At 38.5% G+C, this 122,072-nt stretch overlaps 14 protein-coding genes across 22 annotated transcripts; 6 read left to right on the forward strand and 8 right to left on the reverse strand.

The window, feature by feature from the left end:
- Positions 1 to 254: 254 nt before the first annotated feature.
- LOC112563908 lies at positions 255 to 6,795 on the forward strand. Its single transcript, XM_025238380.1, has 7 exons — positions 255 to 436; positions 1,583 to 2,666; positions 3,628 to 3,756; positions 4,474 to 4,710; positions 5,027 to 5,272; positions 5,522 to 5,809; positions 6,533 to 6,795. The coding sequence occupies exons 2-7, from the start codon at positions 1,748 to 1,750 to the stop codon at positions 6,793 to 6,795; spliced, it is 2,082 nt and encodes a 693-aa protein (XP_025094165.1). The 5' UTR covers positions 255 to 436; positions 1,583 to 1,747.
- Positions 6,796 to 7,260: 465 nt separating this feature from the next.
- On the forward strand, positions 7,261 to 24,702 carry LOC112564358 (poly [ADP-ribose] polymerase 14-like). Its single transcript, XM_025239111.1, has 20 exons — positions 7,261 to 7,448; positions 8,148 to 9,679; positions 10,028 to 10,196; positions 10,516 to 10,953; positions 11,080 to 11,144; positions 11,452 to 11,679; positions 13,036 to 13,254; positions 13,741 to 13,825; positions 14,820 to 14,896; positions 15,861 to 15,921; positions 16,165 to 16,287; positions 16,983 to 17,048; positions 17,938 to 18,123; positions 18,595 to 18,825; positions 19,420 to 19,598; positions 20,184 to 20,378; positions 20,807 to 21,017; positions 21,646 to 21,803; positions 22,387 to 22,561; positions 22,995 to 24,702. The coding sequence occupies exons 1-20, from the start codon at positions 7,325 to 7,327 to the stop codon at positions 23,270 to 23,272; spliced, it is 4,800 nt and encodes a 1,599-aa protein (XP_025094896.1). The 5' UTR covers positions 7,261 to 7,324; the 3' UTR covers positions 23,273 to 24,702.
- A 3,120-nt stretch (positions 24,703 to 27,822) lies between these two features.
- On the forward strand, positions 27,823 to 43,298 carry LOC112563909 (poly [ADP-ribose] polymerase 14-like). The gene is made up of 22 exons (XM_025238381.1): positions 27,823 to 27,927; positions 28,702 to 28,822; positions 29,224 to 29,292; positions 29,608 to 29,835; positions 30,091 to 30,324; positions 30,779 to 32,292; positions 32,604 to 32,751; positions 33,312 to 33,746; positions 34,079 to 34,131; positions 34,457 to 34,571; positions 34,716 to 35,212; positions 35,327 to 35,429; positions 37,282 to 37,419; positions 38,014 to 38,079; positions 38,696 to 38,881; positions 39,380 to 39,613; positions 40,093 to 40,268; positions 40,507 to 40,689; positions 41,217 to 41,421; positions 41,627 to 41,784; positions 42,126 to 42,299; positions 42,821 to 43,298. Exons 2-22 carry the CDS (start codon positions 28,753 to 28,755, stop codon positions 42,872 to 42,874), a joined length of 5,040 nt encoding a protein of 1,679 aa, XP_025094166.1. The 5' UTR covers positions 27,823 to 27,927; positions 28,702 to 28,752; the 3' UTR covers positions 42,875 to 43,298.
- Positions 43,299 to 44,143: 845 nt separating this feature from the next.
- On the reverse strand, positions 44,144 to 46,282 carry LOC112564370. Its single transcript, XM_025239138.1, has 2 exons — positions 44,930 to 46,282; positions 44,144 to 44,312 (listed from the first exon to the last, which is right to left on the reverse strand). Exon 1 carries the CDS (start codon positions 45,926 to 45,928, stop codon positions 44,936 to 44,938), a length of 993 nt encoding a protein of 330 aa, XP_025094923.1. The 5' UTR covers positions 45,929 to 46,282; the 3' UTR covers positions 44,144 to 44,312; positions 44,930 to 44,935.
- Positions 46,283 to 49,868: 3,586 nt separating this feature from the next.
- LOC112564365 lies at positions 49,869 to 52,763 on the forward strand. Its single transcript, XM_025239132.1, has 2 exons — positions 49,869 to 51,086; positions 51,584 to 52,763. The coding sequence occupies exon 1, from the start codon at positions 49,956 to 49,958 to the stop codon at positions 51,078 to 51,080; it is 1,125 nt and encodes a 374-aa protein (XP_025094917.1). The 5' UTR covers positions 49,869 to 49,955; the 3' UTR covers positions 51,081 to 51,086; positions 51,584 to 52,763.
- A 12,542-nt stretch (positions 52,764 to 65,305) lies between these two features.
- Positions 65,306 to 66,294, reverse strand: LOC112564479. The gene has a single exon (XM_025239323.1). It carries the CDS (start codon positions 66,156 to 66,158, stop codon positions 65,451 to 65,453), a length of 708 nt encoding a protein of 235 aa, XP_025095108.1. The 5' UTR covers positions 66,159 to 66,294; the 3' UTR covers positions 65,306 to 65,450.
- A 1,300-nt stretch (positions 66,295 to 67,594) lies between these two features.
- LOC112565276 lies at positions 67,595 to 72,108 on the reverse strand. 2 transcript variants are annotated; one of them, XM_025240643.1, is made up of 2 exons: positions 71,037 to 72,108; positions 67,595 to 67,835 (listed from the first exon to the last, which is right to left on the reverse strand). In XM_025240643.1, exon 1 carries the CDS (start codon positions 72,074 to 72,076, stop codon positions 71,039 to 71,041), a length of 1,038 nt encoding a protein of 345 aa, XP_025096428.1. In that variant the 5' UTR covers positions 72,077 to 72,108; the 3' UTR covers positions 67,595 to 67,835; positions 71,037 to 71,038. The 2 variants fall into 2 exon arrangements, with proteins under 2 accessions (XP_025096428.1, XP_025096427.1); XM_025240642.1 differs by lacking the exon at positions 67,595 to 67,835 and adding an exon at positions 69,977 to 70,337 and having other exon boundaries at positions 71,037 to 72,107.
- On the reverse strand, positions 68,183 to 69,793 carry LOC112565277. The gene has a single exon (XM_025240644.1). It carries the CDS (start codon positions 69,157 to 69,159, stop codon positions 68,185 to 68,187), a length of 975 nt encoding a protein of 324 aa, XP_025096429.1. The 5' UTR covers positions 69,160 to 69,793; the 3' UTR covers positions 68,183 to 68,184.
- A 2,333-nt stretch (positions 72,109 to 74,441) lies between the features above and the next one.
- LOC112563912 lies at positions 74,442 to 76,455 on the reverse strand (the record flags this gene model as incomplete). Its single annotated transcript, XM_025238386.1, has 1 exon — positions 74,442 to 76,455. A coding segment is annotated over one exon (765 nt), but the record flags the coding sequence as incomplete, so codon positions are not given.
- Positions 76,456 to 77,671: 1,216 nt separating this feature from the next.
- Positions 77,672 to 83,446, reverse strand: LOC112564295. Of its 2 annotated transcripts, none has more exons than XM_025239002.1 (2): positions 81,906 to 83,446; positions 77,672 to 79,609 (listed from the first exon to the last, which is right to left on the reverse strand). In XM_025239002.1, the coding sequence occupies exon 2, from the start codon at positions 78,926 to 78,928 to the stop codon at positions 78,329 to 78,331; it is 600 nt and encodes a 199-aa protein (XP_025094787.1). In that variant the 5' UTR covers positions 78,929 to 79,609; positions 81,906 to 83,446; the 3' UTR covers positions 77,672 to 78,328. The 2 variants fall into 2 exon arrangements, with proteins under 2 accessions (XP_025094787.1, XP_025094788.1); XM_025239003.1 differs by lacking the exon at positions 81,906 to 83,446 and adding an exon at positions 81,391 to 81,570.
- A 2,514-nt stretch (positions 83,447 to 85,960) lies between these two features.
- On the reverse strand, positions 85,961 to 94,231 carry LOC112564294 (succinate--CoA ligase [ADP/GDP-forming] subunit alpha, mitochondrial-like). Its single transcript, XM_025239001.1, has 9 exons — positions 94,161 to 94,231; positions 92,888 to 92,994; positions 92,575 to 92,691; positions 92,046 to 92,258; positions 91,374 to 91,431; positions 89,688 to 89,849; positions 89,248 to 89,321; positions 88,382 to 88,570; positions 85,961 to 87,962 (listed from the first exon to the last, which is right to left on the reverse strand). Exons 1-9 carry the CDS (start codon positions 94,195 to 94,197, stop codon positions 87,936 to 87,938), a joined length of 984 nt encoding a protein of 327 aa, XP_025094786.1. The 5' UTR covers positions 94,198 to 94,231; the 3' UTR covers positions 85,961 to 87,935.
- Positions 94,232 to 94,265: 34 nt separating this feature from the next.
- LOC112565324 (golgin subfamily A member 7-like) lies at positions 94,266 to 100,723 on the forward strand. 2 transcript variants are annotated; one of them, XM_025240720.1, is made up of 5 exons: positions 94,266 to 94,403; positions 95,092 to 95,220; positions 95,523 to 95,675; positions 96,643 to 96,744; positions 97,181 to 100,723. In XM_025240720.1, exons 1-5 carry the CDS (start codon positions 94,401 to 94,403, stop codon positions 97,217 to 97,219), a joined length of 426 nt encoding a protein of 141 aa, XP_025096505.1. In that variant the 5' UTR covers positions 94,266 to 94,400; the 3' UTR covers positions 97,220 to 100,723. The 2 variants fall into 2 exon arrangements, with proteins under 2 accessions (XP_025096505.1, XP_025096506.1); XM_025240721.1 differs by having other exon boundaries at positions 94,266 to 94,389.
- A 217-nt stretch (positions 100,724 to 100,940) lies between these two features.
- Positions 100,941 to 106,677, reverse strand: LOC112565323 (pyridoxal phosphate homeostasis protein-like). Its single transcript, XM_025240718.1, has 8 exons — positions 106,482 to 106,677; positions 105,653 to 105,760; positions 105,040 to 105,075; positions 104,532 to 104,607; positions 103,161 to 103,295; positions 102,496 to 102,638; positions 102,004 to 102,102; positions 100,941 to 101,199 (listed from the first exon to the last, which is right to left on the reverse strand). The coding sequence occupies exons 1-8, from the start codon at positions 106,575 to 106,577 to the stop codon at positions 101,008 to 101,010; spliced, it is 885 nt and encodes a 294-aa protein (XP_025096503.1). The 5' UTR covers positions 106,578 to 106,677; the 3' UTR covers positions 100,941 to 101,007.
- A 174-nt stretch (positions 106,678 to 106,851) lies between these two features.
- LOC112565320 (pantothenate kinase 3-like) lies at positions 106,852 to 120,960 on the forward strand. 6 transcript variants are annotated; one of them, XM_025240711.1, is made up of 9 exons: positions 106,852 to 107,023; positions 112,231 to 112,396; positions 113,133 to 113,288; positions 113,778 to 113,974; positions 114,294 to 114,748; positions 114,937 to 115,113; positions 115,792 to 115,915; positions 116,062 to 116,187; positions 116,336 to 120,960. In XM_025240711.1, the coding sequence occupies exons 2-9, from the start codon at positions 112,318 to 112,320 to the stop codon at positions 116,393 to 116,395; spliced, it is 1,374 nt and encodes a 457-aa protein (XP_025096496.1). In that variant the 5' UTR covers positions 106,852 to 107,023; positions 112,231 to 112,317; the 3' UTR covers positions 116,396 to 120,960. The 6 variants fall into 6 exon arrangements, with proteins under 6 accessions (XP_025096496.1, XP_025096500.1, XP_025096499.1 ...); XM_025240715.1 differs by lacking the exon at positions 106,852 to 107,023 and adding an exon at positions 107,942 to 109,963; XM_025240714.1 differs by lacking the exon at positions 106,852 to 107,023 and adding an exon at positions 110,180 to 110,600.
- Positions 120,961 to 122,072: the final 1,112 nt, after the last annotated feature.

The following is a 122,072-nucleotide window of genomic DNA, read 5'->3' on the forward strand; positions in this document are numbered from 1 at the left end:
AATAAAACGACGGCACTTAGGTTTAAAATCGAAACACATTGCTTACAAACAAACATTTAAATTTTACTTTTAAAAAATATAAAGAAATATTTTATGGTGAATTCACATGTAAACGCTGTGTCTAAAAATAGAACATCAAAATACCCACATGTAAGTATGACATGGTTCTATTTTTAAATTGATACCTTCAAAGAATGAAAAGAAAAAGCTGTACACTTCTTGGAAAGAAGTAGACGAGGTGGTCCACTCGACAAGAGATGTAGTGGTGAAATGGTCTGAGGAACGCTGTGAGGACTGATATTATCACTAAGTGAACAGCCGAGAAATAATATTGCTCTTCAATATGACAACAATATCGACTGCAGATGTGTGACATGCCTCCCGGGTATAGTACAGTGGCACTGCTGGGTACTGACTGAGTGCCGCTTATTTACTGGTATGTATGATATATTCTTTCGTAGCTGCAGTAGTTGTCACAGAGCTTGTATCGGCAAGATTTGTTTGTCAGCCAGTAATTATAAAGTAATACTTACCAGCATTTATAGCTGTCATGCATACATTATTCATATCACAAACGGTGTAAAAAACTGAAAGTGATTTACGAAAGATCAGTTGATATTGGCGATTAATATCTAAAGATTGTTGATGGTCCAGAACTCCAGAAAGAAAGCTGACAAGCCTACACAAAAATAAATGATGTATGATGCCGGTCTGTTTTAGTATCTGCTTGCAAGACTAGAACAGATCTCTCTACTTCTGGGAAAGAATTACAGGTTTAAGTCATGCATCCAGCGTTTAAAAGGCTCTAGGAGTTGTTAAAATATATCCGCCTTTATGAAAATTGCTGTGAGCTTGAGCATTTGTAAGTCACATTTTAGTAACTGTATTTTACTCGAAATGTCTTTAGTTTACTCTGGTGAATGTAAAACAAGTAAAAAAGGGTTGTAGATTTTACAACCTAATGTTATGTATTGACCCAAACTAGCTGGATTTTACTCTCTTGGTGGTGTCTGCTGGTGTGGGGTGGCCTGTCGGGAGTAGGAGTCAGTCGTTGGACACGGGTGGGCATGGCGACCGGTTTTCGGTATTTGGCGCCAAAAGTTAGACGCGGGCTGGGGTGAAGCAGCTTCCGGGTACGTAATGTGGGCCCACCCCAATCCGGTGGCGGGAAAATCTGGTGAGAGGGAGAGAACGTGACAGGGAAGTTTTAGGGTTGATTATGGGGAGAGGGTTGCCAGCAAGGCTGGCTGGCTGGCTGACGTAACGGGTAGGGCTGGCGGGCCCAAGCTTTTGGAAAATCTTATTGTCAGGTTTCCTCCAGAGAAAAAGGAGCGGAAAAGGCAACCTAACATGTTTTCACTGTAATTTGCTGTTAGGTTTCACTTTGACAGACATGAAAACAATGAACAGAACATCAACTATGCATCTACACAAAGTAAATAAAATATTGGGTAATGACATGATCTGATAGTAGTAAAGCCTAGAAGATTTGTAAGTTATAGGTTCGCCCCCATGCTGAATAGTCATATTTAAAGTGTAACAATTATCTCCAGCTAATACACCCAGCTGTTACATTTTGCAGCAAAATGCACGAAATGCCTTCACCTGCTGAGTGTCAAACTAACAAGACAGAAGAACATTTGTACGCATGGCCTGGAAAAGACTAACTTTATCCCGCATGTGAACAGAAGACACAACAGTCTCAACATCATCCATTCACAGTGCTTGTTTCTAATTACCAATAGAAATGGGTGCTAGTGATAGCAAACAACCCAGCGTCACTGCGAACTGGACAAAAGTCCAGACGCAAATGCCACAGTCTGTATTTCTAAACTCTGACCCAAGAGAGATGTTGGGAATGCCAGAAATCTGTAGCGAAGATGAAGGTGTTACTTTTCTATCTCCAGAAACAGGCTTTCAAGTTCCACCTCCAGACACAAGTAATCGGCTAACATTAAACCGTCACAGTCTGACAGAACAGAACACTACACACACACCATTGCAATTTGGACTCTCAGAAGACCAATACAGTTCAGTGGGTGTTCAGCAAGATCCCACTTTACAACAAAGTGCAGGCAACCAGCTTCCCAATGCTGGTGAGATTACGAGTTGGTCCCAACAACCCGGCGTGATAGAGGAACGACCGGAAGCCCAAACGCAGATACCACCGGCTGTGTTCACAAACTCAGACCAAAGAACCATGTTGGGAATTCCAGAATCTCACAAAGGACCTCAAGGAGTCCCTTTTCGGTCTCCAGAAACATGTTTTCCAGTTCCACCACCAGACACGATTCCTCGGGTCACAATGAACCATTATAGTCTTTCAGAAAATGAAGTCCCACCCAAAACATTACAGAGTGGACAACATGGTCCACTAGGTGCTCAACACGACCCCACTTTCCTACAAAGCGCAGCTTCTGGAGCCCCCTGGACACCACAATGGCGTCTACCCCCACCGCCACCACCACCACCGCATTGGCAAACAAGACCAGCAGCACCATTTCCTTACAACTCTTTCCAACTGCATCCGAGTGTGTTCGGCTACTCCCCTGGTTTGCCTGGCATGCACCCTTTTTTTGGAGTCCAGCCACTCATGACCCATTTAGAGTATCCATATCCGAACTCTATGAATATGTTCAGCGCTTCAAGCCAGCCCCCAGTGAGAGGTGAGTTATAGTAAAGTTTGAAAAATATTTCAACGTCTGACTATATAATCAAAATTGTAACCACCGCCTGTGAGAATTTTACAGTTTTAAAACCATAAAAATTCAGAATCCGTCATTATGTCAAAAAATAGTCAATAGCATCCAGTGAATGACATTCAGCATGTTGAAATGTCATAGTCTGACCAAGATTAAGCTCAGCTATATTGATGGTTATTCTCTCATCGAGATGCTATGATTTGGGTAATGTTCCCACATATTTTCGCTTGAATTACTTTGGCGTAGTCACTGTTCTTTTACCACAGAGTTTGGACAGATTCGTTGGCTGCTTAGTTTCTTGTAAGATAACGATTACTTCCCAGCCATTCGATCAGGAGGTGAAAATCTTGAGGTCTTTTCCAACCTCAATAGGAGAACGACGTTAATCGTTATTTGTGTTTGAAAGACAACCTGGCAACTTTTCAGCATCAATATTGCACTCTGGATAATTTGTCCGCTTTCAGTAAAAGAAAATGTTTTTATAGAATTTAATAATGACCTATTCTGTGTTAAAGGCTGAAGAGCGATAAACAAATATTTGACGAAAATTTGTTTGCACTTTCAAACTTGCTGTATTCCACCATTGTTAAGAGAATCATTTAAAAACATAATAAATTTGTTAGTTTTTGACACTCTTGAATTTCTGGTTTTCTTTCTTTCGCGTTTTTGAGTCTAGCTACTAATCCTATAACAGAGCAGACAATTTTTATTATGTCAGTTTAGCAGCTTATTCACTGACTGGAGTTATATATTGCAATACCCTTTGCAGCTGTGTAATTCGGAAAGTAAGTCTGGTACCGAAAACATACAAAAATGTATGCTTAACATTTTGTTTTAGCTTGGAAAAAGTCGGTATATAAAATTTATTAAAATGCTGTCATTGAAATGCTCGACGTAGAATGGAGGAATCTCTTCTTTAATTCAGGCACAGAACCGGCCAATGGTCATCCGGAGAATCTTCAATCTCGCAGACACACACAGAAACCGCGGACTACTTATCGTGAGGGAGGAAAATGTTCTAAACGTTTTCAAAAATCATTGAAGGAGAAAAACGGTAAAGCAGAACATTTTCAGTGTCTAAATACTGTGTAGAAGTATTATTTTTTTTCTGATTTGTTACACATAGCAAGTATTTATGGTTAATTATTTAAAACTTTAATAGTATTTAGTTTGTATAACGATTCTATGGACTATTGAGATCTATAGAATATATAACTAAAAGTTTATTGAAATCACAGAAAATTCGACAGGAAATGTGAATAATTTTATTTCTTTTTAAAGTCCTGGTGTGGTGCACAATTTTTGTTTTAATGATTAGGTAAAAGCTGACTTCGCAGCTCTATTCTCCTCGAGTAGTAGCAAGGAATAAACTAAACTAAAGCTGAGTGCAAGACACTATTTCCACAAATCTTGTAATACCGTTTCTCAGTTCTCAAACCATCATCTTATACCTAAAGAGGACACAATTCTGATATCATGATATGCCTAATTAACCGATACTCCCACCTTTTCATTGGCTGAGACCTTCTAAACGTACTCGTATCCTGTAGTATCTTGAAGTCTTTGTTGTTGGCTTCTTTCTGTGCATTGAGAAATAAGAGGGAAAAGCTTGGTAGAAGGCAGAACAGTTCTTATGATTAGCTATATTTTTCAAATGCCCAGAATAATAAGCTTGTCATAGTTCGCTTGTCCTTGCAAAATAATGTTAATACTTAATCAACCAGATTTAGATCGGATTGGATAGTCTTATCTAATGTTGCTGTTTTGAAAGATGCCCGACAAACATCGGTTGATGACACAGATGAGACATCAGATAGTTCAGCAGGGAGTGAAAATGATAAAGCGCCACAAACACCAACAATAAAGATAAGAGGGATCAACACCGCAGTGATGGCAGCCAAATGTAAATACTACTTCCAGAACCCCAACAAAGGTGGAGGGGAAACGCAGGAGGTCAAGTGGGATAACATTGAGCACATCTACTACATCACTTTCTCAAAGGCCAAAGGTAACTACACAAAACATTTTGTCATCATTAAGACCTTATTGTTGCATTATAGCAAAACAGCCTTTGTGAATTGAAATGTATCATCATCTGCTTCATCAGAGTAGTATGTAGTGATAGATTACACTCGAAACTATATTTATGAATAATTGACATGTATTCACTCTTTCAACCTTATGTCTTTGTAAAGGAACATATTTTGAGAGAGAGAGAGCTTGTATGTTTATCTTTACTCTAAATCTGTAAATGCTTTCACGGGATATTCAGCATTGTTTCCTGTATGTTTAATGAAAAAAGACTTTTTTTTAATCTCTTTTAGTGGCAAAGCGCGTTTCATCACATGTCCACAAGATTAATAACCAACAACTAGAGATCAGCCTTGCTCCTAGAGGTATTCCTGAGTCTGTGGGCATGCGCACTGTTGAGATCAGTGGTGGCGATGTCAAATACCTGGAAGTTTATACACTCTATTTTGAAAACCCCAACAATGGTGGCGGACCCATTAGTAAAATCTGGCACGATAAACAAAAAGAAAAGATTTATATAACCTTCGAAGATGCTGCAGGTATTATTATTATTATTATTATTATTATTATTATTATTATTATTATTATTATTATTATTATTATTATTATTATTGTTGTTGTTGTTGTTGTTTTAACGCAGTGTTTATTACCTTGATAGTTGATATAGTTACCTTGATAGTTTTCTTCCCTTGGTAGGTTAACTTTTAAAAATTCAGAACCTTGCATATTTTACATTTTAAAGACAATCCTTGTAAAGAATTTACAGTCTTATGTGATAAATCTTGCAGTGGCAGAAACAGTGTGCAGTCGCTCTCACAAGGTGGAGGAACACATACTTGAGGCAAAGCTCGCAAACAAGGGTCAAACAAACATGGATCAAACAAACGATGCCATAGGTAACCTGGAGCAGTTCCATGAAGAGTGGACAACAGTAGAAATAATTGTGGAGCCGCCCCTGAGGAACGAACAGTTCTACCGACAGTACCTTGAAGCTCAAGGATATGAAGGATTGGTAGATGATCTTATTTTGGACACAGAGAACGGCAAAGTTCTCGTCACATTCGACGATGTCAAAGGTTATTTTCACCCTTTGATTATCATGCTTTATATTCATTTTGTCTTGAGTGTTGTGAAAAGTATGTTGATTGCGTAAGATATACAAGAGTTAGTTATAGAGATATTGAATGAGTATTTCAGTATGCGTGTGAGAAAGGGAGATTGTTTCTCTGTATGTGTTATCTTCTTTTGAAATCTTATTTTAATTTGAAACATTGAACTATATTTTTTAGTTCTATTACAATATCTTGGGTAGCTTGATGTACTTTTCTGTTTGTTTTTTTTATCCCGTTTTAAATACCAGCTCTATAAAAACTAATTCCTAGTAAATGATATTGTTTAGAAGCAAAAGTGTAGTCTGCAAAACATTAGCAAGTAAGCTTCGTAGATCGACGACATGCAACTCTTCGAATGCCTAACGTGATACACAAAAAACAGTTAAAATAGGGACATTATTTTGATACATAAATATGATTTCCTTGTCAATACGAGAGCCAAATAAAGACCTGGTCATTTGAAATTAAGACATTTCCTCTTCCTAAAATAGGTTACCATCGTTTCGGAAATTATGTTTTAAATGGAGGTATTCCTTCATTAAAAATTAAATATATAATGCTCAACTGTTAAACTCACGAAAACAATTTCCATTCAGACTGGCCTTCAAAGATGGTATACTCACGGAAACACGCATACACACGCGCGCGCCCTAACAGATGTACAAAAACCTGCTTGTGTCCTTTCAGTGGCTCAGCAGTTTGCAAGCTGCGATCTCAAAATTGACGGGAAAGATGTCCAGACGACTCTCATGAAAACCTCATCGTTCTATCATGATAAACTTTTCTTCAAGAATGTGTCTCGAAATATTCCCAAAGAGATGGTCATGCATTACATGGAAATCATCAGCGGCCAGGACGGGGTTGAGATTGTGTATAGCGATGAGCCTGGAGGTGTCCTGGTCACCTTTCACAGTAAAATTGGCAAGTACTGTAAACGACGGAATTGGTAAAAATTGCATTGAATGTGATGTTTATTATATAAAGCACTTCAGCAAATTAATATGAGTTGGTCTTTTTCTAACTTCCGTTATTTGTGGTTCGTTGATACAATATTTCACACTTGTTCTCTTTATCGCTTACATTTTATTTATATATATATATCTCACGCATGGATCCCCTTGAACAAGTAGGGTCAGAATAATGTACCTTTATAAGAAGTTTGTATGTACATGTTAAATTTATGCTGTTTACTTACACACGGGTTGTAGTTAACGTTCATATGGTTTAAATATATTATTGTCTGCCTCTTGATTATTCAAAGTAATTTAGATGACCAAACATGATTCCCCTTTTCATTACTAAATCAACAAAACTTCAGTTTTTTCTTAAAATTTCTTTTTTTTTTTATTTTATCTATTTTATTGTGGTTTGGAAAATGCAGATTTTACGAGGATATGCCAAGCAAAGTTTCTCGGTAGGTGTAGACTGGAAGTGTTTAGGGTACCTGTCTCAAACTGTATCCTGGTGGAAAACCTTAACATGAACACCACTGATGACGATGTCGCTCATTACTTCGAATCCATGCGAGCAGGTGGCAGCACCGTGCTCAGAGTAGAACACGTTGAAGATCAAAGGAAATGTGTTTTCTTTGAAGATCCTGAAGGTACGTAGCGTTTCTTAATTTAAATGTAAATAAATCACTTGTGGATTACAATGATGTTGCTTTTCTTGCAATAGTTTGCAATAATTTTAATACCGCATTTTCGTCATCTCTTCGACTTCCATTTCCATTGTGTAAGTTGTAGTAGTGGCAACTTTCTGACTACTGCCTGTTTGTAAAGACATATAAACACATTTCTCCAAATCAGTGTTTTATATACATCCTATAACATTGTATTTGGCTCAACATTTGACAGCCTCTCAGAGACGTTACATTTCACTGGATTTTAACAATAAAAGGAAAAATATCACTCAGTAAAAAAGAAAATTTGAATACTGAGCTGTAGTCGTTTAGTCCTTATTCAATGAATTGAAGGAGCTTTTTTAAAGTTTGTTAGAAAATGAGCACTCTAACCCAAAATATAAGAAAATAAGATTAAAGCTGTGATAATGTTGCTACTATAAGACAATGAAACATTAAAAAGTATCTGCGTGCTAACACTAAGAACAAAAGTGCATAACTTTATCCTCACTCCTATTTCTTTGCAGATTTAGGAAAAGCACATTGATGTGATATTTTAATACATAATTTTAATAGCAGAAAATAAACTGTTAATGAACAATTGAGAATTATAATATAGCAATGTCTAAATTTCATTTGGTTATTATACTGCTAACATGAGACGTGTCCTTTCTCTTTAAGTTGCTCGCAGGGTTGCGCTGAAGAAACATCTTCTTGGAGGAAGAGAGCTCAGGGTCAGGCTTTATTTAGATTGCCTTGGCCCGTACGGAGGGAGTGAAGATCCTTATGTCTTTGTCCTCCCCGAACCTCTGGAAGTGTCTGTGAAAGAAAACATCAAAGTTCATTTTCTCCAACACGGCACCAGGATTCTGCAGAATTTAAACGAAAGACTGTCAACATTTCATGCGTGTGCCACAGTTGTGGATAGTGTTCTCAAGATAGAGTGTACCCTGAACAAATCACTCCCCAGAGTTCATCTCTTAGTTAACGGCTGGAGAGATGAAATAAAAAAGCAGGTAGATGTCTGTTTTGATTCTGTGAGGCTCGACAGGCTAGAGGTGTTGCCAGAAATATGGCCGGACGTGATGAAAACTGTAGATGAGTGTGAAGTAAGTGGCGATGATATGATCCTACCACTCGTCGATGAGCACATGCTTGTCATTTTGGGAAGAAAGAACGTAGAGAGAAACACATTTGAGAAAATCAAGGCCATTGTTGACAAATGGGAGAAAGAGCTTGTTTTGAAAAAGGGTGAAGTGAATAAGACAAAGAACCTTAAGAAACATGAACTTGATCTCTTAATCATGTTTTCGTTTCCTTCTATCATCGAGGAGCAGTACAACAGCCTGAATGTAAAGATAGCAGAGCAAGAAGGAAAGATAACCTTTCATGGACAATTGGCTGACATTAGAGAAGCAGAGATTACTATGACAGATATTTTACAAAATGCATCATCAAAGATGGTAAAAAGTCTGACTGACAGTAAAATAAGTATTCTTTCCAGTCAAAGGTCTCGTGACATCGTAGGCCAGAAACTGAAATCGTTGGAGCTTAAAGCAACTTGGGCTTGTCACAAAGAGGGAATCGTTATAGTCTACTGCTTGAAGGAATCTGATTTAGAGAAGGCCGTTGATGTCATTCAGACTTCTCTGATGGAGGAAGCTTTTCCTTTGGACGAAGTATCTTCCAAGGTAGTATTAAATAATCCAGATTGGGAAACTCTAAAGAAAGACCTTCTTCAAACACACATGGGCCTTTTCACAATTAGTACAAAGGACAACATCATACTAGTAACAGCTGTAAGGGAAATTATGCCTAGTGTACAACCTCAGATTCTTGACTTCGTTTCAGAAAACAGTATTTACTTCACTGTTTTCTGCTTTTCACCCAGTCGGCAGGAGTTTTTAAGACTGTATTGGAAGGACAGGTTAAAACTTATTGGTGAAAAGTTGTCCAAGTACAAAGTAGACATCACTGTGACTGATCAAACAAGCACTATTCGAGTTAAGGGCACCATTGATGGAATTGAACATGTCAGAAAGGAACTCAAAGCGTTAGAAAAACAAATTACATGCACAGAAGAGAGAATCACAAACAAGGACACAGTTGCATGTTTTGTTGCACTAAAGAACAAGAACAATAACGAACTTTGTTACATTACAAAAGCACATCAGTGTGTGTTGTCATGGCATCCAGAAGGAAACGTTATTCAGGTAAGCATTCATTCAGCTGGCGCCAAATGCCAGAATTGGTAAAGGTAACATTACATGTACTTTTGAGCTGCATTACTTCATATTTAGATCTTTCATTAACATTTGCTAACAGCCTGACATACAGGAGCTGTAGGATACTATAATTATATCAATTTTCCATATTCTTGTGTAGTGTGCATATTATTTTATGCGTTTGTTTTGAGGAAACAATATTAAATGCGGCTCTTAAAACTTTAAACAATGGAAAATAGACATGACGCAAACACTGATTTAGAAATACAAGTCACAAGTAAGCCAATGCAATTTAAAGATCACCATAAAAGGTTTTAACTGCTTTTTTATATACAGGTTGTGTCTACAAATCAGCCAGATAAACGACGGAAGAAAACAGGAGATCATTCCATGGTGTCTGCCATGGTAGCAAACATCACCGAGCTGGCAGTGGATGCAATCGTCAATGCAGCCAATTCAAGAATGCAACATGGCGGTGGAGTGGCTGGAGCCATTGTTGCCAAAGGTGAATAACCGAAGAATATGAGCCACAGGCACTCTGAGCACCCATGATACACGAACTTAGCCTCAGAGATTAATGAAGACACTTTAATGTGCGTTTTAAATATCTGGTTTTCATAAAGCAGAAGGTCTACTAAGAATCCATCCAAGTGCAGTCATGTCTAGTGTTAGGATGAATAACTCTTTTGTAAATATCTTTAATGTTTCTAGTTAATATGCGATTATATATCCATCTTGTATTTGCACGAGCCCATTGACATAATCTCCTCTGTGTGTGTGTACGTGCGTGTGTGCATGTATGTGGTCACGTGTGTGTCCTACAGGCGGTAGAGAGATACAGGAAGAGTGTAACCGAACTATCAAAACCAGAGGCGAGCTGTCAGAAGGCGATGTGCTGGTGTCAGGACCAGGGAAGCTTCCCTGCAAGTCCATCATCCACGCTGTGGGACCTCGGTATAAGGGAGGCAACAAAGGGGAAGAAGAATGTCTTCGAAGCACAGTTTTCAATTGCTTGAAGGCTGCCTCCGACAGAGGCTACACCTCCATTGCCCTTCCTGCCATCAGTTCCGGAATTTTCGGCTACCCCGTTGAGGAGGCCACTCGTGTCATTGTTGAAGCTGTACGGAGTTACTTTCAGTCCACCACTGGTAGCAGTGTTAGAGATGTCAGACTTTGTGACATTGTACAAAGTACAGTTGATCTTTTCCAGACAGCGTTAGACGGAAGTTCTCTTGGAAAAGAAACAACAGTCATTACTCATGGTAGGTTTCCCTGCAATTTATTAAATGATAACTTGGCATGTAATGATTAATAATCTTAAGATTACTAATATTTGATTTGGCTAAGAATTCTTTAGAGGCATAAATACCAGTCCTTAATATTTGCAGATCCTGATGAAGGCTTTCAAGGAATCCAAGTCTTTGTTGTCGAAGGTGAAATTGCAAGACAAGATGTAAGAGACACAATTATACAAGATTCATAAATTGTACAGTTTCTAAAAAGTATAAAGAAATGTCAAACATGGAAAGTAATTTCTACTTAAATTCTACGTAAAAACGTTATTTGGCAAGGAACTCTTTCTATAAATAATTACTAGTTGAAACAGCGTGAAATTTTCCGTTTGTTTTTGTGTAAATAACATTTCTCTCCTTTGAAGAAAGTTACTAATGTTAATAATCTGTTCTTTGAAGTAATGCAAGCCCTTTGCATTTGTGGTCATTAAAAACTAGTTTAACCTATTTTTTTTAATTACCTTTCAGACTGATGTGATCGTCAACTCAACATCACAGGATCTTAACTTGACACAAGGCGCCATATCGTCCTCCATTCTGAAAGCGGCAGGACCTGGCTTACAAAGAGAATGCAAAGAAAAATATCCTAAGGGGATTACTGGTGACAAAATAGCATGTACGAACAGTTTTAACATGCGTTGTAAGGCCATATTCCACGTCGCATTATGCAACTGGGCAAATGAAGCTGCCGCAAAAGTAAGTAACCGACTTAAGCGAATCTTGTATTAGACAAAACTCCAAACTACTTCTTTTCATCATGATTTAAATAATACAAAGCTTTTCTATATAACCTAAATAGTTTACAAATTATAAATGTTTAATATTTCAATGTAACCATGTCTTTTATGAGTGCAACTGGGAATGAATAAAATTGCAAAGACCAACGATTAAGTCCTGTACACTTAGAAATCATTATCTGGCAGTATTGCTCTAATTTGTTTGTGGGACACTCAGGTACTAAAAATATTAGACACATCGATTGAAAATCGGAATTTTAAGCAAATGTCACTGCTTTAGACGGTATATTAATAATGCAGCATTCAAAAACAAAAACGTGTTTCAAAATGAGGCTAAGTGCAGAAATGATTTTGGTTAAATGTATTGTTGAGTTCTTTTCATCGTGTGCTTATTTGTTCCACAACACTTGTGACTGACATCAAAGTATGTTTTCCGATCTCTTAATGCATGCTTTTCGTAAAATGATCGGTCATAATCAGCAACAACATTACAATCTCAGGCAAAAATAAATAAATAAATAAATAAACAGGCTCACTTATGTATCGCGGCTTTCAAATTCCTTCATAGCTATCATCAGTGGCTTTAATATCTGAAAATGCCATATCCTCCCATCACTGATAATTAATCTACTTCTGCAACATCTTTTTTGCATGGCCACGAGAAAAAAAGGCCTCGTAAGAAACTGAATATCTTATGAATTTTGTACTTAAATGTTCCCAAGGTGTCCATAGTGGTATAATACGTTGTGCTGATGCTCGTAGTAAACGGTCAACTATCGGCATTTCCTGTTGTGGATAAAAGGAAGGTGGAAAATGATACATCATCACTCTCAGTCTCAAGAACATCTTGTTGACTTGGATTTTTGTAGGTGGTCTACAGTCCCAGATAACACGAAGTCTTTATTCAGTTTCAAGACAAAGTTGTGATAGCTGATCAGATCCAACAAACTGACAGTAGATGTGCATTTAATTCCTTCAGAATGCATTTTGGGATTACTAAAGTTTCTTATGTCATTTGTCATTAAGTTAACGAGAATGTAAACTATTGTTTCTGAATTTCAATCCACAAAAATAAAAGCAAAAATAAAAGAAAATAATATTTATAATCGTCGCTTTTTTAAAATACAAGTTAGGGTTTTTTAAATGACTCCACCGACGACGACGACGAAGAAGAAGAAGAAGACGACGACGACGACGACGACGACGACGACGACGACGATGATGATGATGATGATGATGATGATGATGATGATGATGATGATGATGATGATGATGATGATGATGATGGACTTTTTGTGTCGTGTCTCTGAACCAGCAACTAGAATCAGTAGTTAAGAGCTGCCTGAAAGAAGCCAGCAAGCGTCATTTTACATCCATGGCCATCCCCGCTCTGGGAACAGGCACCCTGAGATTTCCCCGGGAAGTGGCAGCCCGCACCATCATTTCCACAGTTAATCGGTTCCACCAGACGTCTCCCAACACAAGCTTGAAGGAGGTCAAAGTTGTGGTGTTCAAAGATCCAAAGACCTTTGAAGTAAGTGGAGCTTTCAGTATTTTCTAAGTTGATATAGCTCGTGTTTTATCTGGCATGATTCAGAACATTTTTTTCGTGGAGTAACAGACCTCCACAATCAAATTTAGCTTGAATTTATGTAATAGGACTGAAATTCAGAAATTTGCAACAACTCTTCTCGTTTTTTATTCTGAATCACAAAAACACATCTTAAAGACTAAGAACCATGTCGGTTTAAATGTTATAAATGGGTTCAGATAATCTGTATTTAATGTCAGTACTAAACTCAGTATTAGAAAATCGTCTGCAAAGATAGTATACCGTACAAGGCGCAATAGAAATAAATTGCAAGTGGTTGTGCCTACTGATTGATTAATAATTGCAACTAAACGTGAAATAATATGCGTTTGCATAATGTTTGATATAAATTCTTTTAATTGTTGATAAAGACTGAACGATGAAAGGTATTTGTGCTGATTCAAGTCATCACCTCCCTCATTTATGTAGGTTTTCAGTGCAGAGGGTTTCTCACAGATGAAACGGCAGGAGACAAAGATTGATACAGACACCGAAGAGTATGAAAACAATAATGGTAAGCTTTCACTTACAATATTGATATAGAGAGTATCAACAATATTACACGTAATGCTTTGACATATTGACACTATATTAACAATATTTACATAAGCCTTATCAATTTACTTAATGTGAGTTGCCATGCTGTGTGGCATGTACAGTGAAAACGTGTTGCGCCAACTGGAGGAAAGGAAGACCCACCAAACTTTGAAGATCTCACCTACCTCTACCTGCTAAATCAGCGGACTTTCTGAGACGACTAAAAGAGCTAACCCTCTACCACGAGAGGAAGCTGTATCATTATACTGCAGACCTAAAGAAATTCTACGGCCGCCCAATGTTGGGTCTAGAACCTCTATCATTTACTAGACTTCATAGTTCCTTATCCATACTCTTTCACCTTCTGTGGGAAAAAAAGGAAACACCACATTAAGACTAACGCTGATCATGTCACCTGGTTATCACAATCCCATTTGGATCCAGACACGTGGCTCGTTTCCTTTGACGTGACAAAGCTGTTTACCAGTCTGTCAGTTGAAGAGAACATCAAACTTTTAAATAAGAGACTTGAGCGTAACGCTACCCTTAGAGAAAGAACAAAGCTTCCCTAGGAGGAATTTTCGGAACACCTGAGATGTTGCTTGATCACGACTTTCTGATCACATACGAAGACAGATTCTACCAGTAGAAAAAAGGAACAACCAGGGGATCGCCCATTAGCTCGATAGTTGCCAACATTTTCATGGAGGACTTAAAGGAGAAAGTCATCAACATATCCATAATAAACTGGGTATGATCAACGCTCATCGTCATCGAACAAAGACCTGATCGCCGAATTAAGCTTTGGAGGGAGGGGCTTAGTAGCTTAGGAGCATACTTCTTAATTGTGTCATTCTACTAGTACATTTGTATCAAGTAACCGGTAGATAACTAGTACACCTACTAACATCAAAGCAACACGTATGCAGAGTTTCATTCATCAGTGACTGGTTCTACCATGTTTCATGAAGGTGCACCTATCAGCTTTCGAGAAGGTTCTCAAGAAGCCTTCGGCGGTGGGGCTGATGAGGCAGCTGAAGACCTCACGGTAAGTAAGAATGTTACGATTCATAAATAAACTCATAAACATGTATCAAATGATCTCAGAGACTCGGGTTATTTTCTCAAGGTCAACCAGATCCATAGGGTTTGACTGAGGCTAGAAAGCATGTTCAGAAGGAAACCAGGAGAGAGAAAAGATAACGGTGAAATCGGGATGACGGAAGATGTTGAGGCCACTCCCAGAACCATATACATCTCCTTAACATGACTAATCAAACTTACATATCGCAAAAACCTGCTTTTCTTTTCTGATATTCTCAGATTGAATAAAGAATGGTGTAAGGTAAGTCTTCATTATGAAAGAAACATACAATATACATAGACAATGCCAAACACTATCCGCCACCCGTGATAGAATAAATATACTGCCTCTTTTTTGTCACTATCGAAGCAAAGCAAATGTCAGTAAACTTGTGCATCGTTTTCTTTACCTTAATATTCTATCAACGAAATTAATCTTAAAGTAGATCAGTTTTCATCCACAAACTTTTATATATATATCAGTGAAGAAGATTGAGGAAACAATCACTTAGTGAATTGCCAGTGCACTTATATTTCACTAGTATGAAAAAGTCGGAGAGGACTAGATCTTATCAGTCATTTTAAATGTAACTAGAAAAAGATGAAATAAAATAACAACCAAACTTAGAACCAATCTTCACGTACGGTCAGACTACAGTTGATAGCAACAGTGTTATGCCACAATTACATATGTTTTAAGGAAATTACAACAGATGTTCAGTAGATAGCTTTGTGAAAATGTGTCCACCAGAAATAAAGCCTGTAACCCATAGCACGCTTCCCATGTTGTAAGGAGCTATTACCTATTCTTTACCCTTTATTGATCTGGAGCAATTTTATGTGAAAAGATATTTCAACTACCCATTCGATTATTCAGTAATTTTAGTTGTTTTGTGCTCAACAATGTTTGCTTTTTCTAATTTATATAGGATTTTCCCGTGCGTTTTAGTGCGACTCCAGCTACAACCATTTTCTCTGAACCAATGACTTGTAAGTCTAGACTTAACTGCATCCTTCACTGATACTTTAATTAGGGTAAAAAGTTCTACTCAAGCGTTGGTTAAGATGATAATTAAATGACAATATAACTCTAAAAATAGCACAATAATTATTTAGTTACAATGTGCAACTGTTTAACTAGCTGAGTACTTGAGAAGTCAAAATTGCAATCCATCGCGAAGTACAATTTTATCTTTTAACATTTTAAACATCAACTGTATGTTCTTGTACCAGATGAAAAAGATTCGACTTTTGATCTTGATGGCCTATGTCTTACCGTCAAAAAAGGAGACATCACAGAAGAAGCTGTGGATGTGATAGTCAACAGCAGCAATGGCCAACTGGACTTGAGTCGAGGTTAAATTTCTGTCTTTTGATGTCTTGTGCTGGCTTATTGTTTGTCTATGACACCTTCACCTCTGGGGGTGACATCTTAGTTGAATTCTTCAAAGCATTAAACATACGCTTATTTTGTTTACATATGTGCAAAAGGTTAATTACAATATGTAAAATTTCCATAGTTTTTGTTAGAAACGATAGGGATAGTGTTAGCTCGAGAAGCAAAAATGCGGGGTGGTCGCACGATGTTCCTGATTATCGAGAGCAAATAAATAATCATGTTTAGTTATAAACAAACTAATCATGTTTATGCAGTACAAACAATAACGAACAACTATTTTATATTATTCTAATGTTTTGAAAATGACTAACAAAAATATTTACTAATTAGTATGAATTATGGGAAAGAAATGAATAAGGGGATAATCCGATTGTCTTAAACAACTGTACCTATAGGTACCTGTCTATGTGCACATTTTTATCAGTGCACATATGCAGCTTTAAAAGGGAAGAGGTAAATGAAAACAAGAAGAAAATGATGATGACGACGACGACGATGATGATGATGATGATGATGATGATGATGATAATTGATTGATTGATTGATTGATTGATTGATTGATTGATTGATTGATTGATGATGATGATGTTGATGATGACACATATGAATAAGCTACAAAATCGAAAAAATTCGTATTATTGTTTTCGCACAGGAGCTGTTTCGAAAGCTCTGAAGGCCAAATGCGGAAAAGATCTTAAACGTGAATGCGAAACCAAGCGTGAGTAAACACTGTAAAAGATTACTTTTTTCCATTATTATCGTCAATATAAACTTTAAGCGAACAATGTATAGACACTCGAGGGTAGCCCACCTTTATTACATTAACATGTGATTGTTTCGTGAGTTTCTTTCATTATCCCATGCTAAATTAAAATAGTCTAAAAAATTAAGATCCCACCAGTCCCTCTATCTAGTCCACCAGGACTGAGAATGATACACAGCAGACGTCAAACTCGTCTTGTGAATAATATAAAAAAATATACTGAGCAGGGCCGGACCCCTTTTACATCCTTGGTTCCGGGTATACCAAAATAAGACACCGACTGACCAGAAATTAAAGTGCATATATGCCTAGTTTGCGGTCAAAGGGTAAACTTACAGTTAACACGAGAAAAAGAAAAAGATCTTGAAAAGCAAGCACGAAGTTGTGTAAAATCGAATTAATTTATTCCGACCAAATGATGTTCTTCAAACAAATAGTAAACGACAAAAACAATTCATTTTCATTCGGAAACAAAATGCAAATTGTCGCTTGTAATATTGGGCTTCATTTTCTATGGCGTCTGATACTCTCAGATTATGAATTTAATAAAAACTGTAACAAGCAGCTGTAATGATATCTGTACAGCTTATCAGAAGGAGTTTCTTCCGATAAATTACCCAGCTGATAAAACGATTTCGGTAGGTCTGCTGTAAGTCCATGCGGTTTTAACCACTGTCCGCAGGTACCCGATGTATCCAAGTCTAAAAATGTGTTCTCATAATCAAGCATATGACTAAGGCTCTTTTGGCTTTGTAGTGAAATAAATAGTAATACTTTTTCGGTTTAAATTTTAATTTAGAATATTTCAGAACGTCTGTTAACATATCAGCTATACCAATATCAGTTGCAGATATGGCTCGACATAACATAGTTATGACCGCAGCATACAAGCTGAAGTGCAAGCACATTTTGCACATAGATGCACTTGCACACCAGAAGTCTGGTGGATGGGAAAAAGCTTATACTGTGGTTCTACAAGAAGCAGAAAAAAGGGGACTACATTCCCTGGCTGTGCCAGCTCTTGGAACAGGTAATGTGGAAAAATGGTTATTTTTTCCTACTTTGTGTGATGAATCAGGGTTATCTTTAAAGGAATAGCGAAAAGGAGTTTATTTTTCTACTAATTGGAAAAAGCTCATTGAATTACATTGTTTCCTGTAGTATGAGTCAATACCTCTATTCTGCTCTAGAAATACACGCATAAACACTTCACTAGGGACAGAAAGAGGAAAAGTTGAGAGGTCTCGTTTGTACATAGATACGCATAATCAACATATGGTCTAGGTTTTCTCATTGGCTGATGCCTCAAAAAAGTAAACGTATTTATATAAAAATCTGCCTGCCTTGTTTTGTTGACCTCTTTCTGTGCATGGTGACAAGTTTGTCTCTCCAGCATTGACAATAATATGTATATATCATGCGAATACTTCTCTGTATATCTCTCAAGAAAATCATCCATTTGTTATTCATTTTCAACACAGAATATTTCGTTGCATTGCAGGAAACATTAACTTGTCGCCATTTGCTTCTGCCCAGGCGCTTGCTACGGCGCTGACCGTTCACAAACAAAGTGTGAACACTCTGCGGAAAGTTACAGTAGTTCTGTACGACAATGCCATGGTTCAGACATTCTGCGATGTTCTTAGAGTGTTAGGGAAACAAGGTAATGCTAGATTACCAGGAAAACCCGAGACGGACATTCACAAAAAGTCACTCTTTCAGCGGGCCATAGGTGAGATCACTGATAAAAAATGTTTATATATATTAAGCGAAATTATCCTGTAAGACTATTTCTTGATTACATAGTTAAATGCCAATGATACCTTTCATCAAAATTTTTAATCATGGCCTCTACCATACACTACATAAGAATAATATTCATCATTATGACAATCATTATAATCGTCGTCGTCGTTCTCTTCCTCCTCCTCTTTCTCATCACCATCACAATCGTCAACTTTAAAGTTTGTTACTTCGTTTCACCGCTTGAAAACACTTTTCATCCTGTCTTAAAATGGCTGGTTTCTGTGTTAAGATGCTTCTCTTAGTGTCGCCTCATTAAAATTTTTATTGAAATTTACCGACGGGCAAGAAACCTACAATAAACCTGCTCACGACCAAACCCTGTTGTATCCCTCATTTTGTGAGGTCCTTTTCTGCAAGTAAAGCTATACAGAGATGTCAACAATTGCCCCTTCGAAATGCTCCTTACTTTTTTTTTAATCTGAAAGTGTTCTGAAAACCGTCCATGCAATATTGTTTTTTACTTAAGAATGTTCAAACTGATTTGGATTCTTCTTTAGTTAAAATATCCTGCTTCTTTCAGATAAGTTTGCAATCCCCTTCAAGGCCAGAAGAGATCCTGTTCCAGATGAATTTAAATTCTACATCTTCTCAGCAAATGAAGAAAAAAGACAAGAATTCCTGAGAGCTCTTTATCAGCATTTGGACTGCAAGTTCGAGAACAAGGAGATAAAGGAACTCGAAAATTGGTCTGTCGAAGAGGTGATCATTATATTTTATTCATGGCTTAAAACGGTATAAAAAGTAAGCAATTTAATACAGGTGTGAGTTCACTGGTAACTGTTTTACAGAGCGAAATTTTGTAAATTATATAGCGGTTTGATAAATTATGTTGTGTTTAATAGCTTTCTCAGAGTCTTGTAGATGAGAGGACTTTGCAGAAATAGAAGACATTGTATTCACAATAAAATTTCTCGGTCAAAAGACTTGTTGCCCGATCTGTTGCTGCCCAGATGGTAACAAGCCACGATGCCGCTCAGATGAAAATCGTTGCCTGTTTGCTCATTCACTTTTACTTACGACCATGGGTCATATTTTCACATTTAAAATAGACATAAAGGGCCTATTATAATGTGCAATATTGCAGTCTTGCTCACTTAGTGACTAGAAATAAAAGCATATAATGACTAAAGCATTGCTAAACGGTAATGATCGGGAATATTGTTTTCTGTATTGGAACGTACTATGTCAGATGGCTGATTTGGTATGGAAACGGAAAAACTCTCACTGTAATATCTATTAAAAGTTTTTCTTTAACATGCATGACTTTTTCTGTCCTTTCCAAAGCTGAAAGAAGTAAAGAAAGTGTGCAAATCTTTGAACGTGGAGGTACAGAAAAAACCAACCGGTGCTGTCGTGCTCAGAGGCATGCGTGAGGACGTTGAAAGGAGTAGAGAAATAATAGCAACTTTTATCAAGGAGACAGAACAGCAACGCCAGGAGACAGTCATGGCAAACTTGGTCCAGTGGTACTATTTTGAGGTAGATATTGCTGCAAGTGCTGCGGTCATTGCTGATTTTTTTTACCAATAATCCACAAGGACGACTACGACGACGACGATGACGATGATGATGACGATGATGATGATTATTGTAAAACATTTAAAAAACTGTACTAATTGTAGTAATAATACCCAGATTATTAGTATAGAGCATTTTCCCTTAGCAATGAGCTCAATAAACGTGGATAGAACAGCAACACAAAGCCCAAATACAGTAGCATAGCTACAAATAGCCACAACAAAGCGTTAGGGGTTATTCCCGTGAGGTCGAAGAAATAACGGGATGACTGAAGAACAATTTTCTTCAGCACCATTTTGTAATGTGAAACTTATTGGGAAGAAATATATATCTTGTCTCCATTGAATATTTCAAACATTATTCTATTGTTATTTATTTTGTTCTTCCAGTCAACAACCACTGGAACTGAGCGCAAAGCGTTTGGGAAAAAGGAAAACCGTTGCATTGAAGAAGCCTTCCAGACAGACCAGACGAATGAGTCGGTGGAACTTTCTGACGACAACGACTACGCCTACGTCGTTAATTTTACACAGATGAAGAAATACTCCAAAGATAACCCATCTAATGGCGTCAGAGTGATGAGAAAAGAAATAATAAAAGGTAGTTTCAGAAATTAAATAGCGAAAGGAAGGGTAAACGATTAAATAATAATAATAAACAGAAACACGAACTTGATGGTCATAATGGTCTACAAATGGGTTTTTGGTCGCGAGCATTACTGGGTTAGCAAAAACTGAAGCAATTTAAAAATGCTGTTTCAGAAAGGTAAAATCAGAAAAATGAAACTCTTTTTCAGCTTCTTCTTTTTCCATCTTTTGCTCCCAAAGTTAACGATAACTCAACAAAATGATAATAAAAATGTTCTCCTAATATTCTGTTAAAGTACAGGGTTATTATGATCTAGCCGGTAATTTACTTTTCAGACGATATTTCATGCATATTGTACTTATTTAGGATGATGGTTTAAGTGAAGCCGACATTCTGCAGCCTTATATTAAGTAGAGAAAACCGGAATAAAAGTATACAATAAAACATTAAAACGCCCAAAATGTTGTTATTCACGTTTAGGAGAATGATTGTTAGTAGCTAATAACATTACTAAGTAACATAATTGTAACCAGTTACTGGGGGAAACTTTTTCTTAGTAACATCAGGTGGTGCAGTAAGAAAGGTAATTTTTCTGGTAACATGAAAGGAGCAGTGAAAAAGGTAATTATCTTGTTTCAAGGTGGGGCCAGCAGTGCCAGTCTCCTGCCTGACACCTGGGATTTTCAGGAGGAGGAGGAAGCTGTTAAGCTCGTACATCTTCCGAGTGGAGGTGAAGAATATAAGAACGTATCCGACAATTTTGCACGAACTGCAAAAGGAAAGTTTACTATTATCTCAGTAAGTACTTTGTTTCTTTTTATTCGTGAACGGTCTTTAATGATTTCATTATCTTGCGTTTGCAGATTACCGTTAGAATTTGAATTACTGTTTAACAATTTATAAAAAGACAGCTTTACCTTAAATTTAGATACTGACTGTTATATTCTCGAAAGTTTAACATGTTTTCACTTATTCCTTCTGTGGCTTGCATCATACACACTTAAAAACAGGAGGCAACGATTTTACAAAAAGTGTAATAAAGTTTAAGAAGTTTTTTTTACATCATTGTAAGTTATTTTTTCCTTGTGTTAAATCTATTTTTTAAAATCATGTATATTGGCAATTTCACAACACTTATAGAACAATAATGTTAATACAACTTTCTCACATGTGTGTGATTGTGTAAGTCACAAGGGCTATATTTTATTCGTCCTGTAGACAGATTGCATAAGCTGTTCTGAGCTGTTGGCTTAGCGTGAAGTGAGATGATGAACTGACGAGAAAAGCATACATTCAAGAATAAATAAAATTCTATGCAGGTGAAAAGAAAAAATCATTACAACACCTTCATCCTATGAAAATTGACTGCTACTTGTTTCAGATTGAACGCATACAAAACCCTGAGCTGTACAAGCAGTACCTTGCTAAGAAAGTCCAAATGAACAAGCAGAACAAAGGAAGGCAGTCGGAGACTACATTATGGCATGGCACCTCGTCAGATGTCGTTCAGCATATTAATCGAGACGGTTTCAACCGAAGTTTTTGTGGGAAAAATGGTGAGTCTCGTGAAATATAATGAACACTGCTGCTGCTGCCTACTGTTGGATTTGATGGTTTCAAATGTAGACGAAGTTCTAAGATAAAAAAGAAATGAATTCCAAACAGTAGGGCCTGAAAATGAAAAGGAGTTTTTCCATCTGATGAGTGGAACAAAGAGGAGAGCATGGCAGCCAATGAAGCTCAGAAAGGAGGAGATTAGTACGGTGTGCTTTTTACAAGAAAATACCAGCGGCCCCCTTGGAAACTTGATGAGGAGGTGGTTAGGGCGAGCGGCGAGTAGAGAGTTATAGTAATCGTTTGGAGCAACACAAAATGTTCTAGTCTTGACTCAGTCACCTTGCTCTAATGAATATTGTTTAAAACAGATCCTAAGTATTAGCAGGATGTCAAAGAATTTTTCTCATTCCTTTATTTTTTATCTTTTTTCAGCGACATACTATGGACAGGGCGTCTACTTCGCCGTCGACTCCAGCTACTCCATGCAGGAGACCTATTCTCCAAGAACCCCTTTTGGTATGAAATACATCTACCAGTGCAAAGTCTTAGTGGGATACTCTGTCACAGGTAACCAGTCAATGAAAACCCTGCCGATACGACAAGGAAACATAAGATACGACTCTACCACAAATGATGAACAAAAGCCCGCCATGTATGTCATCTTCCACGACTCACAGGCGTACCCCGAGTATCTTATCACTTTCAAGTAACCTGTAAGTTTGCAAAACTAATCTAATGAGAGAACTATTGCACGTGTAATAAATGATTCGAAATTGTCATTACAGTGGACATCATCTTAGTCATGTTTATTTTCTCCAGTACGACAGGTGAACTGTACAAAAAAGGTGGACTTCGGTTTCTTCTGAGAAGGGTATTTTAATCTAGGTTTTTATGCATGCCAAACTTTATACCTTTTTTAAGAATATGTTAACCATTCATTAGAAAGAAATATCATAGACAAACTATAGAAACATAGTAAAAATAAATAACGCAAATTTAGCCTTTCACATGTGCACTCATTGAACTGCAAAACTAGCATCACATATATTTTAGGTTTTCCATCTGAAATAAATTGTCCTAGCCAAATAATCTTTTTTACCTTATTCTGAAATGGTGTAATTCATGTTACTTTGTAAAGAAATATTTTACTAGAATTTATTAGTACCCTGTTAAAGGCCTTCACAGAACACATTTTACTTTTTTCTAAATGTATGTCCTGCATCCTACATATATTTTAGCAGCCAGTTTCTAAGAAGAAATTTTTTTCTTTGTATATAAACTGTCCTTACCAAATAGAGGTCTTTTAACTTCTTTATATATATATATAAATTAACATATATTCTCTATCTCGTATATATTTAAACTAATACAGGTTGATTACCTTTTTATTACACACAATGCTCACATCATTCTTATCATTTTAGCGCATCATTAGCGTCGTTGCTACGACATCTCGATTCTCACCTTTAGTCTTCGTATTCTTTATTTCATTTCGGTATATTTATCTTTAATATCTCGACAATTAACCTGTTGTGTTATTAGTACTGCCATTTAGAAAACAAAACCTATAAGGTCGAATGCGGTCAAGTCCTTCTACATTATTATGAACAGACCCGATCTCATAAGTTGCTAGATCCATGTATGATCTGTTGCACGCAAAATTTCAGAAAAGTATGTATCGAAAAGGAAACAATAAAAAACAACAACAACAACAACAACAACAAACCAAAACAAAAAAAAAATACTAGAGCTTTCCAAAAGCAGTGATGGGCTTCTTTGTTTAATACATAAATTCTAAATTCTGAATTTTTAGCTCACGGCTCACACAGCAAATTCTAACCATCACCAAAGATGTGTCCTCAATTTTGTGTGTTTCCTATTGATCCTGGCTCATTTTTTAAAGGTACAGGTAGTCCTCGGGTTACGACGGTCTCGAGTTACGTCGTTTCGTGGTTACGACACTCATTCCCACTGACAGCGACAGTGATAACACAGCAACGTAGTGGGCTGATTACTGAGATGGACAGATTATTGGCGCTTTGGTTGCAAGACCAAAATCAACGCCGTATCCCTGTGAGTTTTATGGTTATTCAGGAGAAGGCTAGGCGACTGTTTGAGGCGTTGAAAAGAGAAAGGGGGAAGGAAGTGAAAGTGAAGAATTTGTGGCGAGTAGGGGTTGGTTTATGAGGTTTAAGGATCGTGCCAATTTCCATAACATTAAAGTGCAAGGTGAAGCTGCTAGTGCTGATGAGAAAGCAGCAACTGAGTTTCCTAATGCATTGGCTAAGATAGTTGAGGAGGATGGTTACTGTGCTCAACAAGTGTTCAACGTGGATGAGACTCGTTTTGGAAACGTCTGCCTAACCTAACACTGTTTATTACTGTTACAGCACTTACAGTACAGTATTTCATTATTAAACGTACTGTACTACAATATTTTACTGTACTTATGTTTATTGATAATTATGTAGGGTACTGTGTTAGGATAGGTGTTTGGATAGGCTAAGTGTTTGCAGTACTGTACTGTTATTGTGGTACAGTACTGTATCAACGTATGATCCGACTTACGTCGAAATTCGGTTTACGACGCCGCGTTAGGAACGGATCCCCGTCGTAAGTCGAGGACTACCTGTACTTTATATTCCTGTAAACTAACAAGTTTCAGATTATAATGTAATGATATCACACATAGTTTATGTGATTGTGATATACTATATAAATATATTATTGCGATTGCTTGTATTGGTCTTATAAGATTTAGAAAAGATGAAGTATGCGGAGTATTAATTGCTACTTGCTTCTAAAAACGTTAACAAAAAAAGATTGTGTAAAGATCTGTACAAGATTAGCAAAGGATTTCATATATCCATTATTATTTTTTTTTTAAAATATTATTTTCAAGATGTGATTGAATACATAAACAGATTGTTTCCCCGGTGTGTACCTAGTCTGGAATGCCTGGTACACGATTATTAAGTGTTGTGTGGTTATTTTTATGCTGTTTATATACAATATATAAGAAACTATATATTTCACTTTGGGTTACTTTTGAGTAGAGGTGAAGTGATTCCCCACATTTTATTGATATGTCATGACTTGTGATGCAAAGGGGCGTGGCACTCTTGTATTCCACATTCCGACAATAATAAATCCCTTTTATGCATAAAGTAGTACTTTTAAAACATAATTATGCATTGAGTAACATTTACATTATCAAGTTATGTAAAACATAACAGTAGGCTACTTTTGGGTAGATGCATAGTGATCATTATCACATTTTATTGCTGTCATGACTAGGAATGTAGAGGGTGTGTAGCACTGTTAAATCCAGACAATTATAAGTCACTTTCTATTCATAAAGTAGTACTTTTGAAAGATACTTATGCATTGTGTAAAATTAACATTATCAAAGTATGTTTTATCTAACTGACAAAGCATATGAAAAATATGTTAGAAAGATACCATAGTATTTTAGGTAATAAATTAGACCTATGTGAAGTTATTAAAAAACCATATAAAAATTATTAATATAAGCGCAATTAATGGAAGCTGGAATGTTCTCTTTCATTTCTTCTCCACATCTTTCCTCTTTACTCTTTTCCTCCCTTCTATATTGAATGAATGTAGTAATCAATGTGATAAATGTCATATATGTTGTGCTATTAATAAAAAAGAAAAGGAAAATATGTTATAATAAATACTTACATAATTCAAATGATACACCAGAGGTCTTACTTTGTGAAGGGGATCATAGCCAGGCTGTCCCTTTGCCACTGCTAAAGAGTTATCATTTAAAAGAAACATAGAATATTCAAAAAATTATCTTTTTATCTTACCCTGGAAGCAAACGTTGACTGCAGTCACTGCTAGAGCTTTCTGTTGTTGTTGGTCACCCCTTCATCTTGAAGTTCAAGTAAATGAAATCTTACGAGGAGTTTTATCCTGCATCTCCATTGTTCTCTCAGGTCCAGCCACTCGGACAGACAGCTGAAATTTATCACGTCATGATTTGTTTTCTTTTTTACACGGACACTTGAGTCAAGTATTCTGCTCCCGTTATACATGATCAAATGAAAAGTTAAAAATCCTTTTGTGCAAATGGGTTAGGTCAGAGTTATTTAATATTACATGCCAAAATTTATCTAAAAACATATCTTTGCAGTAAATTTTTATTTATTTTTTTATGTAAAATATATTTAATGTTTCAGCCTTTTCAATAAAAATGGATCTTAAAATTCTTGGACTTCTTGTTCTTTCTTTCCTTCATCATCATCTTCAGAGTCATCAACATCAGTTTAGCAAATGTTTCACGGTGCGTTTAGAAGCCTTTAAGAACATATCATGAACAAAGTGAAACAACCTCAGAATATTTGTAAAGCTTGGTGCTCCAGTCGTTTAGAGTGATCTTTTTTGAGGAATAACCGGACCGGAATGGGTAAAGCACGATTCTGCTTTTCCATATTTGTAATAATTGCTTTCTGATTAGCGATGAAAAGTTAGCGATAACAGAAGACAATTAACATCCTACGACATTGAAAGTCTTGAGGTCTTCGAAATTTGTGTAATCTCTGTATATTTTATATATGTTTGACTTGTTATTTATTCATGGAAAACAAAAAAATGGTATATAAGACACCCTTGACACCTAGAAATCACCATCAGATATTTCCGTTCTAGGTGAATGTCTCAGAACTACAAATGGTGATCATCGTGACGTCAGAGTCCTTCCGGTTTGTGCCTAAAGATTTGAGCCTCGCTTTCGTTTAACAGTCTTTCAATCCTCCTGTCTTTTGCTCTTTTCTTACTCTTATATTGTTCTTTTGTTTTGTCGCGTTAGTCTTCGTCTAATTTTCTAGACTCGGTAAAGGAAACGTTGAAACTCTGGCTGTGACCGCGATAATTCATAAGGACAACGATAGATAAGGAGATGCCAACATCGACGACAGTGAAAGTGTTTGTGCGTTAATTTGATTGTTTTTTGTTATTGTTGTTGTTTATTTAGAGATACACACACAGCACACATTCCAACCGACCAAATAACTTCACAGAGCAAATATTTCAACATTCTGTCGGATTTCACTCATGACTGATTCTGCAAATGGAAAGTGGTCAGTCTTACGTAACCGGTGATTGATTTTTTTTAACCTGAATAGAATAGAAAGAAGGATATATCGCGTCCCAGATTTTTGTGTTTTTCTCGAAATAAGTCATTCAGCAGCTGCGAGCGACAGCTTGGGCCTTGCACAGGTCAAAGGACACGACGGCTGCTGTGATCGTTATTGTAGTCGTCACCATTAGTTTTGCCCTGTTTCTTCATAGGTGTGCCGAGCTACAACTCGCACACTCACGATCTACATAGACCAAGGTATTGTAAGCTATTAAATTATTTTATAATATGAGGAATACTTTTTTATTTCATTAAATTTTCTTTTGTGATATTTTCCGTTCATGGCTTTCAGTCTGGTTTTTTGTGAACAAGTCTTTGCTCACATAATCAATAATATTATTGATCGGATATTCTTCAGCTAACGCGATATTCTTTATATAGTTCGACATGTTTATTTATATGTGCATGTTTACGAGATAGATAATAAACCCTAGCACTGCTTTAAACACCTTTTAGTAACTCAAGTCAAACATCTTCTCTCTCTGTGTCTCTCTAATGCAGATGCATGGTCACAGACACACGCACATGCACACGTGGAGTACACGTACTGCAAGACAAATTTGTTTCATTTCTCTCACTCTGTCCCTCTTCTCCACTCTTTACCTCATCATTCTATTTCTCCCATTCTCTCACACACACATACCAACAACGTTCACCTACAACAACAACAGGTAAATACTACTTTCAGTTTCGGTTTGCCAGTAGGTAGAAATAGTCAATATCGTCACCTCAATGCTACTTTCGGTTTCGGATTTCTGCTGAGGTCTGTGACCATTAATTTCCACGCACACTCAGCAACTTTTAAGAATGATAGGGCAGGGGAGGGATATGAAATATTAGCTTTTCTTACAAAGCAAATAAGAACAACTAAACACAGAAAGCATGGTGATAGTAGAGGAACAAAGGGATCACATAATCGATGTTTTGACCATAAATATGGGAATTGCTTGAGAATTGGATATTTCTTCTCAGATTTACATTCTTCAAGAGGCAGAACGTGAGAGCCCTGTTCACGATTCTATCATGAACGCCTTTCAAAGCCTATTTAGATATTTTCGTGGATACTGGTCACAAGGTACACCACAGGATGAAAGTAGGTATAGCCTTGTCTTTATTGTTTGTGTCAGTGGACTTGCCTCCAATAGGCGCAAAGCTGCTGTCATCCTCATAGCTAGCTAGATAGAAAAATAATATATTTCTGTAGCGGTGAAACGATGTTTACACACTTTTATTTCATTTAATTATGTTTGTTTGTCAGGCTCAGATTTTTTAACTTTTTTTCACCCATCGTCCTAGAGGTCCGAAATTTTCACCAGTTAATCATGTCCGGTAATAATACAGTATTAAATCATTTCCACAAGATGTAAATTAATTTTATTTAAAATTGTTCTTCTTCTTTATAAAAGTAAAATTTAAAGAAACGTAATTCTGGAGACTTCGTTCTGCTTTATTATGCAATAGATTCCTCCCTTACTTTTTCGCTTCACATTGCAGAAGAACCACTGGAGGATGAAATTTCCCGTGATGTACCCGATGACGATCTCGAAAATGAATCTGACGAAGGTGAGAATTGATTTGTCTGATTTAGTACATACGGCGTGTGTTTAACTCCCTTTAAAAGGGAGCCCCGGCATTGAAGTCTTTTGAATACAAAACGGTATGTTTAAGATGACATATATAATGAAAACATTTCTCGTCTAGTTACATAGAAATAGAAATCATGTTGTTTATGTAGGCTTTGTTTTCCTTCATGAAGATTTCAAAACAAACATGTTTATAAACTTCATTTTGAGTTATGTTAAACTGGTAAAGAAAACAAAGAACCTGACTATGCCATAGAATAAAAAGTTGCAATTTCTTCACATCATGTTAAAACAGAGACACAACTGCCAAAGAGAAAAAAAGTAAAATATCACCAGGAATGGTTAAGCCGCCTGGAGACAGGACCCTTTTACCCTCACAAATTGTTCTTCAGAAATGTTAGTCCAGGTATTTCCAAAGAGATGCTCATGAACTTCCTAGAAATAGTCACGGGACAGGATGACATAGAAACTCTGTATAGTGACAGACCTGGTGATGTTCTGGTCACCTTCAAAACAGAAGTTGGTGAGTAGCAAACAATAGTCTCTTAAAATAGTAGTTATTTATGGTTTCAATGTGCTTAGTTTGGTTTCAATTATGACTGGATTAATGGTACAGTAGGTTAAAGGATGAAGAAGTTTCCAATGCAAAATATTTGAATATCAATATTCTGATTCACAGTGAAAATATAAGGGTTGGTTGTGTGTGTGGAGGTAGAGAAAGTACATAGTTTGATAAACTGTGGAATTTCTACTATTCGATTCTTTGAATTGTTAACAGATTTTTTGACAGTGAAGAATAAATGCCAGACAAAGCTACTGAAGGAAAGACAGCTGGAGGTATGGAGGGTACCAGTCTCTAACAGCATCCTCGTGGAGAACCTCAGCCCAGACACAGATCCTGGCCATGTATCTTGCTACTTTGAAACCTACTTTGCTAAGGGAGGAACAGTGCTTGAGGTTCAGCCAGTATCAGACAAACAGAAATGTGTCGTCTGCTTTAAAGATGCTAATGGTAAGAAAGACTAGGTGATGTGAACATAGACCATTTAACAGAAATGGAGACTTTTGAGATGACAAAATAACATTTAATGCAAACAATCTGTTAAAATCCTAAGATTAGTGACCAGCGCGTATGGACACCGTACACCGCTGGCCGTTAGTCATTGGTGCTGTCATTGGAATGTTTGTACAATATAGTTTATTAGCATTTTAGGAGGTTGCTAGCATCCAGTTATTTCACTAGTGGAGGCGAAATTTGCCCTTAGTTCCAGATCTTTCTGTTTATTAAAGTCACTAAGCAAACATAGACAGAGACAGTTACATCAGTGTGAACAGCTGCTGCAGCAACTTACCATTAGTCTTACAGCTTGGTATTAATGCATTGTAAGTGGTTCACCGTCTCTGTTACATGGCACAAAGAAGAAGGGAAATTTTCATGATGTAAAGGTTCACTATTACTGTTCTAGTGGTTGACGAGGTCCTGAAGGTGCCCCACAGACTCGGAGGCCGGGAGCTGCGGGTCTCGCTGTATGTGGAATGTCTGGGACCCTCGGGAGGTAGAAGAGAGCCCTACATCTTCGTCTGTCCCCCGCCTGTTGAGTTGACAGATGAAGACAATCTGAAAATTGCCTTCCTCAGACACAACTCCGAAATGTTGCAGAAGTTCAACCTCCACCTGTCAGAGGTCCATGCCAATGCCACTGTTGTGGGTAACGTGCTCATTGTGAGTTGTACCCTCACAACATCAATGGACAGAGTAGATTTACTGGTAGAAAAATGGAGAGATAATGTAAACAAGCAACTGGAGCATTGTTTTGGCTTCATAAGACTTCAAAGATTAGAAGTGCAGCCAGAAATTTGGTGGGATGTCAGAAACACCATCAGTCAGTCTGAGCTCAACACTGACGAATTAGTTTTACCACAAGCTGATGGGTGCGCCTTTGCAGTTCTGGACAGAAGCTTTGATGAAGGAGACACATTTGCCCGCATTCAAAATATTGCTAGTGTTAAACAGAAAGAGTTCGAGTCTGAGAAGCTGAATGTGTCTGAAGCTAAAGAACTAAAGATATATCAACTTGATCTTTTGATGTTATCCACTTTTTTCACGGACAAAAAGTCGCATCACAGAGACCTAAAAGTAGGTATTAGACTCAACGAAGGAAAAGTTGTTTTTAATGGTCCACCGATGGCAATAAGAGAAGCACAATTGAAGATGTATGACATCCTTCAGTCAGCCTCATCAACAATGGTGACTGGTGTACCTGAGGTTCATGTTTCCCTTCTTGCCACTTACGAAGCTCGCGCTGCTGTGAACAATCGTCTCAGACAAGCTCGACTTGTTGCCACATGGGAATGTTGTGGTAATGGTATTATTGTCTATTATTTACACCAAACGGCTCTTCTACAGGCTGTGAACTTAATAAAAACATCATTTAAAACAGAATGCATATCTTTGGATGAAGTGTCTTCCAGTCTACAAACTACATCAGAATGGAAAGACACCGTACAGAAACTTGTCAGAAAACATCGCGGACTTGTCTCAATCAACACACATGACAGAACTATTTCTCTAACAGCTTTTTGTGACCTAATGCCGACTGTAAAAGAAAATATCAGAACTTTTTTTTCAGAAGGTAGTATTTATTCTGCTGCTTTTACACTTTCCCCAAGTCGACTGAAATTTGTGACCCTTTTCTGGGAAGAAAAAGTCTCAAGCATCGCAGTAAAGTTGAAAGGGTACAAAATAAATATCACACTACAAAGTGATAGGGTTCTGGCTAGAGGAACAAAGCAAGGAATTGAGCTTGTGAGAAAGGAGCTGAATTCCTTGTCAGAACAAATTGTTTGTACAGAAGAACTGATCACAAGAAAAGAAACCATCATGTGTCTTTCTACACTTTGGAGCAATAATGAACTGGAAGCCATTGCTTGCGCCTGTAAATGCGTCTTGTCTCTTCGTCCAGAGAATGTCAGTGTTGAGGTAAGTTACCAATAAGATGATCGTTTATCTGGATATGCGACCTACCGAGGTAATTTGCAGCAAATGTTAGATACAATCAGCTATCTTTACCTTAGTTCGACTGTTTATTCACGTTTATCAGTTTTTTGTTTGCTGTGTTTCGGAATTTTTTGTAATTTTCTTACCTGTGGAAACGCTCTACTTAAAAACAAGTGGATGAAAATCAAACAGGGGCAGTTAACTTACCAATTTTCCAAATGGTTAGCTGCTATATGGAGGGTCGACAGAAAACGTGCATGAAGCATCATTGGGTGAAACATTTGTTTTGACAGATGATCACAACAAATCTGTCGGCTGAAGGCCCTCGAGTACATGCTGTACCAGGGGATATCACTCAACTGACAGTTGACGTCATTGTGAATGCAGCCAATGAGCTCATGGACCACACTGGGGGCCTGGCCGGACATATTGTTTATAAAGGTGAGAGTGTTGCACTTAATTCTTTTCATATAAATACGTCAGAGCTACACGACACTTTAACTTCTCATGTGTACTTGAGAGATCAGTCATCCCCGAGGATTTATGATTGTGAAATGCCGATAGCTGTGTTTGTAAGCAAGTGAAGTAGAATTCAAAGAAATCCTCCTCACTTTCAATTCAGTGTGATGAGAATATCAATGTCACCTCTATTTCCCTGCACTTGTTATTGGTATTAGTCTAAACAACGATAGAATGAATTTTAATAACTTGGTTTTGTGCGGTCTCGTATGTTGTCTTCCTCTCTTTTCCATTCTATATTTATCTCTCGGGTGTGTGTGTCTGTGCATGTGTGTCAGCATGGCCTTCAATGTGGAGCGCGGAGATCATGGCAACCTGTGATTCCGCGCGATGATGATGATGATGATGATGATGATGATGATGATGATGATGATGATGATGATGATGATGATGATGATGATGATTGATGATGATGATGATTGATGATTGATGATTGATGATGATGATGATGATGATGATGATGATGATGATGATGATGATAGGGGGTGACGAGATACAGAAAGAGTGCTACCGCATTCTCAAAACCAGAGGCAAGCTGTCAGAAGGCGATGTGCTGGTGTCAGGACCAGGGAAGCTTCCCTGCAAGGCCATCATCCACGCTGTGGGACCTCGGTATAAGGGAGGCAACAAAGGGGAAGAAGAATGTCTGTGGGGTACAGTGCTGAAATGTTTAAGGACTGCCTCTGACCTCGGCTACACTTCTATTGCCATTCCTGCCATCAGTTCCGGTATATTTGGCTATCCCGTCAAAGAGGCCACCCGGGTCATAGTGCAGGCTGTGAAGCTTTTCTTCGAGACTAATCGTGACAGCAGCATCACAGACGTCCAGCTCGCTGACATTCTAACAGACACAGTTGAAGAGTTCAAGAAAGCATTTGAGGGAACGATTAGCAATTATATTCCGATTACTAAACAAGGTAATATTTAAATTTTTTATAGTTTAAGATTTTTTTTAAAGTTCCCTATTTGATAATGAAAATCTTATCACATTACTAGCATACGATGTAGTGTTACTAGAACTTGTACTGATTGCATTTATAAGAAAGTCACCATCTATCCGTCTGTTTGGTATTAGTCTGCGATGAAAATACTAAAATATCTTTCTTAATTTAGGATAAGTGCGGGGTAGTCGTTGTAGTCATAGTGATAATCGTCTAACAAATTTTTAAGTAGCTATAGCCACATCCAGACACTGTTTTGTATCACACTCGCTTTGTCTTGTCAAACTATCCTACCTTCTAATGGGCAGCACCCTTTGTACTCCAAGGTCTTTCTGGGGAAGAAAATTCAGCAACGACAACGGTAAGCCAGACATGTCCTGACTCCTAGTCATCATTTCTCCACTTTACATCCTCAATACAACACTGATGTAATGCGCAAACGGTCAAGACGAACACTGGGAGTTTTTGTTCTTATTACAAGCTAAGATGTAACAAAATGTGTTTATGTTGTAAAACTAAGTAACGGTGTTATGTTACCCTAATCTTAGAAATGTTTGGTGATTAATAATAATTTTAGATACATTATTTTCATTCACAATTGTTTTCGTAGAAAGTGATAAAGGTCTTTGTAGTTAGTATCTCTTTACTTGCATCCTACACTAACAGCAAACAATCTTAATCTGTAGAGCGTACTTGCCAAAGAACAGGACATCACTGAAGTGGCGGTGGATGTCATAGTCAATGCCGCTAATGAAAGGATGGCCCATGATGGTGGACTAGCAGAATACATTGTTAAAAAAGGTAAGTTAATAGTAGCACAAGGCTCATGGTATAAATGTTTGAAATATGCGTTTTGCAGAGAAAGGTTTATAATAACATATTTATATACTACCAATGAATTAATTTACTGAGCTTATATTCTGTTTGCATTTATTTGTTCTGCAGGAGGGGACAAGATACAAAAAGAGTGCTATCACATTCTCAAAGCCAGAGGCAAACTGTCGGAAGGCGATGTGCTGGTGTCAGGACCAGGGAACCTTCCCTGCAAGTCCATCATCCACGCTGTCGGACCTGTGTATCGAGGAGGCAACAAAGGAGAAGAAAAATGTCTGCGGGGTACAGTACTGAAATGTTTAAAGACTGCCTCTGACCTCGGCTACACTTCTATTGCCATTCCTGCCATCAGTTCCGGAATTTTTGGCTATCCTGTAGAGGAGGCCACCCGTGTTATAGTGCAGGCTGTGAGGTTTTTCTTCGATAGGAATCGTGACAGCAGCATACAAGTTGTTCTACTTTGTGATGTCTTAACGAAAACAATTGTAAACTTTGAAAAAGCGTTGAAAGCAACTGCACGAAAAGGCGAAAGGTCAGCGGTCAGTTTGCCTCCAAGCAGTCAAACAACAACGTTTCTGTTTCCAGGAAACGAACCTGCATCCTCACAGGTTGGTGTCAGTAGGTAAAGCTGTCACCTTCAGTATTTATTTTTCTTATTTTTCTGTGTTATAAGAGAACCTTTCGCATAATTAAATCTGCTATGGTGGTTGCTTTCTCTACAGGCAGCACATCCACGCCAGCCACATGGAGGGCAGCACGTTACCACATCTGTCAACATTGCTGATGAAGCCATGAACCATTCTACACAAGGCGCTGTACAAAACGGTGAGAACAGCAATATATCTACCAGTGAGCATTCAAAAATTTTTAAATGTATGAATAGAAGACGCAGTTTGACCATCAATGTCTATGTAAGTCTAGCTGGTAAACAGAACATTACAATTGTTGACTCTGAAATACAATTACTGGTGATAAAAACAGAAATGGTTGGTTTTGATAAAGTGTCTACATTAAAAAGAAATAGCCAGTAAGATATGGAACGAGCTTTCCTTAGAACCTTACACAATTCATCGCATATTTATCACAGCTTTATATTTTTTATAAATCTTATTTTACTTTGTGGTGTTAGTGTAACGATTCACGATTCAGGCGAATCTAGTTAGATTCGTATTTTTGTTAATTCTCTTTGTTGTCAAGGAAGAGCAGTCGCGCGAGCGCTGACGCGGCTCCGCGCGACTCATTCTTTTACGTCATATATGAAGTTGACGTAAGTGAGCGTGGCACAGCGTAACTAGGGCGACGGTAGTCAATGGAGGGAGAAGCCATGTCGACCCTGTAACATTGTGCTTATGATTGGTCGGCACAGTCTCCAAGAAAGACTGTTAAGAGGTCGTCCTAGTTATCTGGTCGCTAATGGGCCTGATTGGTCAGGAGTAGGAAAAGAACCAGTTAAGTTAGTGGATCTAACGTTTCTCGGGACAGACGAGAACGAGTAAGCAGTGAGACAAGAGCTCTGAAGAGGTTATCATTGCGTTAACGGCCTTCAACGTTATCTACAACGTCCATCTGTGAGAGGTCATCGCTTGTATTCTGAGGTGTATGGATTTGATAGGAGTGTATCGACTTCACCCATACAAGTGATATGGCATTGGCCACCGTGGATTACTTCTGAAGGATTATAGATTCGTTAACGATCATCGGCGTTGATTTGCAACGTTTAACCGTATAAGGTGTAGCCCAGACATCACCTCGTATTCTATGGTGTGGTGTAGGTATTGATTCTATAGGAATATATCAGCTTCACCGATACAAGTGATGCGGCATTAACCACCTTAGATTTACGAACTTTGTGATGTAACCCGTTTGGATTTAATCTGCTGGTCCAGTAAGTCATCTTGCCAGCCCGTCAGGCAACCATAGGAGAGGGTTGGGCGGTGAGGGAGTAGTGCTATTTTTCTTGTTTCATTCACATTTAGTCACTATTTAAGTTCCTAAACATTAAATGTTTTAATTGTTGGCCGGACCTTTTTGCTGAAAAAGGTGAACGAGTGCGGCAAGCTCGCATTCACATTTAACACACTCTTCCTAAAACGTTACAGTTAGAAATAATTAAGCTTCTCTTAATGCTTTAAGGTCTGCAGTTATGAATGTTTATTTTTTGATGACCATGAGTTCAAGTTTCCAAGCCAAACTTGCAGCTAGCCCCATGTCTCGCAGTCGTGGACAAGTAGTCTTCTGTAAGAGTCGTGAATGTGTCAAAAAATCCCAAATGTTGAAAATTGTGGTCCTCCTGATTTGTGTGTATACTTATGTTCATATTTGTGCATTTTGTGTTTCCTTGTATGTTCAGGTGGATGTGTGGGTGTGTGCGGGTGTGTACGCGCGCGTGTGCGTGCGTTGTTTTAAACAGGAATTTGTCAGCTAATTCATATGTACTCCGATGAACACCAATAGACTTGTCTGTGTGTAAGTCCATGCATTTTATGTATGGTTGTATGACTGGATCCATCCTAAAGAGCTTCGGGGAAAAAAGCTAACAATTTTATAGAAATATTCTTTCTCTTTGTTAAGTGTACAAGTTGCAGAATTTCGCGACACTTTATTTATTAATGCAATATTGGAAACTATATCCACATTTACAACTGAATGGCTAAAGTATTCTGTTGGCCTATTCCAGCCCCACAAATCTCAACCCCAGGAGTGAAGGACTTAGAGTTTGGAGGAATTCGTGTTACAATCAAGCAAGGAGATATCACAACAGAACAGGTGGATGCCATTGTTAACAGCTCCAGTCCAATGTTGGATCTAAATCGAGGTAATACAAATAACAGAAAATAAACAATTCTTTTCTATTGTCAGAACCACCACACTGTAGTATCTCAGTGCGGTTCCTCTGTCGACTACAACGGAGATGGAAGAATGATTCGCCTTCTTTCTTCTTTGGAGCGTGTCTGCGCATGTCCTTCCTCAGTTCTTCTTCCCTTAAAGAGTTCCTGGTCATTTTATTTGAATTAGTCCTCCATCATAATATTGGTTTGACATTCACGCAACATTCTATATCTTTCTCCCACATCAATTATTCAATATTAATTCATTTGCTTGCATCTTAAATAGTTGGAAGTTTCAAAATATAAACAGAAAATTGATAGGGAATTTACTAAGGTTTGCCTTGGCTGGGCAAGGAAACTTTTCCCCTTTTTCTTCTTTCTCAGCGTGTACAAACTTCATTCTGATACACAGGCTATTAAGGGAATGGCGCAACTGAATTTACTTCAAAACTTCTCCTCCCGTGAAGACTACCTAGTCACATGATCACACATTCAAAAAACAGTTAGGGGCGAAAACTCTGATCTTCAACAGCTTGTTTTCTTCGGAATCAATTAACAATCGTCTGCGCTTCTTTGTCTAGGTGCTGTCTCTCGCGCATTGAAAGCCAAATGTGGACAGGCCCTCGAAAATGAGTGCAAGGCAAAAAGTAAGTAACCCTTGACCTTACTGTCATACCATTACATAATTATTTTCATGTCAGATTCCAAAAAGATTTTCTCATTAAAAATAGTAATCTTTGTCAATCAGCAGGGCTAATAATTCCAAATTGCAAACTTTACAAATTAAACACAGCTGCACCACAAATCACACGGCTACTCAGCTGACCTGTTGACAAAGATGTCAAAACAAGGACTAAAGCCTTAAAACAGCCTGATTCACAGGTTACGGCCTCATTTTAAAAGTATTTTAAATGAAGAACGCCTGCAATTTGTAAATCACCTGTTATACTGTATTGAATATAAACATGAAACAGTGCTCGTCATACATCAATAAATATATCTGCTATAAATATTACATTGTCCACCATATAGTTTCCCTTTTGTGCTTTGACCTGCGAAAGTTTGTCACAGCGAATGTCAGACAAATAACAAATACCAGGGTCTAGTTGTTTCTTTATGACTCGTAATCCGTTAGTTTTATTTTATTTCAAACTAAAGTTTTATAACATGTTCTCTTTACTACAAACGTACCTAACCCAGAAAAGCAAGATACAGTTAAGATGTTATTATTTATTTAATTATCGTAGAAAGTTCTGGTGTCAGTTTCAGAGATAGCTCAACGAAAGGTGGTAACGACTGCAGCGTTCAACCTGAGGTGCAAGCATATTGTACATATAGACACTTCCCACTATGTAAAGAATGACAAGCTGACCACTGCCTACCTGGACATTTTGAAAGAGGCCGACAACCTCGGACTGAATTCCATCGCTTTGCCTGCTATTGGAACAGGTACGAGTGAAGTATGTACCTTGTATACAAAAACATACATGTTATCACTTTCTCATAAAACACAATATTAATGCGCTTTTTTCTTTCTGTTTTTGGATACATGTGTGCGTGCACGTGTAAATATCTTCCAATATATATATATAGTGTTGTATTAATGGATGTTTCTGTATTATGTTTTTGGCTTCTTGACTTTTATATGAATACATGGATGAGATAAATAAAATTTGGAGGAAGGAATGGACAGTATTGTGTTTGCGAGTAAAGTAGTGTCAACGGAATATACCAATATATATATATATTCCTGCATGTTTCTACATAAATATGTTTATGGCATGTTTTACGTTAAATTATGATATGACCATTCATTAGGGATTCAACGCTATTAACAGCGTTGTCTTGAGTTAATTCCACCTTCTCTCTCTCTCTCACACACAATACTCTTTCACAAGCAAGCTGACAGCATCATGTGTGGAGTCTCAAATAGTTTTTGTGCTTCAGGGAATCTCAAAATTTCTCCATGCAAATCAGCTCTAGCGATGGGCAAAGCTCTGGTCGCTCATTCACGAATCAGAAAAACTATCAAAGCTGTGACAGTGGTTTTGTTTGATGCCAGCATGATGGAAGAAGTTACTGTCAGTCTGACAGAACTAGCCGCGGTACAAGTTCTTATACCGTCAACAAGCTCTAGAAGTCAGGCTGCATTCAAGAGATTGTATCTTCCACAAAATGGAGGTGAGAAAGTAATTTCAAATATATTTTCTCTTGTAATTCCTGACAGCAGAGTGAAAAGGAGTACCTATTTGATATTTCTTTACTTCTTGTATAGTTTTCTAAGTGGATTTACAATCACAAAAAGTCATTTTAGCTTTGTTTTGATACTATAGTGGTGTATGCCCTGTAGTGCAGGCCTGTACTCCATTTTTTGAAAGCCCCAGATTATCAGACGTTTCAAGTACTGTGATGATTTTTGCTTCTAGTCTTTAAGTAAATGTAACTTAAAGTATTTGTAGGGTTTAAAGTTCATACAGTATAAAAGTTATCTTTGGTGTAACCCTGTCCCAATAAAAGAACTCTCAAACAACTCATACTATTCTAACAAACACAATTTCAAACATTATAGTTACAAACAGGGCACACGAAACTTCTTTCTTCTATTATGTCTCTGTTCTCTTCTGAAGTTGTAATTCGATGATGAAGATAATCTTTTTCAGAAATCCAGGAAGGGAGTATGAGGACTAAGAACAACCCACTACCTGAGGTCCTTAAGCTGTACATATTCGCAAGTCAGTATAAAAGAACTGATTTCTTCAAAGCGTTGGATGGTCTTGTGAAAAACAAGTTCGTAGAACAAGAAATCAGAGACTTTGATAAAGTTCCACTTCAGAAGGTAACAATTTATAGTAGTTCAGGTTGAAATTTTGTATGGTTTTACGTCAAAGTTACATAATATTTGGGTTGTTATTTGCCATTCGCTACACTTTACCACAATAAATTATTTAGAAAACATGTCATTAATTTTGTTTGGATTAAGCACAAAGCATATTTTGTCAGGATCTTAAGGCCAACCTGGACGTCCTTTTTTAGGGAAATTATATATCTGTTACAACTTTCATTCGTGATGGCAGCGCCAGGAACTGTGGAGAAAATACGACCTGGAGATGTGTCAGGGAAAGACCGGAGCCAGGGTGAAAGGCATGGTAGACGATATTCAAATGTTGAAAGAGGAGATAATCAACATAACGTCCAGAGCAGAAAGACAACAACAAGAGTGTATGATTGCAAAGCTCGTTCAGTGGTACTTTTTTGAGGTAATAATTACAGTAAGAGTAGTTGAGTGCAAAAATAGTTCCATGATTCGTCAATCTCTGCTACCAGGGATTCAAAGGTTTGCTTGTTCTGCACTGGAAACTTTAGTTTTAAGGAGAGGAGAGCATCTGTTTTACCTACTTGAATCTTAAAAGATGATGTAACAGGCATCATGGGAAGAACAATACGAATACGAATAAAGAGTAGGTTAGAAGTTTTACTCATGGCTAATAACTATCTCTTTCTCTCTATTTCTCTTTGGAAATATATACTGTAATTTTTGAACCACCATCGATTTTAATTAAGATATTTATTTATTGTGTCGTATTAATACGCAAAACACTGAGTATTCAAGTATTTGTTTACGCTTACCACGGTTGATTTGAGTTGTTTTGAATGTTTCACCCTGTGTATAAGCCGGTGGCCTCGTATTCACGATTCCTTTCTTTACATAGTTCTTAATGAAAAGTTCTTATCTTGATACTCTTTACACTTGTTTTCCATTTTTTCTTCATTTTCATGCCACCAGGTGACAACTACTGGAACCAAACGCACTCCTTATGAAAAAAGAGAAAATCTGTTGATAGAGAATGCCTATCAGAATAGTCAGGACACAGTGGAACTGACAGATTCAGAAGGAATTGTCTATGTCGTCAGCTTTAAGGACATGACAGACTCTGTAAAGATGTGTCCAACCGAGAGTGTACAGATCACGAGAAAAGAAATAATAGCAGGTAAACTTGATGTTAAACACTAGTGTCTGTATTTGCATGGCACTTGGACCTGGTTTAGTGACATGTTGGTTCATAAATTAAAACACCTGTTTACAGGGTTAGTTCACCACTGACTAGTTTTCCTTTTTGAGTAAACACCAAAAAATCCCAACCATAATTATTTCCTTTCTTTTTCTTACGATGTTGTTGATGTGGATGATTATAGACTTGGCCAACAGTGAAAGTCTTCTGCCTGAGACATGGGAGCCTCTGAACAGCGAGGAGTCCGTCAAGCGAGTGCCCCTTGTCCGTGGATGCCCCGAGTACAACAGTGTGCTGGCCAACGTGTCCCTCACTGCAGGCAGCTCTTTGAACATCAAGTCGGTGAGCAGTAGTTTGAAGAAAGTGCAAAATAATTTAGGAGGCAAGGTGTAAGAATGACTGTGACTTGTTTGACATAAAATACTCATGAGTACTCACCAAACTTGTGCAAATTTATCAATGGAAAAAACTGCAATAATCCTTTCTTCTCATTACATCGCATACAGAAAGAAAAACGGACAACAAACAAAATTATTGATGAATAAATAAACAAACATTTATGTAGTCATACATAAAGATGTTATGTCGGTAGGATACAGCAAATGACTGATAAAGTCTTCACTCTTCCCATCACGTGATCAGAGCCTCAATCGATCTAAATTTAGAAATACTTACCAATTCAGATCGAGCGCATTCAAAACCCTGAGCTGTACAAGCAGTATCTGGCGAAGAAGACACAAATGGACAAACAAAACAACGGGATGCAGTCTGAGAAAACCTTGTGGCATGGCACCTCGTCAGACGCCATAGACAACATCAACCTCTACGGCTTCAACCGCAGCTTCTGTGGAAAAATGGTAAAACTTAGTTACCATAGTGATACAAATATAATTGTTACCATGGGTACTGATATTACGTTAGTCCAAATTTTTTTCACCTAGCAGATCCAAAATAATCTTGAGTTTTTGTGGTTTTTGTTCCAGCTTTGTCTCATAAATTTTAAATTAAAGCATGACAGCTATTGGTCGTATGATTCTTTTATAAGTTATTTACGAAAGTTATAAATAAAGTCCAGGCCAAGTTGTTAAAAGGCCTACAAATTCTTCTGGGTTAGAGTTTATGTTCTTTGCTTGTAAATCGTAGAGCTAGTGTTCTGCTATTGTCTGAATTGTAGTCTTTCCTGTAAGGCCCAATAATTCATAAATTCATGTATATATTTTTCTATCTATTGTTAAGTAATTCTCTTCCTTATCATGTGACTTACTGTTACCGACAAATCAGGATTTTCAAATAACTAAAATAATCTCTGTTGAATGAGAACAATTCTCCTGACATGGAGGACTACAACTGATCCTGTGTTTCTCCTTGTTTCACTCAGCTACTTATTACGGACAAGGTGTGTACTTCGCCGTCAACTCCAGCTACTCCATGAGCGACACCTACTCTGTGAGAGATCAGTCAGGGAGGAAACACCTGTACCAGTGCAAGGTGTTGGTCGGGTATCCCACAGTCGGGAATAGTGATATGAAGTTCTTACCTACTCGACAAGGACAGATAAGATACGACTCTGCCACCGACAGTAACTCATCTCCAAAAATGTACATCGTCTTTAACGACACCCAGGCGTACCCTGAGTACCTCATCACTTTCGAATAACTGATCATTGGCATAACAGAACATCACAGGTGGTTCCTTGTGTCACCATGGTCGTTCTGATGTTTATGGAATTTCTGAGATATTTATTAGTCTTGTTTTATTTCATTTATATTTTTTTGTTTGCTTATTTGGGGTTATAATCATTCTTCGCTTTATACCTTGTGTGCTGTGTTACTGTTGCTATGAATCATTTTTGTTGATCTTCCTAAGTTAACATTTTCATGATTAGCAATTTTTTTGTGAGGTAGGGGGCTGCTCATGGGGTCTTACAAATGACATCAAGTGAGAGACAAAGTCCGAAAGAAGTCTCTCGAAAGATATAGCGAATTTACTATTTTTCACACACTATTTCCCTCACTTGGGCGCGTTCACACACACACATGCACCCCTCTTGTCAACGTTTAAAAGACTGTGTGTCTTGTTTACATCTCACCCACATGACATTATTGTGTGTATGGAAGGTAGACGTACAGGAGGCAACTCCTAGAAACTTCAGGAATTTTTATGGACTACTTTGCGTGGAGAGACGGAGGCAGGTCCTTCCAAATACTGGGACCGAAGAAAGAGGGCGATACAGTCTGATACGTGGACTAAAGAACAATCCCGAGTGAACGGACCTTCGAGGCGGGTAGGACAACACAAGCTCAGACTTCACGACATCAAAGCAGTGCAAACTTACAATAAGAATCACAGGCAGACGAATTCACAAGAGGAATCACAAATAGAGAAAGGTAGAAAATGTGGAGGAAACCCATGAACAGCAGCAGCAATAGTTTTACAGATCACGGCCTCTTGGCACTGAGTTCAGCTCACTTGAAATAAAGAGAAAAAGTAGAAATAATTCAATAGAAAAATGTGCAAACTACAGAACAGCTTCTTGGTGCAGGTAAAAGAACAGGTGGTGGAAGGAAGGGACTGTACTACGCTTCGTACTCCGTGCCCTATGCACAGTAAACCACTTACAATCAAATAGAACTGTATTTACTGTGCTGTCTCCGTTAAACATAAGTTCACAAAGCGCATTCAGTTTTAATACAAACATCAATTGTGAATGAATTATTCGATGTCTTTTTTATTCATTTTCCACGGACTTAGTAAGAAGTTTACAAAATACATGAACTTATGCAGTAAACCATGTCGGCCATACATGTAACAATGATTGAATATATTGGCAGCGAAGGTTTGTTGGCTGTCTCTTCTTGATTTCCTTTTGTCTGAAAACAAAAAATGAACTGAGCGTCAAAAATAGTTTTGGTGTATGGTAGAGAAGGTGGACAAACTTTAGACCCTTTGGTCTTGTATAAATTAGCATAATACATGATAAGGGATGTAGACTTTTTTAATGTGCTTTACCTGGCCAAATGACTGGATTTTGTCCCTTTTAGTTGACATAGTTTTGAAGTAAAGATTATTACATAGAAAATACACGAAATAGGCGACCCTACTCCTGCTAAAGGTCTCTATGATTTTTCTAAGATTATTTCAACAACAATTGAGCATCATCAATTTTTTTATTTTCCCATACATTGCTTATCTCAAACGGACAGAAGTAAATATTATGTAGAGCTGCTTGTATGCTGTATTCTGCTTCATAGAAGTTTTATTTCAGTATTTCTTGTTTGGAGCAAACAGCACGTCTCTTATGTCTGGGGTTCTAGTTGTTATTATGCATGTATATGGGTTTATTTTCTTAGTTATTTCATTTGTACGCTTGATAAACAGAAATAAAAGCAATATTTAGTAACAAAAATAATATTCAGTAATTTCTAATATTTGCGATATTTGAACAGAAGGTAAATTGTGCGTGTTAATGAAATTTACAGATACTTACAGCTCTTTATTTAGAGCAGACGACACACGTGACCCTCTTTCCAGTGACGTAGGGAGGACATGGCAGACTCCCACACACCGTGACCGTGTAGTACAAGAGTTTGCCGTTATTATCTGTTTCACTGGCTAACCTCTCCTCCATCTTGGAGTTCACGCAGATGAATTCCGAGGCAGCATTATGCGCGGGGTACCCTGCCATCAGCCACCCGCTGTACTCCGAGGTCCAGCCACCCGGACAGACAGTCGTCGCCGGAATCATCACGTTGTTGGCACGTGACGATCGACACACGGCACACACAACATCTTTATCTTGGTGACTGTCTTGACTCTCGAACTCCGATCCGTAAAGCCCCGCGTTGTTGGAGTTGGAACTGTCGACCAGGTTTACTCCAGAGAGAGGCAGACACAGGTAGTTGGCTGCTGCCCCGAGGGAAGTATAATGAGAACCCCCGACCTCGCCGGAGTAGACAAGAACAGCAGAGTCTGGACACGAGGAGCTTCCCCAGTTGACAAAGACAGAGGTGGAAGCTTCGGTCAGTCCAGTCTTCGTGACTTGGAGCTCGGCACTCATTTCGGAAACCTTCTGTGAGAGCTGGGTCACGATCGGTACCAGAGGGTCACTGTCGTCCGACCGAACAAACTTTTGGTTGTCGACAGCTTCTCTCGCTATTTCTGGTGTCTGACCCACAGCTTTGCTCTCATTTTCTGTTTTATCGTCTGAAGAGATGACTTTTGATGCTGAGCACACCGTCCTCAGGTGTTCAAAGCTTGTCTGCAAGGACTGCTTCTCCGCCAGCCAATCCTTTCTCTCAGAAACCATATTGTCAAGTAGTTGTGCTTGCGTTCTGACCATGTCCTCTAGACCTCTAACTCTGTTCACAAGACCCTCGATTCTGGTTATGAGTGCAGAATAAATTTCATCCTGCAACATTTGCTGATCAGCAGCTGCTCCAACACAGCCTGTGACAGCTGTGAGTAAGAAAATTGCAGAAAATTTCATGATGGCGTCCGGCGTACCAGGCAAGGCTCTTTGTCTAAAATGTTTCTGCCTGAGGAATCGTTTTGCTTTTTGTAACAACTGAGTAAAAACAATTGTTATCTAGTGGGAGATAAGAAAATAAGGGCAAAGAACAATAACATGGGTATCCAGGTTCTGCTGTCCTCGTCTACTTGGGTCTCATCGGGGGTCTTTTCTTAACTCTACCGGAGCTGCAGCCAACTACCTGTCTGTCCCTCTCTAACTTCACCTTGATAAACATTAGGGTGTACAGGATGTTCACTGGATCCCACTCAAGCTTTTATGAAGCAAGACAGATCTTGAAAGCAAAGTAACCTGCTAAACTCAGGTAGTGCCTACTCTGTGTCAACTTGTATATTGTTTGGGAATTCTAAGAATTTGGGAAGGTAAAGTAGTATATGAAATTTGATTTAGTTACGATTTAGCTACACACGTTTTATTTACAAATGGAATTCATCAAGACTTAAAATAGTGTAGACGCAGTTCCTTAAAAAAAAGCAAGAGCAAACATTCCTGTCCATCTACCAGTAAACGTGTAACGTATAAATCATGACCACAAAAAATAGCGGAGGGCAAAGGTCATGTCCTACTTTCGGCGTGTTGTGACCTGGGAACAGTGAGCCACTCAAACTTAACTGCGGTTGTATGTAGGACCGCGTCTTGTCACTTCTTGGTGTCATGGGCTGATCTTAACCTTATCAGACGAGATTCACTGACCAACTCACCAGGGAGTCCACAAGCATCGTTCAGAAAATGAAGGAGGAAACAAAGGTGCGCATGCCAACTTTGACATCCAGAAAACAGGAGAAAACACGGGGTCTCGCTTTTTCTTCTTCTGTCTTTTTTATTCCGTAATGAAGGCGCCTCTCCTGGTACGACAGGTCGAGTGGTCCCCAAATACTTTGTAAGACAGATGTCGGGGGAACCGAACCTGTTTCCAAGGCGCCCGTCATATTATGTTTACAAACTGTATGCAGTAGCAATACAAACGTCAGTTGTTGCGAAGTGGTTGAATTTCTCATTTTTCTCGGATAAAACACGATTCTCTAACGAACGACACACACATGCGCAGGGTTGTATTGATGTCGACCACACAAGTTGGCATGGTGTTGGCAAAGACTATTTTCGAATGTTATACTTTGTATTTCTTTCATCTGAGAAACAAAAACTGAAAATCACTAACAGTGAATAGATTTATCACCATACTTGTCTCTTCTTGTATTAATCACAAAACAAAAAGTTAGCGGCAACAATAAAAAGAGTATTTCAACATCTTCGTTACCTCACCTAATTCTTAGTATTCCCAAACAATACACAACACTAGTTCACACAGAGTAGGCATCACATTAGTTAACCAAGTTATTTTGCTTTCATTATCGATCATGTTTAATATAAGACAGTTAAATCTTGTCAGCTTTCTCCTTGGAGCGAATAACACATCCATTTTTTGAGAATTTAGTTATTATTTATATTGTCTGTAATTTGCGTGTACTAACATTATCTGATGTCTTGACAACGGGTACTAATATAATAATATTAAAAATATCCAGCAATTAAAGTACAAAAATATGTTAGTATTTACTTGTTAGTATTTACAAATAATTTTCATCAACGCCGAGCGTCGTTGACTTACAGGTTCCTACTTGGAGCAGACGACACACGTGACCCTCTTTCCATTAACGTAAGGAGGACATGGCAGGCTCCCACACAAGGTGCCTGTGTAGAGCAAGAGTTTCCCGTCTAAATTTTCATTGCTGGCTATTCGCTCCTCCATCAAGAAGTCTACACAGATGAATTCGGAGGCAGCATTGTGAGGGGGATAGCCTGCCATCAGCCACCCGCTGTACTCCGAGGTCCAGCCACTCGGACAGACAGTGTCGCCGGGATCATCACATTATTGGCGCGTGACGATCGACACACGGCACATACAGGATCTTTATCGTGGTGTTCGTCAGCTGTCTCGTACTCTCCTCCGTAAAGCTGAGCGTCGTTGCTTACCGAGATGTCCATCAAGGTGAGGTTAGAGAGGGGCAGACACAGGTAGTTGGCTGCCGCCCCAGAGGTGGTGTAATGAGACCCTCCGACTTCACCGGAGTACACGAGAACAGACGAGGCTGGACACGTGGAGCTTCCCCAGCGAACAAAGACGGAAGTGGAAGCCTCGGCGACCTCGTTCTTCAGCTCTCGATGACCGGCGATGACTTCGTCCTTCAGGGCCTGCAGACCGGCATTCACTTCGTTGACCTTTTCTGTGAGCTGAGTGACAACCGGCACTAGAGGATCGCTGTCATCTGATCGAAGAAAGACAGTGTGCTTGTGTGTTTCTCTTGTTGATTCTAGTGACTGACCTGCATCATTCTTGTCATTTCCTGTGCTGTCTCGCTGAACATTTACAGCAGTTGATAAACACAACGACTGGAGATGCTGGACACTGACCTCCAAGGACTGCTTCTCTGCCAGCCACAGCTGTCTCTCAGATTTCACATGGTCAACAGCTTCTACTTGATTAACAAACATATCCTCTAAACGCTGCATTCTATTTTCCAAACTTTTTATACTCTGAACGAGGGCAGCATAACTCCCATCTTTCATCTGTCTCTCAGAAACCATGTTTTCAATAAGTTTTGCTTGAGTTCTAATCACGTCCTCTAGGCCGTCTATTCTGTCTAGTAGTGCAGTGTAGCTACCATCTTGAGGTGAGTGGTCCACAGCTGCCACAAAACGGCCTGCTACAGCTGTGAGCAAGAAAATTGCAGACAATGTCATTACTGCGTCCGGCGTTTCCCGTAAGGTTTTCTGAAATGTTCCTGTCTGAAGAATCTTCGTACTCTGCCACAACTGAGAAAAAAGCAATGTGCTGTCCAAGGAGAGATTAGAAAACAAGGTCAAGGAACAACTACTATGCACGCCCTTATACTGTGTATATATATATATGTATGTGTAGGGGGGGGGGGGTTGTCTATGATCTCTTCTAGTTTTATCGTCATCAATCTGTGAAGCTACAGAAACGGAGGAACAGCAAACGATCATATTGATATTGTACTACGTTGACTCGGGTGATCTCCCTTTTTCTAACTGATCAAAGACTTTCTACATCGTACTCTTCACGCTGCTCTCCACTTGGCTTCATGTTCTTACTGCATTCTTCCCAAGAGAAATTTTGTGTTGCTGTATAATGTGCTGGTGTGTCACATCATCGCTTTATCTTCTTATTTTATTTCTTCGTTGGACTTCCTGTGCAGTGCACTTCATTGTCTTCTTAACAGAAAAGCACATTATACAAGTGTACTCTTATTACTGTCAAGCCTCATACAGGAACAATATCAACGGAAATAGAGTTACAGAATACCTTTTATAATACTTTATTGTCTATTTTCAGCTATCTTTGCCGAACTATCGTGTTAGCCTTTAAAGTTACATTGGTAACCATTGTTCGTCCTTTGTTATTTCTCTCTAATTCTCTCTACTGTTCCCATTACGATCATCTTTTCAAGTGCATATGCATATTGATTTATGTCCATACAAGTTCAGTCTAGAAAAAAAGGTCGTCCCCCTAACCCTTCCAGGTCGTTGGAGAGTGATGTGTTAGAGACCTCACTTTTTTCTTGGCCAGGTATGTGAGGGCGGTGCCTGTCCCCTCTCCCTCAAACTTTAGTATACTTTTTACCCTGACCAGTTTTTCTCGGCGCTAAAACATTTGTCTAGTTCCTTTTCGTATTTCATAGTAATGTCTTCAATATCATCATACTAGAAAGTTATTTGTGAATTATAATGCTTAGACTAATTCTCACATAAGGTTTCAAGAAACTTTCCCTTCACTGTAAGTTTAGGTCACACACGCACACACACACGCACGACACACAACTTTCCTTTAAGGTTAGACAACAGATTGTTTCTTTCTTTCCTTATCTCATCCTTGATAGCAAAGAGTCGATGCTCAGAACCCAGCTACAGACCTGAAAAACCCCATTTAAAGAGAAGAAGAGTGAGAGATACACCATACGTTACAATGAGTCTGGCTGTCCTTTTCTTACTGACCGCCGCAATAGTCTGTGTTCTGGCAGGTGTCGAACAGCAGAGACTCCATGATGAGGGCTATGCTAATTTGGAGGAGAAAATAGACGATATTGTGGATCAAATGAAGGAACTAAAAGATATCGTCAAAACGCATAAACTGGTCATCAGTAAAATGAAGGTTCTAGAAGAGACGGTCAAAAGGCAAGCAGAGCTCATTGAAAGTATTCTTTCTGAGAAACAGCAGCGGGTGGCAGAGAAACAGTCCCTGAAGACAAGTGTCAAAAGCCATCAAACGTTGTTCCCGCCAGCGGATGACATATTTTCAACAGACGGTCTTGTATATGAGAAAGATGCTGTGCATCAGTCACCACAACTGGGAGAAGAAATTCTTGGCAGTGAGAAACAAAAGCCTGGTGTCTTTGTTAGGTCTGATGACAGCGACCCTCTGTTACCAGTGGTGACTCAGTTGACACAAAAGGTTAGCGAAGTCAGTGCCGGTCTGCAGGCTCTGAAGGACGAGGTAGATACCAATTTACAGGCTCTGAGAAACGAAGTCCGTGCAGGTCAGCGAGAATTGAAAACCGAGGTTTCCGAAGCTTCCACTTCAGTCTTTGTACGGTGGGGAAGCTCCTCGTGTCCAGAATCTGCTGTCCTCGTCTACTCTGGTGAAGTGGGAGGGTCTAGTATTATGGCCACAGGAGCAGCAGTCAACTACCTGTGTCTGCCCCTCTCTAACCTCACCTTGACGGATACCCGTGTGCAATTCGCTGCGCAGCTTTACGGAGCTGAGTACCAGACTGAAGATGGTCACCATAATAAAGACGCCTTGTGTGCGGTGTGTCGATCGTCACGTGCCACTAACGTGATGATTCCGGCGACGACTGTCTGTCCGGCTGGCTGGACCTCAGACTACAGCGGGTGGCTGATGGCAGGATGGATCGGACACAACGCTGCCTCTGAATTCATCTGCGTGGACTCCAATATGGAGGAGAGGATAGCCAGTGAGCAAGATAATGATGGTAAACTCTTATACTACACAACAACTCTTTGTGGGAGCTTGCCATGTCCTCCTTACGTTACCGGAAAGAGAGTGTCCTGTGTTGTCTGCTCCAAATAGTAAGCTGTGAGTATTCGGCACTCAGTTTCATTATTTTTACTATTAAAATGTTTCTTCTTTTAAAATATTGTAAATATCAAACAATTCTACTGAAAGTAAATGGCTGAAAGCCTTTAGAGGACTCGCAAATGATTTTTATTGTAGTTTCTAAAACAAAAACCAAGACATAGCATCAAAACAAAGTGACAGTTAACTTTCCCAAAGATTACTCTGTTCATCTTTGTTTGTGTATTGCTTGGATGTAAAATTACTGTTGGAAAATTCATTGTTAACAATACATCCAGATCACCTCTCACATCTAAAAAATCATTGGTCTCGCTGTAATTAGTTCGGAAAACACTAACCAATCACTTCCGAGCTTACTTTTTGGCGCCGATGTTGACTGGCATTTTTGCTCTAGAGTCTTTCCATGATAATATTTTTTTTGACAGGACCAGCCTCTGGGATCAGTCCACTGCATAAATCAAACACTAACACTGTTGATGTTCATATTTTGTTTCCAGATAAATGCAAGAACAGACGGTTGACAAAAGCTCGCTACCAACTGCGTTGAATCAATTTTAAATGTATGGCCGACATTGTTAATTACAATACTGAACACATTCAAGCAGTCTGTGAAAATAAGTTTATCAGTGAAAAATCAAAAGAACGAACAATGTAACAATAAAAGTTCGCTTATATATATATTGGTATTGTTGCTGTATGAGGTTGGTGAATATAAAAAGGAAATAAAACAAGGTTCCATTGCTAAATAGACGTATGAGCAGAGTACTTTAAGTGATTAAGTGTCTAGAATGAACACACCTTTCTCTAGCCACAGCAGCCTCAGAGCGCGTTACAAATAAGAGTTCACTGGTATAGCGTCAAAAGGACAAGCACAGGAATATCAAATAAGAGTCCACTTCAAAACATGAAGATGAAGCGATGATGTGAGAACAGCACACAGTGGCGATAGGCCAGTTTCTCTTGGGAAGAATGCAGTAAGAAGATGAAGCCAGGAGGAGATCAGCGTGAAGAGTAGCACATAGAAAAATGTCATCTTCAGCCAGTTAGCAAAAGAGAGGTCACCCCCAGTCAACTTCAGACTGGATATCAATTAAATATCAATATAATCGTTTGTTGTTCCATCATTTCATCAAGGAATCCAAGTAGACGACGTCATCTTCAGTTACATATATATTATTATATATTATAATATATTATTATATATTATTATTATGTATATTGTCTTCGCGTTGGATTAAGAAAAATGCTTCATGTTTATATGTCACAAAACAATACCAGAATCGTTTTATAATACTTTATTGTCTATTTTCAGCGATCTTTGCCGAGCCCTCGTGTTAGTCTTTAAAGTTAACTCCTCTGTGGTTGTTTCAATATGAGACCTTGTCTTTTTGCTATTTACCTCCACAAACCTGACAATGTTGTTATACGAGCGGCTATTGTTCGGAATTTTTGAATTTTGAACTGATGAAATAATCAGGTTTCATACAACACAAACTTGAGTAGTTATTGTCTGTGAATGGAGCGGGTAATGAGGGTCGACTGTCACTTCTGATATTTCTTTGATCTGAAACAAAAACTAAACATCAGCAAGAAATGTTGTCTGGTGAATGCAGTGGAGCGATTTCAGATGATGGTCTTGTAAAAATCACAAATTAGATATTAATGTACAGCAAAAAAGTCAAGCTTTAGTGTAAAATATTTTATACTTCTACCAAGAAGGGAATTAATGATACTTTGGTGGATGTAGGGCTTATGTAGATCCCCATAGTATAGGAGAGAGAGATGGGAAATGTAACTGTGTTTTATCTCTGTGGAGAAACAGCACTGCCAAACTTTTTTGCCATTGTTGACATATCAACAGATGTGTCCGGACCTGTTTGTGTCGTGAGTAGAACTCAGGATAATCTCAGAAGTATGTGGCCCATTCTTGCAGTTTCTGAGTCACAACCTCAAGCGGTAAACATTTGATTTCAATAGGCAGCTTTAGAAATAAACATTTAAATGTATCTGCAATACTTCAACAAAATATGGTCCTTATATTTCAACAATAAACTGAATAAATTCTTACGGTTTCTATTTGGAGCAGACGACACATTAACCTTCTTCCCGTTGACATAGGGAGGACAAGGCAGGCTCCCACACGGTGACAGTGTAGTACAACAGCTTCCCGTTGTCGTTTCGCTCACTGCCGATCCTCTCCTCCATCTTGGAGTCCACACAGATGAATTCAGAGGCAGCGTTGTGTCCGGTCCATCCTGCCATCAGCCACCCGCTGTACTCCGAGGTCCAGCCAGCCGGACAGACCGTCTTCGCCGGGATCATCACATTGGTGGCGTGCGACGATCGACACACAGCGCACACAGGATCCTTTTCTTGGTGTGCATCTTGGCTTTCATACTCCCCTCCATACAGCTGTGCGTAGTAGGTGGTAGAAATGTCAGCCAGGGTGAGGTCAGTGAGGGGCAGACACAGGTAGTTGACTGCCGCTCCTGTCGTGTCATAAAAAGATCCTCCGATTTCGCCGGAGTAGACGAGAACAGCAGAGCTTGTACACGTGGAACTTCCCCAGTGGACGTAGACAGACGTGGAAGCCTCGACAACTTCATTCTTCACACAGTCTGCAGGCCGCACTGACTTCGTTAACCCTTTCGTCAACTGAGTCACGACCGCACCAGAGGGTCGCTGTCGTCTGACCGAACAAAGACAGCACGCGCGTGGGTTGACGCTGTCTCTCGCCAGACTCACAGCCTCGTTTCCATCTGTTGTGCTTTTTTCTAGAAAGACATCATTAAATGAGCACAGTGTCTCCAGGCGTTCAACTCTTATCTGCAAGGACTCCTTCTCTGCAAGCCACTGTTGTTTTTCAGAAAGAAATATCTGACCCTGACTTCTGACCAAGTCCTCCAGACTTTGTATTCTCTCCAAGAGACTTTCTACTGTAGCCACGAGTGCTGTGTGACTTCCATCCTGGAGTCCTTGCTGATCCTGTGCTGCCAGGACACACCCTGCTACAGTCGTGAGTAAGAAAATAGCAGAGAGCATCGCTGTGGTCTGTCCTCTACTGTTTCTTTATGAGAAATAGTTGGACTTGCAGCTCTGACAGTCACGGAGATAAGGCTGTCTAGAGAAAGATAAGACGATAAGTGTAGGGACATGAGAGAACTGCTGTAAAAATCATTTCACCTCGCTTTGAATAATGCAGTGTGTTTGATGCACTTACAACTGTCTCTCTGTTCTCTCCTATGCCAAGGCCACATTACCAGTAAAGAAGTACTAAGAAGGGCAAGAAGATAAATTAGTTACACACAGAATGACATACACTTTCTTATCTTACGACAGATACTTTCGTTTGAATTATTAAACGGCACAAAGTCTCGGTTCCTTTTGTCTAAACCTATCTAAAGAGAAAGAGACAGTCACAGCTGTTATGCTTTCATGATGTGGCCAGTAGTTTTACGGACAGCTGTAACAGGAACTGTCATGGCAGCTGTGGAACAGCAAAAGCTTACATATGGAAGCTGCTGTGGTCTCGCTGATAAAATGGAGAGTCTGGAAGACATGGTCAGAAAGTAAGCACGAGTCACGGAAATTGTGGTTTCTATTCTTCATCTGCAGGAAGATGTTGAACATCTGGATACACTGTCACCTTCTGTGAAAGCTTCCTTCACAACTGACGGAGCAGCAACCGAAGATGCTGGCCAGCCGTCAACAGCGAGCAAACAAAAAAAAATGTTTGTCCGATCGGATGACACCAACCCTTTGATCCCGATGTGTGTGCGTGCGTGAGTGCGTGCACGCGTGTAATTATATGCATAATGAATGTTTTCCTATTCTGTAACAGGCGATGTATGAGAGAGGTGAATGCTTTGAGTTCCTAGGTGCCAGCAGGGGTCAGGTTGCCTGGAAACGTCACTTCAGACAATATTATCAGATAAATTTAAAGTCTTTGTGTTCGTTTGGTTTTCTTTATCTACTATTAGGCATGTGTGTGTGTGAGAGAGAGAGAGACAGTACTTTTTAGCGGAATGATCAAGAAGCTGTAGCCACTGGCAGCATCACTTCCAGAACACATTCACTGTAAAACAAGTTAGTAGGCAGTTTGTTCAGTCTACCTGCGCCTGACTTGCCCAACAAGTGCATGCATGTGCGTGTGTATGTGTGCTTGTGTGAGACGAGGCTATTTATGACAGGTATTAATAGTGTAGATCACTGTAGAAGCGTAGAACCATTGTTCCTTCATCTACTATAGCTATATTAAGACCTTCTCATCTACTTAATATACGCAACACGAGTAGGATCACAAAACTATCAGCGATAAGATATTGCTGGAGTTCTTTTTTTATTGTCCGCTGATGAGATAGATTATCACAAACTGCAAGTTGTTGATGGCTGTAGTAGCAAGCTTCTGGCCATTAGGTAACTGCGTTTTTCGATTGAAATAAAAATAGAGCACCATGCTTACATATTACTAATAAAATAATGCATCGGAGTCTGTGTGTGATTGGTGATTGTCGAGAAAGCGGCAGTCGTTGTTAGATCTGCTTGCTCGTGCAATGTCGTTGACAAAATAAATGTTTCTTGTTCTTGTCAAATCTTACGAAATAAGTAGTAAACTGTTTAAAAATATGTGTCAATATTACGCTTGTTATTGAGCAGACGACACAATTACATTCTTGTCGTGAGTGTAAGGACTTACATGGCAAGCTTCCGCACACTGTGACTGTGTGAACAGCAGCTTTCATCATCATCTTACCACTGCATCCTCGCCCCATCGTTCCGTCCACGCAGACGAACTCAGATGCCCCAGCATCGTATGAATATCCACCCATCAGCCACCCCTGTACTCCATGGTTCAGCCAAGCGGACAGTCACTTCTCGCCGGGATCATCACAGTAGTGGCGTGTGTGGATTTGACAACCGTACATATCGCATCTTATCGTGATGCTGGTCTTGGGTTTCGTACTCTCCCCCAAACAGATAAGCGTTTTTATTTCTCCTTCTGCTGCCAAAGCCAAGTAGACAGGGCAAGCACAGGTAGTTGGCTGCTCCTCCAGTTTCGTCATATCTGGATCCCCGATTGATGCCAGAGTAGACGACAACAGCAGTAGCTGGACATTTGGAGCTTCCTCCCACCGCACATAGAGAGAAGATGAAGAGCTGGCAACCTTGTTTCTCAGATCCTGAAGGTCCGCATGAAATTCGCTCTTTAAAGACTGAATATTGGTGTTGCCTTCGCCTGTCAGACTCTCCAATTTCGTTCTAACTTCATTTTTCATAGCCTGAAGATCGGCGCTGAATTCGTTCACCCTTTGTGTCAGTTGAGTCAGAACAGGCTCCAGAGGATCGGTGTCGTCCGACCGAACGAGGACAACGTGCTTTTGTGTTTGACTGGAAGCATCTTCTGGTGACGGACCTCCCGCCTCGTTTTCAATGGCATTCTCGCCACCGGGGAAAATGACATCCGAGGGCGAGCACAGGGCCTCCAGACTCTTGACTCTTATATGTAAGGACTGCTTCTCAGAAACAATAGTTTCAATAAGCTGCACCTGTTTTGTAGTGATCTCCTCTAGAGCCTGTATCCTGCTTACGAGTACAGTGTAACTGTCGTCCTGCATCACTTGCTGGCCAGCAGCTGCCCCAACACAGCCTGCTACAACAATGAGTAAGAAAGTGGAAGACAATGTCATGATGGCCTCCGGTGTTTGTCGCAATAGCTGGGCTGTGAGACACATCCAAGTAAATAGAGTTTTGTTATCTAGTTTATGCAGGCCTGACGAGAGGGGGGGACAGGGGGGTCTGTGTACCCGGGCCCGCGGCTGTCAAGGGGGCCCGGTCTTGGTCAGTGGTTTTTTTTTTATACATTATATACTGGGAAATTAATTTACGATTACAAGTACAAGGGGCCCGGAGAGGTCTGTCCCAAGGCCCGGGCTGGCTCTCGGCGGCCCTGAGTTTATGATAAGAGAAAAGGTGGGAAATGAGAACCAATGTAAACACCTTCCAGCTGCACAGGTGTGTTGATATGTGTGTGTGATTCAATCTCTTCACGACTTTCCAAAGCTTTCGGCCAATGACAAAGCTATTTGATAATGTTTTCCTCCAAACTATCACTGTAAACTGATGGCAAGATTTCAGACCGGAAATTGAGTGCTAAGGGTAGGAAGGTTTTGTTGTCCGCTGTGAAATGTCTATTTTCTAACAAATCGAGAATCTACACCTTGCGGCCTTTTACGAAGGAAAATAATACTATATTGGCATGAAAGTTACCATGTTATTTTGTCTAGAATATATTCCAGGTCATTTCTGCCTAAGTTTTATTTGTTGTTGCCTCAGTAGGAGTCTCTCGATCACCGATAAAAAAATTTAATATCTTGCAGATGTATGACTTCCATGACTCGCACCTGCTTCCTTGCCATGTCCTACAAGATTTTTTGTTCCTTCGGGGATCGGAGATAAGCTTTTGTTGATCCAACGCAGTCAGGACACGCTCTGTTACAAATTTCATATAAACACTGCCTAATAGTCACGCTGACTTAGACTACTAAAAGTTTATACATTTGAAGTACGATGTTTAGGCGTCAAATACTTACGACTATTTGGAGCAGACGACACACGTGACCCTCTTCCCGCCAACGTAAGGAGGACATGGGAGGCTCCCACACACGGTGGACGTGTGGAACAACAGTTTACCATTATTATTTACCCCACTGCCTTGGCGCTCTTCCTTTTGAAAGTTTACACAAATGAATTCGGAGGCAGACTCCAGATCGTAATATCCTGTCATCAGCCATCCACTGTACTCCGAGGTCCAGCCATCGGGACAGACAGTCGACGCCGGGATCATGACATTAGTGGCACGTGACGATCGACATACGGCACATAGAGGATCTTTATCTCCATGTATGTCTTCTGTTTGGTACTCTCCACCATAAAGATGCGCAGTGTGGTAGTTCGTGTAGTCAAACAAGGTAATGTTAGAGAGGGGCAGGCACAGGTAGTTGGCTGCTCCTCCGGTTTCATTGTAGTTGGACCCTCCGACAACACCGGAGTAGACGAGAGCAGAGGAGCCTGGACACGTGGAGCTTCCCCAATGCACGAAGACAGACGTGGAAGCTTCAGTCACCTCGGTTTTGAGAGCCTGTAGACTGGCACTGACTTCGTTAACCCTTTCTGTCAACTGAGTCACAACCGGTATCAAAGGGTCGTTGACATCCGACCGAACAAAGACTGCGTGTTGTACGGAATTTCTAGTTAACTCTTCTTGTAACAGACCTGTACCTTCTATCTTGTCAGGTGTGTCCCAGTAAGGAAAGGTGTTTTTCAAAGGAAGCATGCTTCCAAACCGTTAATCTCGCTGCAGACAAAGCAAGATCATCAATGACCTTTGCCTGCTGTTGACGATGTCTCTAAAAGCTTCTATTCTGTAGGCAAGTGCAGCATGGTCACGGTCTGCTGATGCCGTCTGCGACAACAAACACCTGCTACCAACAGTCAGTAACAACACAACACACGTTTGCCATTACGGAGTGTGGGAGCAAATGCTCTCTCCCTGTAGTGTGTACCAGACACCTTGCTGTATGACACGTCATACACTGGGCTGCGGGTCCCTACTTTAGGGAAGATAAAAACACGAAGGGATAGAGAAGATCGTTCGTCTTTCCTTATCTCTGACTTCTAAAACAAGTAGCAGCAAACATGACCTTTTCGTGACTTTGGTACTTCCATGTACTGCATCAATTTAGCAATGTATTCTAGCTGATATTGTATCTCTAGGTTTCAGTGACGTTCTAGTTGGTATTAACTAGTAGGTATTCTAGCTTGTATACTATAGATTCTAGCTTGTAGGTATACTAGTAGGTATCTAGCTTGTTCTGTGGTATTAACTAGTTGCTATATAGTAGGTATTCTAGCTGATAGTCTAGTTAGCTGTAGTATTCTAGTATTTCTATTCTATGTACTAGTAGTATTCTAGCTGATATTTAGTTGGTATACTAGTAGGTATTCTGCTGATTTCTAGTTGTATACTAGTAGGTTCAGCTGATGTTCTAGTTGCTATACTAGTCTAGCTGATTGTTTCTAGTTGGTATACTAGTATTCTAGGATATTCTAGTTGGTATAGCTAGTTAGGTATTCGCTGTTCTATGTAGTATACTAGTAGGTATTCTATGCTGATGTTCTATGTAGGTAGTGCTATACTAGTAGTATTCTAGCTGATGTTCTAGTGCTTGGTAAGCTATAGGTTTCTACTAGTAGTATATCTAGCTGATGTTCTAGTATACTAGTAGTATTCTAGCTGATGTTCTAGCTGTTCTATTGTGTATTCTAGCTGATGTCAGTTGTATATAGTAGTCTAGTATGGTTTGGTATGATTAAGTAGCTACTTATTTAGTAGCTGATTCTAACTAGTAGGTATTCGTTTATTGCTAGATGTGCTAGTATTCTAGGATATGTGGTATATAGTAGGTATTCTAGCTTGATGGTATTCTAGTTGGTATAACTAGTAGGGTATTCTAGTGATTTCTAGTTGTATATACTATAAAGTATCTAGCTGAACTAGTTGGTTATACTAGTAGGTTCAGCTGATGTTCTAGTTGGTTATACTAGTAGGTACTGATGTTTCTAGTTGTATACAGTAGTATTCTAGCTGTTGTAATGTGTCTGCTGAGTTGGGATATACTAAGGAGGTGTTTCTAGTTGTAATTATAGTTGGTATACTATGTATTCTATGACCGAGGCACCACACGCCACCTACTTGATTTCTAGTTGGTATTTCTAGCTTGTTCTATGTCAGCTATTTATCTATCTAGTGGATAACCGAATAGGTAAATTTATGCAGCCGCCCTGATTTTAGTTGGTATATTATAGCATATTTCTAGCTGATGTTCTATTTGTTGTAAGCCTAGTAGTATATTCTAGCTATATTCTAAAGTTCGTAGTTGTATACTAGTAGTTATTCTGTGATATTCTAGTTGCTATACTAGGTAGTCTCAGCTCTAGCTGATGTTTCTATCACTAGGATATTACTACTGACCATTCTTTATGATATACAGTACTAAGTAGGTATCTAGCTGATATTTAATCTTTAGTTATCTAGTCAGTGTAGGATTCTAGTGATATTCTAGGCTGATATACTAGTAGGATTCTAGCTGATATTCTAGTTGGTATACTAGTAGGTATTTCTAGCTGATTTTCTAGCTATTGTATAATCCTCAATTATATTCTGTGATTCTATAGTATACTAGTAGTATCTAGCGATAGTTCTATTTCTAGGGTATTATAGGTGTAATCTAGTACTAGTATTCTAGCTGATGTTCTAGTTGCTATACTAGTAGGTATTCTAGCTGATGTTCTAGTGTGGTAGACTAGTAGTATATTTCTAGCTGATGTTCTAGTTGGTATTTAACTAGTAGGTATTCAGTGATTCTGTTGGATATACTAGTAGCTTAGCTGATGTTCTAGTTGGTATACTAGGTAGGTATTCTAGCTGATTTCTAGTTGCTATACTAGTATGTATTCTAGTTGATATTCATGTTCTAGTTTCTATACTAGTAGTATCTAAGCGATGATTTCTTAGTTGGTATACTATAGGTATTCTAGCTGATGTTCTAGTTTGTATACTAGTAGGTATTCTAGCTGATATTATTCTAGTTGTATACTAGTAGGTATTCTAGGCTGATGTTTAGTTTGTATACAGTAGGTATTCTAGCTGATTTCTAGTGGTATACTAAGTAAAGTTATTCTAGCTGAGTTGTTCTAGTTTTCCTATATATTCTAGTGTAGCTGATTCTAGTTGGTATAGCTGATATTCTAGTTTATACTAGTAGGTATATTCTTAGCTGGTATGGTAGTTCTAGTTGGTTATACAGAGGTAGTATTAGTTGTATTCTAGCTGATGTTCTAGTTGCTACTAGAGTATCAGTAGTTTATCTAGCTGATTTTCTAGTTGGATATACAGTAGGTATTCTAGCTGATAATATTCTAGTTGGTAACTAGTAGGTATTCTAGTGATGTTCTAGTTGCTTATACAGTAGTATTCTAGCTGATGATTTCTAGTTAATACTAGTAGGTATATTCTAGATGTTCTAGTTGCTATATAGTAGGTATTCTAGCTGATGTTAGATTGCTAACTAGTAAGGTATATTCTAGTTGTAAGGTATTCTAGCTTGTTCTAGTTGGTATACTATAGGTATTCTAGCTGATGTCAGCTATACTAGTAGATAATTGTATTCTAGCTGATGTATCTAGTGCTATCTAGTAGGTATTCTAGCTGATGTTCTATACTAGTAGTATCTAGCTTGATGTTCTAGTTGGTATACTATAAAGTAGGTTTCTAGCTGATGTTCTAGGTATACTAGGTATGATTTCTAGCTAGTAGGTATTTAGTGATAGAGTTGCTAACTAGTAGGTATTCTAGCCTGAATGTCTAGTTGGTATACTAGTAGGTATTCTACTGATAGTTGGTATACTAGTAGGTATAGTCTAGCTGATGTTCTAGTTGTATACTAGTAGGTATCTAGCTGATATTCTAAGTTGGTATACTAGTAGACATATTCTAGCTGATTTCTTAGTGGTATACTAGTAGGTATTCTAGCTGATGTTCTAGTTGGTATACTAGTAGGTATTCTAGCGATATTCTAGTTTGCTTATACTGTAGGTATTCCTAGCTGACTAGTTGGCATACTAGTAGGTTATTCTGCTGATATTCTAGTTGGTATACTAGTAGATTCTAGCTGTTTCTTAGTTGGTATAGTAGGTATCTAGTGAATGTTCTATATACATAGCTATACTATTTCTAGGCTATAGTCTAGCTGATGATTCTTAGTTGGTCGTATACTAGTAGGTATTTCTAGCTGATGTTCTAGTTGTATACTAGTAGGTATTCTAGCTGATGTTCTAGTTGGTTACTAGTAGGTATTCTAGTGATGTTCTAGTTGCTAACTAGTAGGTATTCTAGCTGATGTTATAGTTGTATACTAGTAGTATTCTAGCTGATGTTCTATTGGTATACTAGTAGGCTAGCTGATGTTCTAGTTGGTATACTAGTAGGTATTCTAGCTGATGTCTATTGGTATACTAGTAGTTTCTAGCTTGATATTCTAGTTGGTATACTAAGTAGGTAGTTTAGCTGTTGTTATCTCATAGGTGCTAGCGATGTCTATTGCTGTATACTAGTAGGTCTAGCTGATGTTCTAGTAGCTGGCTATACTATACAGTAGGTATTTAAAGTGATGTCTAGCTGATAGTTCTAGTTGTATACTATAGCTGATGTTGCTAGGGGTTTAGCTAGTACCTATTCTAGCTGATGTTCTAGTGGTAACTAGTAGGTAATTCTATGGATGTCTAGCTTGCTATACTAGTATATTCTAGCTATTTCTAGATGTTCTAGTTGGTATACTTAGGTATTCTAGCTGATATTCTAGGAATATACTAGTTAGTATTCTAGCTGAGTGATTCTAGTGGTATACTAGTAGGTATTCTAGCTGATGTTCTATTGCTATAGCTAGTATGGTATTCTAGCTGATGTTTAGTGTATGTGTACTAGTAGGTATTCTAGCTGATATTATTCTAGTTGGAGTATACTAGTAGGTATATCTAGCTGATTTCTAGTTGGTATACTAGTAGTATTCTAGCTTGCTATGTTCTAGTTGCTATATACTAGTAGGTATTCTAGCTGATGTTCTAGTTGGTATACTAGTAGTATTCTAACTGATATTCTAGTGGTATACTATAGGTATTTCTAGCTGATGTTCTAGTTGGTATACTAGTAGGATCTAGCTGATGTTCTAGTTGCTATATTAGTAGGTATTCTAGCTGATGTGTCTAGTTGTATACTAGTAGGTATTCTAGCTGATGTTTGCTAGTTGGTATACTAGTAGGTATTCTAGCTGATATTCTAGTTGTATATACTAGTAGGTATTCTAGCTGATTTCTAGTTGGTATACTAGTAGGTATTCTAGCTGATATTCTAGTTGGTATATTAGTAGGTATTCTAGCTGATGTTCTAGTTGCTATACTAGTAGGTATTCTAGCTGATGTTCTAGTTGGTATACTAGTAGGTATTCTAGCTGATATTCTAGTTGGTATATTAGTAGGTATTCTAGCTGATGTTCTAGTTGCTATTGTAACTGGAGGTCTCGCTGTCCTGCTGTGTGAGATGCTCGCAAGGCGCTGGTTTCTCGGTTTACTGGTTACTTGTGTCTGCTTTTGCTTCTTACGTATTACACGCTTTCATGTGTCTGTTCACCTGACGACTCGACAGTCGTTAATGGGTAACTCATTCGCTACGTCAGGGTTCAACGAGGTCACATTCCCCTCGTGCTTATGGAAACTCACCAATTTAAAAAAAAAATCGTAAAAAAATAAGTGTAAGAGATAGAAAAAATTTAAACTAATAATAAGAGATGAAACTGTGTGAAACAAAAATGTTTACATCTGAACCCTGCATGAACAGTCACTTATTAGGTAATCCAAAGCAAATTAGGTAGGTGTCATTTAATTTTTTTTAATTTCACACAGGGTTGCACAGGATATATCATGCTAACACAAGTTACACCTCCAGGAATCACACTTTGATAACCGCATATAAACTTGAAATGAAAAAACATTGTTCTTATTTTTAAAAAAATCAGATTGATGCATTTAGTAAAATTATTATGGGTACGCGACGAAGGTACAGAGCCGCGCGAAAACAATTCACGACGGAGCACCGAGTGCCTGCGAAGCAAATTTTCACCAGTGTTTTAAAAAAAATTATATCTGGTAAACTACAAAAAAGACCAGTATATGTGATACGCCGTTTAAAAGAGCATTATAAACAATCTTTACGAGTAACTTTGGTTGAAGGGAGAGAACCCGGATCGGTATTAGACTAGAGTTGTTTCCCCTTATGCGCATTGCTTTTGTGTGTGATATAGAAAGTGAACAAACTTTAGACCCTGGTCTTGTATGAACAAATAAAACAAAGTTAAACCAAAGATTAAGTTTTTGTCCTGCTCTGGCCGTGCTGTCCCCTAGAAACAATGAGCCACTTAAATTACTATTATTATGTCTAGCTTTTAAACCTTGTGCAGTAAATAAAATTTGTTGTAGTAACAATAAACACGCCAGTTGTTGTGTACAGTTTTTTTTTTTTAATTCTCCACTGATGAAACAACGACACACATTGTGCTGTGTTGTGGTAAACAACATCGTCCACGCAAACAAACGTATCTACAGCGTTGTTGTCAGAGATGTTTGTTTGGTTTTATGTTTTGTATTTCGTTCATCTGAAAAACAAAAATTGAAAGTCAGCAACAGTAAATACCTCTATCACCATGCATGTCAAGTTGTGTAATGAGGTTGGCAGGGAACGTTTGTCTCTTCTTGTATAATCAGAAAACATAATTTAATGCAAGCAGTAAAATATAGACGATGAAGTAGTACAGTAATACAGAACTCATTATAGAGGCTGATATTGAAAACATTAGCATCTTGGATGAGTAGGAAACGCTAAGTGAAATGTGTTATTTGAAGAATAAGAATTGAATATTCGACACTTCTTTTACAAGCATAAAAACTATAAAAATAAAATAGAGAATTTAAGATCCTGATGTGTTGTAGACAGAAAATCGTTGACTGGTTTTGATTTTGTGGTGGCCATGTTGTTTATAACAAACTAAATCATAGATTACTTCAGCAACTGCCTTGCTTCACCTCACTTTTAGTATTCCGAAACAATATACAAACTAAGCAGACATAGAGTAGACATTACTTGAGTTGTACAGGTTACTTTGCTTTTGTGATCTACCTTCTAACTAAAGTGAAATCGAAGCAAATATTTCTTATCGTCCTTTTCCATAATTTGACTGTTATTTGTACTGTGTGCAGCTTTCTTGTAATAAAGTTATCTGAAGTCTTCAGAACGGATTATAAAAAAAATATTCAAAAATATCTAACTTTTGCAACTCTAAAATTAAAGTAAATATTAGCATTGACAGAGACAATTGGCAGAGACAGCTGGCATGACATGGTGCCAGCTGGAAAGGGATGCCCAGGACCGGGTCCGATGGCGGCGTGTGGTTGCGGCCCTATGCTCCACTGGGGGCGTATAGGAAGGAAGAAGAAGATTAGCATTGACTTTAAAGCCGAGCTTCATTTACTTACAGGTTCCTACTTGGAGCAGACGACACACGTGACCCTCTTCCCGTTAACGTAGGGAGGACATGCCAGGCTCCCACACACGGTAGACGTGTAATACAGGAGCTTCCCATTGTTGTTTTCCTCGCTGCCTGTCCTCTCCTCCATCTTGGAGTCCACGCAGATGAATTCAGAGGCAGCGTTGTGCGGTGGATCTCCTGCCATCAGCCACCCGCTGTACTCCGAGGTTCAGCCACCCGGACAGACAGTCGTCGCCGGGATCATCACATTATTGGCGCGAGACGATCGACACACGGCACACAGGGGATCTTTCTCAAAGTGTCCATCAAGTGTTTCATACTCTCCTCCGTAAAGCTGTGCGTAATTGTTGACCGTGATGTCCGACAAGGTGACATTAGAGAGGGGCAGACACAGGTAGTTGGCTGCTGCTCCTGGAGATGTAAAATGAGACCCCCCGACTCCACCGGAGTAGACGAGGACAGAAGAGTCTGTACACGTGGAGCTTCCCCACCGCACAAAGACAGACGTGGAAGCTTCAGTCATCTCGCTCTTCAGAGCCTGCAGACCGGCACTGACCTCGTTAACCCTTTCTGTCAACTGAGTCACGACCGGTATCAGGGGGTCGCTGTCGTCTGACCGAACAACGACAGCACGCGCTTGTGTTTGACTGTCTCTCGCAAGACTTACAGCCTCGTTTCCATCTGCTGTGCCTTCTCCTGGAAGGAGGACATCAGAGAATGAGCACAGTGTCTCCAGGCATTCAACTCTCATCTCCAATGACTGCTTTTCTGCCTCGAGACCTTGTATTCTGTCCAAAAGACTTTCTACTGTAGCCACGAGTTCTGTGAGACTTACATCCTGGCGGCTTTGCTGATCCTGTGCTGCCAGGACACATCCTGCTGCAGTCGTAAGGAAGAAAATAACAGAGAGAGTCATTGTAGTCTGTCCTCTCCTTTACTCTTCCTTTCTAATAAATGAGTTTGAAGCTCTGACCGAGTCAAGGAGATAAGACTGTCAAGATAAAGATAAGGCAATAAGTCTGCGGGACACGAGAGAACTGTACTAAAAATCTTTTGTACAGGAAAGTGTTCTTAGTGTGCTTTATTGAATGTATGCATGTGTGGGGTGGATGTGTGTGTGGCGTGTGAGTATATATGTAGGTATGTATATATTCTTTAATCACCCTCACTTCGTTAAAGACAAACTCAGAGGGTTCAGAATAATGCTTCTCTTATCGTCAATCGTAGGCGAAAAGTAGATTATTCCACATCCCTCTTTCTCGAGTTTAATTGACTAATTTAATCCTACCTGAGACACTCTCGTCAGTCTGCTTGTGTTTCCACGCAACTCACCGGAGAAACTCAACACTCACGCTTTCTGAGTCCAAGTTCGAAACCTTGAAATCAAAACCCACCGCTATAAGAAATATTTTGCATAATAAAGTATACTTTTTACTCGCGCTTCTGCTCTTCATCCAAGCACTTCATGTTTGCCATGATGTCATCCGTTCATTGTATATTTCTCAGTTTGAAGTACAAAAAGACACAGTCTCGCTGTCTTTTGTCTAAACCTATCTAAAGAGAAAGGTACAGTTACAGCTGTTCTGCTTTCTAATATATGGTCAATATATTTACTGACAGCTGTAAGGGAATTGTCCTGGCAGCTGTGGAACAGAAAAATCTTACATATGAAAGCTGCTGTGGTCTCTCTGAAAGAATGGAGAGTCTGGAAGACATGGTCAATAAGTAAGCACGAGTCACGGAAATGCTGGTTTCTATTCTTCATCTTCAGGGAGATGTTGAACATCTCGAGACACTGTCACCTTCTGTGAAAGCTTTTTTCACAACTGACGAAGACGCGGGTCAACCGTCAACAGCGAGCAAAAAACAATATCGTAAAAATATTATCCGTGTGGAAGCCCTCCATGTCCTCCATACAGTAGCGGCAAGTGACTGACATCTGTCGTCTGCTCTAAATAGTAAGAATTATTTTTTGCTTTACGTTTTAAAATTTTCTATCTTCTTGAGTTTATCTTTTTTCATGCCAAAATTATACAAAATATATGTAGTCTTTATTTTTGAATCAAAGGGGCGAGCTGAGTGAACTTGATGTAGATTGGCATGTAGTTGTATGTGTGAGACAGGGTTATTTATGACAAATATGAATAGTGTACATCAGTGTAGAAACACTTACACCTCAGTCTCCACCTCATCTACTATGAAACCTTGCTTTCTATCTTCTGCATTCACCAATATGAGAAAGCGGTAATTAAACTATCAGTAATTAAGATATTGCTGGACATTTTTTATTGTTTACTGATGATATAATTATTTCACACACAACAAGTCCTTGAACGCAGCAAGTTTGTAGCCCGTAGGTAACTGAGTTCTTTTGTCTGAAAATAAAAATATTTTATTGTCTACTGATGATATAATTATTTCACACACAACAAGTCTTTGAAGGCAACAAGAGTTTGTAGCGCGTAGGTAACTGAGTTCTTTTGTCTGAAAATAAAAATATTTTATTGTCTACTGATGATATAATTATTTCACACACAACAAGTCTTTGAAGGCAACAAGAGTTTGTAGCGCGTAGGTAACTGCGTTCTTTTGTCTGAAAATAAAAAGGCAAAACCATAGAGTATTAACGCATTGAGTCATGTAACGGTCTGAAGATTGTGGACAAAAACAATAATGTAACACCAAAAGGGAAATTTAAATGCAAAATTGTGGCACCTGTCAGGTCTGAGATGAATGCAGTCCGTGGTGAAGCTGAAGTGTATGGTGGTGAATGGCGCGCGCGCATGTGTGTGTCTGTATCAGTGATATAGATATTTAAGAGAATGTAAAAATATTGAGCATACAAATTTAATATGTAGATTGTCTAACAGTCACATAGATTTTAACTAAAAAGTAAAGTTTTACATACTTGAATTGCGATGTTTAGGCCTGAGTACTTACGTCTATCTGGAGCAGACGACACACGTGACCCTCTTTCCGTTAACGTAGGGAGGACATGGGAGGCTCCCACACACGGTAGACGTGTAATACAGGAGCTTCCCATTGTTGTCTTTCTCGCTGCCTATCCTCTCCTCCATCTTGGAGTCCACACAGATAAATTCAGAGGCAGCGCTGTGATGTGGATCTCCTGCCATCAGCCACCCGCTGTACTCCGAGGTCCAGCCAGACGGACACACAGTCGTCGCCGGGATCATCACATTATTGGCACGTGAAGATCGACACACCGCGCACATGGGATCTTTTTGATAGTGTCCATCAAGTGTTTCATACTCTCCTCCGTAAAGATGCGCGAAGTTGTTCACCGTGATGTCCGACAAGGTGACATTAGAGAGTGGCAGACACAGGTAGTTGACTGCTGCTCCTGGAAATGTATAATAAGACCCCCCGACTTCACCAGAGTAAACGAGAACAGAAGAGTCTGGACACGTGGAGCTTCCCCACCGCACAAAGACAGACGTGGAAGTTTCAGTCATCTCGCTCTTCAGAGCCTGCAGACCGGCACTGACCTCGCTGACCTTTTCTGTCAACTGAGTCACGACCGCCACCAGAGGGTCACTGTCATCAGACCTAACAAAGACACCAGGCTTTTGTTTTTGGATGTCAATAATTTCTTCTCCCAGCTGTAGTGACGGACGCACAGCACCTTTTTCAATTTCAAGACCATCTGGAACGATGCCATCTAGCGGGAACAGTGTTTCATGGATTTGAGCAGTTGTTTTCTGTTTCTCAGAAAGAATATTTTCAATGACCTGTGCTTGATTTCTGACGATATCTTCAAGTTCCCTCAATCTGCCCACAAGACCTTCTATTTTATCCTCCTGTGTTTCACACCCTCCATGTTTCAGCATCTGCTCATTAACACCTGCGAGAACACATCCTGTCACAGCAGAAAGTAAGAAAATGACAGCCGGCCTCATCCTAAAGTCCGGAATACTACTTACTTTACTTCTCTCTAAATGTTTCTTTCAGGTCTGTGATATGGCTCTGAGCTTCGGCCACACGAAAGACCTTTCACTATCAAGGATGAGATAAGCAAAGAAAAGCATGAGAGAAGGACACCTGCTTTCTTACCACGAAGGCAAGTGTGGCGTGCGTGCGTGTAATCTATATTTACATTGAATGGAAATTTTTTGAACACTTAGAAGAAATTAAAATAAGTAATAAAAGACAGCTTTTCGTTATTCTTGTGGACGACGTCAGTAAAGAAATACAAAAGATAACTTACATCTGAAAGAATGGAGAGCCTGGAAGACATGGTCAGAAAGCAAGCACGCATCACGGAAATTCTGGTTTATATACTTCATCCGCAGTGAGATGTTGAACATCTTGACTCACTGTCACCTTCTGTGAAAGCTTCCTTCACAGGTGACGGAGCAGCAAACGAAGACGCTGGTCAGCCGTCAACAGCGAGCAAAACAAAAAAAAATATCTTAAAAATATTGTCCGACAGAATGACACCAACCTTCTGATGCCGATAGTCAATCAGGTGACATAGAGAATTTCTGAGGTGGGTGCTGCTGTGGTTGGCACTGAAGAACGAGGTCAATAAAATAAACATTGCTATTACAATGTAGTTTTTATCTGGGGAAGTTCCACGTGCCCAGATGCTGCTGTTCTCGTCTACTCCGGCGTATTCGAGGGGTCTGTCGATAAAGTTAACGTAAAAGTCATCCCCTAACCTTTTCAGGTCATTGGAGCTGAGGTGTTAAAGACTTTATTTTTTTAGAGACCAATTTTACGTGAGGGAGGTGATTACCTCTCCCTCTCTGCTTTACCTTCACAAACATCTACATGTCATGCATGTATGTGCGTGTATGTGTGCTTCTGTGAGAATAGGTTATTCGTGACAAGTATTGATAGTGTAGACCAGTGTATTAGCTGTAGAAACACTTAAAGTTCCTTACAGCTTCATCTATTATGAGACCTTGCCTTCTATCTTCTGTATTCACCAATATGAGGAAGCGATCATTAAACTTTCAGTGATTAAGATATTGCTGGAGATTTTTTATTGTTTACTGATGATATAATTATTTCACACACAACAAGTCCTTGAACGCAGCAAGTTTGTAGCCCGTAGGTAACTGAGTTCTTTTGTCTGAAAATAAAAATAGAACATCAAAGAGTATTAATGCATTAAGTAATGTAGTGGTCAAAAGATTGTGGAAAAAAACAGTAATGTAACTCAAAAAGGGAAATTTAAATGCAAAGTTCTACACATTTTCCTTTATTATAAGCTTCAACGTGCTTGTGCATGTGTGTGTGAGGTGAGGGTGTTTATGATAGACATTAGTGTGGTCGCTTGTCAGTCCCCATCTAGCACACCAGTGCCCTTCCAGAAGCAGAAAGTCCGACTCGACCGAGTGGTGCGTGCGGGCGAGTTGTACAACTATTGGCAGTTATACCTGCCCTCGTCACACACGATGTATACCCACGGTGTGCAGTGGCTGACACGCTCCACCCAACCGATTGCTTATTTTGTTGTATGTCCTCTACAATGTCGTACAGACATGGCCAGGCCAGAACATCCAGCTTGATAAACAGATTTTATGCTAAGGGTGGGGCACTAGTCAGGTCTGAGAGTGGAATGCAGTCAGTGGTGGAGCTGAAGTGTATGGGTAGTGAAGGGCATGTGTGTGTCTATACTATTGATACAGATATATATAAAAATAAGGAAATCTAAAAAAAATTGAACATACACATTTAATATATAGTTTGTCTAACAGTTACATAGATTTCAACTGAAAGGTAAAGTTTTACATACTTGAAGTGCGATATTTTGGTGCCGAATACTTACGTCTATCTGGAGCAGACGACACACGTGACCCTCTTCCCGGTAACGTAAGGAGGACATGGGAGGCTCCCACAGTCAGTGACAGTGTAGTACAACAGTTTTCCATCATAGCTTACTTCACTTCCTTGGCGTTCTTCTTCTTGGGAGTTCACACAGATGAACTCGGTGGCAGCTTTGTGCCCGAAATATCCTGCCATCAGCCATCCGCTGTACTCCGAGGTCCAGCCAGCCGGACAGACAGTCGTCGCCGCGATCATCACGTTAGTGGCACGTGACGATCGACACACGGCACATAGAGGATCTTTATCATTATGTCCGTCTTCTGTTTGATATTCTCCACCGTAAAGATGTGCAGTGTAGGTGTTTGTGTAATCAAGCAAGGTAATGTTAGAGAGGGGCAGGCACAGGTAGTTGGCTGCTGCTCCGGGCTGGTCGTAGTGAGACCCCCCGACGACACCGGAGTAAACGAGAACAGAGGAGCCTGGACACGTGGAGCTTCCCCAGTGCACGAAGACAGACGTGGAAGCTTCAGTCACCTCGTTTTTTAAAGCTTGCAGACTGGCACTGACTTCGTTCTTCATGGCCTGCAGACCGGTACTGACTTCGTTAACCCTTTCTGTCAACTGAGTTACCACCGGTATCAAAGGGTCGTTGTCATCCGACCGAACAAAGACTGCGTGTTGTACGGAATTTCCAGTTAACTCTTCTTGTAACAGACCTGTACCTTCTATCTTGTCAGGTGTGTCCACTACAGGAAAGGTGTTTTTCAAAGGAGAGCATGCTTCCAAACCCGTCAATGCTCGATGCAGACCAGAAGCAAGATCATCAATGACCTTTGCCTGTTGTCTGACGATGTCCTCTAAAGCTTCTATTCTGTAGGCAAGTGCAGCGTCGGTCACGGTCTGCTGATTGCCGTCTGCGACAACAACACCTGCTACAACAGTCAGTAACAACACAACACACGCTGCCATTACGGAGTGTGGGAAACAAATGCTCTCTCCCTGCAGTGTATACCAGGACACCTTGGTGTAAGACATGTCCATACACTGGGCTGCGGTCTTGCTTTTACGGGAAGATAAGAAATAACGCAGATATAGAAAGATCGTTTGTCTTTCCTTTATCTCTGACTTCTAAACCAAGTAGCATTAGTCGTGACCCTTTTTTACCCTTGGTGCCTTCTTGTACTGCATCAAATAACGTGGTATTCTAGCTGATGTTCTAGTTGATGTTTTAGCTGATGTTCTAGCTGATGTTCTAGCTGCTGCGTATCAGTCTGATGGTACAGAGCTTGTGTCTGCTTTTGCTTCTGACATATTCCACGATTTCGTATACTTGTTCACCCGAATGCTCGACAGAGGGTACTGAAAATTTTCAACAATCTGTGTGCATGTTGCTCAGTTAGGTGAGTGGATGTGAAATATTCCATCGTTGTAAGCGAACTGGTCTTAAAGCTCATGTGTACAGAATCGGTCTCAGTTTGCATGCGCACCAAATCGGTTGATTGTAGTGAATATGTAAAGCACATGAACTTCGGCCCGAATGTTGCAGGTTTGTTTTATGTATATAAATGCTTTTTTTTGTAAACAAACTGGCCTCAATGCTCATGTGTACAGAATCGATGTCATTACGCATGCGCACCAAATCACTTAACTGGTTGTTGCTTCTGTCAAAGCTTCTGGAGTTAATGGATAAAGCAAATGAACGTTATAGGGTCGTTTCTTTTCAAATGCTTTTCTCTTTGTTTCTTGTGTTTTAAATAGCTTGAGAGAGAGAAAGTGTGTGTGTGCGTGCGTGCGTGTGTGCGTGCGTGTGAACATTAACATATTAGATAAGATAAATTTGTGTTTCATGTAAGCTTTAGGATTAGTGTTTGGGTTGTGGTTAATGTCTTGGTGGCTTCTATTTTGGACAGAATTACTGAGGAGGTAAAACGATGGAGGCGAAGGCTTGTTAAGATGACAAGTGTGTTTGACTGTTCGCTCAGATTAGTGGGAAATAGCCGCCTTCAGGAAGCCAATCTGGAAATCCGCCAGCACGTGACTGGCCAGTTCTTTCGGACATTAATGTACAGTATATTTGGTTTGAATGTTTTACTAACACTCCATGTATTTATTTATTGAGAACATTTTTAATTTACGAACTTTAATTTTATTTATTAATTTCTATAGACAGAATTTATTAGCAAAATTTAGTTTTATGTGTAGGTTTTAGAATATTAAGAAAGACTGCATTTTTTTGGTCCTAATTCCCTAAAAAGTTTTCCAAGCATAAAATCTTTACGAAGACCTACGGTCAAAGGGAGAGAACCCAAATCAAAATTAAGCTCGAGTTGTTCTCTCCCTTTCTCCGTTCTCTGCCTACTGCGTCATTGTGAAAAGATTAAAATTGGTTGGAACTGTTTTGTTTGGGTTTGTTTTTGTTTGGTTTGTTTGTTGTTATTGTTGTTGTTTTTTATTTATGTTACATTTTTGCAGGAAAACTTTTCTTTTCTTGTCCTATTCCCTAAAAAGTTTCTAAGGGGATTAAAATTTTGGAACTGTTTTGTTTTGGGTTGTTGTTTTTTTTTTTTTGGGGGGGGGTTTGTTATGTTGTTGTTTTGTTTTATTTATGTTACATTTTTGCAGAAGACTTTCTTTCTTGGTCCTAATTCCCTAAAAAGTGTTCTAAGCCTCAAATCTTTACGACGACCTACGGTCAAAGGGAGAGAACCAAAATCAAAATTAAGCTCGAGTTGTTTTCTCCCTTTCTCCGTTTTTTCTGCCTTCTGCCGTCATTGTGAAAAGATTAAAATTCGTTGAAACTGTTTTGTTTTTTTTTTTTTTTTTTTTTTGGGGGGGAGGTGTTGTTGTTATTGTTGTTGTTTTATTTATGTTACATTTTTGCAGAAAGACTTTCTTTCTTTCTTTCGGGTTAAAAAATCAAATGGTTAAATACTTTAAACTAAAATTGGGAATTACTATAACCGATAATTTCGTACCGCAGTACGTCTTAAAAGACAAAATGTTAGTAAAAAAAAGGTTATGCCAACTATTTAATTGTGTCTACAAGAATGAATAATACTGAGTATTAGAAGATGACTTCATTGACTTGGCACTTTCTAGCGAACGCTGACATGACTAATGAAGGCTTAAGGTGTACTTGCTAACAATACAAACCCTATAACACATCGGCAACAGCCAGCACAGGTAATTTGACAGTTTGTTTACATCTACACCGGGCTATTTTTCCGTCACCGTGTACTTCTGCATACAGTCATGCACGCTTTCAGCTTCACGCTTCACTCGACAAAGAGACTTTTTGAAAAAAATTAAAATAACGGTTTCTGAAGTGCTGATAAATTGTATTTATTATTCTATGTAGGCGTTATTTAACTTCTATTACGCACAATTATACAATTGTATCATTTACTTATTCTTAATCATATATTTTACATTGGTATTTTTAATAGTTTTAAACCTAAAATGATGGGGTAAAGATAATGCAGTGGGAGTGAGGTGTTACAGACTGCACTGATCTTGGGGTAAGCTAAGGTTGCATGCAAGCAAGTTTACGTCTCCTCTCCTCCCTGCCTCTCCTTCCAAACCCTCTACAGTCTACAGCGTCAGGCCCCCGTCTAACAGCTGGGTCAAATGGAGAATACGTTAAAAAGAAACCGCTGCGTCCCACGGGTATCGAACCGGCTAGTCTGTGCGCCTGCCACTTACCTTTCTGCTTTCCTCGTAGGTAAGACTTTTGACGTATCTGTTCTCTGCTGTCTGTTATCTGTTGAGACCTCTTGGTGGTTATCCGAGTAAAGTATTTGTCCGTGGGATGTGTGCGACAAGTAGGGAACTTTAATAGTCTCTTATTTCTGATAAGAACATCGTAGTTTCTCAAGAATAAAATTACTGAAAAAGGTGCAGAGAGCAGACAAAATCTGTGGGCGTGTGCTGCACCACCGTGCTTTACAGCTAACACCTCTTTCAACTCTCCCTTCATTCAAGTCACATTCCAACCATTTGGGAACTGTCCAGCATTGTTTCATTGATGGTCATTTGTGAAGGTATAGAATATCATTGAGGAGCGTGGCGATGTCGTTATTGTTAGCTTTCTATGACAATAATTATATGCTAACAATGTTTACGGTGACGTCTAATAATTCTCTTTGTCCTTTAGTCAGGAATTATTAAAGAAACTTAAGAAATGTCTTAAACATAATAAGATAAAATAAGATACGATAAGAAATGACTTCAGTCATCATAAAGGAAATTATTAACTAGATTTATAAGGAAGCAAGGGTTAAAACATTGCAGAACAACATCAATAATAGATAACACATTCATACCCACCACAGCAGACACATCTCCTCACACAATCACAATTCAAACCCACATATCATCACAACTCATTCACATACGGCAACGCTTGCAAGTCGACATTGCTTTAACATAAATAAAACTTGTAACACTCCGTAAAAATTATGGACATTTTCTCGTGCGAAAAGAAAATACGAACCTTAGTCACGAACTACTAACATTTAATCAATGTCACTTCATCATTGTCATTTGTCTATGTTGACTTAGGCTATGTGTGCAACACGCGCATCTTTGATGCCATGTAAGTTGTCTTACTATAAGCACCCCTTCCAAAAGATCACGACTGCGAACGGTACTGAACACTACTTGCTGCAGACGACACACGTGACCTTCTTCCCGTCAGAGTATGGCGGACACGGCAAGCTTCCACAGTTAGTCACCGTGTAGTACAGCAGTTTCCCGTTGAGGTCCTGTTCGCTACCCAACCTTTCTTCCATCTTAGAGTCCACGCACACGAACTGGGAAGCTGCCTTGTGGTCCGGGTAGCCGATCATGAGATATCCGCCATATTCTAGGGTCCACCCCGATGGACACTGGTTTGTTGCGGGTACCATGATGGAGGCAGGGCGCGGCGACCGACAGACGGCGCACAGTGGGTCCGTGTTCATGTGGGTGTCAAATGTTTCATATTCACCACCAAAAAGGTGGGCACTGTATGTGGTGGAGCTGTCCACTAAAACCACGTCAGCGATGGGCAGACACAGGAAGTCCACTGCTGCACCTGGACTGTCGTAGTGGGAGCCTCCAACAACACCGGTATAAACCAGAGCAGATGATCCCGGACAGGTGGAACTCCCCCAGTGCACGAAAACAGAAGTGGAGGCTTCTGAAAGGTCAATCCTCACTTCGTTCCTCAAGGTTTGAAGGCCGGCCCCAACTTCGTTGATTTTCTCGGTAAGTTGAGCCACGACTGCCTGGAGAGGGTCGCTATCGTCTGATCGTCCTAATAATACATGCTCTGGAGGTTTACTAGCATCTCTTTTGTTATCAGCGGTTTCATTTTGGGAAGAAGTGGTCTCAAATGGCCGCCTCTTGACTGGAAACAGGTGGACGACTGGAGAGTTGCAACATCACGGCGCAGGTCAGCCACATCCCGCAACAAAGACTGTTTCTCGCGAGACCACTGTTCTTTCTCTGAGAGCAGCTTCTGGACGATGCGCTCTTGCGTCCTCATGAAGACCTGCTGTTCCCTGACCATACTTTCAAGGGTGGCTACTCTGTATGCAAGAAGACTGTCTCCAGCGTTGGTGGGTTCTTTACCTTGGGTAGCGAGGATCAAAGCTAATCTTGCCGCAATAAATATGACTGCCCACAGGGCCATGGCGGCCAGACGATTTTTCAAAGCTTTCTCTTAGAAAGACCAGCGATAAAATGAACCAGGAGACTAAAAGATTTACGGGACACCTTAGTACATACAGCTCGTTCTCATTTCATTTTTCTTATCTCTTCCACGATAACAATAACGACAGTCGGGACTCTGACCTTCTTTCATTGGACTAATACAGTCTGCTCAAAAAGCGATAAAATTCAAGTAGCTAATATGTCTGACCACGGTAGTTTTCCAAAGTGTGGTCCGCGGCTGACAGCCATCATCTGTCAGCAATGTGATGTTTAAATCACCAGAGACGCTAATTAGTCCGCCATTGATTTCACACCATTTAATCTTATTTTTAAGTCCTTACGTCACAGCGCCAGCATTGCGTCATTTAACCGCGTCCTCCGTTACCCTTAGTAACGCAGTGCTCGTCATTATTTTTAATGTTCACGTACGAGCTGAAGTCCGGTTGACCCGCTGACCTCGCTGTCAGCATCTACTGCCATTTCCAACAACTATTTGAAAATACGTCTGAAAGTGTAAAATCGTTTACTCCTCCTCCATCCACCCTGCGCTCCCATATTCTCCTTTCTGTATAGGAACACGTGTGCATAGGCCCGACTCTGTCTCCGCAGGATGCCGGACTGTCATTAAAAGAATGAAAAGAAATGAACATTTGGTTTAAATTAAACGTCCACAGTGAAATAATGAACTTCCTTAACTCGAACCTTCGGTAACTCGATTTTTTTTTTTCATCCGTCCCTTGAACCTTCGACTTATCTCTCTGCGTGTGAGTATGGTGTCTTTCTGTCTGCTTTCTCCAGAGTGCAACTCGCTTCTAATAATCTTGTTAGAAAATAGTGATTTCTTTATACTTTTATCGCAATAAAAATAGCACGCGCACACGCACACATATACACACTCATTTTCCATTTTCCTATAGCTTCTGTACAAATTCTTTTATAAAACATATTTTGTCTTCCTTTTATTGAAGATATATGTTTCTTTCCCCTAAAACACGGATATACATGTCGCTGAGGTTTGTACGTTTGACGCACAGAACGTTAACCAACACGTCACCTTCTCCCTCTGTGATATAACAATAGGATTTACATAGCGCACCTCCCCGCACTAGGGAGAGCTCAATGTGCTTTACAAGATACAGGGACAGTAGGTAGTGTCATGACAGAAACGGGCATTACGAACACGTAAACAAGCATACACACATGCATAGTGATAATTGACAGGTACATGAAAGAACACAGAGAGGAGGGAAAAACTAACGCGAAGTAGGACACAAGTTCATTCACTTTCAAAGAACCGTTAATACCGTTATCTGCAAGTTTTAAAAATTGAAAGATTAATGAATTACATTTTTTAAAAGGTATTGGGATCATCAAGTATGACTATAACGTACTTCTTTGTTTCCTGTGAATGCCTTCTTAAAGTCTTTTTCTCCTAGGAATCTACATGATGTATTTTCTCCTCCAGTCCTCGGCCACAGAAGCCACTTGAAATTTTTCTAGCTTTTATCTATTTATTTACTGTGGACGATTACACGAGATATGGGTCACTATGGGTCACTGGGTGGGGATGCAAAGGGTATTTACGTGCAGCAGTAAACCTCAAAACTCCTGTTCATAAATAAGTGCACTCTTTGCGTGTTCCGGTGGCGACATCTTTGTCTGTTCTCTGCCTGAACTGCGCTCACTGTCCGTGTCGATCTGGTTCACCCACTGCTGCGTGCGCACCCGTGACGACAGCCGTCGTTTGTTCAAATTCCGGAGCGCCGGGGTCAAGGCCCGACTGGCCGACTCCATGGCGTACTGCGCATGCTTGAGTGTCCACGGCGCGATAAGCAGGTCGGAGTCGAAGTTGTCGTCGTTGCCGTTGACGTCGCTCTCCGACCCGTTGGCTCGATGACCGTTGGGTGCGTCCACCTTACGCAACAGCAGCGCCGGATGTTTTAAGCTCGTGTCAAGGTCATGAACCAGAGAGTTAATGTCAAGGTGACAAGTCGGCCTCGCTAGAGAAAGTGGCAAGGGAAATAATGCACTTCCGCTTGCCTCTTTCAAGCTTTTTGTCCGCCGCATGTCCGAGATCCCTGCACGCTTGTCTTCATCCAACCCACGATGCTTCAGGCTTCCTGTTTCCCTTGACAACGGTATGTCCGAGCGTCGAGAGGCCGCGTTGAAACTGTGAATCCGTCGCAGTGCTGGGAACATGGTTTGCGTCCCTTTGAGGGACTGGGACAAGTGGCGGCGGGCCTGATCCCGCCGTTTGCTGTTTCGCGGCGCCTGATTGGCTGGATCAACGCACGCGCTGTTCTCGTGAGAGTCTGACGTCACCACCTGCTTGCACGACGACACGGCCGGCAGACGATCACTGTGAACTGCAGACGATATCGTCGTCGTCGGTGTTTGGTGGAGTTTGAAGGATGACGACGGTGTCGAATGACTGCTCCGCCATCTTGAACACCTTTTCTCCCGGAGTTATTTGCGCCATAAGCGACACTGTCATTAGAGACGTGGATATCGGCGGCTCACTGTTCACATCCAAACCTTTCTCCCTCAACGAACGTCTAACCTCTCTGTACATCATTTTGCCGACCAATGTTTAACGGCTGCCAAACAGTTGCCTGCGTTAGTAGGTGGCTATTTAATCCATTCTTTTGTGAATCTGAATTCCCTTGACAATGCAGCCATGACACAAAGGCAAGGCAGTAGTTTCTCTTGTCTTGGTACAACAGGTGCCACTCTGATGACTGCTCACTGCTGAAATACTCCACGGAGCCCTCGGTTCTTATCTCCTTTCTAGGAATGAAAGGCTGATGAAGACTGCATGCTGGCGATCATTTAAAATCTTGAACAGAAAAATGGTCGATGGACAACCGGCATCTTGCCGACCTGAAGAAAAAAAAAAGAAGGAAAAATTAGTCAGTCAGTTGATAGTTTCGCTAGTAAGAAAGCGAGAGAAAAAAAGGACAGACTGGCAGGTAATCGGAAACAGATCAACTACGATATGTGGTCTTCTTGTTGAAACCTAACCCACGGCGGTGTCTCGGCACTCTCCTGTGAAGTCCCAGGCAGTCCACCTGTACAATACAGTCTGCCCAGCACAAAGCACGCTTCCTTGTAGTCCTTTACCTTTCTGCGCTTGAAAGGCGTAATTGCGGCAAACATACCTTCTACTGAGAAGGCAGTCCGACTAGGACAGCAAGGACCAAAGATTTTCTGTCTTGTTTGCTTGCTTTTGATATTGAATGCCTCGATTTGCGGACCAGAACATGTCCTGCTGTTTTGAATCGAATAACACACACACACTCTCTCTCTTTACACAGTGATTCATAAAAATTCAATAGCCATCAAGTACAATCTCTCCATTTGTGTGTTAACCTCAATTTACCTCCAATAAGATCATAAAACTCTAATCATTTTAGCGAAAAGACTTACAGACTTATTTTATGAGATGTACCCTGACTATTATGTTACACATGAACATACATAAACGTCTGGGACTTTAACAGACAGTACAAACATCGGGTTCGATTTAGAAATTGCACTGGTATTAAAAGTTTACATTAACATCTGTACATGTTGATGGTTGACAGTTGAAGTCTTTATGGTGAGTCTCTGAACCAGTTATAGGGCGGTCATGGTTTGTTTCTTTTATTCACTTCGGGCCATTGAGTACTTGTATTTATTTTCACCAGTGTGAGGCACGAAAAACCTTGAAATCAAATATACGAGGGCTGGCTTTTCTGACTGAGTCTCAGTCTTCATGTTGCCAGGACGTTGTTTGACAGATGGTTTGGGATTCAAAAAAAATACCGACTCAGACTCATAAACTGATAAACAAGGATGCATACATTTGTGTCTAATCTGCCGATACAGTGTACAGTTATACCTGTTCAAGCGATTTTCAAACTTCATAAAATGACTGGTTGCGATATTTTAACTAGATACTTTTATGTCCCGAGTCATTTCACAACCTTTGACAAAAACACTGAGGTTCTATTTCTCTTTAAAACATGACATTCTATCATCACTGTCAGCCAGTAATCTGTCAATGGGTGGAACGGTAAGCTACTGAGAATGCGGGGTAACATCGACAGGTCACAACGCATTGCTGAACAGTGTTGAGAACCGATAACCTTTGACCTCTGCCTGTAGAGAAAGAAAGTCTTAAAGGGGCCAAGTGCCAGTGTTGCTGGCGTTTGAAAAAAATTGAACAAACACAAGGTCTGAACTACTGTTGGCAGCATACTCAATCCTCATCAAAATCTACTAACTACTGCTTATTTTGATTAATGATGAACATTCACTCACATTCGCTTGTACATTCAGCATGATTTACGTGAACTAAAACAAACACCAAGTTCTATTTACCATAAGCGATCATAAGTTTACAGAAGCATTCTGCTCTAAGGTGCGGTTGTTTAGTTTTTATCTCCCCAGTGCTTGATAACCTCACCCACCAATCATTTCAGCGCCCACTAGACATTACTAGCTGACCTATAACAATCTTTTTAGTCATTAAAATTTCACCTAGCAATCATTTAGCGTATTAAGTATATCAATCTACAGATTAGCGTGTGCTAAAGGTCGGTATGTAACCTAGCAAATCATATTAGCGTTCACTATCACTGTCTTGCATAATGATCCATGTATGGCAGGATGTCACGTACCTGTGAGAAGAAAGACTCAGATGTAATCTCGCACCTGTGGGACCTTCGAGCACAAAAAAAAGTGTTTCTCTTATCTTTTCAGGGAGAGAGGATAGGGGTAGACGTACTTAAACCCTGTAACTTCCGGCTGAGCCACGGTGTAACACGTAAAAGTCGACCAAACACATTATCACGGAGAAAATCTGGTTTGAAAAAAAAGTATTGAAGCTCCTACACGAGGCTTCTGAGTGAGTGTGTGATCGTGCCGTTGAAATGTTGCCCACCTTGTCTCACACCTATAACGTTAGTAAAAAAAAAACCCAAAACGCTGCATGCGAGAAAACTGACTGAAACACACTGAAATCCATTGCTACTACTGTTATTTCTGCTATTACTACAACGACATCAACAACAACAACGATAAAGAAGAAGTTATAACACAATCTTTGCAATATGTAGAATTACCACAATTTAGACTTTAAAAGCAAGGGTTCAACCGAGATGTCAGACTCGATCCTATGTTCTCGGCAACTTACCTGTAAACGTGCAACAAACAGGTAACCGAAATCTCCCACAGGTTCTCTGCAGGGCAGTACGTGTCGTCCCACCAGTTTCGGTGATCTAATGTGTAAACAGAGCCATCCACTCACACCCGAGAACTATAAGCTCAATACATTCCGTGTGTCGGGGACCGACTCACCTGTCGTGTGCATGGGTCTTGCTAAAAGTGACATGTGGTGGGTCTCAAGGGTTGCTAGTCTCCACAAGAGTCCAAGAACCGTGGACTGCTAGCACCATGCTCGTTGTTTGAATTCACGACTTGCACCTGTCAAGCTGCTAGTGGTGTGTGGGTTGACATTTAATCACCATCTTTTTCATTTTCACCTGAGCTTATTGGATCTGCTTGATCTAATATATGGTTGGAAAATCTGTCAAATTCTTTGACTGATAAAACATGTCCAGTTATGTTGGTTGTTCACAATGAAAACACAGTACATATTTTTGCCTGTGAACACAATGAACACAATAGATTCATTTTAGCGAATCCACATTTTGTTGTGAACACTCGATAAAGGTTTCTTGTTCAGAAACTGATGATAGTCTCGTCACCACTTATAAGCTTTTGTCTCTCCCATGTTCAGACATATGAATTATTTTATCTCACAGATTATCGAAACATTTGTGAGAGATTTTCTCTCTGTATGTTCACGAAGCAGAAAGATCATCTCAGTCACAAACATCTATGATTAAATGTCCACACACCTTGTATTGCAGGTGTTGTGAGCACCAAGCAGACTGGCCTTGATGGTTGTACTACGTATGTCACAAACAATCATGTTGTCGACTGGCCTTAGCCTCTTCACCTTGAGTGGAAAGTAAACTAACGAACAAAGAATGGCAACCCATTGGCCACCCTTCTGTGTCGCACCCGCTGCCAGGGACTGTCACTAGCGAAATGAGGCGCCGGGTGGTCGCAGGTCAAAGTTCAGAAGACGCCAAACATAATCACGCGCCCTTGACAGCCACGCAATAGCTTCAGAGGAGTTTGCATTAATTTCTCTTGACGCTTTGAATTCGTTGAACCAATTTACAGACTTGACTGTCTAATAAAAGGGATTCGATTGTGCGTGTGGTGGGTGTGTGTGCGTGCCTGGGTATGGAAGACAGAATGGAATCAATCTCACTCATGGAGTTATTTTCAACTCCGTTCCACTGACAGGTGAATAGGAACTTTTGTTGACTGATATAGACTCCCGACCTTTTATTCTCTCTCTTTCACAAAAATATATCTATAGCGCCGTCCCGGTCGTTGAAATCCAGTTCCTTTACTTGTGTTTTTCTCCACTTCTTCTGCGTCGAGCCCGTAGCTGCAAAATATATTGACTCTCATTCGATGTCATTTTATTTCCCACTTGGACGTGGCGGGAGTCGAGAGATATGGAAGGAAATGGCTTGAAAGCGGAGGTTCGATCTGTAGTGTATGGTCTTCGTACAAAAGCGATACACGTTACAGGTTGGTTGCACAAATATCCAGTCGGTTGATTTTTTTAAAAAAGAGAGAGGAGAAATATAGGTTTGCACCACTTGATCTCCATATCGCTATTCCTCGTAAACCACTACATGCTGAGGTTTGGAAGGATTTTTAAATATGGTTCCGTACTTGATAACGAACTTTACGTGTGTAAGGGAAAGGGAGGGAGTGGTAAAACAAACAAACAAACAAACAAACAACCCAAGTGCCAAGCATTTTTTACATTTAGGTTTTTATTTATTTTTTTAACTGCATCTGTCTCTCTTGGGAGAGGGGCATTCGTTTTACTAAAGAGAGTGTGTGTGTGCACGCGCGCGAAGTGGTAGAATGAAGTCAAGTACAGCTCACAACCAGTCTGTTCATTCGACTATCGTAGACTTGAAAGCACGTGTTACCTAGAGATCAAGTATGTATACCGCCTACCTATGACACCCTCACCCAGTAACTAACAAGACGATGGCGCCCCCTGCCGCGATACAGGAACTGAGCTCCTCTAAAGTTTACTCTACAACCCTTAGAGCGACGTGGAGTACGTTAACAACCACTCGTGACATAGCAACTTTAAGACTAAACTAAAAGAGCTCTTTCACAAATTTACCTGTTTTGCTTTTTTGCCTCTAGAAGATAAAAAAAAATGACCCAACGGAAAGGTGTTGTGTTCTAGGGAAAAACAAAGGTGACATAGGTGTATGCGTGTTTGTCAATGTGAGTGGATGGAATAGTACTTGCCGGTGGGTGGGTGAAGCGGGTGTGGTCATGAGATGATGTCAAAATGACCATGGTGCGTCGACCCGACATCTCATTGTCGTCGTGTCAAGCATTATCCCCCTTTATCAATACTTGCACGTCAGTCAAGCAATTATTTCCCCTGAGCAGATTACAATAGTGAGCTGGCAACTGATACCTACACTCACACAGTACTTCACCTTTCTCACACCTGTGTGAGCAGAGAAACCAACGAACTCAGCAATCAAATATTTGCGCCGACACATTGCTGGGCAAAAAAATAAATCTATAAAACTTCAAAGCGAGCTTTCCAAATTCCGCAATCTTTAGTAATCTACTGTTGCAGCAAATCGGCAGTCTCATGTATTTGAAACATGCGCAGTTTAAAAGAAATAAAAACTACCGGCAAGCTGTTGCTGCTGTAAACAAACATCTTTGTTTACGCATATTTATGAGACAGAAAAATGTCCAGAATGAGAAATATACTTTGCTCTATTTAAGTGACTGCACCACGTCCGTTACACGCGTCATATATAGCTATGCACCTCATCTATCCGTCATTACTTGATTCAAAACAAAAAACAAAAAAAATTCAACTCCTGTAATTGACTGTTGAAGCTTCACCTCCGTGCATGCAGATTCATCGTCTTCTTTAGCTTATTGTAGATTTAAGAGTAAGTGTTCGTTGAACGGGCTCTCTTGTTTCTATCAAAAGCCGACTTTCTGTAATAGACAACAGCATAGAACAGAAACAGAGCTAGATGGGCTGAATAATGAATATTTAACCACAAAGTTTATGCGATTGTATTTCGCAGTGGTGTTTGTAGCCTCCGGAGCACAGGCGATCGTTTCATTGCCTCCAGCAACTCCTACCTACCCTCCCACCCCCCACTTGCACTTTTCAACTCCATCAACACCGATTTTTTTTCTAAAGTGCCCCCCCCCCAAAAAAAAAAAAGAGATTTATTGCTTTTATGCTCGATGAAGAGGAATATAGATGAGTAGACCGAGGACAAAAAAAAAAAAAATGTTCTCACCTGGAGCAGCAGGGGAAAGTTAATGCAGGCCGTTTACTGCGTTGCACCGCATTGAAAAACAAATGAAAACGATGCGCCGTACACGGTTCGCTTAGTCATAGCCACATACATCAAAACGAACCGAGGTGGTCGATTGCCCCCAACACCCGAATCCTACCCCAGAAAGCAGATCCTTTAACTGGCGGAAACCATATCCTCTGCTGCCTGGCAGCGGCGCTTAACACAAGCTGTGATCTTCAAAAGCCCGACTCTGAGGGAACCACCTGTACAGACGTGTTTTCTCTCTTATCCGTCCGTTGACTGATGTCTCACTTTTGTAGTACAGCTAAACGAACTAAACCATGTGGCACTTCCCGCTCTCTCTCCCTAAGGGGTAAGTTAAGCTCGGAGATAAGTGTGATCAGTCAGGGCAGGAATGGTTTTTGAGGCGAAACTGAAAACCATACATGTTCTTTCTCTCACTCGCTCTCTTTCACTCTTCTGGTGGCTGCCAAATGTGAAGCTCTTCGATTTCAAGGCAGACAGCACTTTGCTGTAGCTGCCCTGTCAGTGACTTTGCACATATATCAGAAACCCCGTTCTTGCTGATACAGGCGATAAGAACCGGTGTTACCAAACGAATTTCCATTCGAAAGAAAAATTTTTGTGCGTAGAGAGATTTGCTCTATATGTGTATCCTCTCATGCAACAGTACCCAGTTTATAACCATCTCCTAACTATAACAGGACAAAGAATGGGGCAAGTCGAAATGAAGGAGGTGTGTTAAGAAAAAGCGAGGAAAGCAAAGAGAAATTGATTTCATATTATAAATATTATTTATTAAAACATTACTTATCTTTCCTAACAATGTTTATTCAACGTAATCATGCACACTGGAAACTGAACTTCTTCATGGGAACACTTTAAAAAAAAATGAAATACCCTTTGTGCCATTGCAAAGCATGGCGATGAAAACTATCGCACATCAGACGACAAAATTATACAAGCGAGTAAAAACGATCATAGGGATCCGAGAGACATCAGGTTTCAGCAACATTCCTTTGTTATAAGATCAACGTCCAAAGCAAACTGAAAGCAAATCGTGAGGGTCACAGAAAGCAAGTCATATTTCTTTCAACATTCATAACAACCTGAATCAAATAATGAGGAAAAATATAAGCGAAAAAGAGCTATTCAAAAGCTACGGTAGATCTACATATGCAATGAGCAGGTTTATAACAAATTACTCTCAATTTGTAAAAAATTTATGGGATAGTTTCTTCTTATCAGAATGTTGCAACTTAATATTCATCAATTTCCTTGAGTTTATTTTTTTCTTTTCAAAAGCATGATTTATCTTACTTGGGTAGGAACAAAAATGACAGTGAGGAATAAAAAGGGAGATTAAAGTTAAACTTTTATTAAAGGGCAAAAAAGAGAATAAGCGATGTTCACTGGTTTCATTTTTAAAAAAATGGTCTTCATACAATCAAGTACATAAACTTATTGCAGCAACCACACACCAAATTCACTTAACAATTCGACTTAAAATTTTTTTTAGAAATTGTCACATCAGACAGGGTTAGTTTGGGGTTATTTTTCTTTTTCAAGATTACAAGTACTGTGCATATATGACAATTATCAAAATATAAATAATGTGTTAGCTCTCAAAGTTCAATTCCTTGCACACAGTAAAAAAAAAAAACAAGTGCTCAACCCACTGACACTTAACATAGCATCCCACCATTAACCATCAAGTAAATGATTTTATGGTCTTTTACTGCACCACAGCGTCCTAATATCGCTATCTTATTTCCATCCATTTGGCAGTGGGAGGGAAGAAATAATTCTAGTCATTTGTTAAAATACCTTTTTTCCTTCTTGAATCCTTTTTACTGGAAACCCAGTAATTATGCCAGAAATTGTGCATAAACATTGCATGCATACACACATACATCATGATTTACTGGATTTCTATATTTACTAACCATTATGACTGGCCTTTGTATTAAAAGGCTGTTAGAATGCCCCTCAAGAATCAGACATGCTTTGGTTAAGCTGTTATTCAACACAATCATCTTCAGATCAACAGACATGCTTCTAATTACGTTTTTTTTATCACACTAGGTTTTTCCCAAAACTAGTTTCTTGTCCAAAATAACTTTCAATTTATACATCACAGGCCTGCAATGCATTACATTTCACAAATAGGAAATAGCCACTATAGCTTTTCCCCCTGCTTTCATCATCAGTAATTAACTGATAAGGATTTATCACATCTTTTTGGATTTTCATATTTATACCTTCACCTTTGTCTTTATATGGTCATCAACTTTTGTTTTCAATGCAGCAACATCTGCGCATTTTAAAACCAGTCATCTGTTTATCATCAGAATTTTAAATGATGAAAAAATACAAGTGGTTTCATCAGAAAAAACCAAAGAACAAGACTAAAAGCTTAGATGAAAAGCTTTAGCATTTGATTACAAACTGCAGCAGGACAGCTCAGCAGTCGTTATTTCCTGACAAAATATTAATAAATGCTTGACGAAACTTTCTAGAAAAGACTAAGCAGCATAATGAAAAAAGTGAGATCAGTTCTATGACATATCAGTACTTCTTTGCATTCTTCTCTCAGTCTCACAAGTAGACACAGATATAAACATTACACTCTTTTAGTACAAGGCAAAATTTATATATCTATATACACAAACAGCATTAAAATCAGCGTGGCTGATAAGGTGTGTTTCAATATGTGTTGCACCAAATTATTGTGCCTAAGAGACATAGCTTTATAGTCGGCCTGCTTTTCGCATTGCCTGGAAACAAAAAAAAGTCACATCAACTAAAACATCAAACATGAATGCATCAAACAGATGTGTACTTGCACAGAGACATGTATGATGGTGACATAGGTAAAAAAAAAAAATGACACAATGGATCAGGTAATACAATCCTATCATTTCAAGCTTCTAGAACTAGAAACCAATTATAATCTAAAGAAACTAAAATAATAAATAAAAATAAATTTCACAGAAGAAAATAAGCATTATGAGGTGAAAAAAAGAGCAGTTTTCATGAGCAAATGCATAAGAACAAATAGGATATTTCCGTGATACCACATTAAAAAATTACTTGAATGAATGCAGATGAATAAAAGATAGTGATTCTTCTTCGCTTAGAGACTATGTTCTCAGTATTACTCAAACCAAACATCCAGGGTTTTCCAGTTACATACCTTAACCATTGTGGAGCCCAGCTGTGCTGGTGACATTGTGACCTCTACCCCTGCATCTTTCAGTGACTCAATCTTCTCTGTGGCTCCACCTTTTCCTCCAGCAATGATAGCTCCTGCATGTCCCATCCGACGGCCAGGAGGGGCTGTCAGCCCCGCAATGAAAGATACAACTGGCTTTGCATTGGGTCCCTGATGGTGAGATAACCGCAATAAGATTATTAAAATGTGGGAGAAAGTAGCAAATAAGCAGGACATTCTAACAGACTTAACACTTTAAACTGCCAGCAAATAAAAACAGAAATGTGCTCTGGAGCATTGAAATTACCTTCTTTCCCTACTTTGTGTTGCATGCTAGGAGTGTGCATGTGTGCAAATTACATCTTAAAGTGATATCTTAGTCTACATATTATTAAGTAGATTCATAGGTGTCAAAATGGCAGCCAATTTTCATTCAACAAAAGATGTATATTTTCAGTGATACAAGCTTAGGTGACAATCCTTTTTCAAGTCTTACCATTTTTCTACAAAGCACCCACTTCTGGTACACTCATCACGCTTGTGATTTGACATTACTTTTTTCTTAATACAGCACAACTTTTGCGCAAAGATGTGGAGCTTTATACATAGTTTTGCATCTAGTCTTCAACAGATAAAAGCAGTGATTTTGCGGCATTTAGAAGTTGAAACATTAAAAAAAACTGCCATTAGCATTTCTCTGAAAACAGCACAGAAAGTTTTAAGGTAAAAAGCATTTAAGAAAAACCTTTGGCTATTTTTCCTCTATTATCCCCTGATGTTACAAAAATTATATAAAAAAAACCGTTACACATTTCAAACTAATGTAGTTGTTAAAATCGTTGCCTTACTGTGTTATGTTTTTTCAAGTAGTCAGCTGCATTTTCTTCTGCCTGACCTCCAATTTCCCCAATGAGCACAATGCCTAGGATAAATTATAAGTTAGTTATCATTTACCTACTGTAAAATGCAAAGGCCCTTAATATTTTCTATTTAATATTTACATATGGAGACCATCTGTAAACTATTTCTTTTACTTTATATCAAGGTTTCAGATTCAACATCTTAATGATTCTAAGACAACAAGCCTAATAATAATCATGGAGAAAAACCACAATACAGCAGACCCACTGTTTGCGAGGAAAAAAAAATCGCACAATACTATTCACAAAACATGCATAACTGTCCAACACAAAATTCCATTCAATTATATACTTTCCTCTTGATTTTGACTTTCCTCTAATATTTAGCTGCCAATACATTTAGCATCTGCAATATCAAGAATCCTTACCCTCTGTTCCAGGATCAGCCAGAAAGACTTCAAGGCAATCAATGAAATTTGTCCCATTAAATGGGTCACCCCCAATGCCTACACAAAGTGACTGTCCTAGCCCTGACTGAGTTGTCTGGTGGACTGCCTCATAAGTCAAGGTGCCTGATCGTGACACAATACCTGTCAAGAAAACACTTCTAAATGTAATATTCTATGGTCATTGTATCACTTATCTAGGAACTCCATCCTACATACCATTAGGATAAGCGGGGAAAAAAGTAAACAAGATGAAAAATTTACCAAAATGATTTTATGCTAAAATGCTCAGATGCCAACATCTTATTTCAGTAAAACTATCCTGCTTTATACATATCTCTCAATGTGTACCAATGCAATAAATTCTTCTTCAGAGATTAGCCACAAGTTCTCCTCCTTCTTTTGGTATTATCAAAATTGCATTTTAACAACAATTGTTAAGGGATGATTTCCTTACAAGTGTGCATGATACATTAGTTTTAATAGATCACATCTATTATTAACCACATAAACTTTAGAATGATTTTTAAAAAAACCTTTCCTTTTAGCTTACTGTCATCACTCCCAGCATGTGATGACCGCGGTTTTGACTAACTTTAATGTCTGTGAGGTAGCCAAAATAAATAAAGTGGAAAGCCTTGCTTACACAGTACTAAAGAAAATACAAGGGAAGACAAAAGATGTGGTAGGTGTAAAGACAACAGCATATTATCCTGCCAATCTGAGAACAAGTGTTTGTTTCCAAACTGACTCGTAATTTTAACAATAAGGTTAATTTCTTTTTTTGGCAAATTCCACAGTTCAGGCTTGGCATTTGTTCACATGCTATTTTTTTCTATGTACAAAAATGAACCTGACATGGTATCTAAATACCAAAAGTAAATCATGTCTTCTACAACACACAAATTAAATAAAACTTCATCCCACAAAAACTAGGGGTAGAATGGGGGGGGGGGTGTGAAAATTGGTGTTTTACACCGAACCAGCAACTAAGGGTATGTCATGGCAAGGCAGCCAGCTCTGTAAACAGATGCCATATGCAGAGAAAGACCAGAATGCCCGAGACAAGAACTGAACCCAAGACAGCCAACCTAAACTGTATTGGTGACAGGCACAACTGGGCCACCAAGATGACTGAGTAGTAGTCTACAACCAAGCAGTGGACTTTATCATCATTCTGTTAATGTAGCATTTGCTCATAGACTCATAGAAGATATAAATATGTAGGTGAACTAAATGACCCGATCACTGTGTTGACAATTACATTTAATCACTATCCCACTCCTAAACAAAATCTGATCGTTGCCCTTGAAAAATTAGTCCTCAAGACCAAAATGACCAAAAAACAGTACAGTAATTTAAAGTGCACCTGTGCTGTGTCAGATCAGTCCATTTGAAAATTGTTATAGCAACTATAGCTGTGCAGGTGCATCATGAAAGAAAATAGGAAAGCTAGTGGGAAGAGGGTAGGAAGCAAGGTTGGTGAGGAATCTTCAGGCACATGAAGGCATATTCTGCTAACTGAGAACTTGTTGAGAAACTCAGGCATATATAAGCATATTTTGTGATAGCTGAACATCTGGAAAAGGGCAATATGAGAAATCAGAATAAATAAATTCCATTTGTTGGAATTTATGAATTTATTAGGTTTTTCTAAAAGCAACTTACCTATTTTCCCCTTTTGATGAATGTGGCCAGGCATGATTCCTATTTTGCACTCTCCAGGCTGACCCAGGACAAAATGATCAAAGTTTATATAATTATTTTCTAGACACATTTCACTCTGCATGCTACAGTCCTTTATACTTACATGTTTCTCTATGTCATGTATTGCTTCAATACACAATTCTCATCAAGTAACTCATTTTTAAAAACCATCTGGCATTAGAATACATCTCTTAAAAAAAGTGTGGGCATATTTCCTGGGGAAAAACCCCCAAGAAATTAAATCTACTAAAATAACATAAAATCTACAATTCTCTTGGCTTTACAATCATGCTCACCACTAATCTTAAGATAAGCACTGTAAATTAATTTTTACAGAAAGATTAAAAACTCCAACTCCCACTAAGCCAGATAAGCTAAAAAAAAAACCCAAAAAAACTGGGCTGTCAAAAATTATAAATGACCCTGAAATAAATATGCTACATGCATTACAATGTTTAACGTTATGGAACCATAAGAGGATCCTTAAAACAAAAAAAAAACTAATGGATACCAAACAGAGGAAATTGGCAAGGGTAAAATATTTATTGGCATTATCCAAATCTAAAAGATGATTTTATTATCATGCAGAGGTTTATAAGACAAATATGAAACAAATAAAATTGGAAGTGCTACCTTGATGATACCTGGACAGTTAGGGCCAATCAGTCTTGTCTTGTCTTGTCGAACAAGGTGGTGCCTTACCCGTACCATATCTTGTTGAGGAATGCCTTCTGTGATGCAAACTACTAATTTGATCTGAGCTTCCATCGCTTCCAATATGGCTGCTGCTGCAAATGGTGGGGGAACGAAAATAACTGATGCATCAGCCCCAGTGGCATTAACTGCCTGAAAAAACAGGGAAAAAACAATTAAGGCTGCATTTTAGTATTAAACTGCATAGTAAGGTGGTGTAACTGATATGAAAATTGAGAAAAAACATATCTCAACTCTCTATATATATATATGAAGATAAGCTGCATGCATGTCAACAAGTTTATCAAGATTCATTTAATAATCAGAAGCAAAATTATACAGTATTCCCCCCTAAAACTCAAACTAAAACCTATCAGCTCAATGGGTGAAAATCCTCTTCATGACATGTTTATTATACTCCTATTAATCTAGGCTACAAGAATATTAATGTTTTCAAGTTATTTGTTACCTCTTTGACTGAGTTGAAAACAGGACGACCAAGATGCTTCTGCCCTCCTTTACCTGGGGAAATACCTCCCACCAGGTTAGTGCCATATTCAATTGCCTGCTGGCTGTGAAAGGTTCCCTGGTGCCAAAAAACAAAGAAAGAGACTAGGTTGACAAGCTGAAAATCTGAAGATCTTAATCTTAGGCAAACATGAACAAAACTCAACTTGCTCTCATTATCTTTACGAAACTACCACAAGAAAGTAGCAAAAACTGACTTCAAAAGAGGGAAGTCTCATAAAGGCCTTATCATGCATTCATATAATCATGATTACCTGTTTCCCAGTAAAGCCTTGGCAGATGACCTTAGTATGGGATCCAATCATAAGGTTTCCACGTGTAGCAGTGTATACGCTACGAACAGACTGATGGCATTGCAGAACTGTGAAAAAAAGAATAGTTTTCTTTCAAGAAATATCAAGCTGACTCCTTTATAAAACTGTGACAAACATTATAACAAATCTGAAATACTTTGTACACAAATAATAATAATAATAATAATAATAATAATGAAGTTTTGTATAACACCTTTCCAAGATGTGCTCATAGCAATTTACATATATCATACATAGACTAAATCAACAACAATACACTATATTCACATATGACAGAATTGCACACTTCTATAACATACACAACTAAATTACAGACACACATTATGTACACTCATGGTCAGGAGAGGGTCACTGTGAAGTCGACATTCTGAAAAGATGCATCTAAAGCTAGAGCTATACAAGGTGTATCCCTCAATAATAAAAATTAATCATAATATATTTTTTAATCATATATTAAGGTCAATGCATGTGTGTGTGCACATATGCATGCACTTGTTCAACTTCATGTGCATACTTGCATATTGACAATAACAAGGACAGGATTGAGAGTACATCCTTCGTGCACTGTATACATGAAATGGCACGATTTTGCAATTGTAAACATACTTGCATAACAAAAAATGGTTATGTGGGTGCATGCGTTTGCTGTGTGTGTATATGTATATGAAAGTCATATTGAGTACAGTGTTGTAGGATCATCAAATAAGAAATCGCACCCAGGACAAGGAAATGGGCATCTCTGCGTATGATAGTGCTTTTACGGATCAATCTCTCTACGGTTCAATCATTCTAATCACTCGACGGCGAGATAATAATAATAACCAGATACTGTGTAGTGAAACGATGATGATCCAGTTTGCTTAGGCGACAACTCAAAAAAGATCAAAGTCTTTAACAAGGACTACAACTATTCATTTCAATCATATCAGCTGAGTTAGAATTAAGCAAAATCACATTCAAAATCATTTAAAACTCCGGTAATCTTGTTGAGGTCTAAAGTCCAAAGCGGCACTCTTCAGGGAAAAAAGTGCACGCTTATCACATAAACACTGCAGTATCACAAATCAAAACATCTCACTGAAGCGTTTGCATATATTTTCCGCAACTCACCAAGCAATAACACATACAACTCATAAAAAACGAGTTTTTAGAAAAACCTTTTTAATTTAAGCTTCTTTCTTTGATAATAATGAAATAAAAAGTGTTCTTTTACCTGACAACCTTCCAAGCACCTTGCCTACACACGCCATTTTGGAAGTTGAAGGCCGAATGACCTAAGGTCCGAGCCAATCACAATTCACGACACATCTTCTAACGTCTTCCGGTGTAAGTAGTATGGCGGCTGGTGAGATGAGCTCAACATAGAAACAAATATTGTTTTACGATCGTCTGGATTTAATAAATACTTTCCTCTCTACAAAACAATTTGTTTTCGAAGAGAAGTAAGGAAGCCATGGTAATGCACTTCTGAATCTTTATTAATATTACTATCTATAAGGGTTCGCTGTGTTCGTAATGAATAATTTTCATATCGCTGTCATTCATTCATTATTTTTTTTTTCTTTGACGAGTCACAAAATTAGTGATTTCGGTACTTTTGACAGACTGTGCATGATAAAAAGCGGAAATAAAAATAAGAAAATAGCATATTCGTTATGGTTTCTTCAGAAGTGTGAAGGTAGTTAACAGCTCGAGAAATGTATTAAAGTAATATTTGAGTCACTGCCGGAATCTCATCAAGCATTGTTTAGTCATAACACTTCAACTGTACTAGTTGAAACAAACACAACAGATTTTGATAATAAGTTTTTTACTACAAATAAAGCTCTAGTATAATTACAGAACTTGTGTATTTTTACTTTCAGATTCTATATGGTATTTGTGTAAGAAAACTGTATTTAGCTTTTACATTAACACAAAATATTATCCACTTTTAAAGCAAAATAATAGTAGAAGCAACAGTATATTCTTCTGATTTCTCTAAAGACATTAATAAGAACCATCACATTAATTTATTTGGCCAATCATAGATCAATTTGCTAAATAGTATTTGCTGAAGATTTAAGTCTTTGCTTGTGTCTTTTCAAGTGTTATTTCTCTCATAATATATTGAGATCTTATTAAATGTGAATGTTTTGTTACAGTCAAACAAAATGGATTCAATGTCTCGGCTATCAACCTCACAGTGCACAAAGGTCTTCATTCATCGTGATTTTTCTGATGGCACAGGAGTTCGTTTCCAAAACAAGTTTCCACAAGAACTGGAAGGAAAAGTAATGTGTAGCTACTGAAAATGTTAAAAGTGCTTTCTGTTGAATGGAGTTTGTGTTCTGGATCTATTTCAGTTAAGAAATATTAAAGTACCAAAACTTGTATTATCAGTAATTCTACTTACCTGCTATATATCATGTATAGCATGGATTTAATGTTTATTATTATATGGCTATATATACAAAATTAGGGTTCAGTAAAAAGTTTATAGTAAACTAATATTAATAAACAGTAATTTGTTATATTTTGCTATGAATAAAAGATCCACTTGCTCACCATCAGCTACTATCTTATTAACTTTCAGATTGATCGTGCAACATTAGAGCGGACGATAAACACTATAAATGAGATATATGGAGAAGCAGAAGCCTTGAGTGGTCGGACATACTGCGAGAGTTGCTTTGCTTGTCTTACTGCATATATGGCATATCTCTGCATGGATACATATTATGAAAAGGTATGATACTAAGACACAATATTAATTGTGTTGTTACTGTCAGATGATCGGACAAACTCATTTTTCTTTTTATTATAATGACTAAAATAAATAGTCAACCAATCATTATATGAAATGCTTCTTACATTTGAAATTATGTATTGAATTGTTTGACAATTTTATTTCTAAGACTCAAACATTTTAACTATTTTAACCAAACTATATACATACCAAGCAGATTTTGTTGTACCATGAAGACTGAGTCTCTTTTAAATGCAATCAAAGTGGTTTGATCTTTTTCCTACTAATTTATATATTTTTATACTTTTGTCTGTTTGAATTGAGCTGACCTTTGTATGTGCATGTGTGGTAAACAACACAATTGATGACACAGACTTTTTTTAAAAAATCTCCTTGTTTTAGTCTTTGTTAAGATATTTAGATGGAGCACCTAATGTGTAATTTGTTTGGTTTAGCTAGTCTCCATTTAAGAAATCCAGGTGCAAAATAGGTAAAGATATTGCTGTCATCTACCTCAGCTCTTAAAAATGACAAGTCTATCAGGGGCCTCATTATTTACCTGATAAAATTGTACGACTATTAACTGGCTGAAATCTCTTGGTAGTTTTCCAGATGATTTGAATTTTATTTATTATTCATCATAGAAGATCAGTCATGTTGAATATTAATATGTTGAAAGGAATTTTGCTGGCAAAATAATGTCATAAAATAGCTATGTGCGATAAGGAAGAAAATAAGCATGCATTAAGAAGCTGAAATTACAGGATGAAGGTTGCCAGATCCATTCCTACCCAACCAGGACAGAGTGGTGTCAAATATCTGATAATTACCTTTTCAAAACTTTATTAAAGCTATTAATAGTACTATAGCCCATAATTTGCAGAGCTCTGTTCCTATATGTGCCCATATAAATGCTTAAAATTTAAATCAGAAGGTTTGCTTAAAGTACATTCTTTCTGTGTTACAGTGTTTAAAACGGATTGCTCGGTATGTGGATGAGCAGAACAAGACAGTGTACGTGCCACATGGGCTTATGATGGTGGACCCCGTTGAGAGAGGTCTAAGAGTTGTATCCTTTGTTTTTTTCCACTGAGAGTGGTCAAGAGCTGGATAGCATCATAAAAACTAGGAACTTGCTTTTTAAATATGATCTTTAATGGGTTCTTTATATAGCTATTCCTTTCGACATTATTGCTGACACAAATATGGTATTAGTAGAGCACTTTTCATGCTCTTTTATGAGTATTCATGAGTAAAGTACCTATGAATGACAAAAAGTATTTTAGACCTGCTATAAAAGAGCAGATTAAATAGGCCTTCTTATGACTTTTGCGCATGAAAAAAAAGACATGCACACATACAGCCCAGCAGTCTGGATACAATTTTTGTACTTAGTTTTTATAAAGCATTTATTGTGCATTTTTCTCATTATCTGTGTATGTAACTCATGGAAATGAATATTTTTGCCATTGCTTGAAAAAGTTTGGATCTTAACCATTGTTCAGCTTGAGATCTGCATCCTAAACGATCCTCAACACCGATGATGGAGTCAAGATAGTGTGGTGGTGTAGTGTAACTTTAGTCTCCCCATTCTTTTTATTTCCCATCCACATTGTGTTATCTCAGCATAACTTTTCCTTGCATCGTTTCTCTTTTTTTTTTTAAATGTAAACATAAAATCATTCATCCTGTCCCCATCCTTTTATTCTCATCATTATCTTCATCGTTTGCCTAGTTTTCTGTCACCTTTTTGCACTAGTCCTCCTCAACTGTTATTGGCATGTGATTGAGACTTTAGAGGATTTATTTATTTATCACTCCTGGGATTCCTCTCTACCTGATCATCAGTTTGATGAATGCAGCAGAATATTGAGCTGAACGTCTGGTGGTACAGAACAATTCCAGCCTAGTACTATTTGAAGGCAGTAACTTTACCCCCCACCCCACACTTTTCATCTTATTCAAACAAATGCACTTGTGGAAGATGTATTTGTGTTTGGTGTCTTTCATGTTTAGAGCTGTAATGACAGTGATAACAGCGCTAACTCACTGGAGCATACTTGCTTGAGAATCAGTTTTGATGCTCACAAGGACTGTTTTCTCCATCATGGTTATTGTTGACCATATATAGGCAATACAGAAAACCATGGGATTTGTCCAAAACTGCAGGAGTAATACTAACACTTGCTTCTCACTCACCTACTCACTTCCCAATGTATTCCTAAGCAAAGTTCGCATATACAGCGACATCTGCAAGGAACAGTGAATCAGCAGGCCATGTCATGAGAGGAAAGGGGTGGGGGTGGTGGTTTAAAAACGTATTGAGAGTCTGCAGAATATCTGGGGCAGAAGTTTTGTGTGTGATACTGTTTATTCCCCGTTGATGTATATGTTTGTTGTTTTTGCAAAGCAAAACCGAATTGAGTAATCACAATAGATGTGCCATGGTGTACTTTAGTTTGTGGAAACCAAGTTTGGGGTCATGAATGAGCGATGTGTAAATCCAAGATCTAAAGAGTTGTTTTCTAGATCATGCTACTTGGAGAATGTCCATATAAAAATATACATCTTTCAATGAGTATGCTTTGATGTTAAAAATGTTTGATCAAAATGATCATTTCCTTTTTTTAACACACATTTTTGTATGCACAGTGTTGTATTGCACATGTAATTTCATGTTATATAAAGAGAGTCATGCACATTAGTGACTTGTGTGTGATGTATTCAGTGTCATAAATTCACTAGAACTATAAATTGATAACCTACTTGTTGTCTTTATCATCATTCATTCCTTGAATCGTACCAACTGACAAGCTAGTACTTGTTGTCAGGGAGAACTGGATAGATGCAGCAGCTGGTATGACTTACTAGTTAGCCCTGTGTTGAGAGGCGTTAAGCAAGTCCTCCATGGAATGGCCAGTCCATTCTTTTGCATTAACAAGCTAGTTCTTTATCATTCCTTGGTATCAACCATGCTTCAAGGTACTTTGAAGGACAGTCTGAGAATGTCATGCTGGGAGACATGACTAAAATCAGACCAGCTTGGTTTCATTGTTACCAGAAGTTTGTGGTAGCTCTTCATGGTGGCAACCATGCTCCATATGTAATTTGTTGGGTTTGGGTTCCATGTAGGAGATTCAGAACAATTTCCTCACATGCTTGGTCTCGAATGTCTGTGTTCTTTATTCTGTAACAACAAACAGCCCAAATGTTTCAGGATTGAGGATGTAAGGGACTTTTACAGTGAGTACCTGGTAACACACCTGAGGGTATTGCTGTGCCAGATCTTATTCAACCTGACCATAGCTGCTGTCTCTTGCACTGGGACCATGCACAAACTATTAGATTGTTAGAGATGATGGCAGTTTATTTATAAAGCAGCAGTGTTTGTCTTGTTTTGGCATCAACAGTGTGGAATATAGTTGAGATCCAGTGACATAGTTTTAGCTTTGAAATGTATATGCTTGTCATGCTGTGGCTTGGCTTTGCTAAGGTGGGTATTTGGGGGAAGTAAAACCTTAAAACTTACTGCTAAAGATATGCACAAGTAACTTAAGATTGATTGATTTTTTTTTATACCAGCACACTCAGGGGTTGGCATATCTTCAAGATTAACAAACAAGGGAAGGGAGAAACTCATATTTGATCTAAACTAGATTTGATGAGGAAACATAGCAAGGACAGAAAATAAAACAAGTGGTTACCACAGAGCTGTAGGCACAATATTGTATGAAGTACCTCACCTTTAAGCATTTACAGTTATTAATGAGTATTGCCATCTTTCCACCAGTGTTATGTGTAAGTGTTGTGGCAGTGGGTTATATGATATTTCATTCATTTTTTGGGCTGCATGCCCAAAATGACAGGCAGTCTTCAAGCTTTTCCTCATGCTTTGGCTGTATTGATCCTGTAGGCTTTGCTACTTGTTTCATTTCCTTTGAACTGTCCATGTTTTTACTGTGTTGTGAATGCAAATACATGTATTTCCTTTGCATACCATACACAGGCAAGAAGGTTTTTATTTTTTTTTTTTAAAGCAGACAGTTATATAATTGCTTTTAATTTATATCCTGTTAGAAAAGAATGTGAAACACCTATTTGCATTTAGATGTTGAAAAACATTGATTTTAGTTTTGTAATGCAAGATTGGAAAAAAAAGGACAAATGTTCTCAGCAATCACTTAATGCTAATTCTTTTTGTAAAGACCTTTTATTATTATTACTATTGCAAGACTATGTGAACATACCCATCTAGTGAATTGCGACTTGGTTGCTTTGTAGCAGCTTTTTTTGGAAGCATTTTAAGACAATACTTTCACTTAGTTGTCACTTAAATGATAAGAGGAATCTACAGTTTAGGTTCCAATTATAAAAACAAAGGTTGTAAATATGTTTTATGTGACTGAAAAAAATGGTTTTAATTATTTTTTAAAAACAAACGTTGAACATATTCCTGTCCTGAATAGTTATAAACAAGGTTCTGAAATTTCCTGATCATGACAGTCTTTGCTTACAATTTGTAGAAGTTTTTAAGGACATTCGCATCAGTGTGATTTCATTTTGTAGAATCCATTTATTTCTATGATCACTTGTTTGTTCATCCACTTGTGGCGTATGTTTGCCGTTTATATATGTTGGTATACTTTACCCATTCTTAAGAGGGTAGATGGAATTCCTGGTCATTAGACTGCATGTTCTTAAACCAGATATTTACAGGGTATTTACACCATTACACCTTTTTAGGTTTGGGGAAAGATGAGAGGGTGGAATTTTGATATGGCTTGTTTCAATTAACATTAGTGCATGCCATACCAATAACAGTCTTGCAAAAGATGGGAATAAAAGTGAAATATTTGTGTCTATTAACAGCAACGATTTAGTGTCATTGTGCTGCTGTATAGAACTAGAAGCTTTTTGCCCTTCTTCCAAATGGTTTATCTATGATTTTTTGTTGATGTTATTTCAGAGTTGGGTTTTTTTTTTGGATGATGTGTACCTACTCATTATTTAAATGTTCATGAAAATAAAATAAGTTGCTTGCTGTTTCAGTATGTTTCTCCTTAATTCTATGTAAAAGGTGAAAGATTCGTCTGTCTCTTATTTTGCAAAGTCGTTTGTAGTTTTGTGGAACACCTATAAGAGCTATATGGACTTGCACACAAACATGCATGTTACACCCATCTACTACAATCATACATATGCAAACCAACCCAACAAATTCTTTAGCTTTTTTTTTTTTGTTTTCATGAAACAGAAGAAACTTGATGCTGGTAATAGAAATAGGGTTTTATTGTGTCAACAGAAAATAGCATGTTTTTAGGACAATGTCAGATTATGAAACAAAAGATACAGAATTGTGTGAGGATCCTGAAGCTTCGCCAGAATCAGATTTATTTTTGCTGGTCAGGGATGATGAACAGCTGTTCGAATCCGAAGCTGTGGATCCGTGGGTCTGATTTTGTGGATAATCTCTCACCCCAAAAATAGTGCTCCCCACTCGTATGTTGGTACTGCCGGCTTCGATCTGTTGTCAGAGATAAAAGATAATTATGAAAGTATTTTACTGAATGAAGAGGAAATCTGAGTTTTTGACAACATAATGCTCAGTATTGTCTGATCAATGATTTACACAAGATGGGATTCAGCACAGTGTTTCTTGTTCCTAATTGCCCCCAGTGGAGCATAGGGCCGCAACTACACCTCGCCATCAGACCTGGTTCTGGGCGTTTCCAGTTGGGACCATGTCATGCCATCTCCCAACCCTGCTCCTCCCCAGTGGGTTCCATCCCAGAGCTTGTCTTGTTAAATTGTCGGCTGGCTTTTGCAAGGTGTGACCGGTCCAGCCCTACTTCTGCTTCTTATTTAGCAATGACTAATAATTTCTCCCTACACCAGTGGTTCTCAAAGTGTGGGCCAAGGCATAAGTCAGGTGGTCCACAGCTGACAGTCATCACATGTCAGCAAAGTGATGTTTAAATCACCAGATATGCTAACTAGTCCAGTATTGATTTCACATGAGTTTTAATTTTATCGATGCCCAACTGCTCGTTTGCATAAAATGCTCACTTAACAACTAAGTCTTTATGTCACAGTACGAATATAATGTAATTTAACTGCATCATCTGTTACCCTTAGCTACCTTATGTAAAGTTCACTCTGATGCATATCTGCACAAGAAAGCAAATAAATTGATATTTGTTTAGTATCTGTGTTCTCTAAATTAAATATAATCTTGCAACATATCACTAACTGGAAAGATGCAAACGAGCATCTTGCTGTATCTAGTGAATTGTGAATGTTTCTACTTTAGTAAAAACACTGGACTTACTGCATGTTCAAAGTCGTGTGACATGCCCATGCTTAACTCCAACTCGAGTTCTCCAACTCCGAGCACTTCAGCTACTTTCTGGCGACACTGAACCAGACACTGGAATGAAAGACAGCAACAAGACTTTATTACATATATTTGGACTTTAAAATCAGCATTACTCACTTGGCAACATAAACCAAAGCTAAATGTCTGGCCCATATTTTTTTTCAAAGTGAGAGAAAAGAAGTATTCTGAAATATTCATCTTAAAAGATTGCTTACAACTACCTAGAACTTCAATGATTCACATTTATGCAATATCTTAAATATCTTACATGAAGATATGGAAACCCATATCTTACATGAAGATATGACAAACCATTTTCAAGGGGAAAAAATTGTACAGATGAGATGCAGATATCAGATTTATACCCAATAAATGAGCTATGCTGTTTCTATGCATAACATTCTCAAACATGTTTTCCGCCAAAAAAAACTAACACCAAAGCACCTGAAAATCTGGGTTGATGTCATCTCCAACACTTCTCTCAAAAGCACCAATGGTCATCAGGCCTGCCAATTTTAGATGTAGACACTTGTCTTGCACAAACAGAGCCATGGCTGCTGCCTCAGAAGGCTGCAGACCATTCTTACCTACAGAATGAAGACGAAATAAAGATGTCCCCAAAGTGTTTCAAATACAATTTTGTTTACAAAACAGCATTATATCCCAACTAGAATACTATTATCTCTGTAATTTAAATTTTGCTAACAGGGATTTCCCTCTCAAAATAATAATAATGTGAACTTATTACGTGCAGTATCCCAACCAAGATAGATCGTGCTCTCTGCACAGACCAGTAATGATAAATGAAAGATAACAGCCAGTGGACACACTGAACAACATAAAGATGAAGTACAAGAGTAGAATGTAAAGCAGTGGATGAAGCTATATATGAAAGGATGTAGGTACAGTAAACAGTGTGAGATGGAGTCATTACATGATGATTAGCATGACAGACAGTATTGCCAGGAAGTTAAAAATAGTAATTCAAGGTTTCTAGTAGAAAGTTATTTAAATAGAAATATCTTCTCATACTAAATCATTAAATGTACTTCGCCTATCTTTGGACTTTGAATATTGTACAAAAGAAAATGGGACAAGTAATAACATACTGTCCTCTCCACTTGTGTTAACTTGCAACATAATATGCAGTGGTCGATTCTGTGACAGTTTGCCCCATGAATTATTTAATGCAGTGGCCAGTTTTTCAGAATCCACTGTCTCAACCATGCACAGCCCTGGTACATCTGCATAAAAATACACAGAATAGACATGTCTTCACAGCCCTAACTCTAATAATAGTGAAAAATATACACCTTTTACATATATACCTTTTCTTAATGTTGGCTACTATTATTTAACACATTTCCCTTATCAGTTGCATTCCATATTCATGGCCTGGTAATGTGATGCACAAAGCCTGAAATACAACTGATATGGGATTCCACACTACAAGCAACTTGATGATGATGATGACATTAATTCCTAGGTCATAAAATATTAGGATAACATCAAGAAAGTCACCAAAATCAACAAACATATTTTGCCAAAGTTAAGCACTTATGATTGATTTATCACTATCATGAATGATTTATACATTATCCTGTTTTGACTGAGACGGAAATACCTTTAGAAAGCATTTGAATCTAGGTATAAAGCAAGATATTAATATTCTATCCTTAGAATGCAGTCATTAGGGTGCTCAATACTGACATATATATACATCACTAATTTCTGCAATATATTTTGATGAATCAGTTAAGGAACCTGTTAAAAATAGTGATGTCCCCTCACCTAACTGGCTGAAGGGGGCAAAGCTCTATTATATTTTTGTCTTATCTGATGTCTTCCTCATGCTGGACTTGTCATTATGTATGTTTATGACGGGCCTGCCATCATGTGTGTAGAATGTGGAGCCTCTTCTGTGTCCTTGGCTTCGGGTGCAGTTCAGTGGGTTTCATGTCCGCTTGACCTTTGTTGATCAGTGAACTTTTGGGTGTGCTGGAGCTCATTCGTTGTTCCAGTGAGACTGATGCCATCTGTTGAATGTGCTATTTGGAACTGTATTTGCTCTGGAGTGTATTCCAGCTTGTGTGACATGTTTGATATTTGGCCTGTGGATTGTGTTTGTGTTGTGTGTAGATGCTGACGAACAGTCATTTTGTTCTGACATCAATTTATTTTCACATCACACCAGCTGTCATCTGTTGAGAGTCTTGAGCTTGTCCAAAGGGCAGGATAAGCTAGGTGCTATACAAGCGAACTGTTATTACTATTCAGGGCTTCTGCTAAGGCTAAATTCTTTGGGGTCCCAGGGACCCCTTCTTCAGATTTTTAAGGGGTCCCTGTTCTTCGCCCAGCTTTGGAGGGGACCCCACTGACGAAAATTGAAGGGGTCCTCCGAACTTTTAATGTGTACTGTACGCAATTTTTTGCGTAAGCAGAAGCTCTGACTATTATTATGGAACATAGCCGATGCTTACTTGTGACTCTGTTGACCTTATTCTTCTGTAGATGACCAATAAAATGCCACTTGATATCCTTACAATGTTGTAAGATCTGCAAAGGACAATGCAAAAGAAAAATGAACAGAATATAGATTTTATGTGAAAAAGTTAATGCTGTATCATGGGACAGGCAAGGTCCACTTTCAGGTTCAGTTGCCAAATGGAATATACACCTATACATCCCACCCCTCCATCAAGCCCCTGCTAACTTTTGAATAAAGCATATCTTGTTAATGGCTATACCTAAATTTTGGTGACATTTAAGAGTGCATAAATCTGGGTCTTCAAAGCACAGAGAAGTTGTGTTCTAAAAAAGGTACGCTAGTAAAATTGGCACTTAATCACTTAATGACGATCCTTATGATTTGCATGCCAAAATCCCAGTCTTCTAGCTCAGTCTTCTACCATCACAGCCTTAACCAAAAGACATAACAACAAACTTTAGTTGACAAAACAACATAATAATGATTATATACTTATTTACCTGAGGATCATGTCCCTTTTCTTCCAGTTCCTTTACCTAAAAAATAAGATGTACACTGACCTCAACTGAAAGAGTGACATTCATCAAACATACATTTAAAACTGCAGAAAATGGGGAAAAAAACTTCTTATTTACTCCATCAACCTCAAGCATCAATGATAATAGAACGGTTGGTGGCTAAGGCACCTGTTACCATAACCATGATATTGAGATGCTATGAGTTGACATCTTTTATCCAGCATGTCTCTCTGAAGGTGACACCTGTTTGAAGAGCTGACCTGATTGCCAGTGGCTTTTCCCCAAGTACTCTGGTTTCCTCTACCCTTTGTGTGCATGTGTACATGTTTGTATCTATGTTATTCGTAAAGATGCATTTCATGCCTACCCTAAAAGGGTGTATTTTTGTGTGCCTGTGTGAATGTATCCAAAGTGCTGGTGCAGAGGAAAGGTGATATAAATGCACTATGTTGTTACTGCTACCATCATTACTATTATTTACAAAAAAGGTTTAAATTGGGACCAACCGCCTCAAAAAAAAAAAAGAAAAAAATCCCAATAAATCTTTATACTATAAAATAAACTGATAGATAAGGCTCAACAGTTCTCATCATACATAGTTTTCACCAAAGTGTCTCTGGCCACAGTCATATGCCTCCAGGATCATTGAAACTGGCTTTGTCTTGGATACTGCTACAAGCCGTATATTAAGTCCTTGAAGTTGCTGAAAAAATTACAGTTCAATGATCTTAAACATTTCTTTTGCAATTTTCAAAAGGAAAAGGTTTCCTTATTTCTCTCTTAATATATGTGTGTGTTTTCACAATAACATTTGAACAGCATGAATAACTAATTTTGCTATTTTCTATCTTTTATTTATCTATTTGCTTATATATTTACTTCATTGTTCAGTGATCATCACCTGAAATAAGATGCTATGACATTTACATGAGAAGATTAGCTTGATCACAGTGCTTAACTATCATTTGTGCAAATTCTTCCAGACAAGAGCATATCGAGCATCTTTATGAGGAACTTTCATTAATGTAATTTTGAAATTAATTATTAAATGGCAGTACGTACTGTATCACAGTCATCCACTCAGTTAAGGTGTTACTTTAGGGTTAGGGATTAGGTTTAGTCTAGTTACAAGATTACATGACCAAAAGACAACAACATTGTAGTTACTCAAACAACCTTACTGGTGGTGTCAGACTTTCAGACATGATTGTATTGCGACCCATTCAATTGCTACAGTTGGCCTACAAGTTTTGACTTATTTTGCAAACTATTACAGCAGATATATTTTCAAGTGCAAAAAAGAAAATGTTATGATAAAATGTGACACATTAGGGATACTATGTTAATGACATATGACTAATGAATATTTTTGTTTTTAATGGGGTTAAGGTTCTTCTGTTTAGAAAGTTACATGGTCTGCTTACTTGCGGCCTTCTTAAAGCAGCAGCGTTCATTCGGTCAAGAACACTTCTCAACTGACGACCAATGTCTGAACTTTTTGAAGCCATATTTCGAATCATTACATACAGTAAGCTATAACAAAATCACTTTATTGCATGATTGATGCTCGCAGCAGACGAGCTTTTAGCACGACAGTACAAAAAAAAAATATCTGGCTTTTAGAAGGCCGTTCAAGACAATACCGAAAAGAAATTTTACATTTGAGAAAGAATGGATCTATAAAAATGATTATAGTAAAGTATTTAATATGTCGTTTAATACAGACGAATTTTACTCCTATACAGTAAATTGAACGAGATTTTTTTTTTCACTTGGATGCAGTATTTTTTAGATACCGGCAGGAAAGGCTACTCCAAACAAACCTCTGCGGCAACATCGTGCTTTATAGTTCGGGACAAAGATCCCGGGCACAGGAGAAAAACATGCTAACATTTCAGTGTTGTATGTTATTTTGTTGCTCCACGGTAAACGTGAATATTTTCTTTTGTGTGTTTTCTTGAAAAAGGTAAGGAAATAACACATAAAGGACCATCTGTTTGGGAGTTAAAGTAAAGTCTTTCGTAGGTGTCAAAGACACGCTCTCTCAACTCTGAACCAACCCTCTGGTGGCTTACTACTTTCGGCCTCACCATCCGTACTTGTTACTTCTAAAAAATTTTAAAAATGTCAGTAATACCTTCTGTCAGTGTTGGCTTGAGGCCTTCTTGTCATTACAAAACATAATTAGGAAACTTAGCGTTCACAAACCTGCAAGGGAAGTGGCTTGCCGATGGCGTGCATATCGTAGGTACGAACTTTCGAAGCATACATGTAGGAATAGAGCGTGCTGAAGAACATTATTAGTGATAAAAATATAATTCTGAAAGATGTTTTAACAGCTTTTAAAAAGAATATTCTTAACTTTTGTGCTATGAATGTATTATTATTGAAATAAATCTAACGGAATATTTGACACTCGTCTAGCCTAGTGAGAAACACCTCGAAATTAAAGTACTCTCCTCATTAATTTTGGTTTTAAATGAGGAAGATAAATTATATTGCAGAAAAATATAATTCGGAGTGGTCCTGTATTCTTATGTTGTTGTTTTTTCGGTAAACATATTTGTTGAATGTTTTGGGGATGCGGATAACCTTAGGGTTAGTATAGTGGTTAAAAACTCACTTGTCACCATTGCAGTGAGAGGCTAAGAGTTCAGATCTCGTCTCAGGACACTCTGGGCGTTGTTGGTTTTCTACGGTTTCCTCCCCACTCCCTTTCTCTCTATCATGCAAAATAACCACAAGGTGGAACCACTTTCCGCTGGGTGGTTAGAGCACACCCGTCCAACTCTCAGGAATGAATCCATTATATAGTGTTGAGGAAGATAAGGTAGCAAAGAAGAGGAGATTGGCACTACCCTCATATAAAGCTGCCCTTGAGAAAAGGGGAGTCTCTAATACCCTTACTTCCCAATGACCTTAAACAGTCTAGGAGATGACCTTTAACCATAGTTTCGAACAAGCAAGACGAGCTCTCTGCGCTCAATCTAAATAATTAATGAAATGCAGGGATTTCTGGTCAATAGATGACAATTTGTAATGTTGTTTGCCTACAGGTGATGAACAGATCGTAGTTATTATGTGTGCGTTAGATGTCTGTGTGAGTATGTATGCCTGCCCTTGTGAGCAAAAGAAAAATTTCTGTCTTGGGTCTCCTCGACAGAGAATAAAGTCTGATTTGGTTTGATATGAACAATGTGACTCGCACAAAACATTATGCTGTTTTTTCAAAGACAGATTAGAATTACATAATACAATTTGTTGTGTTCTTTTGTAGTGCATACATGTTGTAATTTAGTATGAACGAGATGCCAAGCTGAGTTTCACACGTTTATGCCTACATGTTATAGTTTATGATTAATGATCTGAGGTTTGTTTTCTATGCTTCAAATTTAACAACATATTGATGTGGGAGTAATGTAGGCAGCAATAACTAAGATAGCCATGCATTTCATGTAAGCTGTCTTCTAGGAATGTAAGATATATTCCTCACTTAATTCACAATTTTATTTAATGTGTCTGCTCTGCTTATTAGTTAATCATTGTCAAAGAAAATTAAGAATGTATGATGCAGCTGCTAGCACATAGATGTGGGTTTAAGATTTAAATTGATGTATTATAATGCAGCTTAGTTCTGTCAAATTTTTCATCTTATTTTTCAATCTTATGTTTAAATCATATCAAATTTTACAAAGCATGGATGCAGAATATTTAAGGTCTATATGGTGAATATATAAGGTGACCAGACGTCCCGCTTTTGACCTCTTGTCCCGCCTGCTCATCGGGCGGGACGCCCAATGTCCCGCTTTCTGGCTTTCTGGCAAGTCCATTAAATGTCCCGGTTGTCTTTAAAAATCACTTTTTTCAGCGATTTTTGACGGTGACAACACCATCATCGGCACGTGCCCGCTTTCGCCCCCGAAACGTCTGGTCACCTTAATATATAAATCATTTCTTCTTTTGGTGGGCAAAAAAATGGTAAGGCTTATGTGAACTACATAAGTTCATCATCTGGCTGAAGAACACTTTTCAAGGGCATAGAAGTTCAAATTTAAAGCTGTGCTGACTCAAGTTAAGAAAGTGCCGAAAGAGCATCAAACATATCAGCTCAGAAGATCATATGATCCTTAAAATTATTGTGCCACAACAGAGTAGTATCAGGGAATGGTTGATCCATTTATAACAGGTATATTGACCAAAGAGAATCTGGTTATGAACAGGATTAGATATTTTAAAAAATAAGACTGACCAAACAGGTGCCATTTGATTTTACCAACCAAGAAGTGAATAACTGCACAGACATCTAAAGAATGATGATAGCTATCATTGATATTATCGATGTAATGGAATAGTAGATGACCACTGGCCCAGGTGGCAGCACTGACCAGGAACTGCCAGATAATACAAAGATCATGGTATGCTGGGGAGTCGGCAGGAAGTCCATTATCCCACTGAATAAAGGAGTTGAAAGCAAGAGAAACTGCTGCTTCATTATTAATTGGCAGTCTTAATAGGATATTGTTATTAATAGTAATTAATTGAAATGGTAAGTTTTTTAGCTATGCCAATAACTGAATGAGAGAAAAAAACTGTTAATTTCACTGAATGTAACTTAGAAAGACTTTTCACCTCAAGAGAGTTTTTTTTGTTGTTTTTTTTTTTTTTTTTTTAAGAAAAAAGATAATAGTAGCAGCATATTGACAGAGGCCTTTAGCATAATGTTGGTAAAGGGCCTCCACCTTGTGATTTTATACAAAACATAGATCAGGATAGCTGTATCTGTTCCAGAAATATAAAAACTAGCACACAGACAAGCAGAGGATGATTGCCACATGTTATTGGCATCTTGTGGTCTTGTATCTGATCATCAACAGCTTCACCATCATCCTTCAGCACTACCACAATTGTTAGGCAAATATAATCAATATTAAGATGCAGTTTCTAATCCTTGTATGATATAATGCTTTCATTCAGACCATTGTTTTGTTTAATTTGAAAACGAACCTTTCCAACCAGTTGAATGGGTTGATTTTTGTCTTTTTAGTAGACACATAGTGTCTTGTTATTTTTAATTTGTGTGTGTGTGTTTGGTGCGGGGGGTGGGTGGGGGGCATATGAGAAAACCAGAAGCCAGCTATGTTTATGATAAAGAAAAGACTTCCACCTAATAATATAACAGCCTCAGGGCACACTATCAGAGAAGAAACATTCAGAAACTAAGGTTATTGCTGCTTTGTATGCAGGAACATAGGTGGGTAGCCTGACCTAGCATTTTGCGTTATCAGCTATGAAAGCCAGTGAACTTTAAACTGATTCAAATATTTTCTTTTATGTGCTGTGTCATGAAAGAAAAGATCAACAGTGAATTGCCTGTGGTTCAAAACTAGTTTCTTAGAAGACATGAAGCAGAGTGGATGAAATTCTTTTTTTATAGGGCAGAGCTATGTAGGTTGATTTGTAAACTCTCTGACCCTTCAGCAGTAAGTCTTATAGTTTAAAAGCCTGATGCTACAGTGAAGTGGATGAGAGTCTTTATTTACATGGTTATGTAGGTCATGTGTAGACTCTCTGACTTTTTATCAGTAAACCTTTTACTTTGTTTCTTGCTCACATTTTTGTTGTATTCAAGTTTGTTAGGACTTATAAAATTGCCAGTAACATCTTAAATTATGGGAATCCATGTGCCTCTGGTCAAGAACATTTATTTTTGAGACATCTGGGTTATAAACTTTATGTTTCCTGTCAAGAATATTTTTTGTGTTAGGTCTACGGAGTAAATTTTGATGTATTGAGAATTAGTTTTTTAAAAAAAGTATTGGTGGGAAATGAAATGAAAAAGGAAATTAACATCCTTTGAACACATGCATATACTTAATTTATCTGTGGTTTATATCAGTACTAATTCTTCAGAGCCAAAAATTACAAGTGCACATGCTTGTTGTGTAATTATTAACTTCAGGTTTTTTATCAAATCCCTAGCATTCTGGTGGTCTCTACTATAATTTTCTATGAATAAAAAGATTTTAGGATTTAGGATAACACGAGAGGGGTGAAAGTATTTAAATTTATACATTGAAGCACTGACTAGAAACTGAGTGTGGGACATCAAGAATGTTATTTGAGCAACTGCTTTATAGTTGCTGTTGTACAACAGAATAATATAAAAACCAACACCTGAAATGCTTTGTCAGATTTAGTGATAAATGTTTGTAGTTATTTGCGAATGAATGCTTTGCTGCATGTGGTACACATACTTGGACATAGACATGTAAATATTTTCCTTATAAGTCAAATGTTGTCAGAAAAAAGTAGTTTGGATTGTTATATGATGATTAGTTTTGGAAACAAAAGAGTCCACAGAATACCACTCCTTTTCAATCCTCTCCCTTCTCCTCTTTCTATTTATTGCTACTTCCGTCCTCATCTTTCTCTGCTGAATCATGACACTCATAGTTCTTGTTATCTGATTCCTCTTTGGGTTTTCTATATTTATCTTTTATTAGTCATTAAGACTGTTGTTCAGCCTTCTGTTCTGTTGTATGTTGTCCATGTCTTACTTTTATCTCAAGCGCTAAGAGCCCGTAAGTTTGAGCTATACAAATCATGCATTTATTATTATTATTAATAGCTGGCAGCTATTTAAAGAATTATCTAGACAGGTAACTTCTTACTATTGTTGAAAATGTTAAGGGATTAATATTAAGCATTTCTTTAATTTCCTATGCAACAGTCAGCCAGAAGTTGTTGTATACAGTATCAGTTTTTAAGTGAAAGTATTCAAACATAAAGATCTGAAAGCAGAGTGAATAATTTGTAAAACAAACAAAAGCTGTAGCCAACAAATGTGTCAACTGTGGTTTCAAAGTGTTAGCGAAATCTATAAAAACTTTCTTTGTTGTTGTTTATTTGTTTTTTTGGGTTTTTTTTGGCAGTTAACATTCAGTGTTATGTTTCACATATCACATATAAGAAGGTTGTTTTATGTATGGGCAAAATTTCAGTTAACTTGCTGGTTATTGGATGACAGGGACAGGATAGAGTAATTTAGTAAGAGGATTTTGATGGCAAGATCTTGTTTTTATTTGCTGCACTTTATTATAAGACAGTGCTACCTGGGCTAACATGACCTGCTTATTTGGTTACATTTTTGAAAACTACTTTTTATTTCCTCAGAGCATTGCCTTCATCAACACTTATGGGCCAGGTGTTGCTGTAAGTGAAGATCTGTCAGATAAGTTAAGCTGAGCAGCCATCAAGAACATGGCAGATTTGGTTTCCCTACCATGTGATTCCCTCAGTAGTAGCTCTGACTCAGATGTGGAGGCAGAAACTTTGCCATGTGAGTCCAGGTGAAACATTACTGGAACTGTAATTAGGATTGTTTGTTGTAAACTGCTGTAGCAGCATTTTAAAACATAAATAATCAGTTCATCAACCAGTCTTCGTGTAAGGCATGACTGTAGAACAAAATGTTTCCTGCATTTTCTCAGCAAGCGTGAAAGATTGGACCCCCAGATAAATGGGCATGTGAGTGGCAGTTGTGATGCAACTCTAATCAACCACCTTATTATAATCTTGCATGGGAGCATCGTGTACAATGTTCCTAATAATAACACTCCATACATACACACAAATGACATACATTGGACAAACACACAACCATCATCCTTCAATTTTCAATTAGTCATAGAGTAAAGCCACACCCTACTGACCAATGAGTAGCTCAAGCCACACCTCACAGGTGACAGTTATCACCAGGTCCCTCTGCCCTAAATGACTTTAGCACCTGTCAGGTGACACTTGCCTGCCAGCCTGCCCATTTGGCTATCTCTCATCACTTAAGGCCTTTTCTATCTTACATGAGTGCCTGCTAAAAGCTATTGTACAGGGCCTTTATTAATTACTTAAGGTTTCTCTGGCTGTGGTCGTATGATCTATTTTAGTTTAGAATTTGACTGTGAGAGATTTTTGTCCCACTAAGAGTTGCTATATGGCATTTGTAGATTTTCCGTGTGATGGTTATGGAATTTACGTAATCTCATATTTTAAAAGTGGAATATATTTATATTTAACAGCCATGCCCTATTTTGGAATGGACATTGGTGGTACACTAACTAAGTTGGTCTACTTCGAACCACTGGATGTATCAGAAGTGGAAGGACCCGAGGAGAAAGAAACTTTGCGGACTATCCGCAAATATCTCACAGGCAATGTTGCTTATGGCAAGACAGGTAAAAGCAGGTGGAACAGGGAAAAGAGGGTGTGTGTAGAGATAAATGCAAATATTGTTTGTATGTGTGTGAGAGAGGGGAGGAGTAGAGGAAGACATGTAAATTGTATATATATATATTAACATACGTGTACATTTCTGTAAATGTTTTAGTGAGGGATGTTTTTAAAATCTTTAAGTAGAAATATATGCTTCATCTCCTTCAGCATTTAATTCAGGTATTCTATAATTACCAGATGCCATTGTTCTTGGATTGTTGACACACAATGTCTGGTGATTATTTTGACATGCTGCACTACAAATAAATTGATAACATTTTTTGAATGTTATCAGCTACAGTGCTACACCTATCTAATTGCTAAACAAAATATCATTTCTCATAATTTCAAATTTTGCATTGTTAGAACCTTCTTTTCATGATCCAAAAGTCTTTTGTCCTTGTTTGGAATCATGGTCTGTAATCTGTAGTTTACTTTGATCAATGCTTCAGGTATACGAGACGTGCATTTAGAGATGCGAAACCAAAAATTAGGTGGATGTCGAGGAACACTGCATTTCATTCGCTTTCCAACCAGTGAAATGCAGGCATTCATAGATCTAGCACGAGCAAAAAACTTCTCCAGTCTTGCCTCAGCAATTTGTGCCACAGGAGGAGGTGCATTCAAATTTGAGAAGGATTTTCAAGAGGTAGCAGAAGCTGATAATGCTAGCTTAAAGTTATGTTTGGTGTGTATGGCTGTGAAATTCAGAGCTGTATGATTTATCCTATGGACAAGGCTGCATGTTCACCATTTTGTAGACTATCTTGGTAGCTTGTTTGTTCATTGCAACCTTTTTAAACTACTAATTGAAAATTTAGTAGTATCATTCTTTTTGTTGTACACACAAATTGTTACGTTGGTCACCTAGTAAAATTTTTTATATTTGTATTTAAACACTTTTGGTACTAATCTGTTTGTGTTGTAGGAGATGACAAGTTGTCTTTTTTTAATCTATTTTGAAACAGCAAGTTAACCTTCAGCTTCATAAATATGATGAGCTCGACTGTCTTATTCGTGGCATCCACTTCATTGACCGCCACAACTACAACGTCGAGTGTTACTACTGGGCCAAGCCTCCAGATTCCAACAGCCAGACTGTTGATGGCCAGCCTTCATCCAACCTCAACCATTCACATTGCAGCCAATCAGGGAAGAACCATTATGTTAATGGTAGTAGTCAGCCAGATCATTCAGGGACCAGTCAGTTGGACCAATCAAATTTCAATGGATCTCAGCAATACATATTGGAGAAAGACCACCTAGGAGATGACTGTGACAGTAGCCACAGTGGACTTGACTGGGTTAAAAAGCCCTTTGACTTTCGTAACCCCTACCCATACTTGGTGGTGAATGTAGGGTCAGGGGTCAGCATTTTGGCAGTATATTCACCAACTAACTATAAACGTGTTAGTGGAACAAGGTATGCTTGGTTTTATTTTTAATAATAATTTAATGGAATTTTAAAGTTCCTCTTTGTACATTTGTTGTTACTCATTTTAATTTTGACGCTTTAAGAAAATAATTTTATTTTCTACACATGTAGTACTGTTCTTTTTCCTCAGAGCTAAAATCTACAGGCTACATCAGTGGCGTTTGTGTCATTTGCAGTCTTGGAGGAGGTACTTTTCTTGGTCTTTGTTGTTTGCTGACTGGCTGTGAAACATTCGAAGAGGCTGTGGATCTGGCTTCAAGGGGAGACAACCACAAGGTGGATCGCTTGGTACAAGATATTTATGGTGGAGACTATCGACGGTTTAATTTGAAAGGCGATCTTGTTGCAAGCAGGTAAAGTTGACAGTAACGTTGCTTGTAATTTAAGTCACTTTTAGAGATGTAAATCAGTAAAAAAAAATATTTGTAATAACAATAGCTCAGATAGACTGACAACTCTCAAAGAGTGGCATTTCATTCATGAAGGACTGATTTCACCTGTCCTTTAATACCTTTCTCTAGTTTTTAAATTGTGTGATCACAATAGCTTGAAGAAATATTCTGAAGAGGCATACACATTTAACATAATTTCATTATAGCTTTGTTCTGGATGTTATATGTCAGAAAACAGTTTATAATCATATGCAACCATTACTTTTGGACAATGGAAGAGACTGTAGGAATCAAGACATAACATTTTTTTTGTTCATAAATCTGAAGAAGATTGTGCAGACAATCTAGGATGAAGACAGGAAGTAGTGGAATGCTTCCACATTTTCAGAAATGGGAAAAAAATTTTGAAACAATTCATTTTCTTTTGATGCGTGTCGCTGGTTTTCATTCTTGGAAAGATTATTATGGAGTGCATGACAGATGTTAGTGCATTCTCTTCATTAATAGGAGTGCATTTAAAGACTGTTATAGTGTCATAAGAAGGATAATAATAATTTCTGTCCCTTTACTGTTGTGCTTGTGCTAACCATGTGACAGTCCGTTATCATCTTCAGTGTAATGAGGAGGGTGTGTTTCCAGCTTTGGTCACATGATGAGTAAGCAGAGGCGAGAAGAAGCTACCCGTGAAGACCTGGCCAAAGCCACCCTGGTCACCATCACCAACAACATTGGCTCAATTGCACGCATGTGTGCTGCAACAGAGGTATAACTCACTGACCAAATGTGTTCATTTATATTTTGCTTATACTTTCTCTCCCATACTCTCTAGTTTAATTTACTATTGACACTGTCATGTAATAGTTTGTAAAGGGCTAGAACTGTTTTCTTTAACAGTTTGCTATGTTTCAGAAAATAGAACGAGTAGTGTTTGTGGGGAACTTTCTGCGAGTAAACACCATATCCATGAAACTCCTTGCATATGCCATGGACTACTGGTCATATGGTGCCTTGAAAGCGCTTTTCTTGGAACATGAGGTAGGGGAAGTGTGTGTGTGTGGAAGTGCTTGTGCATACATTTATGCACAGGACTTTATATTGTTCTTCCTGCTATTCCATGGCCACCATTAGAAACACATTCTAATGTTGATATGTAGCATTTCTAACAATTTTGCACTTATTCCAGGGCTACTTTGGTGCCATGGGTTGTCTGATGGAGTACCTAAAACTGGGACATCCCAGCTAATAGGCAGCCCAAGGATTTTTATGGATGTAGATTAAGCAGAAAATGCCCAACTGAAAACTTTCCAGGTTACTTATCTTTGTGACTTCACATCTATACCTGTATAACAATGCATTTTTCTGTGGATGTCTCCTCATATTATCTCAGACTTTGTGTACTGTCAATATTTTTTATGAATTCATTGTTTCCAAACATTTTTGTACGGAGATTTGTTTTAAAGCATGTGTGTGGGGTGAGGGGGGTATATGATTTTTCAAACTTTTGTAATCATGAATGTGGGACAGCAAGGTGTGGGAGTTAACTTTAGGCACAGAATGGGTAAAGATCAAAGAAACATTTTTTTTTAATATTTTATAGTCAAAAGCACATAGGCAAATGCGCCCCTCGCATATTCTCCTTGTTTATGAAAAAAAAAGTTATTTTATGCAAACTTTAGTTTTGTGAAGCTGTTTGTATTCCATTTTCATTATAACTTACAGATTGGATTTTAGTGTGTGAGTGCATGTGATGGGGAGAGTTGTGAAAGTCGTGGTATATATAGCTCAAAAGTTGAGAGACCGACTAAAGCTTTTGCATGCTGGATACTTGGACCTAGCTGCAAATGTTGCTACAGGCTACAGTTTATGTTGATACAAAGTCTAGTCCTCTAACATGTTGAACCATGAAAACACAACATATTTCCTGTGCTGCGCATTTTAAATGAAGCTGACACATGTTGTCGTTTGTGAGTGATTGGTAAAAACATTAGGTACCCTCTGAGAATGCTGAGAGCTGCGCTTCACTTGAAAAGTTAGTACAGGAGAAGAGATGTTTGTACATAGTTCAATATCTGAAGCTAAACTTATAATCATTTTCTCTGGTTGTTTTTTTTTTTATTTTTTTTAATCACTTTCCTTTTTGCCAAATTCTGATAGTTTTCCCATTGACCATAATTCAGGCAGTAGACAGCAGTGTGGTAGAACAGCTTCTAAAAGTCATGTCAGTTTCTAATTGACAGGAATAAGGTGGTACCATGTTCAAACATCAGACAATAAACCAGTTGAACTTACATAAGTGTTTTGATTAGGACAATCTATCACATCTGTCATGACTATAATTGTCACCTATCCCAGAGTCACCACTAGCACCAGACGTTATGAAATTGTTAGCAGGTTCACATGTCAGCATCTCCACACAAAAAATAAGGACACGTCTGATAAGCTGTTACAAATTGTCTGGAAAGTGAACATTTCATGTTCTTTCCCCTCGTTGAAATTACAACCTGTGACTGGGTCAGATCTACATGGGTTTATTTCTGAGGTGGAAGAAGTGACAGCTTTATTCAGGGACTGGCTGACCTGCATTGTTGGGCTATTAATTTAGTCCTTGTTATTCCTCGAGGAGCATAGGACTATAGTTCTCACAAACTGCAAAGAAATTTACTTATTATATGTACATATAATGATTAAAGAGTACTGACAGTCCAAGAGTCTGGTGAAAGTTTTAAACCTTTCTGTACTTTTCACTAAAGAGCAGACATTAGGATTATACAGATATACCTATTAGGCTATCACTAGTATACAGTACTTATCTCCAAATCATTATAATACTAGTATCAACTATGGACAGAATCCTTTCATCATGGGCTTTTTCCATATTTTTCTTCCACAAATGTTTACATATAACAAGTCTGTTAATTTTAATAACCTTTTGTAGAAGAACATTTTCTTGTTGAAGAGATTGTGTTTAGATCAATACAAGCATATTTAGGGGCATATATTTGTTGTCACAATGATATCAAACTTAAGATTAAAATAACTGTTATGGTGAAAATGTTATCCATTACACACCTAGACTTCAGCATTGTAAAATGAATTCATACACACTGTTGGTCACATTTGGTCTCAAAATGGTTGTGATCAGCACCAGCATAATAAGAGTCATTGGTCAATCACATTGCTGAGTTATTGGGACCATTTCAGTGGAATGCATTTGTCTCCATTTTTTTTTTCTAATTTACATTTAAAATGTTGGGTGTTGTGCAGAGCACAAATGAATGAACACTGATGCTTATTTATCAGTAAAATCAAAATGGATATGATATTATGAAATTTCTTAGACATAGAAACTGATATTTTAATGATAAATTTAACTTGAATAATTCCATGTTTTATGCTAGTAGAGATATAAAAAAGACTGTGCACATTGGGTTTGTATTGTATCTGTTGTATTGTACCATGAATAAAGGTGTCTATTTCATTGAAGTAATTTAATTGTCATCACTGAGGGTTATGTTGAACATTTTCATTTTGCTGTTAACTGACATATATTGACCAAATATTGTTCTTGAAATCATGTGTTGAGCAAATTTATTTTGAACATTGCAAGACATGGATTATATGCTTCTGTCTCAAACCTTTTTGCTTGTAAGACATTTTTGCAAATGTCAGCAAATTTTTTTACGACCCACCTCTTGTTATGGTTTTTGTGTATGTTGGTTGGTTGGGGGAGGCAAGGGGGAATTTGTATACTAAAGAGGTCAGCAGACACATCCTCTCTGCTAGGCCAAGAAAATATTTCAGATGGTCATTTGTTAAAAGTAAAGAGTTCTTCAATGAGATTCATTACTTTGATAAACATATTAAAGCAAAGTGCTTGGTGATGATAATTATATATTCTACCATTCTGCCAGCACTTATATTTCCGATGGAATTGACTGGAAGCCAATGCAATATAAGATATTCTTAGCTAAAAGGCAAATTAGAGATTTCGAAATAATGCAACTAAAAAATATCTATGCACTATATATATTTTGCATAACATGGAATATGACCAGCGACAAGAACAATTAAAAACCTGGTCACAAGTGAATTTCATTGTTCAACATGTTGATGTTCTGTAGAGAAATGTGAATCATAATTCAGTAGCATGAATATAATTTGATCTGAATAGTTTCGAATGGTTCTTGCTTGCAAAAGTACAATCAAGTTTTGTTCATGACAGTTCATAGCATACTGGTGTAGATTTTATTTTTGTTCCCTTATCCCCTTTCTGTTAAACATTTGGAATAGATTTTTTTTTAAACTGTGTTGCAATCACAAACATTTACACCACACCCCAACAATTTTTTTCTCCTGGAAATGAACTAAAATGAGTTAACCCATCTAGACTTGTTTTGACATGTGAGAAGGAATTAAGGGCATACTTTGACCCAGTGCTGAATGCATTCTGTAAAAGCAGTCAACAAGTGTTAAGTGCTACTTCCTTAAGACACCTTTTTGATTACTTTGACAAGCATATATTCAATTCTGTACCTTTATAAGGGATTCATTTTCATAAACCATTTAGATTAAAACTTTCTTTGACTTTTAGTTCTCAGTTGAGTTTCTATATACCCAAACCATTTCAGAAGTGGAGTAAAGATCTGCAAAAGCATGTTAGCATAGACCTTCAGCAGCCACAAGGATTTCTATGAGGACACACCTGAATACTTAAACCTAATTATATTTTGAGATATGTTCTTTCAAATACAGTCAAGTTTGTTGATTGATGTTAATTTTTTAACAATGTGTAGTGATCAAATTGGAGATGATTGCATTTTTTTTATGAACAACCAGTGAACATGAGACCAACAACCTCAGTGTCATGAAAGTAAATCAGGAGTGGAAGTACCTCGTCAGCATGTTCTATACCAGACTGTTCTGTAGTGCTGCAAGGCCAGTTATCTTGTATCAGGAGGAAACTATATCCTATTTGTACTTTTTGTATGGGCATCTTTACTATGTTAGTGACTTCTTATATACGTAGAATGTATATTTATTTCTTTAAATTACTTCCACCTTCCATTGTGGGAAGCGAATAGCAGAGTGGTTAGAAATGCTGGCATCCGAACTAAAAGACGCACTGGTACAATACTCGAGTACCGCACAAATTTCTCGCAGTTGACCCAGCTGTAGGGAATGGGTATCTGACTCCATAGAGGGTTGGGGAAGGTAGTGTTTGTGCATCATAATGAACTTTTAACAGGGTAGATAAATGCCATAGAGAGAAAATGAAAAAAAATTCACCAATATTTGTTGAATTTGTATTTTTTTTAAATATATTTCAGTGTTTATTGAAATGTGTGTGTGTGGGGGGTGGTCATGGTTTGCTTTTGGGTGGACACTCTGTACTATTTGTTATATTTTAACTAATTTGACACAGCTGATTAGGAGATGCTTTATTTCAATTCCTCACTTGCTGTTTTTTTTTTTTTTTAACTTGCTGAAATTGGAAACTTGTTTACCTGTCTTCCCCTGGCTGCTGCTCTTCTACACTGTAACTGAGAAAATGCTTGTAAACTGTTGTGCACATTTCTTCACAGCACTGTCAAACTTTTTTCAAGTATCTAGATTTTGTACGCAAAACTGATTGTGCATTGTATAGAACTGGATTTTCATTGCAATTGAATGTTTCTTACTCTTCGTTTGTAGACTGATACCACTGGTGGAGGGAAATGTATTTTCAGCATCCTTTGGGGACCACTGTTTAATAGACTGGCTTTGTCTTTAAGTGAGTGCAAAAATAAAGGATATTATTACTATTTTAAAGTGTCTTCAAAAGAACTTCTCGTGATTCATGGTGATGAAGTAGTGCAATAATTTTGTTAATGTTCCCAGAACTCAACTGTGGAGCAGACTGTGGGTTTGTGGTCTGCTTGGGTCTGTAACTAGGTCACTTTTTCTGACCACCAAACAGCTGTTTAGCAGAAATGATTTTTCAGGGGGAGGACGGGTGAAAACTGTGGAAGGAGAGGACTAAGCTGCATACCATGCTCTGTGCACTACACCCATTGAACCACAGAATTTAAGTTCACTGCGCTTACAGCAATCTCATTTCTTCACAAATAACATTATTAATCCCAATGGGCATTTATTACTTGGGAAGTGTGCTTAGTTATGAAAAGAACAAGGGATTAGGCAAGTGGTACATCATAGCAAAACAAAATGAAACAAACATGCAATATTAAACCATTCTTAAGACACACCTGCAATATCACACAATGAGGATACATTTATGGTTGAGCAGCTGGAAAACAGAAGAAAATGATTTCAAGTACCTTGTACTTCTATGTACAAACACATAACATTTGCCTACACTCTGTTAAACAAATTCTCCTGCTATAACATATTCCACAGACAAAAAGCTGGAAATTTTTTTGACGATTTGTGGATCACAAAAAGAAGTTATAACCAAAGTCTATGGTAAGAATTGAACTATTACCCTGTGAATGAATATGTAAAAAGTTGAGGAGTTTTTAATCAGTCATCATGAAGTGAGAGGGAAATGTATATACATGTAACAGGATGACAACCACAATATCTACAAGACTTGGTCAGACTGAAGCTGAGCTAAATACCCCAAAATGTATGCTCTCGGGAGGTGGGAGGCGGGGAGACAAACTCGATCCAATGCTGACAATGAACGTTTGGACTCGCACATCACGAAAAAAAAAGGTGGTATCTTTCTTAAGAGGGTGACTGACCCCCACCTCCCGTCCGCTTGTTCTACGCCACTGCAATTTTTGAAACTGGGAAAAAGTTATGGAGTCAGAATTAAAACAATTCATGTAAGCCCAGCTTGGAGCAGGAGATATGTGTTAAAAACTACTCTGAACGATGTCTTAAAGCAGCAAGGGAAAACGATAAAGAGTGTGGAGACC

The sequence above is a fragment of the Pomacea canaliculata genome, linkage group LG5, assembly GCF_003073045.1.
Source record: "Pomacea canaliculata isolate SZHN2017 linkage group LG5, ASM307304v1, whole genome shotgun sequence".
NCBI classification, from domain to species: Eukaryota; Metazoa; Mollusca; class Gastropoda; order Architaenioglossa; family Ampullariidae; genus Pomacea; species Pomacea canaliculata.

Excerpts from the sequence above, each read along its gene's own strand:
- LOC112565323 (XM_025240718.1), bottom strand. The coding sequence starts at position 106,577 with ATGATTCGAAATATGGCTTCAAAAAGTTCAGACATTGGTCGTCAGTTG. Across the intron at positions 102,639-103,160 it reads TAACACAAGTGGAGAGGACA|GTAAGAATGGTCTGCAGCCT; the intron begins GTATGTTATTAC and ends TTCATTCTGTAG. Across the intron at positions 101,200-102,003 it reads CACACGACTTTGAACATGCA|ATCGAAGCCGGCAGTACCAA; the intron begins GTAAGTCCAGTG and ends CTCTGACAACAG.
- LOC112565324 (XM_025240720.1), top strand. Across the intron at positions 95,676-96,642 it reads TGGATACATATTATGAAAAG|TGTTTAAAACGGATTGCTCG; the intron begins GTATGATACTAA and ends TCTGTGTTACAG. Across the intron at positions 96,745-97,180 it reads TTGAGAGAGGTCTAAGAGTT|CTTGAGATCTGCATCCTAAA; the intron begins GTATCCTTTGTT and ends ACCATTGTTCAG.
- LOC112564295 (XM_025239002.1), bottom strand. The coding sequence starts at position 78,928 with ATGTTCCCAGCACTGCGACGGATTCACAGTTTCAACGCGGCCTCTCGA.
- LOC112564370 (XM_025239138.1), bottom strand. The coding sequence starts at position 45,928 with ATGAAATTTTCTGCAATTTTCTTACTCACAGCTGTCACAGGCTGTGTT.
- LOC112564358 (XM_025239111.1), top strand. The coding sequence starts at position 7,325 with ATGAACACCACTGATGACGATGTCGCTCATTACTTCGAATCCATGCGA. Across the intron at positions 13,255-13,740 it reads AAGATCCAAAGACCTTTGAA|GTTTTCAGTGCAGAGGGTTT; the intron begins GTAAGTGGAGCT and ends TCATTTATGTAG. Across the intron at positions 18,826-19,419 it reads ACTCTTTCAGCGGGCCATAG|ATAAGTTTGCAATCCCCTTC; the intron begins GTGAGATCACTG and ends TGCTTCTTTCAG.
- LOC112563909 (XM_025238381.1), top strand. The coding sequence starts at position 28,753 with ATGAACGCCTTTCAAAGCCTATTTAGATATTTTCGTGGATACTGGTCA. Across the intron at positions 33,747-34,078 it reads TATTCCGATTACTAAACAAG|CACCCTTTGTACTCCAAGGT; the intron begins GTAATATTTAAA and ends TCTAATGGGCAG. Across the intron at positions 38,882-39,379 it reads TTTGCCTGCTATTGGAACAG|GGAATCTCAAAATTTCTCCA; the intron begins GTACGAGTGAAG and ends TTTGTGCTTCAG.
- LOC112565277 (XM_025240644.1), bottom strand. The coding sequence starts at position 69,159 with ATGAGGCCGGCTGTCATTTTCTTACTTTCTGCTGTGACAGGATGTGTT.
- LOC112564479 (XM_025239323.1), bottom strand. The coding sequence starts at position 66,158 with ATGACTCTCTCTGTTATTTTCTTCCTTACGACTGCAGCAGGATGTGTC.
- LOC112565276 (XM_025240643.1), bottom strand. The coding sequence starts at position 72,076 with ATGGACATGTCTTACACCAAGGTGTCCTGGTATACACTGCAGGGAGAG.
- LOC112564294 (XM_025239001.1), bottom strand. The coding sequence starts at position 94,197 with ATGGCGTGTGTAGGCAAGGTGCTTGGAAGGTTGTCAG. Across the intron at positions 89,850-91,373 it reads TCATCAAAAGGGGAAAATAG|GTATTGTGTCACGATCAGGC; the intron begins GTAAGTTGCTTT and ends TTTTCTTGACAG. Across the intron at positions 87,963-88,381 it reads TGGGCTCCACAATGGTTAAG|GCAATGCGAAAAGCAGGCCG; the intron begins GTATGTAACTGG and ends TTTTGTTTCCAG.
- LOC112563908 (XM_025238380.1), top strand. The coding sequence starts at position 1,748 with ATGGGTGCTAGTGATAGCAAACAACCCAGCGTCACTGCGAACTGGACA. Across the intron at positions 3,757-4,473 it reads ATCATTGAAGGAGAAAAACG|ATGCCCGACAAACATCGGTT; the intron begins GTAAAGCAGAAC and ends CTGTTTTGAAAG. Across the intron at positions 4,711-5,026 it reads CACTTTCTCAAAGGCCAAAG|TGGCAAAGCGCGTTTCATCA; the intron begins GTAACTACACAA and ends AATCTCTTTTAG.
- LOC112564365 (XM_025239132.1), top strand. The coding sequence starts at position 49,956 with ATGAGTCTGGCTGTCCTTTTCTTACTGACCGCCGCAATAGTCTGTGTT.
- LOC112565320 (XM_025240711.1), top strand. The coding sequence starts at position 112,318 with ATGGCAGATTTGGTTTCCCTACCATGTGATTCCCTCAGTAGTAGCTCT. Across the intron at positions 112,397-113,132 it reads GGAGGCAGAAACTTTGCCAT|CCATGCCCTATTTTGGAATG; the intron begins GTGAGTCCAGGT and ends TATATTTAACAG. Across the intron at positions 116,188-116,335 it reads CGCTTTTCTTGGAACATGAG|GGCTACTTTGGTGCCATGGG; the intron begins GTAGGGGAAGTG and ends CACTTATTCCAG.